The sequence below is a fragment of the Notolepis coatsorum genome (genome assembly GCF_963971535.1).
Source record: "Notolepis coatsorum genome assembly, chromosome: 16".
Taxonomy (NCBI): domain Eukaryota; kingdom Metazoa; phylum Chordata; class Actinopteri; order Aulopiformes; family Paralepididae; genus Notolepis; species Notolepis coatsorum.
In genome coordinates this window covers 29,932,645-30,076,823 of record NC_140180.1, presented here as the reverse complement: position 1 = coordinate 30,076,823, position 144,179 = coordinate 29,932,645, and the positions used below count along the sequence as shown (strand labels likewise).

Genomic DNA, 144,179 nt, shown 5'->3' with positions numbered 1-144,179 from the left:
ACAACGCAATCAATCGTCTTTGATGAGATGAAATTGGTAGGGGGTCATTTTCTATTCCTATTATTTCTTGAACATTCTGGAGTCTACGAGATATTGGAAGTGCTGTAGAAATGCTAGGATTTGTTAGCAATGGTCGCATGATGGAGTTGAGAAAGGCTTGATGCCCCCCGATGACTTCACCTGACTTTTACCACCAGCATTGCAAACAAACGGAACTGCTTCCAAAAACACTGGCGTCTGGCGCGTGTCATTTTTGGACTAAAGGCTTTATGACAAATCAGACGGGCTTCTGAAAATGTTTGCCTATCCCCTTTTCATCACGTTTAACCCTTTCACTGCCGCACTACCAAATGGTTAACCCTTTCACTGAGACAATAAGGAAGGTTAACCCTTTCACTGCCACATGACAAAGGGTTAACCCTTTCACTACCACACTACAGACGTCATGTAATCTCTCTCCTCTGGAGGACCAACATGGTGGGTAACCCGGCTGCCGCTGGAATGTTCCATTGCTGTTAACCCTTTACTATCACACTACAGACGGTTTCTGTAGTGTGATAGTAAAGGGTTAACCTTCTGTAGTGTGGTAGTGAAAGGGTTAACAGCAATGGAACATTCCAGCGGCAGCCGGGTTACCCACCATGTTGGTCCTCCAGAGGAGAGAGATTACATGACAGGTCATACAAATCCACGGTTGTGAGGGCAGAGCGTGCTGAACGCCTAGAATGCCACCGGCGGCCGGGATAACGTCCAGCAAAACCTCTGGAATGTGTTTTCCAGTAAAGACTCAGGAACGCTGGGTAAGCTACACGCCAGAGGCTTTTGGGGTTCGGTCAGGCTGGCAGGATCCAGTGGCAACTTGTGCAACTGGACTGGAATACAACTAGCATGGTGGCTAGACCATGGCCACTAGCAGTGGCGTCGTTTCAGTAAAAGCCAAGGTATGGCGAGGAGGGAGGGGTGGGGGGGGGGTAGGTTTGTTTAAATTTGTTTGTTTGTGCCCGCAGTCAGGCCACTGAACTCCGAAGCAGGCCAGGTCGGTATACATGTTTCTATTTGCGCATATATAAATTCAGGCAAGCAGGCAGGAACGAAAAACTTGTTATTCACAACCCAGCGCGATGCAGTGCGCATGTGCAGGCCTCGCCAGTCGCCAATCTCAAACAAGCCTATTAATTTAAATCATGATGAGATCAACTGGCGAAACCCGGGAGATATGAAAGTTTTGGATCGCTCTAGAATGGGTGAAGACGAACGTCGGACTAAAATTGAAAGAATGAGACGAAAGCGGGGCGCAATCAGAGGTGTTATTACGTTGTAATCAGATGGACATTGAAATTGATGTGGAAACTCCGGATGTTGATCACTTGATCACTTTATTGGATGTACTGGGAGTTAAAGAAGACAGTTTGTTGGAACCTGATGGTGAAATAGAACAGCTATAACTCTGTTGGATGATTTGGATGCTGAGATTGAAGCCACTGAGATGTATAAGGAGCGCGTCATTATGTTGAACTGACGGCAGCAGCGCGAGGGTGAGTGATACTATAATGAATCGACTAGAGAGCGCCAGTGAAGTAGAGAAATGTAATGTAACTGCACCGGTAAACTTCTATAAAGGACACTTTCGTATTATAACCCGACATTTGGACAATCCATTATTTGGAAAGTAGTTATTCTACACTTTGGTGTAGTGTATACAACTTGTATGGTCCGTTTTGTGACAGCTTCGCTGTCCATGGTGCTGAAGGTCACATTGATAGTGTATACAGCCTCTACAGTGCCAGTGGTACAACGCAGCAGGATACAAAACGCAGGGGGGGGGGTATGGGTATGGGTATGGGTATGGGCCTGGCGCCTGGCCTGCCTGAGTCAAATTCCCGGTAGGAATTATCGTCCCAGTCCGCGACTGATTATCTGTATTATGTTTCATCATGCATGCACGAAAGGGGACGGGGGAAAACCGGCCCTTCGTGCTTTGATCGCAGCCAACGGCACACACACACACACACACACACACACACACACACACACACACACACACACACACACACACACACACACACACACACACACGCACGCACGCACGCACGCACACACACACACACACACACACACACACACACACACACACACACACACACACACACACACACACACACACACACACACACACACACACACACACACACACACACACACACACACACATACACACGCTATGAGCGTGGCGAAAAAATCATCGGATCAACGCAAGATTGGTAACATATAGTCCACCTCGTCTATGATGTACTGCAAAAAGAATAATCCAATTATCTGATCGCCATTCCAAATAGTGTGTCCCACGTCAAGAAAATTAACATGCGGGCGGTGGAGCCTCGTCGATGCATCGTTATGAGCGCTTGCCTTGCTGGAGTGTTTAGACCCCGCCTGCACGCTGCAGCTTGGCCAGGAAAACAAACCACATTGTTTCAAATGGAGTGCAATAGCGGCCGCAAGGCGTTAGGCGGCGGTATCGCACCGTTGTGGTCTCAGACAGAGTGCAACACAGTCCAACACCATAGCCGGATGAATTATGAATGAAAATAGCGAATAAAAGAAATAACGATCATAATAACGAGTATACTCGTTGTTGGCGGCCAACGATTGGCGGGCTATAACGAGTTAACTCGTTTTTGGCGCAGAAACGGTTAAGAGGTTAACAAAACATGGACTCCTTCTGTAAAACGCCACTTTCGCTCTCACCCACAAATGCACTGTACAGGACAAAATAACTGGCAAACGGGAAATATAGGCAGAATTTATTTTGACAACACATGCAGGATATGCAGCTTTGTGCTATAGCCCCAAAAGTGGAAGTGTTTTCATATTTGGACAGACACTATTAATATGACCATTAACACTAATTTGATATTAATCGCATTGTGCATTTAAATCAAATGGCGCTTCCATCGGCTCCACAAAGGGTCAAGTCAAGTCAAGAGTTTTATTTGTCACGGCATATAAGCATACAGTGAAATGCGGGTGGTCATGCCCGCAGCGATTGTGCAATAATACAAGTAATAAGAATAAGACCTAATAGGTATAATGTACATAAAGTTTACAAAAAGCATGGTAAAAGACATGCTAAGGTCCTGCGATAGTGCAATACAGTGTTAGCTACGGATGAGGCATGGGTCTACTATACAATACTATACTATACAATATACAGTTATACTATATATCCTTATGCTATCTTGCTATATCCATCTATTTACTATACAAGAACCACTCCCGTTCTTGTAAAAAAAAAATTAAGTGACCTTTTCATTGTGTAAAGTGACCGTTGAGTGTGAGCATGTGCAGAATGTGTGTGTGTGTGTGTGTGTGTGTGTGTGTGTGTGTTCGTGCTAAAGTGACTGTTAGTGTGTGAGCGTATACAGTATGTGTGTTGTGTGTATGCTCATGTGTGCTTGTGTGTGGAGAGTTCAGTGTTCAAGACTCTGATGGCCTGGGGGAAGAAGCTGAGCCGAAGTCTCTCTGTCCTAGTTGCTGGTGTGTGTAGGCGTTTGCCTGACCGCAGCAGCTTGAACAGGCTGTTGTTGGGGTGGTGAGGGTCTTTCATTATTCTGCAGGCTCTGGATTTGCACCTCTTGTTATATAAGACCTGCAGGGGTGGTAGTGCAATACCTGTAGTACGCTCAGCTGAGCGCACCACTCTCTGTAGTGCCTTCTTGTCCTGTGCCTTGCTGTTTCCATACCAGTCAGTGATGTTTCCAGTCAAGATGCTCTCTACAGCTCTGGAGTAGAAGGACTGGAGTATCTTCCCCGATACTCTGAACTTCATTAACTGTCTCAGGTGGTAGAGGCGCTGCTTCGCCTTTTTTTCGACTGAGTCTGTGTGTTGTCCATGTCAGGTCCTCTGAGATGTGGACACCCAGGTACTTTTTTATTTTTTTTATTATCTTTTTCCCCCTCCTTTTTCCCGATTTTTTCTCCCATCCCCACTGTTAGTCGTTATGCCAATTCCCAACCCCCTTCCTGGTTGTTGCACACCCCCCCCCCCCCCCCCCCCCTCCCCCCCCTACTGTTGGTCCGGGAGGCCGGAGACTGTCACATGCTTTCCTCCGACACATATGCAGCCAGCCGGCAGCCAGCCTGGCAGCGCAGATTCTCACCGGGAGAGTGTAACGTGTGGAAGGTCACACTACCTTTCTCCAGATCCTACCCTCGCTGTGCAGGCGCCCCGACTGAACTGTAGGGGTCACTGTCCACAACGCCCAGGACCCACCCACGGTTTCTCTCCCCCTAACTCAGCCAATCGAGTTAGTATAGCGATCAGCCCAAGCCAAGGCAATGCTGACTCTCCGGGAGTCGAGACCGCAGCCTCTTGCATTGGTGACGAGCACAATCTCCGCTACGCCACCTGACCGCCGGAACCCCCAGGTACTTAAAGCTGCTCACCCTGTGTCCACGGTAGCCCCGTTTATCGACAGTGGTGTGTGTAAAATCCACGATCAGCTCCTTGGTTTTACCAATGTTCAGGAGCAGGCTGTTGTCCTGACACCAGCGTGCCAGTACATCAACCTAACTTCCGGTAGGCCTTCTCGTTGTTATCAGAGATCAGCCCCACCACCACTGTGTCGTCCGCAAACTTCACTATGGAGTTGGAGCTGAACCTGGGCACACAGTCATGTGTGTAGAGTGAATACGGCAGGGGGCTCAGAACACAGCCCTGGGGGGACCCGATACTCAGGGTGATGGTGTTGGAGTTCTGACCCCCCACCCTGACCGCCTGAGGCCTTTCACTCAGAAAGTCCAGTATCCAAGCACTCAGACCAGGAGCTCAGACCCAGCTCAATCAGCTTGTCCACCAGTCTGGTGGGGACTATGGTGTTGAACGCTGAGCTATAGTCAATGAACAACAGTCTCACATTCTGGCTGTCTAGGTGAGAAAGGGTGTTGTATAGTACCTGAGAGACCGCATTGTCAGTGGACCTGTTTGACCTGTACGCAAATTGCAAAGGGTCCATATCACTGGGGAGAGAGGCACAAATGTAATCCTTAACCAGCCTCTCAAAACATTTCATGACCACAGAGGTGAGTGCCACCAGTCTGTAGTCATTAAGACCTGCTGGAGAGGATTTTTTTGGTACCGGAATTATAGTGGACACCTTGAAGCAGGCAGGGACAACGGACTCAGCCAGGGATAGATTGAATATGGTGGTGAACACTGGGGCTAGCTGGTTAGCACAGGACTTAAGTATCCGTCCTGTTATCCCATCTGGGCCAGCTGCTTTTCTGGTGTTCACCCGCATAAATGCTCTTCTCACACTGTGTTCTGTCAATGAGAGAGTGCCCGCGGATGCCCCCCCCCCCCTCCACGACGGCCGGTGCGTCAGTGACGTCGTTAGCCGGTGAGCTAGCGTCGCCACTGTTTGCACCGAACCGTGCGTAAAAGGAGCCTTTTGCCGGACTCTTCTGTACGGTCCGCTCGGAAGAAAGATGGAGAAGGAATCCGACGGAGAGATGATGTGATCCGGAGTTGTTGCTTTTAGCCATGTCTCCGTGAAACACATAATGTTGCAATCCCTCATGTCCCGTTCGAAGCGGACCCTCGCTCGGAGATCGTCTATCTTGTTCTCCAGCGAACGGACATTCGTCAGCAGAATTGAAGGGATCGCCGGCCGGTAAGGAGAACGTTTCAGTCTCTTCCTAATTCCACTTCTGCGTCCTCTATGTTTCCGTTTGATCGGCCGATCGCCCAAACAGGAAGTGATGCGGATGAAGTGGTGCTCACCCATATTTCGTCCGGGCACTCGCTATCGTTAGCAGGACTCCATCTTGACACACCGGATGTCGATCGGTTGCAAATAACTCGATAAACAACATGATTTGGACGTATATACTATTATACAACCTGGAAATGGATCGGATATTTCTACATCCCATAATAGGAATATTTCAGTTCCACGCTCATCGTCCAACGGCGCAAGGAAGATACGGTAAGATCCAGCGTTATTTTTCAACGTATTCTTTACTAACTGCTCTAATGATCATATCACCCACACTAGATTAATGATATAACGTTGCCCACGGAATTATAACCGACCCCCCACCCATCAGATCATACTTAGTAACTCCTAGAAGCACTTCCAGTTGACATTTTTTATCTCGCACAGATTCCTATCAAACTGTATTTCATCATCAATATAATGCATTTGGGGCTATAAATCAAGTTCTGGAGAAAGCTGCAGAAAACGATAAAAACATACTTATACTTTAGACCGTATTTTAGTATGAATATGTGAATGAAAAAGTATAACGTTGCTACACCCTGAACAATAGATATAGGACATTGAATGGGCCATAGTAATGTCAATTTAGCAATACAATTTAAAAAGTTATAGCCCTGCAAAGAAGGGGAACTTCTCCATGTTAAATAGGGCTGGCGAGGGATGGTAAATTATGAATTTAACCCCGGCGATCAAAATGTTAATAGGCCTCTTTGTTTACGGTTTGATTATCACTGATACACATAATATAGCCATTTAGATATTTAGAGCTGTATACAGCTGTATACTCATATACTTTCCCCCCGTTGTAAGGTATTTTGAGTTTCATTACAAAGTTCACACGGCAGGAAATATATTCAATCAACTCACTGGTGTCTGACAGTTCTATGGCCATTTTAAAATATACAGTAATAAAAAAGTTAAATAGAATAGACAGAGTAAAATAATGCAATAGTGCAGTGCAATAAAAGAGTTCTCTCCACTTTACAGAACAGTTCTGAATGACTGTTTAAACAGTTTAAAACCAGACACTCTTTCTTCCTGTTTGATACCCACACAGCTCAAAACCTGACAGTCCCTATTCATGTTTGATACCCACACAGTTGAACCTTTAGACCTACTTAATGCATTTGTGTGTGTGCAATATTGGAGAAGTAGACTAGTTAATTTAGGCAAACTACTGGTAGGCCTATATTGACACGTAGGGTATGCTATAGTGTTTGCTTTGGGCTGTGTGGAGGTGCTTGGGAAAGGATAGGACTATAGTTCAGGTTAGGGCTATAATGTAGTGATGTCACAGATTGACAGGACCTTGCTCCCTTGGACAAATACTGTGTCTTTGCAAGAAAACTGTGGATTAACCTTTTTTTCAACATAATGGATTAGACTATATAGATTATCTTTTTCCCTGTGCCATGGCTTTGCTGACTAGGACTAAAGACAATTGACAATGTAATCAGATGGTCATGCAGAGCTGTGGGCAATGTGAACTAATCATGGAGAGACCTGAGGCGGAGGTCTCACGACGGCGTGCTGTCCGTTCCACCCGGTACCTACAACGTTGGATTCCCCATCATCAACAGCCTGACTTTCTACTCTTCCAATCCAACTACGTTACTGTGGCAACAGAGAGCGGCCTGGCTGGGGTCCACCTCCTATCATTTCCCCCAAGCTAAGTAACACTCGCCTACGTTTGCCCACATGTAGATGTTTGGATGTTAAGCTGTGAACAAACACACCACTGATTGGGTTTTCCTCTACTAGGTGGATTAAACCTGCTGTACTACCAAGAAGAGTGGCTGGAACCAGCATTTTCAGCATTTTTTCCAACAGACATTGCTTGTTGCACGACACCCTACTTCCCCCTGTAAGTCAGTATTATTGGGTTAGCTGTAGTAGCTACATTAGTGTAACGGAGGTACCGCAGTCTATCCACAGTCACGAGGTACAGTAAGTGAAGTGGCTGTGGACGTTAAGCGGTACTGCAAGTAAACTCACTCCCCAGAGGAATCCAGACCCAGTAGCAAGAAGTGAATTCACCTCTTGGTATAGTGGTCTGTGATGCCGCCCGCGACGCGGGAGATCGGGGTTCAACTCCCACTCAGGGCGATCCCTTAACAGGGGTCGAATCGACAAAAAAAACACAACGCACTAAGATCACACCGGCTACATTAGCACAATATATTGTCTGCTGATCCAGGGTCAGGGGCTGTGTTATATTTCCCCATGCATCCCCTCTCTAGTGTACTGTTACCTCGTGTTTGTACATTCCCTGTCCCCCTCCTTTTAGTGCCCTTGTGTACTGTATGTCCCTTTGTTTACATTCCCCTGGCTTGTATGGCCTCCAATGTGCTCCACTAGTGTGACTCTCTGTGGGCGTGGCAGCATGTTTTCCCCCTCTTGCCATAGCAGTCACTGGCTGTGTTCGTTCTGAACGATCAAACAGGCCACTGAGTGTGTGTGTGTGTGTTCCCTGGCCTGTTAGCAGTATTAGCTTTTGTGGTTTGCAGTGCTTGTGGTATAATTAGATTGGCCCCTGTGTTGGGGCGTGACACCTAGGTATAGTATTGCACAGTGTGTGAGAGGCGCACATAAACGTTGGAACCTGCTACCCCGAGGTCATTCTTGCATTCGGGTCGATTTAGGTCAACCTGTGACAGTGATTGTATTTGTTTGGTCTCTTTAGTAAACGACATGCACCTTTGAATATAGGTATTTCTGTGTTATAACCGCCGCGGGGCATGGAGCCAGTGTCTGTCAGGTTCACACTCACACTGTCGTTTGAGAGGGAGATGTTTGAATATGGTTAACTCTCTTCACATAGAACCATTTCCCCTGCCTGTTAGCCAGGATTCTTATTTCCATAGCAACCCTATCTGGGAGGCAGCTGGAGTGGTGCTTTGAACAGGCAGGGATTGCAATGTGTCTGCACACCCTGTGCAGCTATGTGATCAAAGGTATAGATGGAGCACTTTCTAAATTGTGATAAGCATGATATGAATGTATTTTGTCGACAGCACAATACATATTTTACATACTTGAAAATAGCTACGCTGAATACCTGCTGTACTGCATTTGTTTGATTTGTTTTTCCGAGCTTACATTGATTTTAGGTGACGCTCTGGTGTAAGTTATGTAAGTTCTTGTTTTATTGATTTGCTCATCTGACTTCAGCCACGGCGCAGTTTCTACCGCTTGGCACTAAACTCCTATAGAGCTCTAATGTGGTTAGGTCCAGGAGAGAATCTTTTGTCTAGACACGTGGATGGTGTGGGTGGTGAAAGTGTACACAAGGGGGCTGTATATGCTGTCTTTATGTGTTCACTGGGCGACCTCATCCCAGCCCCTGCATGTCCCACACACATTATCTGGGTTTTATGAAGCAGGCTTCAAATGCACCCATCGCTTGTGTGTTGGTGGTAATTTTCTCACGATGGTAGCAGTTTAGTCGTCTTCCTTTGAGAAACAACAACGATGCAGCTGCTGCAAATCTTGCAAGTGGTCAAACGGTGTGACTGACGAGCAGCAGTGAGGAGTTTGTTTTGAATATCTTCTTTCAGAATATCCTAAGAGGAAATATCATGGATTCTGCAGCAGATGTTTCATTGTTTTTGCATGCTTGGAATTGGGGTTGGTCCCTTTGATCAAAATAAAAAATGCACCACGGTGGCTTTGCTACACTGGTCTAGGTCAGCGCTGTGGGAGGAGAGCGAAACAGAGCCTGTTCCCTCCCTCTCCGAGGCTCCCTGCAGAGCGTACCTTCTGTGATACCAGTTCCGGGAATACCACGGCCCGTCACCCCGATCCATCTCCGCCTTGGCACGGCCTGTGACCAGTTGGCATCTCCGTGGAAACACTCCGACCTAGTGCCAACGGTGGCTAACCACCAAAGCCTGTGCACATTTCCTCCCACAGAGTTTAGATTTTACATCAGCTGTGCTCTATGAACGGTCTATCATTCCCCCCCCCCCCCGTTTATTCTCCTTTGAATAGGAACGCTGGCTGAATGGTTCACTGAGTAAATTAACTACAGATACGCAACAATGCCACACTGGAAAACAATGTAATTATCTCTAACCGCACTAGGCTTCGGTGCTTATTGAGTTGCATAAAAGGCTTTTATGAATCAGCTGCAGGTCTCTCATGCTGTACTGTGATTCAGAGCACTCACCTCCCCTACTGCATCTACATTATTATTTTTTTTTTAAAGAGACAACATGCAGTGTGTGTGCGTGGACGTGGTTTATATACAATCCCCTATATAGGGTATCCAACTCGCCCTATTGGCCTTGTGAGGTCTGGCGGAGGAGACTGGTCCCGGCTTGGCCAGTGAGTGGTGACCGGAGGTAGCGGTGCCCTGTGCAGATGTTTGCTAGCTCTGGTTGCATGCTCTCACACACACATGCCTGCCTCCACTTGCTTCCCCTGGGGTTTGGTTCCACTTGTTGGAATGGCTTTTGTTTAGTTTTTCCGGCAAATACATTTTTTTCTTTTGTATTTTATTTTTTTATAACTTTTTAAACAAACATATAAACAAACATGACAACACACGATAAGATATACAAGCATTAATTAACCGTGCACATCCAATGAAATCACCAATTAGTTAAATGTCTTATACAGGATATACCCCTAATACCTGCTATCTAATACCCTACACACATATGCTCTAGCTCGTACCCCCCCTCCCGGACCCCCCATTGGATAATCCATCCATTATCCCTTGCTCCTAACCAGACACTACCATTATATGCTAGATTTTATTCTCTCCACCACTTCTAACCACATTGTCATTTTGGATTCATTCGGGAAATACATTTTTATAACAAATAATTTAATAAATAAAAGGTCAGATGGAAGTGGCTGGTCTTCCTATTCACAGAACGGTATTAATCATTCTCCACATTACTGCATCAAAGATGATTATCCACAAACTATACTGTACGTCATGCTCCCATTGTGATTTTAATTGCACAACCTTTTCGACCTGAAAGGTCTTACAGTAGTCAGGTGCACCTTCTTTTATGTAGCTTTTATTTGTATCATGTAACATATTGTATCCTGCACCTGTGGAATAGTTTTGAATTTGCGTACATTTCCTCTGACTGCATCATTCTTCATATTATCATGAAGCTTCGTTGAATAGTACTTGATTCTGATTGATGCTGATCGCCAATGATACCAGTCAACATAAGTGCACACTTACTACACAGCAAAGACTGACATTTTTTAAAGGCAAAACCTCTCTTTGCCCTGCCTGTCCAAATCCAACAGTGAATGGATACTGATCCCATCGGAGACCATTTCAACTGATAGTACAGAGAGACCTCACCAGCCATCAGCCTTCATGATCCTCAAGCAGACACTCAAGTCACAAACTGACTGGTAGAAAAGGTTTGATATTCTCTGCCCCCAGGCAAGTTCATATTTAAAATGTCCGAGGAGAGATTTTTCTACAAAGTCAAGGGGAAATGTAGCTGCAAGCAGCCTATAGCCTACAAGGGTGAAGGCCAAATCACTTAATGAAATGGAAAATATAAGAACTTTCCTGAATGGGCTGTAATACCATATCACCCAAAACACTGTATGACGCACAACACATTATCACCCAAAACACCTTATCAACATCTTATCACCAAAACACCATATCACCTACAGTGATGCCAGTAACTAGTTACTAAGTAACTAGTTACTCTAATCTGATTACCTTTTTCAGTAAATAGTAATCTAACTTGTTACTTTTTACAAGCCAGTAATCTGATTACAGTTATATCTCATTACTGGCTATCGCGTCTCGCTCTGCCATATTGAGATAACCTCTTATCTCCACGCACCTAGCATGCACGCGAAACAAACAAATGCACCCACTTGCACGTGACCACGCCACTCCCATGCGTCTCCCTATATGACGCCGGAAATGGTCACGCTCACCCTTCCTCATCTCGTTTCCAAAACGCGGAAGTAGCAGTGCACTTCGTGAACTGGTTGTTATGAAGCGTAAGGAGAAACTACACAATGTTGGGTATTCGCCAGAAGTCCACCAGCCCCCGGAACCTTCTCGGCACATCCTAACAGCGCAGCGGTCCTGTCGTGGGTTTTCCTCGTCTCGTGACAGCGGACCGAGGGATGTCACGCGACGGTTAGCAGTCGAGCTAAGTCGCTCACAGGTAGGGCCTGCGCTAGCAGGCGTTGGTACTGGCATGGGTAATACTCCTCGGTGTCTCGTGAGACGACCGGGTGATGTATTGACGCGGGGGCCGGGATATTTGGATGAACGTGGTCTTCATGACACACTGTTTGATGTTTTTCCAAGTATCCTAGCACGCAGCTAATGCTAATGCTAAGATGTTTGGGGCTCCGTTCCCATGTACCCCGCAGGGGTTGTCACCACTTTTCCCTCCTCTTAACCGTTTCATTGCTGAAGGTCAATCGGTGTCTGATGTTGAGGGTTTTGCTGAGGCTTTTTTACCCTTTACACGGGTGGATGGGCTGACGACGGGGCTCAGGACAGGTATGCCATGCTTGGAGAAGCAGGTAGCATCGGTCCATTAACCCGGCATGGTTGAACGGTATCCCACCCGGAAGCCGACGCCGGAGGGCGAGTGGGCTGATGAAGCTTATATCGCCGCAGGACGGAATTTAGCAGCAACCAATAACATTGCTCAATTGGCTGTTTTTCTGTCCAAAATGGTGTCGGGTGGTGGGGCCTTAGGGCCAGCCGACGTCAAAAATATTGCACAGATTTTTGAGGTTATACAGCTTTTGACTCAGCCGCAAGCTATAACCGCAGGGAGGGCTAGGATGCTGTCAACACTTGTTCACAGGCATCTTTGGTTGGAGCAATCTCCCCTTGAGGAGGAGAGAAGACTTCCCCTCCTCAGGGCTCCACTCTCCGCAGATGGACTTTTTGGTCTGTCCGCAGGGGCGCGGGCGGTATTTGACCTGGGCTCCGCACCACCCCACACGCGCAGCCAGAGGTGAGAGCACGGCCTCGCCAGCGGCTGCGGCAAGGCCCCCGGCCAGCGGCCATGTTTCCCCCGCCTGAGATACCCTGGGCACAAAGAAAACAGGTGATCACAAGGCCGACAGCCTCGGCGGCCGAGGGATCGGCTACATTAGATGAGCACGCCCTAAAAAAACGTTGCCATCTAGCTGTGTCTAGCACGCTTTCCGGTTACTCCCCCCGCTACGTTACGGGACACAGGGCTCTGATTTGTCCCCTTTGGCTGCGGGCCGCGGCCTTCCAGTGAAGCGCAAGCGGCCCCACGTTTCGCTTCTCATGGTGACAGGGGCTGACACCCAGTTGCTAGCTAGGCCTGGGTCTGTCTATGAGAATGCTGTGCTATCAAGCGGCTCCCACACCACATGTCCTGCGTCTGTGTTTGGTGAGCCTGGTGTTGTATCTGTCGACGGAGCAGGGCTCCCTGTATCAAAACAATTTTAGACCTGAAGGATGCGTACTTTCACATCCCGATCTTCCCTCCTCACAGGAAATTCCTTCGCTTCCTCTTTCAGGGCATAGCGTACGAATACCAGAGGCTGCTGTTCGGCTACTCTCTGGCCCCTCGCACATTCACCAAGTGCGTAGAGACCGCGCTGGGACCTCTGCGTCATCAGGGGATACGAATTCTATTCTACCTCGATGACTTTCTGCTCCTCAGCCGGTCAGAGGAGATCGCCAAGTCTCATACCAGGCTGGTGGTGGAATTCCTCACCAGTCTGGGTTTTGCTGTGAACTGGGAGAAGAGTACTCCTCTTTCCAGTCAACAGGTGGAGTACTTGGGCTTGGTTCTAAGCTCAAGGCCCATGAGGGCAACCCTCTCAGAACGGCGGCGAGAGGGCCATGGTCACCGCGGGCCCTCTCTCAGGCACGTGGAACGCTGTGTCTGCTCCTTGTTCTGGCGCAGCCGTTGATGGTTTGGCTGCTGAAAGGGTGAATCTGGAGGGGATGTGTCTTAACCCTACTGTGGTTAACACCATCCGGAACGTGCACGCTCCGTCCACTACCGCGGTTTAGCAGGTAAGTGGTGTATTTTTCAAGAGTGGTGTGAGGTTGGGGGCCTGGACCCAGTGTCCTGCCCCTTGGACTCTGTTCTTTACTTCCTCCAGTCTATCCTGAATAGGCTGTCGGCCTCGACAGTGAGCGTATACGCCGTGGGTTTTGAGGGCGGTACGATGTTCAGCCACCCTCTCGTGAAACGTTTCCTGCTTGGCGCTCGGCGTCAAGCCTGTGGAACGCTCTCTGTTTCCGAGTTGGGACCTCTAACTGGTCCTGGGCCGGTTGTCGGAGGCCCCGTTTGAGCCTCTTGAGCAGGCGCCATTGGATCGGCTGTCCTTTAAGACCACGTTCCTTTTGGCCATCACCTCCGCTAAGCGCGTGGGTGAGCTGTGTGCTCTCTCGGTGCGGCCTGAGTGCCTGTCTATTCGGGCCGATAGCGGTGCGACTCTGAGGCCTAATCCAGTCTTCGTGCCAAAGAATATCTGGAGCTCTTTTCGCTCCAGGGATATTGTGGTTCAGGCATTTCATCCGCCTCCTCACGCTAGTGGGTTGGAGGCGAGCCTTCACCTGTCGTGTCCTGTCCGTGCACTGAGGGTTTACCTTAGTCGGACGCAGGATCTCAGGGCTTTTGATCAACTGTTTGTTTGTTACGGTGGCCCTCGCGTGGGTAAGGCGCTATCCAAGCAGCGCCTGTCACATTGGTTGTGCAAGGGCATTGCCTTTTGCTACATCAATCAATCAATCAATCAAATTTATTTATATAGCACATTTAAACATGACACTTGTCAACCAAAGTGCTTCACAAAGGATGCTTGGTTCATACACATACAGCTCATTATAGTAATATTCCACAATTATTACATTGATAGTAATAATGGCACACAGTCATAAATTCACCAACATGCGCATTTGTTATACATGCAGGACTCTTTGAGACAGACGTATGCGTATTACCGCTGCCATGTTTGGCGCGGAGCACCCGGGGGGGGGGGGGGGGGGGTAGGGGGGGGGGTTGACGAGACAGCCTTGGCTCCCCCCTCCAGCACGCATACGAGTTAGCTGCCATACAGGCGCTGGGCCATACACGTAGGAGGGGGGGTGGGGGGAGGGGGCTGGGGGTGTGGGGGCCGCATGCCACTCTTATCTCCAAGAGAGCCTTCGACTCCAGCAGCTCAAAGTTCGACCTTGGAGTCGTCCAGGAATTTGTTTTGGCTGACTGACTGGCAACATTTCCCCAGTCACGTTGATTTAAATTTGATTTTGAGTAGAGTGAATTATAACTCTATTGGTTTGAGTGGAGTGAGTTTTAACAACTCCGTCCAAATGACTGAATGCATTAATTAGTCCAAGTGTCTTAATCAGTTCATTTTGGTACGTCCTGTGCGCGGTAAACAGATCCAAAATCTTCTTATTGCAATCCCAAAAGCTTCGATAATCCAAATGTCCACGACTTCAAGTTGGTAGCCTGATTGAAATGTCGCAGAGGCAGAGAGGGTTAGCCATATTCTGCTTCCTTGACGAAAATATGCAATCCACTGATTAGATCCATTTCGAGTTGATTTGAGTATAGTCCGACAACCGGCACAAGGCACAAAGCACAGCAGCGTCAGGCTCCATGGAGGCAGTAGAGGCGGTGGTAGGAATGGCCTTGAGGAGCCTGGGGAGAGGAGAGAAATGCGACTGTCTCTGGGAAGGCTGGGAACAGACTTTACATGTTGGCTGGACAGGTCCCCCCCGGGGGCGTCAGGGCGCACTCCACTCGTGGTGTGGTGGCCTCTGCTGCCCTGTTAGGGGGGGCCTCGGTGGAGGACATCTGTGCTGCGGCCTCCTGGTCCTCCCCGGGTCCTTCGTTAGGTTTTACCTCATGGACATGACTGGGGGTTCTGTCTCCCAGGCGGTTCTGAGGTCTGGGACCTCTCCTGCATCCCGCCATCAGGTGGGCTAGCAGGGGTGTGTGGGTGTGATCCGCGGGGTGCTGTGTCACACGTGGTCCCGCCTGTGCTGTGCGTTCAGGGGTACCTGGTTCCCCCTTTTTTTATTTCTTTTTTTTGCACTTTGGTGGAGTTGACTGCCTCCCCCCCTTCGTTAGGACGGGCGGGTGGACGGCACTCCCCTCCTCCCTGGCTGGGGCTTACGGGCCCTCAGGGGGTGCACTTGTCGGGCCACGCATCCGCTCTGCCCCTTATCTCAATATGGCAGAGCGAGACGCGATAGCCAGTAATGAGATATTATGAAAGGTTATTCTATAACCTAGTTATATGAATACTGGCTGAGCGTCTCGCTCTTAGCGCCCTGAGGTCCCTTGGATGTTTTTCCGCTTATGGAAATCGAACTGGGAAGGGTGAGCGTGACCAGTGGGTGCATTTGTTTGTTTCGCATGCACGCTAGGTGCGTGGAGATAAGAGGTTATCTCAATATGGCAGAGCGAGACGCTCAGCCAGTATTCATATAACTAGGTTATAGAATAACCTTTCGTTACTTTTCCAAGTGGCTGTGCATTACTATTTAGTTACTATCTCATAATGCTGATGATAAGACAGCCAGGGTTACAGTCAGCTAGACCGGAGATGGGACGTGCGCTCGCGCACGCACACAGCCACACACACATGAGAATAACAAACTATAATACCATGTTTTATATTACACAACGGTTTTACAATTTTCTTTTTAATAAAAATTATATTATATACATTTTCTATTTTATTTATTTTGGGAACCACTGTCCTAGAGTGCCTGAGTAGTGGACAGCTGTGACCTTATATGGCCTGATGGCTGATGACGTCTCATGATGACCTGTCTGAGCAGCCAATCATGATTTATGACATTATGCACTTTCAATAAAGCATTATTTAAAAAAAGAACTGTTGTCATTCTTATGTTGTGGCAGCAGCAGGGGGGACGACGACGACTTCGTAACCTAGTTACTTTCTAAGTTACTTTGATAATAAAGTAATCAGTAAAGTAACTAGATTACTTTTTAAAGGAGTAATCAGTAATCAGTAATCAGATTATTTTTAACAAGTAATCTGTGGCATCACTGATCACCTACAATACCATATCACCCATAAATGATCGCCCAAAACACTTTTTCACCCAAAACACTACATTACCCGTAACACATTATGAACACCTTATCATCCAAAACACCTTATCACCACCATACCAACACTTTATCACCCACAACACATCAGGGCCTTATCATCACCACATCAGTCCAAACACCTTGTCAACACTGTTATGGTTTGTAAGCAACCCCAACAGCATGACACAGACAGGTAGTTCAGAGTTAGCCAAAGACTAAGGGTGTATTTATCTTCACAAAACAGAAATGTGCAACAATAATGTTAATCCATTTGAGGGGAATGTCCTTTAGCCAAGTTGGGCTCTGCGGCTCTGCAGCACTGCCCTTAGCAGAGTAGACTCTGCGGCTCTGCAGCTCTGCCTCTAGCAAGGTTGACTCTGCGGCTCTGCAGCTCTATGCTATCCCACTCATGAGGAAAAAAGAAACAGAGAATGACATTAGTCCCAAAACGTAGAAATTATGAGGGAGAGTCCAGAAACAAAACAAATCAACAATTCTTCAGTGTTTAAGGAAACACACAAAAACGGATGAAGGCAGTGAGTCCAGGACAACAACGAGGATATCAGTTCATAGAAAAATAGTCTTCCAAAAGACTCACCAGGAGCAAGGTCGAAGTGGAAAAACGAGGCACGGGTCCGCGGAGGCAGAGAGAGAAAACAGCAACAACTTCCTAGGGACGGCAGAGAAGCGTCTTGCACTGGGAATAACATGAGAGGGAACAGCAGTAGAGTTGGTGGTGACAAAACGACCCGACACTGAATGTTCTGCAAACCGTGTATAAGAGTCCTCCCGATCCGCTGATTGGAAACTCCTCTCAGGTGCGTGATGGTAATTGGCGCTGAGAGGCACGCAGTGCTGGGCCAGCCCTCACAGTACTCCCCCTCCACGGGAGCCACCTGGCAACCTGCCCGGCCTCGGCTTGTCCGGATGGGAACGATGGAAGTCGGTGATCGGGGCGGGGTCCATGATGAGCTGGCGGGAGACCCAGCTCTGTTCCTCGGGACCGTATCCCTCCCAGTCCTCCAGATACTGGAACCCCCGTCCTCGGCGTCGGATGTCCATGAGCCGGCGGACCCTCCACTGGGGGTGTCCATCCACCATCTCGGGAGGAGGCGGATCTGGGGCAGGAGGCATCAGGGGACTGAGAGAGACAGGTTTTACACAGGACACATGAAAAACAGGATGAATCAGCATGGAGGCTGGAAGCTTTAGACTCACCGCCGTGGGACGGAGCACCTTCCGGATCTCGAAAGGGCAGACGAACCGGGGGTTCAGCTTCTTGGCGGTGGATTGAAGCGGGAATGCGGATGGCGAGGCTGATTAGGGCCTCGAGCGAATCGGGCTCCTCCCAGGTGGCGAGCTGGTCCCTCACAGCCTCGTTGAGACCCCTCAGAAACATGAAACGAAGCGCCCGGTCGTTCCAACCACTTTCGGTTGCAGCCAGTCTGAACTCCAGCGTGTAGTCGGTGACCCTGCCACTGCCCTGCTGGAAGGTGCCCAACCGGGCTCCAGGATCCTGGCCACAAGCTGGGTGGTGGAAAACCCTTCGGAGTTCTGCCACAAAATCTGAGTAGGAAAAACAGAAGTTAGCCCTCATGGACCAGGAAGCAGTAACCCACTGTGCTGCTCGGCCTGTGAGCAGGTTAGTCATGTAAGCCACCTGGGCAGCCTCCGTCGTGAATCTGCTGGGTTGATGAATGAAAACTAACTCACACTGCATGATGAATGTGGCACAGTCCTCAGTCGTGGGCTGGAGAGATGGGGCTCCCAGGGAGCGGGGTTGGGAGGTGCAGGGTCAGCCGCGGCGACGGGTAGTCTGGCTGGGACTCCTGCCAATGGTGGGAAAAAAAGCCAAAAAGCAGGGTGTTAAGTGCTGAACTGAGAGTCTGCAACTGGTGTAGAATATCTGCCTGCTGATTACCCTGCACAGTCTGCTGGGTGGTTAGTATGTCCAGAGAAGTCTGGAGTGGCTGAACCTGGGGCCAGAGGCCCTGCACAGCAGCCGCAGCCGCCTCTAGCTGTTGAGTGTGGGCGTTGGTCAGCTGGATCTGACCTGCCAAGGCTGCTCTAACACTGTCTGTGTCGGCTGGGATCGACATGGTCGGGTCGTGCTGTGTCATCCTCCCACATGCATGTGTACAAAGGCATTCATGTCTGCGATCAGTAGATCAGCAGGTCACCATTTTTTACATCTGTCATCAGAAAATGTAACCCCATTGTCTGTCTCGACCTTCATAATAATTGAGTCAGCTGGTTGATAGGACATTGCTCCTCAGACTAGACATTTATTTATCACCTGATGTTGTAACTGCTTTTTTTCTCCTTTTTTTTTATTTTTTTTTTTTTACCTCTATGCATTTAATTACCCCTGGGGAATATGAATTATGGATTACTTGTGGAATAATAAACAATGAATTGTGGATTATTTGTGGATTTATGAACTGTGTTAAGTGATGTTCTCTTCTTATGTGTTCAATTGGTTGGATGTGAACAACACGCCACTGATCGGGTTTTCCTTTGCTAGGTGGATTAAGATTAACCCTGTGGGACTGACCAGACATGGCCGGAACCATAGAAGGGACCTTGATTTTTACGGAGCCTATTCTTCTCTGCACAACCGTTGTTTTGGCTTTCACTACCAGGGCAGTGGCATATTTTTTATCTTCCTCTTCCACAGCCATTAGACTGTCTCCCAGTATCCATGCCTGCCCTATCCCCGTTTCCCATTGTTGTGTTTTAACGTAGGTAAGTGTAAATGTCAGGTAGTCATTTTAGTTCCTCGTCTGTGTTCCCCCATACCCTATTGTCTGCTTGCACAGCCCCCATCTTGGTCCGCTAAGGTGAAGGGATACATCTGTGACCGTAGCAGCATTCCCCTGTACCCTGTGCCCAATCAGTCACTAAGTGGAGCCTAACTTGTTGCATGGTATTGTGTAAACACAGGCATTTTGAGTGCATGTTTAGCCTGCTGTCCTCTAGACTAGTTACAGTGTGTGTGAATTCTACTGCATGAGTAGTGTGGCTCACAAATTGAGCGTGAATTGTATCTGAACGTCAGCTAAACGAAAGAGATGATTGTGGACTTTAGGAGGTCGGGGGCCAGGGACTACAGCCCCCTCAGCATCGACGGGGCACCGGTCGAGAGAGTTTTTTTTTTTGATACACTTTTTTTCTCCCATTTTCTATATTTTCTCCCATCCCAATTTCGTATCATCCAATTCAACCCTCCCCTGTCACGAACGCTGTTTCTTGCCTCCCACAAGCCGGCTGCAATGTGGACTAAGTCATACATAGCACAAGTCCCCTCCGGTACTTGAGGTAACAGCAGTCGCATCTTTTCACCTGCGCAGCTCGATCTCTCAGTGGCGAGGAGTAACGCGTGGGAGGCTCACGCTGCCCCCGACACTTCCTGATTCTACTGCGCAGGCGCACCAACCGACCTGTAGGAGTCGCTGTCCACAACGCCCGATCCCCACCCATCAGTTTCCCACCCCCTAATACGGCCAATGTGTATTAGTACGGACGACCAGCTAAACTGAAAGCAAATGTGGAGCGCTGGGCTCGAACAGGCGAGCCCAGCGTCTCCAGATTTCGTGGCGAGCGCCTTGCCCACTACGCCACGTAGCCGCCACCAGTCGAGAGAGTTTTAAGTACCTTATCCACATATCCGAGGACCACACACATTGACAGTGTAGTGAAGAAGGCACGGCAACGCCTCTACTTCCTTCGGCACATAAGGAAGTTCAAAGTGAGTCAGAAGATCCTTAAGAACTTCTACTTGTGCACATAGAGAGCATCCTGACTGGTAACATCACCTCCTGGTTTGGGAATAGCACCGCACAAGACCGCAGCAGACTACAGAGAGTGGTCCATTCAGCCAAACGCACAATTGGAGGTGGGCTTCCCACTCTCCAGGACATTTATAACAAGCGTTGCAGGGCCAAGGCTAAGAGAATAATCAAAGACTCTAGTCACCCAAACAACTGCCTCTTTGAACTGCTGCAGTCAGGCAAGTGCTACCGGAGTCTCATGGCCAGTACAGAGAGACTCAGTAGGAGCTTCTATCCCCAGGCCATCAGGATGCTCAATGACAATGACACTATGTAACAACCCATCATTTACACTCACTGCACACACATCCACATGTACAGTACACACTCACTTTAAAGGAACACTCCCACATTTTGGGAAATTTGCTTATTTGCCATCTACCCTGGAGTTAGACAAGAAGATACATACCCTTTTCTTCTCTGTGCATGCATTTACATTTACATTTACATTTAGTCATTTAGCTGACGCTTTTATCCAAAGCGACTTACAAGTTCTGTACGACAAGCCATCAGGAAGGGCACAACTCTATCAGCTGAGTAACAATGTTCATCAAAGTGTTGAGTGCTACAGTGTAGGTTAGTTTATTAGGACAAGTGCATGACAGTATGGTTAGTTAGGGTTAGATAATTTTTTCTTTTTTTTTTCTCTTTTCTTTTTTTTATTCAGATAATGGTTGAAGAAGTGCGTCTTTAGTCGACGGCGAAAGATTGGACGTGTTTCGGCTGTCCTAATTGGGTTGGGTAGTTCATTCCACCATTGTGGGGCAAAGATTGAGAATAGGCGACTTCTCTTTGATGACCCTCCCGGAGCTTGGATAGGAGTAGGTCTGAGGCGGCCAGAAGATGCAGAGCGTAGGGGTCTTGAGGGTGTGTAGTTAGAGACCATTGACCGGAGGTAGGCGGGAGCAGTTCCCTTTGCTGCACGGTATGCTAGGTCGAGGGCCTTGAAGCGGATTCGTGCAGCAATGGGGAGCCAGTGCAGGTCCCTAAGAAGTGGGGTGACATGGGCCGACTTCGGTAGGTTTGAGATCAGGCGGGCCGCTGCGTTCTGAATGAGTTGAAGAGGCTTAGTGGCATTGGCCGGGAGGCCAGCGAGCAGTGCGTTGCAGTAGTCGAGGCGGGAGATGACTGTTGATTGGACGAGGAGTTGGGTGGCTTCTTTTGTCAGGAAGGGGCGGATCCTTCTGACGTTGCTCAGGAGGAATCGGCAGGTTCTGGTTGTCGCTGCGATGTGAGCAGAGAAGTTCAACTGGTCGTCGAGGACAACACCAAGGTTCTTGGCGGTCGGGGACGCGGTCACAGCTGCATTCTCGACTGTGATGGAAAGGTCGGTCAGGGGGGAGGATTTGGCCGGCAGGTGGAGCAATTCTGTTTTGCTTAGGTTCAGTTTGAGGTGGTTGGTCGTCATCCAGGCAGAGATGTCGGACAGACAGGCCGAGATCCGCTCAGAGACGTGGATATCTGAGGGAGGGAAGGAGAGGAAGAGTTGAGTATCGTCGGCATAACAGTGGTAGGAGAAGCCATGAGACGTGATAATGTTACCCAGTGATTTAGTGTAGAGGGAGAAGAGAAGGGGTCCTAAAACCGAGCCCTGGGGGACACCCGTCCGCAGGGGGCGGGTGGCCGACAGGGTCCCTCTCCATGACACTTGGTAGGAGCGGTCATTGAGGTATGATGACAACCATGTCAGCGCAGAGCCAGCCACTCCCATTCCTGCGAGGGCCGCGAGGAGGATCTGGTGGTTGACTGTGTCGAAGGCTGCAGATAGATCTAGGAGAATCAGGACAGAGGAGAGGCCTTTCGCTTTTGCTAAGTGAAGTGGCTCTGTGACCGCAATGAGGGCTGTCTCTGTGGAGTGACCAGTCCTGAAGCCTGACTGATTAGGGTCTAGGAGGTAATTCTGTAAGAGATAAGCAGTAAGTTGGTTGGATACAGCACGTTCAAGTGTTTTAGAAAGGAAGGAGAGAAGAGAGACAGGACGGTAGTTGCCTATGACGGTAGGGTTCAGGGATGGTTTTTTTATGAGGGGCGTGACTGGCTTGTTTTAGGGAGGTGGGGACCACCCCTGAGTTGAGTGAGGAGTTGATGGTTGCAGTTAGGAATGGGAGGATGTCTGGTGCTATGGTCTGGAGGAGTGGGGAAGGTAGCCGGTCCAGCTGGCATGTAGTCGGACGGTTCGACGTTACCAGTGTCAGGGTCTCGGCTTCTGTAATGGGAGAGAAAGATGACAGAGTGAAGGATGAGGTTCTCGATTCAGCATTTGGAATGAGTGGGGGTTGGGAGAAGGAGCTGCGGATGTTCTCCACTTTTTCCTCAAAGAAGATCGCAAAGTCTTCGGCAGAGAAAGATGAGGGAGGGGGGGGTGGGGGGGGGGAGTGAGGAGGGAGGACATGGTAGCATGCAGTTTGCGAAGATTCTTGGCAGAGGCCTCGATCCTATGGTGAAAGAAAGAAGCTTTGGCATTAGTAATGGTTTTGGATAATGTTAACAAGAGGTTGTGATATGTGTCGATGTCAGCAGTGAGGCGTGACTTTCTATACTTCCTTTCAGCTGCTCTCAGGACCTGTCTTTGTTCTCTCATTGGATCTGTCAGCCATGGACTGGGTGGGGAACGGCGGGCAGGTTTCTCAACGAGGGGACAGAGCTTGTCGAAGGAAGTTGCAAGGGCTGAGAGGAGGGTGGAGGTTGCCATCTCTGTGGAGAGAGCAGAGAAGGTGTCACTCAAAGGTAGAGCGGACAGTATGTCAGAGGAGAGGGTGGAGGGGGATAGGGAGGGCAGGTTGCGTCTGAGTGAGACGGTTTGAGTTGGGGTGAAGACCTTTCGGTTAAGCATGAGAGTTAGTGAGAAGGATATGAAGGAATGGTCAGATACATGTAGGGGAGTTACCGTGGTGTTAATGATGCTGGAGTTACGGGAAAATATGAGATCCAAGGAGTTGCCTGCTTTGTGGGTGGGAGGCATGGCAGTGGGAGTCAGGTCAAATGATTGTAGGAGGGAGACTACTATGACTGACTGAGATGAGTCAGGCAGGTTGAAGTCGCCCAATAGAAGGAGAGGGGTACCATCTTCCGGTAAGGAGCTTAGAAGCATGTCCAGCTCATCTGTGAGGTGATCGAGCGGACCTGGAGGGCGGTAGAGTGTAACAATGGTGAGATTGAAAGGATTAGAGACAGATACTGCATGATATTCAAAAGAGGAGAGTGACAGTGCTGGGAGGGGTGTTAAGTTTGTAGTCCATGAAGGAGATGTCATGAGGCCAGTGCCTCCACCCCGTCTGGAAGGTCGAGGTGTGTGAGTGAAGTTATAGTTTGTAGATAATGCTGCAGGTGTTGATGAGTTATTGGGGGTTATCCAGGTCTCAGTTAGAGCCAAGAGCTGCAGATTTTGACTATTGGCGTAGGCAGTAATGAAGTCAGCTTTCTTGACTGCTGATTGACAATTCCATAAGCCTCCCCGTACTGTGACAGGTGTATTAGTGGCTGTATGAGGGTAGGATAGATTAGCCGGGTTGCTAGCAAACTGCCGTGGGTGGGTTGAATCTGTTCTGGAGGAGCAGATTGTGGATATGAGACACATTGTGGTGTCAAGAGTGGCAGGGAGGAAGTAGAGAAATAGCAGAGTGGGAGGGAAAGGGAGATTTTTCAGAGTGGAGTGAAAGATAGGACTAGGGTGTACTTAGCACTAGGTGGATCGGCGGATCCTTCTGCGGATAACTCCAGGAAAACTCCTCTTTGTCCCTCTTCTTTTCTCGACGCTTCGCTGACGCTAAGCCAGCAGGCCTTTAAATCCCTATCACTAATTAGTGCTGTCTAACACCTGGCCCTTAATGGGTCACTTAAGGAAACAAAATGGCCACTTTAAACACGCCCCTTAATCAAGTCAGCTGGTCAGGTCAGCAATCAAGTCTCAGTTTAAAGATATTACTAAATTACTTAAAATGTCTTACCCTGATGCAGTGTAAGTCTCTCAGTGAATGAGCTGTCCTTCCACAACAGAATGTAGTACAGAGTGATTCCAGGAGAGGCTGAGGTTCTGCTTTTAAGAAGTGACAGGGCTCTGAGATCACACTCAGTACACAAGTGCTGTCTTTAAGCAGGAAGCAGCTTTTAATGGGGCACTTAAGGAAACAAAATGGCCGCTTTAAACACGCCCCTTAATCAAGTCAGCTGGTCAGGTCAGCAATCAAGTCTCAGTTTAAAGATATTACTAAATTACTTAAAATGTCTTACCCTGATGCAGTGTAAGTCTCTCAGTGAATGAGCTGTCCTTCCACAACAGAATGTAGTACAGAGTGATTCCAGGAGAGGCTGAGGTTCTGCTTTTAAGCAGTGACAGGGCTCTGAGATCACACTCAGTACACAAGTGCTGTCTTTAAGCAGGAAGCAGCTTTTAATGGGGCACTTAAGGAAACAAAATGGCCGCTTTAAACACGCCCCTTAATCAAGTCAGCTGGTCAGGTCAGCAATCAAGTCTCAGTTTAAAGATATTACTAAATTACTTAAAATGTCTTACCCTGATGCAGTGTAAGTCTCTCAGTGAATGAGCTGTCCTTCCACAACAGAATGTAGTACAGAGTGATTCCAGGAGAGGCTGAGGTTCTGCTTTCAAGCAGTGACAGGGCTCTGAGATCACACTCAGTACACAAGTGCTGTCTTTAAGCAGGAAGCAGCTTTTAATGGGGCACTTAAGGAAACAAAATGGCCGCTTTAAACACGCCCCATGCAGTAGGAGTAGGAAGACGTGCACCAGTTAGCCTACTGTAGCTTAGTGTCAGTCACTGGAAGTAGGTTTCTCCATTAGCCTAGTTCCCAACATCTTCCTACCTGTCAGGGTACCTCCCCCTTTTCCCCTATAGGCTGCTGCGTGGTGTGTGCGATCCCACCACCATAACAGCACCAAACATTGGCCATTGGCAAGCTGGTTGTCGAAAGAAGATTTCCTACCACCCTCAAATTTCTTTGTAATAAATGAATTTCCAAATTAATATTTACCTCTGTTACACCTTCCTCCCTTGTGTGTTGTATTGCTGTTTTGGGAATCTGTGGAAACTAGTCCAGTTCAATTTCCTTGACCTGTGACACAAATACTCCACCTCTGTCAGGAACCTCGGGGTTATCTTCGACAGCAATTTTTAATTTGATAAACAGGTCAGCGCCGTAGTCAAAAACAGTTTTTTCCACCTCAGACTCCTGGCAAAGACAAAGGCATACCTCTCCCAAAGTAACCTAGAGACGGTGATACATGCCTTTGTCACCACTCGCCTCGACTATTGCAATGCCCTCTACACAGGCATCGACAAATCCCTGCGCCTCCTCACCAAAACAAAAAAACATGAGCACATCAGCCCAGTTCTGGCCTCGCTCCACTGGCTGCCTGTTCATTTTAGGATAGATTTTGAATCAGCCCTAATTGTTTTTAAACCACTATATGGTACGGCTCATCCCTAGCTATCTGAGCTCTTGCACCGCCACACCCCCCACGATCCCTTAGATCAGCTGACAAGCTGCTATTGGTGGTGCCTAGAACTAGGCTCAAGACTAGGGGAGACAGAGCCTTCTCCACCGCAGCGCCTAGACTGTGGAACAGCCTCCCCCTCAACATACCCAGACCTTGCAGGTTTTTAAATCACTTTTAAAAACCTACCTGTTCTCCCTGGCCTCCCCCCCCCACTTAATCACCACTAGACCCCTGGCCCTTCTATCTTCTAGACCCCTGGCCCTTCTATCTTCTTTGATTTTCTGTGTCCTACCTGTTTTTATTACATTCATTGTTTTACTGTGTTTTTAATTTTATATCGTGCATCGTAATATTTAGTTTTTTATCAACCTGCCTGTGAAGCACTTTGGTGCCAGCTGCCGCTGCTTGGAAATGTGCTATATAAATAAAATTAACTTGACTTGACTTGACTAAACAAAATATTTTCAGGTGATGTGTCATCCTCTCACATTCATTTGCACAAATTCATGTCTGGGATCAGCGTCACAGAGGTCACCATTTCTGATGATGTGACACCACTGTACCTGCATTGCCCTCTGCCAACAACCTGAGCCAGGAACTCAGGCTAGGCTGGCTGAGCTTTCAATGCAAAAAACTCAAAAACAATTGTGTTGTTCTTGAACTAATATCTTACCCAGATAGTGGTGATGCTTGGTGAGCCCCCTTCTTTCTGCGTCTTCTTGGCTGTCGTTTTCTCCCTCTCAATAGTGGCAGAGCTCATGTCACAGGTTGACAAGACCATGGTCCTTTTGTGGATATACAGTATACTGTGATACAAGAAAAGTCTGTGGATTAACCTTTCTTTTCCTATAATGTATTGGATTTCCCGCAGATAACTTTTTCCTCTTCACCACGGCTGTGCTGACTAGGGCTTGTGACGATTAACAATGTAATCCGATAGTCATGCACAGCTGTGGGCATTGCAAACTAATTATGGGAATACCTGAGATGCCTGTTGTCCGCTATGGATTTGTGGAGCAGGCGCCCGGGTCTGCCCCTATGTTTCCTTTCCCGTTGTTTTCCAAGTCTCTGAGCTACAAGATGGCAGACTACTTCAGATGGAGGTCTCACGACAGTGTGCTGTCCGTCCCACTCTGTATCTACAACGTCGGATCCCCCATCATCAACAGCTTGACGTCCTTCCTTTCCAACCCAACTGCATGACTCAACAGGAGGATGGCACACATTGCCGTGCACTTGGGACAGGGCTTTCTGGGAACATCGGATGGAAAACCACAGGGGGCAACCTATTCTCACAAACATCCACAACAGTCAACAGTCTCCCTGAACCGGTTCCAAATGTGTCTCACAATGTCCGGGTGTAACCGTCACTCGTCCTGGTGCGGTCCCCTCTCCGCTCCCACATTGTCCTGGAATGTGGAGAGCCGTGAGATTGTGCAGATTCAGTGAGGCCCACAGCCACAGATCCACTACAGCTTGGTGTAGTGCATGTCTCTCACTAGGCCACTATTGCGTGAGAACAACACGTCCCTCCCCATGCTGCAAGAGTGGTGTCCATGAAGGGACGGTATGTTGCCAAGAGGATCTCTGGGGTCCTCCCCAGTGATCCCGGTCACTTTTGACAGATGAGGGAATTCTTTCCTCTTCCATACATCTTATAGAAAACCACCCCTGCACGTGTGAAGAAGGCCCAGATGGACCACTGAGTGGGCTGAAGCCATCCTGCCTAGCAGACGCATCACAGATAGAGTTGTGACAGTTCTCCAAGAGTTAAACACTCTCAAGGATGATAGGATATCCTCCTGTCGCTGAGGAGAGAGGGAAACCCTCATGGAAGGTTCAGAATGTTTCCCAAGAGCAGCATCTTTTGACTTGGAAAACGAGCACTCTTGTTCCAATTCACTGCAAATCCTAAAATAGACAGATGCTCTACCAGCATTCTGTTGTGATTCATACTGTAGCTGTCTCCTCAAACTGGTTGAGAACCAGAATGTTGTCCAAGTAGAATAGACGTCTTACTACCTGGTGATGAAGAAGCTCCATCTCCAAGCACTTGGTGAAAGTTCAGGGTGCCTGAATGGAATGGTATTCATATGCCTTCCCTTGGAAGGTAAGATGGAGGGATGTTCTGCAAGGTGGAAAGATGGGGATGTGAAAGCAGATGTCTTTCAAGTCTATTGACATGAACCAGTCCCCCCTGTCTGACAGAGCATAACAGATGTTTGACTGTGATCATTCTCAACGTTTTCACTGCAATCAGCTGATTGAGTGACGAGAGGTCTAGGATTGATCTGACACCTCCGGTTTTCTTGGGGACCAAGAAAGGCTTGGAGTAAGCCCCTTTCATCGTGTGCAGCGGTGGGACAATGGAAATGACCTGTTTGGACAGTAGAGAATGAATCTCGTCTATGAGAGCAGAGAGCATTCTCAACGTTATGTCTATGCATCCTGATAGCATTTCTCTAGCCATACTGGGTAGAATTCTGATAGCAGCCGAGCCTCTAGCTGAGATAGGTTGGCTATGAATTAGTTGTACAAGACATGAGTCCTTGCCGCAGTCTGCATGGAGAAAGTGGCACCCATGGAGAAGACGGATGGAAAGGGAGGGGTGAATGTGGGAAATCTAACTTGCCACGGCATCATCAAGTGGTTTCCTAGTGGAGGGAGACTGCTGACTGTCATTAGAAACCACTGCAGTGAAATGCACCCTTTTAATTGCAACAATGAAAATCAGGATGCGGGTTGCCTCTGGTGAACATGACATCACCAGAGCTACCGGAGCCCAGGACTCTGCAGCTGTCATTGTGGCTGAGGACCTCATTGAGTAGCAGTGAAGGGCACTGTTTTCATTGAAGGAATGAAAAACCGGATGCGGCCTGCCTTGGGTGAAAGTAACGTCACCCGGGCTCCTGGCTGTTCAGCACTCTACCGCTGCCAGCATAAGTGAGGACCTCATCGAGGACTGTGGGTGGCAGGAGGGATGTCTTGTGGGCATGGTCTGCATGTGAGCCGTTTAGGGTGAACCACACTGAGGCCTGAAAATCAAGCAGCCCTATCAGTGATGCCGGCATGTGTCTGTGTTTATCGGGAGAGTTTGTTTGGAAACCTTTGCTCTTTCTGGGACCATATAATGCTGTTTGTTCGAATGGACTTAATTTATTTCCATTGAAAAAAGGAACAACAAATCTTTTTTATCACACTCACAATGGGTCGGAGCGCGGGTGTTACCCCAGCTCCCTCCGCCAGTCACTTGCGCTTCTTGGGCGCTGATGGGTGGCTCCAACAAGACTGACCCGAAGAACATTGATGGCTGCTGGCGCTCGGACCTGGCGCACTGCAACTGTTGTTGAGACAATAGCGGATGCTGCAGCGGCGTTACATTTCCCTCTGTAGTCTTGATGGTGGGAAGACTCGTAAGTCCGGCGGTGCTGAGCCTGCTGTGCTGAGCGAGCCTTGGGTCTGCAGAAACCAGCCAGTTTCAGAAAGTGGCTCTCCGTTTTCCATAGCCTGGCATCCTCAATGGAAGAACCGAAATGGCTGCCATCAGAGAGTGGAGCGCAAATGAGAGGTTTCTTCCCGGAGCTCGGCGAGGTTTGACCGAGGCAGTTCGTCTGCATCATGGTAGAAAGCTTCCCAGCGGCAACAGCCTGAGCCTGAGGAAAGTGAAGAACGGTGCCGTCTGAGGACATGATTTCCATATCCGCTGGATCCGGTTTTACTAAACCCAGCTGCCACGTTGGAAAGGAATGCAGAAAGAAGGGCAATATTATTTCCTCTGTGCAGTGGAGGAATAATGTCTTGTCAGTCAACTCACGTAGATGGAGCTGCTGTGTTGGTTTCGGTTTCACCCCCAGGTGCCAGATGGTATCAGGGCAGTGGAGGGAGACCAGCGGTTCATCCAGCCATGGCGGGCCATCTTTCTGCTGCTTCACACGGCCACTCTACCTGTGTGAAATGTAGATAGGCCTTGGTGATTGTCCTCACCAGCCTTCGGAATCAACCGTGTGCACAGAAAGGACTGTGGCTGAAGTGCAGGACCCTGAAAATACTCGCATCAGGCTCAGGTGTGGGAGGAAGGGCAGGAATTGGAATTTCACAGACTGCGGACGCAGCTTTGATGAGCTTCGGGAATACTAGAGACACCTCGTCACACACTTGATTCAAGGGGAGGGGTCTCGTTCACTGGTGGACTTACATGACATCATGGCAGCTTTATGAAGGTACTGTGCTGTGTATTATGGCCTGGAGGTGCAAAACATAACCAACACAATTCATTTATCTATCTATTTAACAAGTCCGATTTCTTTCATTCTTTCTTTTTTTGTATTGACTGCCTAACTTCACTACAACAATTTCATTAAAACAACACAAGCATGAGTAGCGAACCATATGCACATGAAACTGAAGGCTGGTAGCAACCAAAACCTTAAACGCAGGTAATTACAGTTTAAATTAGACTGTTTTTTATTGCCTCTTAGTGCTTGGCCGATGGTGAGGTTTAAGATGAGTTGGCGTCATTTACAACGTCTTAAATAGCTTGTGGTTCTGGCGTCGCTTTTCAACTGCAGGAATAAACAGGCCGGTTTGTACTTATTTAAACAACAATACTGTTATTTACATTCCATTTAATTGATAAAGACCTCACATCTGCATGTGTGAGTTTTTTTTTACATCATCTTATGACGCATGAGGTGCTACTAACTCAAACCTAGGTGGTCTTCAAAATAACTCAATAACATGGTGGTAAATGTTACAATAGTTTTCAAGTAATGAGCCCACAGATCAGCTACACAATTAGCAATTTATCACTCCAAAAGAACACACCTCAAGGATGCCATTTTACTTTTATTTCCATATTTTGTTACAAAGTTACGTCACTGTGGTGCTTTCACGAGTGTCAAGCAATTTGAAAGTTGCATTGAGCATGAGGCAGTTTTGTTGGGGTGCCTAGCTTCTAAATCCTGTTGTAATTGGTGGTTTTATTATTCAGCTTCCGCCACATGTACCTCAACACATGCGTTGCTTTTATGCAGTTTGGCCTGCTGATAAACCAGCACAAGTTATGTGATGACACAAAGAAGTGGAATGAACAAACCTCCTGGTGACGCTGTAACACGCTTTAAAAATTGTAAATTCAAATGTCCGTATCTTATGAACCATATACAGTAGAGATGTGACACTGAACCATATACAGTAGAGATGTGACACTGAACCATATACAGTAGACATGTGACACTGAACCATATACAGTAGAGATGTGAAACTGAACCATATACAGTAGAGATGTAAAACTGAACCATATAGAGATTTGAAACTTGGACCCATAAAGGACCCATAAAGTCCACCATATTGGATTTCCCACAATTTAGAATTTTTGGAAAAAGCCAAAAGGTTTTTTTCCCTAAAGCTTTTTGGTTCTTGCACCAATGTGAACCAAATTTGCAGCATAACTTTAGGGGCCATAGTTATGCATCTTTTGTTGAATTCAGCTGAATTGGTTGAAAGACATGGGTTCTGTGAACAAACACATTTGTGGAAATGGCACCAAATACATGCATGACCACATGCACATCAAAAGTTACTTGCATGACTTTGTTTCCAATAGGGAGGTGTAGTGGTTACGTTATTGTTGTTTCCGGCCGGTCCACCTCGCTTGAAATTACAATGTATTTCCAATGCACACATTTCTAAATCGTCTCTAGTTTAAAACAAATAAAGCAGGAACATTGGCATGGTGTACCTTTCTGTGTGTATTCATATACAATCTATAGCTCAACATGAAACAATTAGCAATTAATCATAAAATAATTACGTATCATTTTATTTCAACCAAAAATGCTTAAACAATAATGTTAGTGATAGAAGGGAACTCATTTTGTGCAAAAAATGGAAAGCTTGCCAATGTTCATGAAGCAAAATTATTACAATAGCCGATAATACATTTCCCCAATGATAAATCCCTATACGGGTGGACCGCACGCGAAACTAAAGTGACGTCAGACTACACCTCCCTATAAGGAAGTTGTTTAGTAATGTCTGCCGGTTACAATATGCAGATCAGTTAATAAATACTAGAGATGCAGCCATTTCAATTTTCACACTAATCACCCAGCATCCCATTCATTTTAAGGGTAAATTCTGTTCATAGAAGAGGTCGATAACTTTCTGGTGATGAAAACAAGGTTATGGTTTAATAATCAGTGGGTGCTCTGTGCTCTTCATCCAGGGTGCAGCCAGAGTAGGAACAACACAACGTTTCAAAAACAAAGTAATCCAGGAATGGTCAAATTGACCTTAGTTTAATTCATAAAGAGGTACAACATTCGAGTGATCAACGCTTTTCCCATCGTGGCTTCCTCAGGTTCACTGTTCAGATTTGAACACTCCAGGTGTGCGCTGGATTACTTTGTTTATTGCACTACCACCCCTGCAGGACTTATATAACAGGAGGTGCAAATCCAGAGCCTGCAGAATAATGAAAGACCTGCACCACCCCAACAACAGCCTGTTCAAGCTGTTGCGGTCAGGCAAGCGCCTATACGGACACACGCTACGAGAACAGAGAGACTCCGGCTCAGCTTCTTCCCCCAAGACATCAGAACACTGAACACTGAACTCTCCACTCACAAGTATCACATGAGCACACACACACACACACACACACACACACACACACACACACACACACACACACACACACACACACACACACACACACACACACACACACACACACACACACACACACACACACACACACACACACACACACACACACACACACACACACACACACACACACACACACACACACACACACACACACACACACACACACACACACACACACACACACACACACACACACACACACACACACACACACACACACACACACACACACACACACACACACACACACATGCTGCAACCGCTTTAAACAATCACTTTAAACAAAATGGAAAAGTCACTTGAAAGGAATGAGGAATATAAAAGTCACTTTAAGGAAAGAACAGATGTGGTTCTTGTATAGTATAGTTTAGATATAGTAAGCATAACATAATGACAGAGTTCAAATTGTATATTGTATTGTAATGTACATAGGAACGTGGTTTCATTGCTGGGTTAAGTACTTCTATTCTATTCACATAATATCCTTACTTCATATATCTATTCTATCCACATATATGCTTACCACAGCTGTCTAACGCCTGTCCCGTCTCCCTGTCTCCCTGTGAGTGGCTGTCCCGGAGTGATGACCGAAGTGTTGGACGTCCCGTGATGAAGACCGGGAGGATGCGACCCTCTCTGCGTGCCCCTCTGTCTCCCTGTCTCTGGCTGTCTCGTAGTGATGACCGGAGTGCTGGACGTCCCGTGATGATGACCAGGAGGATGCGACCCTCTCTGCGCCGCTCCCTGTCTCCGGCTGTCTTGGAGTGATGACCGGAGTGGTGAACATCCAGTGATCAAGACTGGGAGGATGCGACCCTCTTTGCGCCGCCCCTGTGCCTCAAATAGATCCGCTATCAGCTCTATCTTTAATCTTTCAAAATGTTGTATCGCTATCAGCTCTATCTTTATTTTTTCAAAATGTTCAGTTGCTATCGCATGCACTCATCTGTGTTTCACTACACACATGAGTGCATGCTTACCAACTGTTCGCCTGTTTTTCCTGTATGTCTGGGAGTGTTGCATTTATTTAATTTGCATTTATTTTAAATTGTTTGGACCTTATGGTGTTCTTGTTTTGTTCTTGACTTATTGTGATGTTTCTTCTTGACTTGTGTAGCATCCTGAATATTCTGCTAAGTATTGTGTGCTGACTAACTGTTACTTTCCCTGTGTGTGTATAAAGTGTGATAAACAGTGTTCCTTTTGATAGCTCGCCCGGTCTAATAACGAGGTGAGGTGCTACTCTTCTCCGGCTTCATTATGGATCACTAACATAACATTGAAGCATCTTTCTCCCGTGCTGAAGTGGTGCACTCAGACCCACAGTTTAGCTGTGTTTAGGGTAGCCAAACAGTATTAGCTCGCGCGCCAGCATCAAACAGCAGCCAGCAGTGGACGTCTCCCCGACGCCGCAGAGGACGCCTCTTCCCACCAGCAGAGGTCGCCACCACAGCACGCTCCTCCAGTTCACCACTGCCCATGCTGTTCACCCCAGCCCGCTGGCTGTGCTTGCGAGATCGCCCGACGCCATCTTGTCACCTGGACGAGAGGTGATAAGAGTGGGTCCGCCATCTTGGCTAAGTACGAACGGTACCTTGTGTGCCCACAGCAACGTCCATTCAAGCGAACGCTAACGACCAGTGTCTAAGGGGTACCCCAAACAATATAAGCCGGCTTTAGTGTAGGTTTTATTTGGTAACGTGGGCCCACATTTAACTGGTTTCTTTTGTATTTTTGTATTATTGTATTGTTATTTGAATTCCCAATGAACTACCTACTTTGTGCATGGGTCTCCCCTAATCCAAGCGGGGTTATTACTAATGTATTGAGCATGCGGTGCCTATGATGGGAATAGTGTTCCCCTACATTACCAGTGAGAGTACCCGGTGCCGTTTATTGAATAATCTGAAGTACAACTTGTAACTGATAAACTGACCAGGCTTTACATAAAGTAGACGTAATTGGGAGCACTGTGTGTGTGTCTGTTTCTTCTATATATGCTAACCTAACCCCTGGGTAAATACTTGTGACTGGTATAATTATTTAACCCTTCCACCCCATTCACAGCATATTAATTAAAGGGTCTATACAGGTGGTCAAGGAAGGGTACTGCTTAAAGGGAAGCCCAATAACACTATTGAACTGACAGTCACCGGGTGTGGGAGGGCTGTCGGAGGTACTGGGGGAAGTGAGAGTGTGTGGGGAGCTACTGCTGACCGCCTTGGAAGGCGAGGGAGACCAGAGTACCATTCCCCAGGTTAGTAAATCCTGGGCCCCATCCACTCCTGCTGCACGCCCTCCAGAACGACGTTCCGGGCCTAAGACGGGGGTACATATAGATCCAACTCTATAGTATCCTGCTACCAGGTGGCTGTGTACTACTACTCCCATAAGCAGGGATAATCCACCCTTCTACACTTGTTTAAAGAAGACGTGTACGGCCCATGGGGACATTAACGTGTATTGTCGGGCCTTACAAATACATTTGATTTGATTTGATTTGATTTGAACCAGTGCCTCCTCAGGAATGTCTATTTTTATCATGCACATCTTATGTCTTACCTGTTTTTTTTTTCTATGTCTATTTTATTATTGTATTATTGCACAATCGATGCGGGCATGACCACCCGCATTTCACTGTATGCCCTGGTATGTATGTGACAAATAAACCTCTTGATTATTGAGTTATATGGTCCTTCAGTGCAAGGGTTCAATTAATTAGGTGAAATAAATAAAGTATTTAAAAATCGAATTATTCTAATAACGCTACAAGAAGTCCCATTAAAATGGAGTGAGAAGCACTGCTTTGTTAGCAGGAAAGAATATAATATACATTTATTTAGGTTTATGTTAATTCATCCAATTACTTTTCCACTACAATGGGGGGACTATGGTCTCAATTACTACATGGTTTAACTGAGATGTTGAACACATATAATGTAAACGCCCTCAAATTAAAGCTAAAGGTCTGCACTTTAACCTCACCGGTCAATATCAAATCCAATGTGCGAGTATACAGAGCCAAAACAACTAGAAGAAATGGGCTCACTGGACTCACTGGACTCAGACATATAGACTGCACTGTATACAGCAGTAGTTGTCAGAGTGGGGTCTGGGGACCCTCAGACTCAGGGATCCTTGGGCGGGTTCCAGGAGGTCCCCAGCAACATGTGGAATAGTTTAATTTCACAAAGATATTATTTACAAGAAGTTGACACAATGAGAAAATGCACAAGAATTACAATGTTTCACTCTCTCTGTTATCTCCACACCTAATAAATCATATCTAACAATACATAATATGTTCTCCTTGTGGAGGTCCCTAGGACATAATATTTCGAGGTGGGATTCGAGACCTTGAAAACCTTAGCTCAAATACACATTGACGGTAACAGTCACATGCTCAGTCTTACACGCACGCACACACCTTCAAAACCACTCTAAAAGAGCACCTACGGGAGACTGCAATTCGAAACTGGCCCCTGTAAATGTCCAAACCCAACCCCCTCCAATGTACAGTTGCATACAAATGTCAAAATGCATTTTTTTTTACATAATTTATAGGGAATGTGAAGTTGACGTCACATTTCTGGGCCACGCCACTATTTCCATTGACTGTGTGTGTTGACAGGTGGATTTATGGTTAAAAGATGTTTATTTTGTGTGAAAAGCTGCAACAGAAAATCTCATGACTGAGAACCTCGGCCCTTCATTTTCTTGATCCCTTCTTCCCTTTTGTGCATTCATTTGTAGTGATCCTCCACAGATGGAGTGACGTTTAACTTCCCATCCACTTCACAAGCCCTATGACCTTCAGAGAGTCTGCCACGGAGACAGACTGCGCTGTTTCAGGGTGTGTGTGCTAGTACACATGTCATCATTTGAAACATGCCCTGCCACTGGGGACGGCTGGGGACAGCGGGATGCATCGGACAAGCCACTGTGCGTCGCTGTCGGCAGAATCCAGCGGTTTAGACAATTGGAATCATGCAGCGATGTATCCATTGTGTGAGGAATGCTTTACATAACATTAAGCTGAATTGCTGAGGGCCTTTTGTTCTGGCATTAATGGAGTTGATGTTTCGTTTCCTTTTTGAATATATGCTTGCAAAACATGAGTACTAAATGTTCAGCGGATATCATATGCTGTAATTCATGATCCTCCAGAGACTGTATCTGGGCACACAAACTGGTACTGTAATGTAAGAAACTATCGGGCATTGCTGACTTCTTCTCATAACCAATGTGTTATCTCCACCAGGCAAAGCCTGGGGGCATTATGCATTTGGTTGCATGTGTGTGTCTGTCTGTCTGTGTGACTATCTGGAGCTAATCTCGCCAGCTACAAGGCCGTGGTGGATGAAGCCGAGGCTGACAGCAGGCCAGGGACGCGACTCCTGGAATATCTTTCAAGTCGGTCGATAACAAGTATTTTATTTTAATTAATTTCCATCCTTGTCCATTCAAATTATATTCAGTATAAAGTTACAAATTTTTAACACAAGAGGGCAATGCTACACAGGTCCGCTGATCAGAGCCTCAGGGAATCAGCTCTCTGGCTCCTGTTTACAACATGGAAATGCCATATAGTGAAGCTATTGCTGTTGCTATAGCTATGCATTCAAAACATTTATTCATGAATGAATTCCCATCACTGTTGAAATAAGCCCCACCCCCTCATACATACCTGTTTCTAACATAGTTCCTATCACCCTTCCTATGCTTCTTAACATGCTTCCCATGGTTCCTAACATACTTCCTATGCTTCCTATAACCCGTCTTATGCTTTCTCTTACCATCTAGCATTATCATGCTAATACCAATTGTTAACAGAATTCGGCTATAGGGCGACAATAATGTGGTCAAGAGGAATGGTTTCTATCTTGAGCATTAACTGGCGTGGTTTATTATTCACATGGCAGAGCAGTAACACTACAGGTCTCCTCTCACTGAGAGGCTGGGGGAAAGAGAAAGAAGTGGGAGGCGACATCTCTATTTATACTCGCTACCTAGTGGTGTTCCTGAGTGTCTCCGCCTAGAGCACCCTCTAGTGGAAACAGTTATATATGCAGTTAGACAGTTACTAGTGTAGACAGTTATTATGCAGTTAGACCAGGGGTGGGCAATTATTTTTCCCAGGGGGCCGAATGAGCAACTGAAAATATGTTGGAGGGCCGGGCCAAAATTCCAAACTCAATTATGCATAATATACATTTTATTTCTATATAAAAAGCAGTACATGGCATTGTTTTGACCCCTGGTAAGAGTGTATGTTATTATTTGGCAATTAAAAGGTGAGGTTAGCTTTCTAAAATATCATTTATTCAAATAGAATTTATTTCCAAAATGATAAACAAAATGTGAAACATTAATAACAAAGGGCATTTTGAGTTTCATATACTATTGAAACTAGGATTTTCTTAGCTTTCTAAAGACATAACATCATCTTATAGCAAAAATAAACAAGACATGTCACTGAACTGTGTAAAGAAAAGTGTCCCAGTTTTGTAGCCTTTTTTACTTTACATGCCTATATTAAACATTTAATGTTTTCAGAACTGTGCAAAAAAAAGAAAAAAAAATATCAAGTGTCCCATTTCACTTGTTATATTTCCACATTTTAGTGTTCTTCAGTTCTTTTTTTTTTCATTCAGTGTGAGAAATCCAGTCTCTGTTGAGCTTTAACAAGTCCATCAAAGTCAGGTTGCATGTCTGAGGTGGAGATGCGAAGCACAGCTGCCAGATGTTCATCAGTGAGAGAGGATCTGTACCTGGACTTGGTAAACGTCATGACTGAGAATGTCTGTTCACATATGTAGGTGGATCCAAAGAGAACCAACATCTTCTGAGCATGTCTCCTAAGCGTATATTGTGCATGTAAACGTTGACACAAAAAAAAGTAAATAAATAAAAAAAAAATATATATAAAAAAAAATATTTTTTATTTTTTTTATTTTTTTTCCCCTTATCATGTAATCTTTCGCGGGCCGGTCAGAATAATCCGGGCCGTACAATGCCCAGGTCTGAGTTAGACAGTTACTAACAAGAGAACCTCTGCCTTCAACACCAATGACTATAATTGGAGAGGGCTCAGTGATTTTGTGTGTCTGTCTGTGAGGTTATTTGTTCCGCTTCCATCCACAGGAGCAAGAAGCAAGTGGTTGTTATTCAAATAACAGTCTCCAAATGTACAGTATGTTTTACCTTATATTCAAGTATGAATAAATAATAAGGCCATGAAAAGATAAAGTACACCAGTCATCAGACTGGTTGAAATCCTGTAGCAGACAGACAGCCTTTAGAGTTTGTATTAGGTGGACAAACTATAGATATGTCCAGAGAGTCGATGCGATTCAGAAATGCGTGACCCTCGGCGCTGCGATGCAGTCCAAACACACGTTTCATTTGCCTCGCTGTGATCCAGGGCCTCGTATGAGACAACCTAATCCTGCATGGAATGTCTCTGTGGAACACCCGGAGAGCTCCCAGCGGGCTCCACGTTGCTGATCCAGAAGACATACTGTACATTATCATACACGTAGCAGCGGACTTACTCACTTGCAGAGGACAATACCTGCGGAGGTCAGGGGGGCTTTGCGGAGCCGAAAGCGAGAGGACGACGTCCTTGACATGTTTTTTTATTTAGTGATTCCACAGAGGTTTTATTGGAGTGTTTGATCTCGCTGGTCTAAGCCAGACTTCAAAGACATATTTTATAAGGAAGACTACAGCGGTTGATACACTATAAAAAACTAAACAAAAAAAACAGACAATACAGTAAATGCCAGTCGATTTTTTGAGCGTCTGGGGAGAACTGGAAGGGACCGGACAACTTGCATTTTCATTGAAGTTGTGTTTTGGTGATTTTTACATCAAAGGCTGTTCTATATCAGCACATAATATTGAAATTTCAATTTCAAATCTCCCAGCAGGTCGTGACAAAGGCTTTCATCAGACCAAAGGAACAAAGCATCAAAGGATGTCATCCATTAGCTCATCTCTACAATCAGTTTTAAGTACATTTATCACAGGACATTTTGATAATTTCAATCTAGGCTGAAACATTAGGGGCGACAGTAGGGGAGGTAGAGCAGTCGGCTGGTAATCCGGAGGTTCCCGGTTCGATTCCCGCTCCTCCCAGGCAGCGTGTCGATGTGTCCTTGAGCAAGACACTTAACCCCTAATTGCTCCCGATGAGCAGGTTGGCACCTTGCATGGTTGCCGTCGGTGTGTGAATGTGTGAGTGAATGGGTAAAATGTGAGGAGCAAATTGTAAAGCTCTTTGGATAAAAGCGCTATATAAATGCAGCCATTTGCCATTTATTTACCATTTATTTACCATTTACCTTGAATTGAACAGGAGTTGGACAGTTCTCTTGGGTGTCAGTAGTGATCTGACCATGGGTGTGTGCTTGATTATTTTTGACATTTACATTTACTCATTTAGCTGACGCTTTATGTAAGTTCTGTACGACAAGTCAGCAGGAAGGGTACAGCTCTTACAGCTGAGTAACAATGTTCATCAAACAGTGCTTAAACTTGGGTGCTGCAGTGTTGATTGCATAGTAATAAAGACATATTAGTAGGGATGTTCGATATTGGCTTTTTTACCGATATCCGATATACCGATATTGTCCAACTCTTAATTTCCGATACCGATATATGCAGGGTTCCCCCCCCCCCCCCCAAACAACTAAATAATTTCAGGTAACCATATCTCTTGTCATGGAATTAACACAACATTATGCTTACTTTTGACAATACAAGTATGCATTGATGTGTTCATTTCACTGGATGCATTCCACAAGGCATTGTTAAATGTAAACATTATCTGTGCAAATAAAGGTTAAATAATAATTCTTTTTTTTTTAACATTTTAATGCCAATATCGGTAGGCCGATAATATCGGACATCTCTACATATTAGTATAGTAGGAAGAGTGCATGATAATATAAGACTTTCTTTTAAAGTATTATTCACCCCAGTAACATAATAATAAGCCTTGTTGTGTAATGAGTGGGCAAAGATCTCGCCAGCCCTGATCAGAACAATGGGGCAGAATACAATAATGTTGCTATTCAAGCTAGCAAATGAAAACAATCAATCCAATTCCATACCCAAGCTTACCATGCAACAGGTGAAAATGACTGACATCTGTCCATTTTCAATTGAAACAACTTTATTTTGTCATGGGATTTCTCCGTAGAACCCCATAATACTTTTTAGAACAGCAGTTCAAGGAATGGCTCAGTCACATTTCAGCTGTGTTACTGCTTGAGCACAGCATGTTCACAAACAGGAGAGTGATCTGGAATTTCCCCCTAGACCGCCACGTGCAGCACACAAAGGCCTCAAAGGGTGCTTGGGCACCTGCTGTTTTGCCATTTCTCTCTATCTCTATCTCACTCTCTCTCTCCCTCTCTCTCTCTCTTTTAATTAATAAATAAAGCCTGCCCTGTCGAACAGATATTGATTGAATCAAAATATCGGTGCTCCAAGCCCCGAGCCGATGCCCTCTACAACCCCTCCCCTACCTTCCTGCTATGGTGAAATAACGCCCCCGCTAAATTCCGCGCATAATGTCGGTGTGATGAGTTACAGACACCAGGTATGTGGCCAATTGGCCAAACAAAGTATAAATATACTGTTAATCTTCGTTTTAGATTGGTATTGAAGCGTTTTAGGAATTGCTTCACACTATTTCTACAGTTAACAGTAACTGAATAAATGTGATTGTAGGCTTCTAACTTAATGACCATTCATCCTACTGGATCGTTATAGGGTATGTTCATAGATAGGTCTTCATCAATGACAGATCCCCCATCTACTGTGACCTCGACGACCCCAGACAAAAGCGTCTCTCCCTCGGATGCCTTCACAGTCTTACGTGCAGATCGCAACGCTGGCTCAGGAAAGACCATCGGCGGCGGAGTCTGCCTCATCACGAACAATTCCTGGGTTAATCCCGAGGGGGTGCAGGTCCTCTCAAACTCGTGTTCGCCGGACTTGGAACATCTTTCTATCCTATGTCGTCCGTTTCACCTCCCGAGGGAGTTCACAGCAGTCGTCATGACTGCCGTGTATATTCCCCCACACGCGAATACGGGCAAAGCGCTGGGCGAATTACACGATCATCTCAACAGACACCAGATCAAACACCCAGACGCAGCGATGGTAGTGGCCGGCGATTTCAACCAGGCCAACCTGAAGAAAGTGATGCCGTCCTTTTTCCAACACATCGCTTGCTCCACCAGAGGGAAGAACACACTCGACCACTGCTATTCCCCGTTCAAAGCGGGTTACAAGGCAGTAGCCACTCCGCCATTAACGGGGTCCACAAGCTCGAGCGATCATGACTCCATCTTGCTATTTCCGGCATATCAACAGAGATCACGTGACGCCGTCGTGTCACGTGAGACTAAGAAGTGGACCGACGAATCAGAGGCCACGCTCAAGGACGTGCTTGCAGACACGGATTGGGATATGTTCATAGGAAGTGCCAGTGACGTCAGTGAACTAGCAGACATAGTGGTGTGCTACATAACAACAATAGCTGATGGTATTGTCCTCAGGAAAACGGTGCGGATTTTCCCAAACCAGAAACCGTGGGTGGATAGCACTATTAGAGCAGCTCTGAACTCTCGTACCACCGCCTACAACCTGGGTAGAGAGTCAGGAAACATGGAGGAGTATAAGGCTTCAGTCTATACTCTACGCAAAGCAGTCAAACTTGCTAAGAGGACATATGCTGACAAACTGGAGACACAAATGGCACAAAACGACACAAGAGGATTATGGCAGGGACTGAAGTCAATAACTGACTATAAAGTCAGCGCCCCGTCAATGGGGAGCGACGACGCCTCCCTCGCGGACAAGCTCAACACCTTCTACGCTCGGTTTGGTGTAGACAGTGGCGCTGCTGGCTCTCCGGCTAGTGACGTCACTGGCGCGCCGGCTGTTGTGGAGGGGGGGGGGCAACCGCGAGGGGGGGGGGACGCTCTCTCGTTGTCGGAACACAGTGTGAGAAGAGCAGGTGAACACCAGGAAGGCTGCTGGCCCAGATGGCATAACAGGACGTATACTCAAGACCTGTGCCAACCAGCTGGCCCCTGTGTTCACCGTCATATTTAATCAATCACTGGCGGAGTCAGTGGTCCCTGCCTGCTTCAAGAGGTCTACCATCATCCCTGTGCCGAAGAAACCCTCCCCAGCATGTCCAAATGACTACAGACCGGTGGCACTCACCTCTGTGGTCATGAAATGTTTCGAGAGGCTGGTCAAGGACCACATTTGTGCCTCCCTCCCCAGTGATATGGACCCTATGCAATTTGCATACAGGACAAACAGGTCCACCGACGACGCGGTCTCCCAGGTACTGCACAGCACCCTCTCGCACCTTGACCGTCAGAAGGGGGGCTATGTGAGACTGTTGTTCATTGACTACAGCTCAGCGTTCAACACCATAGTCCCCACCAGACTGGTGGACAAGCTGATCGAGCTAGGTCTGAGCTCCGCCCTGAGCGCCTGGGTACTGGACTTTCTGAGCGAAAGACCCCAGGCGGTCAGGGTGGGGGGTCAGACCTCCAACACCATCACCCTGAGCATCGGGTCCCCCCAGGGCTGTGTTCTGAGCCCCCTGCTGTACTCACTCTACACACACGACTGTGTGGCCAAGTTCAGCTCCAACTCCATAGTGAAGTTCGCAGATGACACGGTGGTGGTGGGGCTGATCTCGGACAACGACGAGAAGGCCTACCGGGAGGAGGTGGAGGTACTGGAACGCTGGTGCCAGGACAACAGCCTGCTCCTGAACATTGGCAAAACCAAGGAACTGATCGTGGATTATAGGAGAGGACAGCAGGAGACACACACACCACTGATGATAAACGGGGCTACCGTGGACAGGGTGAGCAGCTTCAAGTACCTGGGGGTCCACATCTCAGAGGACCTGACATGGTCAACACACATAGGCACAGTAGTAAAGAAGGCGAAACAGCGTCTCTACCACCTGAGACAGTTAAGGAAGTTCAGAGTATCGGGGAAGATACTCCAGTCCTTCTACTCAGGAGCTGTAGAGAGCATCCTGACCGGAAACATCACTGCCTGGTATGGAAACAGCACGGCACAGGACAAGAAGGCCCTACAGAAAGTGGTGCGCTCAGCCGAGCGTACCACGGGTATTGCACTACCCCCCCTGCAGGTTCTATACAACAAGAGGTGCAAATCCAGAGCCTGCAGGATAATGAAAGACCCTCACCACCCCAATAACAGCCTGTTTCAGCTGCTGAGGTCAGGCAGACGCCTGCAAATCCCAGCTACTAGGACAGAGCGGCTTAGGCTCAGCTTCTTCCCCCAGGCCATCAGAGCCATGAACAATGTACATTGAGTGCTCAGAACATTGAACTGTCCACACACAAGCACACATGAACACACACACGACACGCACACTGTGCACGCTCACACACGAGCAGCCACTTAACACTTTAACATGAGCGGGCACACACTCATGTCGCACACACGCACACTTATGGCCAAAGGAAAGGACACTTTAAATTAGAATAACAGGAACAGTGTATTGCACTACCAAAGCTAACTAGCATGTCACACATGCGCTGTAAATAACTATGTACAGATACCGAGATGTCACTCCATGTTACCTGCTATCTGTTACTGCACAATGTTGTTTCTTCTTTTGATTCTATTATATGTACCACTGTATTGCACATCGTTGCGGGCAAGACCACCCGCATTTCATTGTATACCTGTATGCCGTGACAATTAAAACTCTTGACTTGACTTGACTTGACCTGACAGCTAACAGGAATGAAATGAACATGAAAAATTAACAGTGTATCCAAGTTTAAAAATTTCAAGTTTGTTTATTATGTCACAACAAAATACAGAATACTTTATATGAAATGCTTATTTCTGAAAGAGCCCCTGAGAGTGTGCACTACATACAATAAAAAAGAAAGTAAGTAAAAAAAAGTTATTAAGAAGTAAGTAAAGTCAATATTCATATATACAATATACCACTATATACAACACAGAGTAGAATGAGTAACAGTGAGGTACAATGCAGGATGGGGTACAACTTAGGGTAGGGTGCAAATGAGGTATGGATGTAGTGCAAATCTTTTTATTAATAGATAAATATAAAGTGTGTTAAATTGTCTAAAGTGAGTAAAGTGAGTGGTAGGTGAGTGTTTGTTTAAAGTGTGTGTGTACATGTGGATGTGTGTGCAGTGAGTGTAGATTGCGCCATCTTGTGTAGATGATGGTTTGTTACATAGTGTCATTGTCATTGAGCATCCTGATGGCCTGGGGATAGAAGCTCCTTCTGAGTCTCTCTGTACTGGCCATCAGACTCCGGTAGCGCTTGCCTGACCGCAGCAGTTCAAAGAGGCAGTTGTTTGGGTGACTAGAGTCTTTGATTATTCTCGTGGCCTTGGTCCTGCAACGCTTGTTGTAAATGTCCTGGAGAGTGGGAAGCCCACCTCCAATTGTGCGCTCGGCTGAACGGGCCACTCTCTGTAGTCTGCTGCGGTCTTGTGCGGTGCTATTCCCAAACCAGGAGGTGATGTTACCAGTCAGGATGCTCTCTATTGTGCACGAGTAGACGTTTTTTGAGGATCTGCTGACTCACTTTGAACTTCCTTAGGCGCCTAAGGAAGTAGAGCCTTAGTAGAGAAGTAGTTGCCGTGCCTTCTTCACTACACTGTCAATGTGTGTGGTCCATGTCAAGTCCTCGGATATGTGGACTCCGAGGTACTTAAAACAGTTCACTCTCTCGATGCTGAGGGGGCTGTAGTCCCTGGCCCCCGACCTCCTAAAGTCCACAATCATCTCTTTCGTTTTGCTGATGTTCAGGGAGAGGCTGTTCTCCGACACCATCGCGCCAGGTCCTCTACCTCTTCCAGGTGGGCCCTCTCGTCGTTTGCAGAGATCAGGCCCACCACGACTGTGTTGTCAGCAAACTTGATAATTGTGTTGTTGTTCCGCTGTGCCACACAGTCGTGTGTACAGCGAGTAGAGGAGGGGGCTCAGAACACAGCTCTGGGGGGCCGATGTGTTGAGAGTGATGGATGCAGAGGTGCAGTTGCCTGATCTCACCACCTCGGGTCTTCCTTCCTTCCACTCTTAAGTCTGTGTCACCATCAGCTAATTTTCTATAGTTAGTTAGTTAGTGTGTGTGTGTGTGTGTGTGTGTGTGTGTGTGTGTGTGTGTGTGTGTGTGTGTGTGTGTGTGTGTGTGTGCGTGTGTGTGTGTGTGTGTGTGTGTGTGTGTGTGTGTGTGTGTGTGTGTGTGTGTGTGTGTGTGTGTGTGTGTGTAATCCTTGCCATTTTCCAACTAGATTTCTATAACTAATATTTCACTAATAACACTTAAAACCATTGGTAAACAAATGTAGTGCTGAAAATATACACGTTGACTGCTGTTTTGATAGGGTTAGGGTCTTTACTACATTTGGCTACATCTGGGGAAAAAAATTCAACATTTATTTACATTCTGTAGATATGGATTTATGGCGTGATGTCATTGTCGGCCCGGTACTGGACCACTCAGGCTTAAGAGGTTAATCTATCTGGGTGGGCCACCCAAGTAAAAAAGTGTTGGTGTTCAGGCTTCTAGGTGTGTCTGCTGTTGGGGTGACCTATTTATCTTAATAAATACAAATAAATATGCAAGTGCACTTCTTGTTGGAGTGCCGACTTCTCTATTGCTTGGCAATTTATTGATGAAATTGTTGGATGAAACCCTGTAAGTGCGCCTGTTGCTGGGGTGCCACCTTCTCTACTGCTCAGCCTAGAAGTTATTGATCGCTCTAAGCAACTCATACGTGGTCTGTTGTCTCCACTTATGTCACGCTTTTGACAATAATGTAGATATTGAGGACTCAACACTGCAATGCAAGTTGCAAAGGAGAGTAAGGAAGAGAGAGAGGCTGATTAATTAAGAGGTGAAGTGCCAGACAGCAGAGCAAAAAAACAACATTCAGGGGATGTGCCCTTTCTGTTTGGTTGTTGCTGCATATCCCTGCCCCCAGAATCGCGTCTACCATAAAATCTTACCCCACCTCCCTGGCACGCCTTCTGACCTTAGTCCAAGTGTTATAAAGATGGATGGCATCTCCATGCAGAATAATGTACTCCTCCCTCCTGGTAATGAAACCTGCCGTAAACTTTACATGAACCCTGGTTGGCAGGTTTGATGTGAAATATTGATTAGGACCGGATGGTTGTTAACAACAGTGCGTCTGCCCGGAGGCTTGCCAACATCCTTCAATCTTGGGTACAGTACATTCTTTGGGGCGGATGCAGCATTACCCACCAGCGAGACAGACAACATGACAACAATGAGCAGTGCAATTTAGAAGAGTGTGTCAAAGAGATTCTCCAGTAACACATTTTACCAGATTCACCGCCCACTCACATAAAACATCGCCACGCTGAACCAATGCACAACGGTGTGGGTTTTCCTGCACACAACACGCTCTCACTCTCTCTCTTTCACTCCCCTTCCCAGGCAATAGGTGCATTGGGCGCTCGACGGGGGCGGTAGGTACCGCAAGCTCATCTCCCCTGGCGGCAGCCGAGAGGATCACAGCTGACAGCTTATGTAGTTCAAAGTAAGGAGCTCGCCCACAGAACAAACATGCCTCTGTGGTGACTGCTGTGCCCACCGAGGGCCTTCGTCCTGGATGCCAAAACACGATGGAGGTGAAAAGAAAGTGCTACCGCTGGGTTTCTTTCATGAGGAGGATTACGGGAGCGTGCCTATGTTCCCACAGTCCTATGTTCCCACAGCCCTATGTTCCCACAGCCCTATGTTCCCACAACCAATGTTCCCTCTAACGTGCGCCCGTGCACAGAAACGTTTGTGTAAAAAAATTAAAGACCTTTCTTAAAAAACAGCAGTCAGCTTGGATGCACGTACTCGCGGTCTTCTCTCCTACAGCTTCTCTCCTTGTTGACACACGCGCACACACTAGGGCATTGCCCCCCCCCCCCCTCCCCTCCCCGTCTTGTCAACACAAAATCCTCTCACTCGCTCCAAGTGCAGAGCCTCGACAGCTCTTCGTTCAACATCACTGAATCATTAAACAAAATGGCCCAGTAAACGATTGAATTTAGTTTAATACATGATGAGGCGTTGTCTAACGTTATCTAGCTGGCTATCTACGGATAGCTCATTATATCAACAGCTGATATGTTGCAGGCTTGCAGCTGTTGGCTAGCTAGCTATCGTTCTTAGTTGGCTAACGTTAGCTACCTAGCTACTAGCTAGCTAATACTGGCTGGCTGGCTACCTTTTAATTCGCAATGGAATGGCTAGCTAACTAACTGTACAAATCGATGTGATTGGCTGGGACCGTATTTTGTACGGTTGGCTGGATTGGGGGTGGCTAGCTGGCAGTTCGTAGTGCAGTAGCTGGCTGGATAGCTGTTGTATTGTGGGTTAAGGTAGCCAGCTGGCTGGCTGGCAGTTCGTGGTGCAGTAGCTTGATTGATTGTTGTTATTAACAGATTGCAAAATGGAGGGCGGCTACGTGGCGTAGTGGGCAAGGTGCTCGCCACGAATGACGGAGACGCTGGGCTTGCCTGTTCGAGCCCAGCGCTCCACATTGCTTTCAGTTTAGCTGGTCGTTCATACTAATACACATTGGCCGTATTAGGGGGGTGGGAAACTGATGGGTGGGGATCGGGCGTTGTGGACAGCGACTCCTACAGGTTGGTTGGTGCGCCTGCGCAGTAGAATCAGGAAGTGTCGGGGGCAGCGTGAGCCTCCCACGCGTTACTCCTCGCCACTGAGAGATTGAGCTGCGCAGGTGAAAAGATGCGACTGCTGTTACCTCAAGTACCGGAGGGGACTTGTGCTATGTATGACTTAGTCCACATTGCAGCCGGCTTGTGGGAGGCAAGAAACAGCGTTCGTGACAGGGGAGGGTTGAATTGGATGATACGAAATTGGGATGGGAGAAAATATAGAAAATGGGAGAAAAAGTGGATAAAAAAAAACAGGTTGCAAAATGGGTACAATACAGTACAGATCAATCAATACAGACAATTGTTAAGGGGATGCAGACCAGAGAAAGACTTTCGTCTTGTTTACATCAGGGTCCCCCACTTTCAATTCATCCAGCTGGCTGGATAGCTGTTGTATTGTGGGGGTAGCCAGCTGGCTGGCTGGCAGTTTGTGGTGCAGTAGCTGGCTAATGTTGGCCAATAGTATAGCTGTAACTGAAAACCAATGATGCTAGCCTTATGTGGTCTTATGAGTTTCAGTTCATAGGAAAATACTTTGACTATAATGGTCAGAAGTAAATTGTATATACTCTTTTAGAAACTATGTCTTAAACAGTACTGTATATCTTGTATGTCATAAATGTCTGGATGTAAGAGTACTGTTTATCTGTATGTCATAAATGTTATGATGAATTGAAAATGGGGGACCCTGATGTAAACAAGACGAAAGTCTTTCTCTGATCTGCATCCCCTTAACAATTGTGTGTATTGAGCCGTACTGTATTGTACCCATTCTGCAATCTGTTAATAAAATTTTCAATCAATCAATCAATCTGTAATGCTTAACACGCAGTACTATTAACTTTACTTAATTTCTAAGATTAGATCATTTAGTTATTTTTAAATGTCGGATCAAAAGTCAAACAAAGGGTTTTAAAAGTGTTATATTGATCTTCTCTTATAGTACCAGAGAGAAACTGAGGAGAATCGACCAGCAACAAAAGCTTTTTTACATTTTAAGATCCCGGGTGGTATCGGAAATGGTATCGAATATCGATACTTTTCAAGGTATCGTATCGAAGTTAGAAATTCCAGTATCGTGACAACACTAGTCTGGATTCGGAAACAAGTTACTTTTTTCTGATGTGTATCTGACTAACAGAGAAATGAGGAATGAAGCAGAGGGGAAGGTGAGAGGTTTAGAGAGAGAGGGATGGAGGGAGGGAGGGAGGGAGAGAGAGAGAGGAAGAGAGAGGGGGGAGAGAGAGGGGGAGAGAGGGAGGGAGGACTTTGCTCTGTATCGTCAATCAATGGTCAAATAAATATTTGATTAAGGAATATAATATGTCTTTTTGTATTATGTCTGTGTATCAGCTAAATGTATAGATTTTTATGTTAGACATTGAGGGAAATTAAGATGATCAGATATTTTACAAACTGCCGCTTATCAACTAACCGGTTAATCGGCAGGTGACTTATGTTGCTCAGTAGTTGCTGATGTCTGCTCAGGAGGTTTGAGTGTTTGCTCAGACCGAAAAAAAAATTAGAGGGAACATTGCCCACAACCCTATGTTCCCACAGCCCTATGGTCCCACAGCCCTATGATTTTATCCCCCTTTCTCTTAATTTGGTAGCCAATTACACTCAACCTATTATCCAATTGTCCTCTGGTAGTAGATGGTTCGTCCAGGAACATACAGCTGTGGGACCATTGGGTTGTGGGAACTTATGGCCTAAGTTTGAGAAGAATCTTAGAAATGTGGGAACATAGGGCTGTGGGACCATTGGGCTGTGGGAACATAGGGCTGACCCCAGGATGACGATAGCGATACATGTCATCATTACGTACATCCTGCTCTTCCTTTTGTTTCTCTCTCAGCCTGCACTGCATAACCCCACCCATACGTTGCAATGCGCCTTTGCGCGGTCAGTCTCACAGTGACGCAATGACCTTTCCTTCTTTTATAGTTTCCTTGTGAACCTGCCCAGGATCCACATCCACGCCAAGTGCATCATCCTCCCCAAGCCGCCAATGTTTGGCTGTGTTGCAGCTCTGCTCAATCCATCATATTCCTATTAAATATGTACTCTATAACTTGTTCTATATCACAGGCGTAAGCCTGACCAGTGAAAAGAGGCTGGCAGGGGAGACAAACACCTGGCATCCGATGTTGACTTTGGCTCCCACTTCAAAGTTCACATCGTTGCACACACCATCGTATTTCATAAACACTGGTATGCTCAGGCAAACATCGCTATTTCTCTCTAAAGGAAGCCCAGCCGGTCGGTGTTCCTCATGTTATGTGATGGCAGAGAGTTTATTTTAGCGCCTCACTCAGTGCTGAATCTGAAGGCAGAGAACGGCTGAATAATTTACTGCGGGGAGCTCTCCTTTGGTGTGTGTGCGTCAGCTAAGGCTAAAAGGATATTTAGAGGCGACCTCTAATTCCTAGTTTGTGCAATGTGCAAGATCGATTTCATGCCAACACAAATATACATTTTCTTTAGATTAGTGTGGTGATGATGCTATCAGCGCTGAATATAGCCCTGTGTTCGCCCAAGCCTCAGATCATTACGAGGGACATTTTGAGTGAGATTTTCCAGAAGCTGATTTTGGAAATGACTGGAAAGTCTCCTCTGGGGAGAAGAGAGACCGCCTCGTGTCGTCAGGGAAGGGTGGTTTCCTGAATCTGTAAACCTGCACTATTAGAGAGCAAACTGACCCCCGTCTGTTGTTTTATTTTTTCGCAAGTGACCACATCAGGAGAGGAGATTATTATGGGCTGGTCCAGCGGTTCCCCCCAGCATGAATGGGTCATTTAGATGACTAGAACTGTGCTGTGCCTCACATGTGGTCCATGACCCTCGTTTCAAACAGTGCCTCAACAGAAAGCAAGCGTCATAAACCATCTGACTGGGGTAGTAGTTTCTGGACAGTCAAATACAATTTTTAAACAGATTTTATTTTTAATGTAACCTTGCTGCACTGGGATTTTTTTATTTTGAGTTGAAGACATTCAATTCAATATTAGTGTGGTAAACTTTCCTATTCACTATTTAGTTTATTCAACTGACAAAAGCCAATACAGCTAGGTTACTTGAAAAAATAAGTTCAAACTACTTCATGTTTGCAATGTGTGTAAATAATAGAGGCCATGTGAAGTGCTGGTGGGTAAGTACAGACTTGTAGGAGAGAAAGTAATCCAATAGCGGATAGTTCACAAGGCAGATATTCTCCTTCGGCCATTGAGGATTCTGACCCTGATCTGCCCCCTAGTGGGAACGCCTTTTCTATCCTCCACTGTACACACAAAGTATGCAGGCAAGTCTGTGAACAAGGAGGTGGTATCCCAGGTGTGCTCTATTGTTTGAGTTTGAGTTTGTTTGAGTGTGACCGCGATGTTTTGAGTTCCATTCAGGTGAGTATTTTGTGTTTAATAAAGGACTGTTTCAGTGCCTCTACCTCTTGTCGAACCCTGCTACATTGGTAGCCTGTATAGGGAAGAGTCTTTCAACAGGTTTTTGTATTTCTGTTCCTGGCTGTCATGTTGGCGGAGGAGGAGGAGGAATTCTACCTGCAGCAAACAGAGGTTGGTAGCTGGGGTGTGGTGGACTGGAGGTGAGAGGTCAGGAGCGTGGGGTGTGGTGGACCCAGCCCCTGTAACCTGTATCCCAGCCCCTGTAACCTGTATCCCAGCCCCTGTAACCTGTATCCCAGCCCCTGTAACCTGTATCCCAGCCCCTGGGAACCCAGCAGCCTGCATGCTGGCCCTCGCTGTCTGGGCCCTTGCTGCTGCAGCCCAGGAGGTCACTGCTCCTGGTGCTCCAGCACCTTCAGCCCAGGAGGTCACTGCTCCAGCACCTTCAGCCCAGGAGGTCACTGCTCCTGGTGCTCCAGCACCTTCAGCCCAGGAGGTCACTGCTCCAGCACCTTCAGCCCAGGAGGTCACTGCTCCAGCACCTTCAGCCCAGGAGGTCACCGCTCCAGCCAATGCAGCCCAGGAGGAGACCTGTCACTGGCCCTCTCACCCCCCCCCCCCCCCACTGTAACTTGAACCCTTTAGTTTCAACATACACAGAAATCTGAGTTGACATCTCTTGAAATAATACAAGCTGCCGACTAGGAATTCCTGGTATAATATCAATGGGTGCTTTTTTTGTGTGCAATTTGCATATCCATAGATGCTTGCGTTCTCAATGAGGGTATAGGTGTAGAGATGTTACTAAGACATTTTCAGTCGTTTATTGAACAATTTGGTGGAAAAAAACATATTTATACAAATTGTTATTCCATATACCTGTTGGATTTTAAGGGTCTAACCACTTATGCATCTGGCACATTTTGCATAAAACGCCTGTCGATTGCATACCCAAAGTAATTAGAGATTTGTTCTTGGATGAGTCTGGTCTCTTTTGAAAGGAAACATTCAGAATTGTCATTCACAACAGGAAGAATCACTGGTGGTACTGTAATAGAGTTACAGAGGTTTGAAATAAAACACACTGATATAAAAGTTTTGTTTACTTACTGTAGAGCATTGTGCTAGTCTGATACACAAGCTTGAGACGTGACGGCCCCCGTACTACTCTGACGTCACTCAGGAAGTAAACACCGGTCAGGTTAGCAGCATATAGCACTAGACTGTAACGTATCGTCCCTGTAAGATACTTGTATTAAATACCCATCTACGCCCACCTGCCTACCTCTCGTTCTTTCTACATGGTGTCAGACGTTGTGGACACAGTAGTCAACCCGCGTCCGAAAGTGAAAAGCGAAGGTTTAGGAGGTAGCCTATAACTAGGATATATAACGCGTGAGGAATAACGCGCGAGGACTCACGTTCAGCATGGCGGAAGGATTCCGCAAACCAGGCCCACTCGTGTTTGACAGCCACGTCGCGGAGAATTGGAGAATATTCGAGCAAGAGTATGATATATTCATTGCTGCCGCACACTATGACAAGCCGCCTCGCTCTCAAGCCTTCATCTTGCTAAACCTGGCTGGCTCGGAAGCCATAGAACGGGAACGGGCGTTCGTATATGGACCAGCCCTGTACGATGGAGACGACGAGCAGGGAGAAGAAATAGTCCCCGCCCAATCAAGAGAAGACCCGGAGTGTTTGAAGAGGAAATTCCGTGAGTTATGTAATCCACAAACAAACGTCACTATGGAAAGGCACAAGTTTAATACAAGGAGCCAGAAACAAGATGAGACCATTGAAGCTTATGTCAGTGATTTAAAAATCAAAGCAAAGAGCTGTCAATTTGGAGATTTGCGCGAAGAGCTAATCAAAGATAGACTTGTGTGTGGCATAATAAATGATGGCATGAGGAAGCTACTACTCCGTGACAGCAAACTAACTTTAACCAAGGCAGTGGAGACATGTCAGATCCACGAAATGACAGAACAACACACTAGGACACTGGCTGCACCAAAGCAAAGCACAACCAATGTAGATAGCCTACGGCACAGAATAAAATAACGTGTTTACAAGAAGAAGCCAAATACAGAACACTCAACTCGGTCCATAGCCAGCTGCAGCAACTGTGGAGGCAGCCATGAGCCCAGACGAGAAAGGTGCCCTGCATTCGGCAAACAGTGTCACGGATGTGAGAAAATGAATCATTTCAAGCAGTACTGCAAATCCACTCCAGGGAGTCACAGAGACAATCCACAGCACCAATACAGAAAAAAGCACGCTGTGAACCAGGTTGACAGAACAATATCGTCAGGCGACAGCGACGATTCGTTCTACTGTGATGGAGTCACAGTAGTGACAAACACAGTCAATACTGTGGGATCACCAGCGACACAAAAGAGTGAAATATTCTGCAGAGTCCAGGTCCACGGAATCCCCGTCGAGCTCAAAGTGGACACCGGAGCCAAGTGCAACGTGATATCTCGCAAAACGTTCAACCAAGTGAAATACAAAGAGAGAGTGGATCGCTCCAGGACAGCGAGGCTGGTTGCCTACGGAGGAAATGAAATACACACATTGGGGACAGCAACCCTAGCATGCTACATAACAGATAAGTCCCACTCCCTACAGTTCCACGTGGTGCAACAAGACGTCCAGACGCTGCTGGGTTTACAAGACAGCCTTAGCATGGGACTGGTCACACTCAGTAAGGAGATACACCAGCTACATCTGACAGACGAGGAAAACTTTTCACACAAGATGTTCTCGGAATATTCAGACCTCTTCAAGGATGAGGTGGGTAGGCTCCCCTACACCTACTCCATGAAAATCGACCGAGAGGCCACGCCTGTCGTCAGGCCAGCACGCCGGATCCCAGTCGCTATGCGAGAGAAGGTTAAGATGGAACTGGACAGAATGGCAAGCACAGGCATCATAACACCAGTCTCAGAACCCACTGAGTGGGTATCTTCAATGGTAGCAACCCACAAGAAGAACTCAGAAGACATACGCCTCTGCATTGATCCACGAGACCTAAACAAGGCGCTCAAACGCCCACATCACCCAATGCGCACTGTGGAGGAAGTAGCAGCGCACATGCCAAACTCAACCGTGTTCTCAACACTGGACGCCAAGAACTCTTTTTGGCAAATACCGCTGGATCACAAATCATCGCTACTGACTACATTCAGCTCGCCATTCGGACGATTCCGTTTCCTCAGAATGCCCTTTGGCATAAGCAGCGCCAGTGAAGTCTTCCAACACACAATGGAGCAAATTTTCACAGGATACCCCTGTGCAGTGATAGTCGATGACATTATCGTTGGAGGAAGCAGCGAGAAAGAGCATGATGAAAATCTCAAGAAAGTCCTCGACAGAGCATGTGAAGTCAACTTACGGCTCAACTCCAAGAAATGCAGGTTCAGACTGAAAGAAGTTGGCTACGTTGGACACCTGTTCACAAGTCAGGGTCTTAAGCCAGACCCATCAAAGACGCAAGCGATCAGCGAGCTGCCTGCACCAGAAGATGTAACGGCTCTGCAGCGATTCCTCGGCATGGTAAACTACTTGGCCAGGTTTGTCCCAAACTTCAGTGAAATCTCAGCCCCCTTGCGACACCTAACGCACCATGACACGGAATGGTGTTGGTACAAGCAGCACCAAGACGCATTTGATGCGCTGAAACAATGTCTCTCAAACCCACCCACGCTGATGTACTACGACGTCCGCAAGCCTGTCACACTCACGTGCGACGCTTCCCAGTATGACCTAGGCGCGGCGTGTCTACAGGACGGTGTCCCAGTCGCTTATGCATCCCGCACCTTGACGGAGACGGAGAGGCGATACGCACAGATCGAGAAGGAGCTTCTCGCAGTAGTGTTCGCGTGCTCCAAGTTTAATGACTACGTATACGGAAAGCACATCCTAATCGAAACAGATCATCAACCGCTGGTCACCATCCTGTCAAAGCCCCTACACACGGCTCCAGCCAGACTGCAGCGTATGATGCTTAGACTCCAAAGGTACGATTTTGAGCTGAGGTACAAGAAGGGGAAGGACATGTATCTCGCGGACACGTTGTCACGTGCTCCCAGACAAACCACAGACCGGCTTAGTGGTGAAAAGACAGACTTTGAGGTCATGGCAGTGAGACACATTTCCTCATCACGTCTGAACGAGCTCAAGGAACACACAGAAAGGGACCCAACCCTGCAGAAAATATGCAACATCATCAACCACGGATGGCCTGCGAGGGAGTCGACGCTGCCGGCAGGGGCTCGCCAATACTTTGCATTCAGAGATGAGCTCACAATCGACGATGGCGTCATCATGAAGGGCTCAAGAGCCGTCATTCCCAAATCACTGCAAATGGACTACATCACGATCCTGCACAGAGGCCACCCTGGCACAGAGTCGACCAAGCGCAGGGCGAGGGACATTGTGTTTTGGCCTGCCATGGCGAAGGATATCGAGGAGAAAACGGCATCATGCCACGTCTGCAACAGCACAAAACAACACCAACAAAGGGAGCCACTCAAGCTGCATCCCATTCCAGACTTACCGTGGTCAACCGTGGCGACCGACATCTTCGAGTGGAATGGACGTCACCACCTAGTGCTGGTCGACTCATACTCAGGTTGGTTCGAGGTGGACCTGCTGCGTGACATCACATCCAACACAGTGATAACAAAACTAAAAAGACACTTCGCTGTGCATGGAGCCCCACACAAAGTAATATCGGACAACGAGGCCCAGTACACAAGCCAGCGCTTCAAGGAGTTCGCCTCGGCCTGGGACTTCAACCATGTGACCAGTAGCCCGGAGTTCCCGCAGGCGAATGGACTAGCAGAGAGAGCTGTGCGCAGCGCAAAGCAACTCATGGAGAGGTCCAGACGGGACGGAACAGACGTCTTCCTAAATCTGCTCAACCTCCGTAACGTTCCACGTGACCAGTCACTTGGGTCACCGGCTGAGCGGCTCATGTCAAGACAGACACGTACCACCCTACCCATCTGCAAGACACTACTGGTTCCTAAGGCGAAGGACAACAAGATGATCAAAGCACAGCTCGAGAAGAAACGCAGCATTCAGAAGTCGTGCTATGACAGATCAAGCAGGCCCCTCCAGCCACTGGCCCAGGGACATGTAGTGAGGTTACAGACTCCACGTGGATTCGACCGGATGGGCACAATCAAGAGCATCTGTAAGGAACCAAGGTCCTACGTCGTGGAGTCAGAAGGAGGAGAGTACAGAAGGAATCGGAGACACCTTCTTCCCGTCTCGGAACCGGAACTGCCACAGGGTGACCTCAGCGACCCCTGCGACCCCGATATCACTCTCCAACCTCCGACTGGCCAACCCGAAGGCCACAGTCACCCTGTCACCGAGAAGGCAGACGCTCAACAACACGCCCAGATACAAGAGACTGTTCAAAAGACTAACCCGCACACTCAGTCTCCGTACATCTCACGGGCAGGCCGCGTCTGCAGGCCAAACAGCAGATATATGTAGTGTTTGTCACAAGGACTGTTAAGAAAAAAAAAAAAAAAAAAAAAAAAAGGAGTAATGATGTTCATACTATACACCTGTTGTGTATTACCACTTGAAGTACAGTTAACCTGTGGTTTGTTCAAATAGCCACATGCTAGATATTAATAGTAATCACTTCATGGCGTAATTTGTTATAGCCTACTAGCCTGTAGAGCATTGTTAGTATTTACATTAGAGCACAACTTAAGAGGAAGGATGTAGAGCATTGTGTTAGTCTGATACACAAGCTTGAGACGTGACGGCCCCCGTACTACTCTGACGTCACTCAGGAAGTAAACACCGGTCAGGTTAGCAGCATATAGCACTAGACTGTAACGTATCGTCCCTGTAAGATACTTGTATTAAATACCCATCTACGCCTGTAACTGAGGGGTACAATTCCCTGACTGTATTACTAGATATGATACTTACTACTACTACCTTTGTACTTTATATTCGGCCACCCAGTACTCGGCATAAATATATTATGATAAACACTCTCACGTAGATGAAACGGATCCAACACAAATGTACGAAGTCGAAGTATGCGTTTATTACTACACAGCAATGGTGTGTAGAGCAAGCACTTAATCACTTAATTACATTTATGAATTGAAATAGTATGCACTTTTATGGCAAAGAGTATTCGTTGGTATATCAATAGAGAATGTCCAATCTCTGATGGCGCAGGCGGTAAATATACGACCTGGAATAGTTAAGGAATAACAGCAATGATACTTTAATGATTATAAGACTGGATACACTAAGGGGGGTAATCCGGTCGCTTGTAAGACAACAGGAGTAGGAGGGGGGGGGGGGGGTAGAGTCTGGCTGCCTCGTCCGGCCAAGGGTATCCTGGGTGAACCCACAGTCGTGCAGCTCGGTGCGCCAGCGATCCTTGGACCACAGATGAAAGCAGGTGGACTCTCTGTGAGCCGGCTCTCTCCGGTCCACGGGGGAGAGACGTGAAGCGACCTCGTCTTGCAGAGCGTCTCCTCACCTTGCGTCCTCTCCAGGGGGGGGGGTTCCAACACACGGCAGTGTCGGGGGTCTTTATCCATGGAATAATCACTGTACACAAAGCATAATCCGTGCCTGGGAAGGCGGGCTGTCGTCGGTAGAATAATCCGGTATACAGGTCCACTCGCTCGTCGGCTCTGGGGCTCCTCGGATGCAGTCTCACATGGGGTCGACCATCCTGGATAAGCAGCCAGTTCTCTGCCCGAAACGATGGGGTACTGACTACGATAGTATTCTCACCGCACGAAGCACTATATATTAACAGACTATTATTAGCTTAATAGACTACGTCCAACTCGACGATATAGTGCCAAATATGACTATTCAAATATTAATATACACGATGTCTCAATACCGATGGTAGGCCGAACTTGGCCTTACTCCCACACGTGGCGTCGCGGGGAGGCTTTACGTCTGTGACTCTATTGGAGGGTAAGAAACTGGACTGAAAAGGAAGTCCTACTTTAGTAGCGCAGTATATATACGCACTATGAACAAATAGTACCGTTAGTGGTGCGGCAGCCAGATTCCTACGCGGAACTAGGACTTGTTCGTACATGTTGAGCGGTACGTTTGAACTGGGTCTGGGGGGTATGGCAGCCTGGCACCAAGGTCTCGACCAATAGTAGAATGGAGACTATTATGGGATGTTCAGTAGGCTAGAATGGATATTCAATGCATATTGTACAAGGAATATACAAGGGATATCAGGGAATATTAGAGAATATACAAATACAATTAAATATATATATATAAATAAATATATATATTCGGTTTAATCTGGCCATTCACAACAACGCCCACCTGCCTACCTCTCGTTCTTTCTACACTTACATCTTTGTTTACTTGCAAACAGACGCCTGCAAAAGAGTTCCAGCTGAAAGGTTGGAGCTGGAAAACACGACGGTTCCATAGCCTGACGTCTTATCTAGTACAGGTCAAAGGTTGATAACAATGTGTTTAGCTAATGCACGGTCATTAACAGTAACACTGAGCAGAAGTGATCCGCCTCCGTCTCAGTCAGGCCCTGAACGGGTGATGAAAATGAGGAACTCACCACGCCTATTTTCGGAGCGTACTTTTCATTCATTCATTTCTTTCTTTATTTTAAGTTGACATGGAGGACACGTAGCTACTGGCGAGGGTCAAGACATGAGGCTGGAACAGTTCATGGTTACAGTTTTATAGTCGGGGAAGAGGTTACGGGGCTGGCGGTTGTCAAATATTCTTTATAATATAGTTTTCAAGTTTTGTTTTATACGTATAAAGAACATATACATTACAGTGAATGTATTCTGTATGATGAGAATGAGAATGTGCTTCATACAGTAAAACAAAGTAAAAGGAATAAAGTCCAAACACTATACAAAATATACAATATACAAACTAAAGTACAACCTAAAGTACTTACTTACTTACTTAAGCCTTTGCACTCCCTGCGGAGCATAGGCCACTGACGATTTCTTTCCATGTTGCACGTTTTTGGCCCCCCGAACGATGTTGTGCCATCCCAGTCCAGCCTCTTTCATTTCCCCTTCCCAAGAACGGTGCCAGGTTGTTGTGTATGTTGTCTAATTACACAACTACATAATATAAGAAACACGGAGATGTTGATAGCATTGAACCCATGGCTTTAATGACGTACCCCCAACCCGGCAGTACATTCATATGACCTGTGCGTAACGTAAGCACGCATGACAAGAGGGGCGTATACATAGACTAACGTTAAGTAGTCCCTGTACTAACTCCATACATTACACAGGTGTTTCGAGGCCTGCCGCGTTTCCTCTTTCTGGGTGGGTTCCATCGTAGGGCTTGCCGGGTGATGTTTGTGTCTTCCTTTCTCAGGGTATGGCCTATCCACATCCACTTTCTCTTCTTTATTTCTTCTGGCAAGGGTAGTTGTTTTGTGCACTCCCACAAGTCCAGATTTGTAATGACATTTGGCCATCTCACTCTTAGAATGCGGCGGAGGCAGGAATTTATGAAGGACTGTACGTTCTGCTTCAGCCCTACGGTTGTCTTCCAGGTCTCCGAGCCATACAGGAGGACTGATTTAACATTGGAGTTAAAGATCCTCAGCTTTGTGTTTGCTTTCATTTCGCGAGACCTCCATACTCGACCAAGTAGGTTGTATGCCGTTCTTGCTTTTCTGATTTGCACTCTGATGCCTTCTTCTGTGCCACCCGCTGTATCTACTACGCTCCCAAGGTAGGTGAAGGAGTTAGTTTCTTCGATGGCCTCTCCCTCTAGTTCAATGTTTTGCTGGCACTTTGTGTGGATCTTCATAATCTTGGTTTTTACCCTATTGAGTTGAGGCTGTTTCCTTTAGTTTGTTGGTCTTTTGTTGCATTTGCTGGTGACTGTGTGATAAGCTAGGTCATCTGCAAAATCGATGTCTTCAAGCTGGTGCATCAGTGTCCACTGGATGCCGTTTCTGGCTCCTTCGGTTGTCTTCTTCATGGTCCAATCAATGGCCAGCAGGAACAAGAAGGGGGACAGCAGGCAGCCTTGTCTCACTCCGGTCTTTATCTCGAACAGGTTTGAGGGCTCCCCTCTGTGCAGTACCCTACTTGTCATCCCGTCATATGATCCTCTGATGATGTTGATGTACTTCGGTGGAATTCCATAGTGCTTCATCAGGCGCCACAGACTGTTCCTATCTAAACTGTTGAAGGCCTGTTCGAAATCGATGAAGTTGATGTATAAGGAGCTGTTCCATTCCAGGGACTGTTTGATGATCATCCTCAGTGTGGCGATCTGGTCTATGCATGACCTTTCTTTCCGGAATCCTGCTTGATGGTCTCTGAGGAGCATGTCAACGGCAGTCTTCATCCTATCTAGAATTATCCGGTTGAAGACTTTGCAGGCGGTCGAAAGTAGCGTGATCCCCCGGTAGTTCATGCATAGTGCAAGGTCCCCTTTCTTTGGTATCTTCACTATGTAGCCTTCTTTCCAATCTTTGGGTATCCTTTCTTCTTGCCAAATTTTCCTCATGAGGGGATGGAGTGCTTTGATGCTTGTGGTGATGTCGGTCTTGAATGCTTCACTCGGAATGGTGTATGGTCCTGCTGCTTTCCCATCTCTCAATTGTGATATTGCTTTCCTACTGTAGTTTCTTCTTTAGTTGGGGGGTCATTTTCAGTGGGAGTGTGTCTGTTGCTGGTTGTATATCTGCTGGGATGCTCGCTGGTGCTCTGTTGAGCAGCTCTGTGAAATGTTCTACCCATCTACTTGTTTGTTCTTCCTTTGTGGATAGTGTGTTTCCTGCCTTGTCTTTTATGGGCTTCTCTGATCTCATCCTTCTCCCAGAGAGTTTCCTGGTGATGTTGTATACCTCTCTCATGTTTATCTGTCCCGCTGCTTCTTCTGCTTGTGTAGCAAGCTCTTCATAGTAGCCTTTCTTGTCCGCCCTGACATTATTCTTAATTTCTTTATGGATCCTGTTGTATTCCTTTGTGTGCTTCCCCTTGGCTGCTCTCGTCCCGGCATTGTTGAGGTGGTCATTTGCCTTTTTCCTCTCCTCCATGCTGACCAATGTTCTTTGGGTGATCCACATTTAGTTTTCTTTCTTTCTTCTTCCCAGACTTTCCTCGCAGGTTGTTCGCCACACGTTTTTGATCTTCTCCCAGCTTTCGTCGATTTCTTCTTCCCCACTGCTCATTTCAGCCAGGGCCTGGAACTTGTGATCTGGAAGTGCTTCTGGTGTAGTTTTTCTTCCAGTTTCTTGGTGTCATACTTTGTTGTTCTGTTTCCTGGGGTCCCCCTTTTCAGCTTCAGTTGTACCTTTGCTATGACTAAGTGGTGGTCTGATCCCACATCTGCAACCTAAAGTACAATGAAGTAAAAATGCAGACAATGAGGTACAAAAATGCTAACCCTTTTTTTATGCAAAATGCAAAAATTAGGCATGGGTGTAGTGCAAATATTTTTGTAATAAAAGTAATGTTTTTGTAATTAATGTCTTCAACGCGAAGCTATAGAGCTGTTGTGTGTTTGTCTGTCTCATATAGGCCGATGTCGTTGCGTAATCCTAATTTTATTTCTTCTCACTTTCTTTTACAGACTAAACTGTTTTAATGAAACACAGCCTTGTTGTGGTATTTGATTCAAATAAATGTTGCTCTTGTGAAGAAGCTTCAGGGAGGGTCTGGACCAGAGCTCAATAAGCAGTAGACTTGCCCACACAATAATTTAGGGCGTCCTCAGATGTTGACTGCGGTCAGCGGAGTCTGACGGGGGTTCGGCACTACATGGACTCAGACACTTGAAAGCATTCACAGTTAACAAAACACAGTTCATTTATCAACCTCCCCCCGGCACACTCCCACACTGTAAGCCAAGCAGACACAGAGAGAGTAATAAACCACTTGATGGAAGGTCGGCAACGACCTTACTCCTTTGGAACTTTGACATGGAGGATTCAAATCTCTTGAAATTACGAGGATGAGACATTACGCTGTCTTGATTAGCCATTGCTTTGAAGACAGTCACTTAATCAACCAACCGTTTTCTCTTTTGTTATCAACTGGAGGATTATGTCAGTGATGTAGGCCTACTTAACACAGATTGTGTCACCATCATGGTGGTAAGAGAACAGCACATCAGATGTACCACTCCCCCAAATCCAAATTAAAGCACCATAGACATAATGATACACTGTAACTCTATGGAAAGCAGTAAGGAAAGGAATTTTTTACTCCACTACACGACATTTCTAAGGAAATATTGTACTTTTTACTCCACTACATTTATCTGAACCCATCAGTTACTAGTTACTTTGAATAAAAGGATTTAGCATAGAAAACATGGCAAAAGTTTATGAAGATTATACTTTCACATTTCAAGCCTGTCAACTTCAAGAGGATGTAATCAGAGCAGCATAACTGGACCACATACCACTTTAACATAACCTTTAATCAGAGCAGCATACTGGACCACACACCACTTTAACATAACCTTTAAAGGTAAATGGATCGATGATTGAGTCCAAGCACTGGAATACACAATCATCATGTAAAATGCATACTGAAATACTTTTCTATTTAAGTAGAATTTGAATGGAGGACTTTTACTTTTACGAGAGTACTCATTTATCCGGGTATTTCTACTTTAAATAAAGGAACTGTGTACTTCTTCCACCACTGCACATACACACACACACACAAAAACAACAAGTGCATCATCTGCGCGGGTGTCTGCTTTTGAATGACGCTCGGAGGGGAATAGCAGATAGGCGGTCGCCGCTAATTCTTCAAGTGTCAGCCAGAGTCTTGCCGTGCATCTGTCAGTGTCAGAAGGATCTGGCTAGCCGTGTCCCCCTGGCCTCTGTGGGGAGCTCCCAGAGAACCATTACTTCCACACCCCTAGAGAGCGTCTGACCTCCACCGCCCAGGGCCATACGGAGCATGCATCTGTCACCTAGAGAGCCCATGCCACATCAGTCCCCCGCTATGCCACGACGAGACACTTCATGTAGCGTGGAGGGATAACGGTGACAAAATAGTACCTGATCCCAACAGAAGAGGAGTGATAGCTATAACATAATACATAATACAAACCGTCGGTTCTGGAGACAAAGTATTTTCGGAAACATTCTCAGAGCGCCTTTTTTAATCTTGTTCGGTAGCCACATTCTGCTGGCAGTGACAGAAACCTTTACTGTATCCATTCAGATTACTTGCAAGGCAGGCCAATGACAAAACAGCCAGCTTTCACCCAAACAGCTCCCTCAGGTGTGTTCTGTCAGAGGTGATAAACAATCCTCCTCTTCCCACATTGTACATCTTCAGTGGGCCATATCTATACTACTACCTGAAAAGAATGAAATGGTTTATGTTCACAGTAGAGCACACGTCGAAGGACATGTTCTGGGTAGAATTTCTCAACCTCAGCAAATGCGGAGGAAAAAATCAATCAAGATCCATTGCATTACTATGCTTTTTTCACCTTTTTAGATGATTTGGGGTGAAACACTTTATAGACTGGCAATTTCACTAACTCTCACTCATTCGGTATTCGTTCAGTCACGGGTGATCCACTATGCCCCTTGTTGTGGCTCACATGTATGGCACTTGTAAACGTAGTTTAATCCATGTGACGATGATTCGCATCAATGACACCATCTGTCTCTATTAGTAATCCAACACCACATTAATGTGACGTGTAGTTGCCTTTTCCACCAGAAATCCTGTGTATATACAGTATATATATAATGCTGTATATACCATATATATTTATATTTACCGTATCCATATATATCTGTCTGTACATACCTGCACATAACCATTTTACAGATCTGTAGATTATATCTATATCTGTACAGTATATCCCTTACCTACTCTTAATAGTTATGCTGCTGGCCAGTATGACATACTGTCTTTATACCTGTATCACTGTACATATTGATATTACTAACTCTGTACATACATCTGATTAGCACTACACCCAGTAGTACTAATTTATATATGTTATACCCAGTGTAAATTGTATATTGCTATTGCACTGTACTGTTTGCACTTAGATGCCAAACCTATTTTCGTTGTACTGTACTTGTGCTGTATAATGACATTGACAATACATTTGAATCTAATCTAATCTATATATCATTGTCTATATAGACTTCTCTCTTGCCTCGGAGAATGCATATGGACTCTTTAATGGACACTAGCTCACTGTGCCTTTTGACCTTACTTAATTAATAATGCAGCTCCCTCGTGACCGGCCGGGGTTAGAGGCTGACTCGTCAGTCACGGCATTGGCTGTGGGGGGGGGGGTTGTCAGTACGAATCGAGCCGAGGGGGGTCTAAAAGTACTACACAATATCTGCCAGCGTGATGTGACTGTGTTGTTGGTGATCAACACCATGGCGTTGACAGGGCTGATCACTGTGCTCTGGGAATTACCTGTGACTCTGAGTCAGATGGCATTTGTGTTAGGTCTTTGAAAGTGAAGCGCTACCATGGCAACAGACGTGTTGAGAACTAGCTCATCTCAGATCCAGTTTACACTTGTGGAAAAACAATCCATCGCTGCGTTCAATTATAAACACAATCACTACCCGGTCGATGCTTTAGGAAAGCAGCTACAGGCTATATTACCTGCAGGATAGATGTAAAGGGACTGCATTTATATAGCCCTTTTATCCAAAGTTTATACCTCACATTCACCCACTCACCTACACACTGACGGCGGAGGCGACCACGCAAGGTGCCCACCTACTCATCATCGGGAGCAGTTAGGGGGTCAAGTGTCTTGCTCAAGGACACTTTGACACGCTGCTAGGAGGAGCTGCAATTGAACCCGAGAACCTGATTACCAGACGGCCGCTCCTCCTGTCCTTGTACCCACTGTCGCCCCCCCCCCCCCCCCCCTACAATATTGCCAATATTGTAAAGCTTTCAGAAAAACTAAATAACGCACATCCTCCGTTTGTTGGTGCTGAGCCAAACTGTAAAAACAGTGCTTGAGGAAGACCGGTAAGGTCGAAATGTCGCATCTACTGCTTTTTTTTGTCTATTAAATCACCTTGGAGCTACAAGTGAGTTGCAAGCCCCCCTTTGTTCAATATTGTAAAGCTGACATGTGTATAGCATAGCAGCGTTATTTACACATTTGATTTATGATGATTATTTTCCGCGTAGCCTATTATGAAGTTCACAATGGACTCATACGCCTCCCATCCACAGCACGTGTGGTGAACGGAATTGGTTTAACGTTGGACATAATGAGGCGATGAGGAGATTGTGCAAAGTGAACGGGAGACATCTGTCAAACATTTTAACCTATACTTAACATGAGGTTCTCCTCTGCTGTGATTGGTTAAATCATTTCCTGACCCATACCACGCTGATGTCAGGAACCTCCGAGGAACACAGCCGGTTCTCCGAAAACCGCTACACCCTATGATTATCAAAAACCTAACGTGCACCCGTCAATTTGGCATCTCCTCCTCCCATGCCCTGAACCAATTACGGATGCTGGAGATGTCATCTGGCAACCACGGGAGTATTTTCCTCCATCACTCAGGGCTCAAACATCCAGCAGCGTTAGAAATTATGAAGGGATGACTGCAAGGGCTGTGGGGTGATGTTGGTGAATTAAAACAATGACATGTGGCTTATAGAGAATATATATGATCACATTTATATTCTTAGTATAAATACTCCAGATTCTCCCCTCTGTTGCAGAGTTTAAAACCTTGATCTCCAACCATTGTCAATCAAGTTGTACGTGTTTTAACGGATTTGTTATCCTTACTTTTGCCTCACCTTGTTGTCTTATTGCATGCATTCATTTATTTATTTTGAGTTTATTATAATTTTTGGACCTTGTGGTGTTCTTGTTTTTTCTTGGCTTGTTGTGTTATTATTATTATTATTATTATTATTATTATTATTATTATTATTATTATTATTATTATTATTATTATTATTATTATTATTATTATTATTATTATTATTATTATTATTATTATTATTATTATTATTATTATTATTATTATTATTATTATTATTATTATTATTATTATTATTATTATTATTATTATTATTATTATTATTATTATTATTATTATTATTATTATTATTATTATTATTATTATTGTTATTGTTATGATTTCATATGTTTTTCTTTTTTCTTCGACATGACTGTAAATGAGGGAAACCTCAGTTGCCTTTCGAGTTTAAATAAAGGTTTGAAATTAAATTAAGTACATGAACCCTTGACCATTTTCCATTGGTATGAAATTGGTATGAAGGACAATCATTTATTTACATTGTAAATAACCCTATTTTGGTCAAATCTACACTTTCCCATTGATGAATAATATGTGAGATCAATGTTTACAGTTGTCATTTCCAATGCAAACTATTGTCTTCTTTTATACATGCTAATTGAAACCCTGCTTAAGTAGGACATTGCCAGTTATCAAAGCCACTGCCTGAGAGGAACAAGGCAGAGCTATACGTCTCTAAACTAAAGCAATACCAGAGTTTGCAATGGATAATATACCGCACCTGGCTTTGAACGCCCATCAGCAGGATGTTTGATGCCACTTCAAACTGAATGAGAACATATGAGCTTTTATATGGGAAGGTATTTTTAATATGAACTTGATTTACATGCCGGTACTTTACAACATGGTGGATGCAATGAAAAGCATGCTGGGTGGGTCTGAAGTAGTGGAACAATGATAGAGATGAGAGAAAAACAACAACTGAATAACGCTAGTCTTTCTGCCAACCACAAAGTACTTGTGGCAAAGACTTGAAACAGGGCCAGCCGTTCCTTCCACCAACCGCCTCCCCCCTCCCTCCTTGGCTCACAGGGAATAGTATGAGAGATGGGATTTATTCTGTGCATTGTGCAAAGCAAAACAAACAGTGCTTGAGTTAGTTCCCATTTGAGGTGACTGTAAAATGCATGCGCTTTCAACCGAATGATTAAAGGGGAAGGCCACTCAATTTAAGAATTACCACGTTATTTTTATGACCAAGGGTGGTCAGAAAAAGTATTTGTAGATGCGAGTGACTCTGTTGAAAAGCTACATCTGAAACCCAACAAGACTCTAATCTGTGATGCACACACACACAGCCTGGACTTAATTGTGGGGTGGCGTGGCTCAGGGGTAGAGCGGGGCGTCCAATGATCGAAGGGTTGGTGGTTCGAATCCCGCTCAAGCCCATGTCCATCCCATTGCCGTTGTGTCCTTGGGCAAGACACTTAACCTACTTGCCTCGTATGAATGTGTATGCATGTGAATGAATGTTGGTGGTGGTCGGAGGGGCCGTAGCTGATGATTATTCACCACGCTTCCGTGAGTCTGCCTCAGGGCAGCTCTGGCTGCAATTGTAGCTTACCACCACCGGTATGACTGTGTATGAACGAATAATGGACTCTGTGAAGCGCTCTGAGTCAGAGCAACAGTCAGTCAGAGAAGAGCGCTATATAAATCCAATCCATTATTATTATTATTATTAATTAACAATGGAACTTTGTGAACTCATAGCCTGTCTGAACATTTACACCCAAATACGATTCATATTATTTGGTGTTGTTAGTTTAGGACCAGAAACATTAATACCTTTATCCACTGAAACTCAATCTGGTTAGCCTTCTACCAAAGTCACCTTTTCCTTTACTAATTCATTTTCTATGTAGCTATGTACATCAGTGTGACATTTTTGGTAGAGGGACCTTTATCGTTTATCAGATTATCTTATTTACTTCTTCATGGCCATTCTTCATGTCCAGGCTTTTTGTTTGTTTTGTACACATTTTTAAAGCACTGTTATACTAGATATATACATTATTTTACTATTAGGTACAAATAGATAGACATACACACAGTCACACACATTATGCCATGCCAAAGAAAGTGCTCATGCTCTTTCATGTTTTTTGCCAATGCAGCGAGGTTTCCTCTGGACAGAACGTCTCGGCCAGCCAGGGGAGGGAGTCTATTTAATATTCTAAAAACCACTGTGGGACCTGCTAGGTTCATGCGGTAGCATCTGGTGTCACCGCAGACATCTGTCAGGGCCTACATTAGATCAAAATCATTGGCCGGGACAAGGATTTGAGACGGACAAATGAGAAACTCCCCCCCGCGTTGACCTCGTGGCCCCAGGGTAGAGTCAGCAACACAACTCTAGTATCTAATATGAGTAGAAGTAAGTAGAGACGCTGTGTGTGTGTGACAGAGAGCTGTTCAGAACTGAGCTGTGCACTATCTTGTTGTCAGTGGATACGAGGAGACATTTGAAGGCAAAAACATAGCATTTCACATGCACACAAACCTATTCCACGCACGTGTATACGCAAAAGACACACACTACTCCTTCCCTCACTCACTCACTCCCTCACTCTGTGACAATGTTGTCCCCATAGTAAGACCCACACTATGCCGATGGATAACACTGTGAGTCAAGTCATTAATAATCTCCTAACCCAAAAAAGAAACCTGTAAGGATGATAAATAATACTTGACTAATGAATGCAAGTGCATCATTCTTGATTCTCGTATGTCCCATTATCTCTCTCTCCCTGGCATGTATCCATGACCAGCCGTCTCTGGACAATCATATCAACAGATATAAATCATAATATGCCTATTCAGGCCTTTCAGCCCTTTGGCACTTACTGATGTGAAGCAGATTGGTTCCTCTCGGCTTCGCGCTCCTCACGGTCTACAGGTTGGTCACTGATCTTGATGAACGAGGTCGGAATTCAAAGTAGTCTGACGTGTGTGTGATGTGATGTGAGTGTATATAAGCGCACATGAAAGCATATGCATGCTTGCATGAACATATGCCTATACATTACTAATCACTGTAGTTCAAAGCTGAATTATCGAAACACACATGTACACACACACGCACGCACGCACGCACGCACGCACGCACGCACGCACGCACGCACGCACGCACGCACACACACACACACACACACACACACACACACACACACACACACACACACACACACACACACACACACACACACACACACACACACACACACAGGAACATACTTATTAAACCTCCTGTCATCCAGGATCCTTTTCTCTTTTCCTCTCAGCCATCCCAGATGGTCCCGCCATCTGCTCAACTTTACTATGAACAATGTTGAACCATAACAGACCAGAGTAGATGTTATATTATATTTTCAAATATTTATAGGTTTACATAATACTTTATAGATGCACACTCAACATGATCTTAATTCATTCAGGCCTGATCACATGGTTCATGCCTGTGTTGCAAAGATGCATATGAACATTCATATGACCACTGGCAAGATGGCTTTGCACTGACTGTGCCAATGTTTTCCTATGGGGAGAGCGGTAATGCTGGCTGAGCCAATGTTTTCCTATGGGGAGAGCGGTAATGCTGGCTGAGCCAATGTTTTCCTATGGTGGTGGTGGCGCCCAAACAGGCGGGAGCGCTACCTTTGCCAACAAGGCGACAGGGCTACCTTTGGAGTACCGCACAACTTTGACCTCGGTTGCCACTGACCTCGCAACCGACAAGAATACCGCTTCATGTGATGTAACCAAATCTTCCAAACTGGAGTGGATCACATACATAGATGGTGGAGAAATTACTTGTCTCTTTGTTTCTGTGTTTAAGTGGTATTTCCTTTTTTAAACACGTGTTAAATAGCTCTACATTCCGACAGCCATCACTGATATAGAGTGTTTGGTCAGTAGCATTGGTCTCCCAGTCCCTCCACTCTGCAGTAAACACAAAATACATTTTCTGGTATTCCCTTCCCACTTTATCCAATTAGGAGAGTGGACCCTAGATATTTCATTTATTTCAAGAAATCTTGCCAAGCCAAATTTGCTGGCATATTATTTTATTAGTTTCACATTTGTTTGTATTTCTTATATTTGTAGTGTGGAGTTCTGTCTCCTGATTGGTTGCACATGGTGGCCATGGTACTCCTGCCACGAATATTTCTCACATCGGTCAACGGTAGCTATTTTATTTGAATTAATTTCCATCATACTAAGTAGCCAGTATAAACCTTTGCACGCAATAAGGCGATACTACAGTACCTGCCACCAGCATCTGCTTGTTTGGGACCGGCGCACGCCAAGGTAAGACGATTAACACCATACGACACCCCCCCCCCCCCCCCCCCCTCTCTCTCTCTCTCTCTCTCTCTCTCTCTCTCTCTCTCTCTCTCTCTCTCTCTCTCCTGAGACCTGGGCTGCAGTCTGTCTGTCTGTCTGTCTGTCTGTCTGTCTGTCTGTCTGTCTGTCTGTCTGTCTGTCTGTCTGTCTGTCTGTCTGTCTGTCTGTCTGTCTGTCTGTCTGTCTGTCTGTCTGTCTGTCTGTCTATCTATCTATGGCTTGTTATCTGTTCAGTCAAACAAACATGTAATATTGTGTTTTATATTGCTTGACTCTAGGCTATATAGCCTACAGTAGCGGCACATCAGCCACGCTGACATTATTAGCGGCTGTGTTTGTCTGATTGCATTGATTGTCACATGCACTACCACTAACGTTTAGGTACGTTAAAAGCTAGAGGCGAGTAAACAACAGTAACGTTATCTGATGTTTGGTTGGTTTAAAAGAGTAGTTAGTGGATGATAATGTCCTGATAAACTGATGGTGAAAATAATATGCAGCCTATGGTAACATTCCTATTGTGGTCGGCAGAAAACATTCATGGTAGCCAGCTAAGCTAAACGTTTGCCAGCTAAGATTACAGTTCAACATTCACTGATGGTGAAGATAATATGCTGGGAGAGAAATGTTGCTGCTAAGTTAGTTCAATCACCCAATGGGTTGGGACCCTGTTGTTTTGGTATGGGCATCTTTACAGTGAGATCCGTACCCATTATACATCTACGCTAGCTGCAATGCTAATGTTCATTAGGCTAACAACATTACTAAATCGTTTGTGAATCTTCGAAAGTCATTGTGTATGCTGTTCATTTTGTTTAGACCTGTAAATAGATGACTAAACACTTAGCGTAAAGTACACAAACAGTTGTGCCAAAATAATTATTTTCACAGTGCGAGAACTTTATTCATGTGTTCTGTTTCATGTGTTCAAGCCATAGTGCCATGTTCGATAGCTAAGCAATGCTGGACGTAAACATTCAAACAATTTTGTATATCCACCTGGTTTGGGTAAGGGACATTGACATCTCATCTTTTGCTATGTCCACATTGTAGATAAAGGCTAATGGTCGGTGCAATAATGCAATCTTGATACACGTTGAACTACCCTGGAGCAGCATCAATCTCAATTAAAGCCAGGCACTACATCAATGTGACTGACACACAGGCCTGGAGGAGGTTTCCTTAATTTTATTGTTAATGATGCTCTAATTTTTGTGTTACTGTATCTAACATATTTCTATTCAGTTTGTTTGTCTTTAGCTTAAATGGCCTCAGTGTTTCCATGAGTTAATGTGTTCTGTTGTCGACTGGTAATGAAATGTCCCCCACGGGAAGCTAAGCAACCTTTGATTGTCGTTATTTGATGAAAAGGAGAACTGTTAATCAGCACGTTTGTTTATTTCTGACCCCATTTAATGGGTACACTTACTGTACAAGAAAACAATAACAAGATAACAATTGGATATTTACATTTGTTTTGTGTTACGACTAAATCTCATGAAATTAATAATTATAGGCAATATACTGATATTGTTCCTCTCGAACGGACATACATGAACGTTACAAAGGAATTCCTTCATAACTCGCTTTACGAACTAATTCGGCATTCTCTTACGGCTTCCTCGTAGGATTTATGTAGGATTTACAAACTCGAAAAGGCAGTCGTAAGTTGGACAGACCAGTCTGCGCCTGTGTTTTTAACAACTTTCTTTGGGAGAAATCATTGGGGATTGTGTCACTTCGATTCTACATACATGTACAGATCAGTCGCAAATGCTTTCGTGCTACGGAGTATCCTCACAATATCTTCTGCATCGTTAATAAGCTATAGATTTATTTGTCTATTCTTAGACTATTCCATATATCCGCGCAATTGGTTGTAGTTCCTATTCATTTAGTTTACAGTGTGTGTGTGTATATGCAAAACTTAATTGTTAATGATACAAATATTGTCGTATTTATCTTTATCATAATTATTTAATTCCGAGGATGTCTGTATAATTTACTTGAACGCAATCACCAACTATTTATCCCAAATGAAGCCTTTTATCAGTTTCATCACCTGTGCATTTTATGGTACATTTGCACTGTTGGATGTTGTATTGTACTTGTGCTGTATGATGACAATACATTTTAATCTAATCTAATATAGATCAGTCACAAATCGATTCCGCGCTACCCGTTGAATACGGGGGTCAGCACGGAGCAGATGCAATGCTGACCCTCTCGCTTCCGTTTTGCACACAGCCCTGGCCTTATAAGGAGCTGGTGGGGCGTGTCTGTATGTAAATTCAGGTGTACAAGAACGCGTTTCCAGTTTAAGAATGAGTGACGTTTTTCATTCATGGGAATGCAGCTGCGTTGATTCTGGCCACTTATGGGGAGCGTTTCACACTTTCAGGAATCTGGAGGAGGTTTTTGTAAATTTGTTAGTACAAACTTTTTACCAAGATATTTACAAAAGTACTTACAAACATGTTCGATAATGAGGACCATTTTACCTACAGGTAGGCAACTGATTGTTCACCGACTAACCGCTTCTGACCTCATTCACGGTCACATCCCGTGGATCTAGAAACTGTATACTGCTGTGGGAAGGCTTGCTCATCAGGCTGCTTCCAGATTCATCACAATGGCAAGCCAGCAACTGCAAGCTATAAGTGAGAGGGTTGCAAGAAGGTAATAAGAAGGTATTCACCTTCCTATAAGTACTGAACTACAGCACTAGCTATACTATGTGGACTAGCCCTAATCTTTCCTGTGACAAAATGGCATCCAATGTAATAAAAAAAGTCAACCAACAAACTCGATTCTTGTACCGGATCTCCTCTCTGGTAAACAAGAATACCCTGAAGACGCAGGAGCACTTATTCAAGGGTACTACGACTATGCTTGCACCTCATGGTACCAAAGCACCTCAAAGGCGCTAAAAACAAAATTACAAACATCTCAAAACAAACTGGTCAGACTACTGCTTGACCTTACTCTTAGAACCCACCTCACCCCTGCCCACTTTGACAACCTAGGATGGCTTAGAGTAGACGACAGAGTACAGCAACTTGCAATGGGCCTGGTCTACAAGATACACTACACGACCAAGGTACCCATGTACATGTCAAAATACTTCCCAAAGGTCAGTGAATACCACGATCACAACACCAGAGGGAGATCCACAAATCATGTTAAACCCAGATTCGGCTCAAACAAGGGACTAAACACGTTTCGCAATTATGCCACATCAATATGGAACGCCCTACCCAAAGCTGTAAAGGAATGTGAATTACTACCCACTTTCAAAACCACTCTCAAAGAACACCTACGGGAGACTGCTATTCGAAACTGGCCCCTGTAAATGTCCTAACCCAACCCCCTCCAATGTACAGTAAATGACCAAGTATGGTTTTGTCAATATTCCAATGTACAGTTTTGCTTGTACAGTTGTACAGTGTTCCCCACCCACCCAACCACCTCCAATGTACAGCCCCCCCCCCCCCAACCCCACCCCACCTACCTAACCTCCCCCAATGTACAGTTTTTACGTCAAATGTATACTCTTTTCTGGACTCTTTTTGTATCACAAACAGTACTGTATTTGCAAATCTGGTATGTCATAAATGTATAGATGTAGCAGTACTGTCTATCTGTATGTCATATATGTCCTGATGAATTGAAAATGGGGGACCCTGATGTAAACAAGACGAAAGTCTTTCTCTGGTCTGCATCCCCTTAACAATTGTGTGTATTGAGCTGTACTGTATTGTACCCACTCTGCAATCTGTTAATAAAGTTTTTAATCAATCAATCAATCTCCTGCACAGTGGCACTGTTAGTACTGTTGTCTCACAGCAAGAAGGTCCTGGGTTCAAACCACAGCAGGGGGTCTTTCTCTGTGGAATTTGCATGTCCTCCCCGTGTTTGTGTGGGTTTCCTCCGGGTTCTCCGGTTTCCTCCCACACCGAAAGACATGCATGTTAGGTTTCCTGCCACTGCCCTTGACCAAGGTACTGGCATTACAACTGGAGTTGGTCCCCGGGTGCCGCACTGTGTGGCTGCTCAATGCTCCTCAATAGTTAAGATGGGTCAAATGCAGAGGAGAAATTTCCCTGAGGGGAATAATAAAGGTACAACTTAACTTAACTATTGCTTAATCAATGGTTTGTTGACATGTAGTTCCTCATTACTTCATCAGTATTTAACGGTTATTATTGTGCCCCCTAACATGAACTATTACCAATTAATCTTTATTGGGCTATCTTATGGACTCTGTGGTTGACAGCTATAGTCTTTTTAAAACAAATTATTTGGGTAATGGCGTCATCTCCCTGAAGTTAATTAACAGGCTTAATTGTGGAGTGTCTCCAAAAGTACTGTACCTCCAGTTATAAACTGAAGCATTTATTTCTCTCTTTAGTTACAATGAAATACACAAAACAGTTTTCACAAAGGTTGAGTTAAATAACTTTGGTATACAGGAAACAACATCACCCATGACATCATAAGAAAAAAGAATAACATGGAAAATGCACACTAGAACTACTGTACAATTTCAGCACTTGTGAACTTAATTTCCCTTTCATTAAACAAATAAATATCTGATATCCACAATCTTGAATGTGCCAGGCACTACTCGAAAGTTACGACTTTGCAAAGCAAGCAGATTTGACACCATGGGTGAGTAGGAACATATGGTGAATTGGGTTGAACAATACCCACTTGGTTAAGTGTGCAACTTCCATCTTCTCACTGAGTATCTTTGGTAAAAAAAAAAAAAAAAAAAACAACAACAACAACAAAAACAGTACAGGGAAAGAAAGTCTGTAGATAACATATTTACACATAATACAGTCACATCGGTAAGGCAATTCAACACTATTGTGGCTATTTTACACCAAAATATCTAATCGCTAGTAGAACTGGGGTGAATTGCTGTAAAAAAAAAAAATAAAAAATTCTTCTTGATGGAAATAATATTGGACCAGAGGGAATACCTTTTCGGCAGCTCACTTATACAGAAAGAAATGAAAGAGTTGAAGGAAGAGGAGCCCATTTTCCGAGACACTATCAGCCCACGTTCAATGAATTTTAACAAGACCACATGAAGGAGTAGGAGAAGAGACAGGAAAAGCCTCCTAAAATACCAAATGGCAGTTCCTGCAGTGTCTCTGAAAAGCAAAGGGGGGCGCCGTCCTCAGAGCACAGAAGGTAACAATGTACGTAGATCCACTGCGATACATTCTTTATGTCTCTTAAAATGCACTCAAAGTAGACAATAGGTGTTCATCCATCCGGAAAATGTGTTACGTTCCGGTCTATGTTGCCGTCATCCAATTAGAGAAAAGGATGACAGGATAAGCGGGCGATCTCGTTAACGCCGCACTGGAGATGGATGAATGAAAAAGGCCAGGAGCTAGAAGAGGCTTCTGCTTCAAGTGTCCTCCTGGGATGCCGGTAGTCCTGGCTAGAGGCTTCTGCTTCAAGTGTCCCCCGGGATGCCGGTGGCACCGCCAACACAGTGTTGTTTTTTGTTTGTTTGTTGGTTGTTCAGTCAAAATCATCTTTACACACACAGGCACACTCCTCATGGTGCTCCAAGGGCACATCAGCCATGGACTTCTGCAAACCTCTTCCTCCACTCCGGTGTTTCAACAACAGCACCTACAGGAGAAACAAGAGAAACGTTTTTAGGTCAACGCCTTGAACGTCAATCACGTAATATAAGCCGATGTGCCGAAAGAGAAAAACGTTAACAATTTCCAGGGACACACCGTTTCCAGTAAAACATTTTCTGAAATAACAACGGCGGTCACCACACGACGACGACACTAGAATAGGAACAACGCAAACCATTTTCTGCCAGGGCTGGGGCTGTAGGTAGCCATAACACAGGTGTTGAAGCCATTAACTCGCTCTCTAAGGAATCTTTGTGCGTCTGTGATATTTCCATAAGCAATGTCCTAATTGACGGCTCGGTACGTTTACCTCGTGGTACTTCCTGGTGACCCTGGTGGGAGCACACTGGCAGTCGTAGCAGCGATGAGAGCAGCAGGCGCAGTTCCCGCCGCACCGCTTCACCAGGAGGCAGCTGGGCCAGAAAATGGCGTCCGTCCTCTTGAGCTCCTCGCGCAGGGAGACCGAGAAGTTGCGCGGGGTGCAGCTGTAGAGTCTCACCTCCTCCCTCAACAGGTTGAGATCCGCTCCTCCTCAAAACGGTGTAGGAAAGAAGACACGGTTAGAATCACTGACTTCAAAGTCGGTCTCAAAGTCAAAGTTAATCTGTGTGTTTCACCACTGGGTACCGCTAATTAGGGGTTTCTGTCAATCTTTTCTGGCCATTTTAAGATGTCAACTTTCAGGACAAAAATAAAATGTCCACATGAAATTGAAGTGAGGGTGGAGGATCTTTTGAATGCGACAAAAGTACACAACGTTAGCAATATATACTCTCGATATGCTGTTACAAGCTCCTCATAGTTGGGGCGTTGGAGATGTGACAGACGTGGCATACCTCTGGCCTTCTTGTTGTGGAGGAAGGACTTCCCGAGCACTTGCCACGTTGGCTTGTACAGCTCCTCCATGTCCAGCTGCCACCGTTCCGGCTCCAGGTATTTCATGACGTCCTCCATCGTGCCGAGGCCTGCCACGGCCTCAGACAGCTCGTCCACACTCTGGAGGGACGGAGGGGGCACCGCGGGGACCTCGGGCTCAGAGACACGCTGGACAGAGAAAAAACCCAGAGAGAAGAAGGAGACGTGGATTTGAATCTACATTTAGAACACAGAGAGACTCCCAGAAGCCTGCGTGTTGGTCCAGCTGCAGGCTGTTGTGAATAGGATACATATATAGAAGGAGTAAAGACTGTGCATGCAATATGTTACTGTGTCAAATTGGGAGATCTATTTTTAGTGGGTCCCTCTAACATTGAGGTTGGCCGTCAAAAAGAAATCTATGTATGGGAAAACACTGTAGGAACAGCTTTTCCCACTAAAGACAACACGTGAAACATTTGCAACATGAAGGAACATCCTTTTTTAAATTCAGTTAAGCTCTTGACACTGCTATCATACCTCTGACCCTTTCTAGAAATTCTCCTCAAAGATCCCATTACCGGCTGGGCACTGTAGAGGTCTAAGCACTCGCCTACCACCACAGAGACTAGGGATGCACCGATCCGATATTGGTATCGGTATCGGCCGCCGATATCAGTAAAATAGCTGGATCGGGTACCGGTAAAAAAAAAAAAGATATCGGATTAAAAAAATATATATAATATTTTTTTTTATAATAAATAAAATAAGAAATAACCATTCAGTACATTTATATCTATGTGTTAATTTGTTACATTTAGTTTCACTAAGTTAGGAAAGTAATGTTTTAAGTCAAGCCTGATGTTGCCTTGCACAAAAAAATTATCCCAGTCTCTTCCACACAGTGACAGTGAGGCATACAGTTTATTAATTGAATGAAGGACGTTTATTTTCTGTCTTTGTTTACAACAAATGAAAAAAACACTTGTGATCCTTTACAATTCTTAAAAACAAAATATATTTTAATATAAAAAAAATAAAAAACGTGGATAAAATTAAAACATTTAAAACTTTTTTGAAAACAAATTTGGACAATGGGTATCGGATCGGTATCGGTATCGGTATTGACCCCAGGTATCGGTATCGGGACTGAAAAAGTCGGATCGGTGCATCCCTAACAGAGACCTGGGTTTAATTCCCGGCAGTGGCACCTCTGGCTTGGTCAGTCATCCCTACAAACACAAAGGTAGTGTTCGCGGGTAAGAAGCTGGTGGGGAGTCCAGATAATTGCGACAGCGACTCCTATTGTTCAGCGCGGCGGGGATTTGAGAGAGATAGTGTGAACCTCTGTGCACATTACGCTCTCTCCCAGTGAAACTCCTAGCTGTCAGGTTAAAAGAAGCAGCGGGCGGTAATCTACACCCTCCTCAGACTAACAGTAGGGCAGTGCAACTACCAGGAGGTAATTGACATAACGACTAAATTGGAGGATGGGAGAAGAGGAAAAGAATCCATAAAAAATATCCCATAACTGTCCATTGGGGGCGGTATAGTTTGGTCCACAGTATGGAGTCGAGTGGTATAACAACTGGTCCTCCCACCAGAGAATCCACAGGGGTTAATCTCTGAGACCTTTCAATTGTGTGACGCTGGGGTTGTCTGACATGTCAACATGTCAAGCTTGGCGGCTGCTCGTTTTGCTCAGCACAGAAATAATCCTACGTGACTGACAGGTGAAGTGAGTGGCACCGTGGAGGAAACACAAGGGGCCTTGTATTGACAGTCTACCATCCCCAGCAGGAACTGTAATCCTTTTGAGGGACAACAAAATGTTTGAGGAAGAAATTATTTCGGGGAGTGTATGTTTGTTTATATGAGTCCTAGGAGAGAATAACAGAGATTGCCAAATAATAACCGTAGGTGATCAGAGAGGTTGCTGCTACAGAAACCTCAGGAGCCCACGTTGTTGCCTAATTATTCCTTTGAAAAGGTGTTCCGTTATTTGCAAACAATTACGATGAAGATACCAAATCGCAGGGGTGTAAAGTACTTGAGTAATTGTACTTTGTTACAATACTTAAGTACAGTTTTGGGGGATTTGTACTTTACTCGAGTAATATTAGGTTTGTATACTTTTACTCAATTACATTTCAGAGGAAAAAAACATACTTTTTACTCCTTACATTTAAAATGCAGACAGACAAATCTTGCAGGTCCAACTATTTTAATTAGTATATTTGTTTCTCTGGCCGAACTAACATTAACGTTATTAACTTATTAATCCTGTGGCCGCAGTTTATTTAAAAACAGCCAATCAAATCCCCATCAATGGAAAATTAACCCGCCCATACCCATGCTGATTGGTCCTTGTGTGAGTGTATGCTTGGTTTCATTCCAGCCTTGCCTAAACACCAGCTGATGATTTCACTAATTGGCTCACCTCTTCAACTAACTCACCTCGTGCAATGTGTACAGTAGTTAAAATAAAAAATTGGCCCTGGTATGTCCCTTGCAATAAAAAAAAGTTTAAAGTTTTACTTTTTAGTACTTAAGTACATTTCAAAGTAGAAACTTTTTTACTTTTACTCAGTAAAAGTAGCCAGATACTCTGACTTTTACTTGAGTACGATTTTGAGACGGTAGGCCTACCCATACTTTCACTTAAATATAATTTCTGGGTACTTTTTACACCCCTGCCATATCGTCATTTGATCAAACTCCCCATGGTTTGCACATCCCTCAAAGCTACTTCTGAATTCTAGGATGATCCGTATCTTTCATGGTAATGGAAGCGAATAGACTAGATAAGAGGCCTTTCAGCTTAGTCAACACAGATAGGAGATGATATTATCACACTGAATAATAGCCGCAATGCAGGGATCACAATTTCTGGTTCGGTGTCAACATAATACCATGTAATATACTCGGAAATTACAGTTAGCACTCCCTCACAAGCTCTGGCTCTTCATGATAAGATTCTGATAAAGAAAGAAAGTTCTTCAAGTTCTGGCATGTCTGCACCGCAGATTAGAATATATAGTTCATACAAAGACATATTTACATAAAGGGTTTGCCCTGATGATGGTGCTGCCTTGTACAGTATGAACAATTGTAAAGATTTGAGGGTTAATGGGTTTGCATGCTGCATAATGGTAAGAAAGCAAAAATGTATGTAGTGGGGCGGTTAAACCGAAGAAACATGCACTTTGTTATGAAAGTGCCCAATTTAGCATAGAGGCAGCTTTTCATAGAAAAATATTCAGTTATGGAGGTAAGGCAAATTTGACACCTGATGCCAAATAACATTTATTTCCCGATAGCTAGCATGAAATGGCAGGTATCTATGGATTCTTCCAGTTCTTTCAAGTGATACCACTATCTTTACTCTAGCTTATGAGCCCGCTACTGCCTTAGAAAAAACAACAATGTCTGATATTGATGGAAATACAACCTTAACTTCAATACTTTGGGCACATTTTATTTTGATAGTCTACTGTATTTTAGACTATCTATATATCTTATCAATAGTGTTTCAGTCGGATAGCATACATTTACAGAAGACTGTCAACTGGGTAGTTTCAACAGACTATCAACAGTTTATTTTTTATTAGTAGGTAGCAGGAACAGACATAACCAACAAACCAATATAATACAAATATATTTTAATGAATGCAAGACAAATTATTTGGATGTGCAAAGTGTCCCTGCATGTTGTCATCCTCATCACTTTACCATTAATATTTCATACATTTGCAACAAACATTAATCATTGAAACATATTTTCTTTGTGGGACATGTTTTGTCCCAGTTCTCAGCTATTTAAATATTTTACAAAGTGACATGAGATGGCCACAGTCATTATTTTTATTGGCTGTAAAACTGTTTTCATTGTCATCAAATGAGATCTTCTAGATATTTAACGGTATAAATGTGCTGAAGTCAAATAAACCAACTACATTGCCAATATTCAACATTGCTGTGTTTGAGTGGCTGTAGCAGGCTCAATTAGATAGATAGAGATATCACCTAACACTATCTGACATGTTGAGGAACCCCTAGCTTACTGGGAAACAGATGATATTGGGCAGCCACTTGTCACTGCCATGGCCCATATTTGCGACACCTGAATCTTATCCCACCATGGAAAGCTACCCCTGTGCCAAATTTGTGCATCACTCTTCACTATGGTAGCAAAACCGCCCCACTACAAAGGAATATTAATGGAAAATGCACCGACCGTGTTGCACAGCGAACAGCATCAACAAAGAACCAAGACACATAACTAGTCCCAGAAGGCGAGCCACTGCAGCGTTCAGTCTCGGAACAGAGCTGTTTCCTTTCAAAAGAAGGCACACTATGAGACTTCTATTAGGTCGGCCTTGGCAGTGGACATTGGCTGGACTGGAAACCATTAACAGCTTGTGAATGTCGACGCTGCTGTGCTCCTCCAATTAGCGGCACTCTGCAGGCAGAGCTTCAGATGCGGCAGCCAAAGCAATCCTTCTGAGACAGATGAAAATGCCGTGAATAAAGCTTTAAGTAGCGCGTAAGAGGTCCCGCCAAAAGGAGGGCTGGAACAAAGCCCTTAGAAGGGCCACTGCAAGATCTGACTGGCATGGGTTCTGTGAAATTCTAATCTTGGGGACATAATGCTGGACATATGAACATGTCTGTTGGAAGCGTAACGGTGCAGGTAGACAAGGGGCGTCGTGGTGAATAATAGGAGGAGAACAGTAGCCATTCAAATGTGTCCCACTTCCGATTTAAAATAGAACATACTAAGGCTAATGATTTACCCTCCATCCCTCGCAAACAGTAGGTCTCAGCTTGGCCGTGCTGCTTTTATTGGCTTTGAAACATACAGTAACTGATTTTTTAACAGTGCTTTGAGTCACTCTCTTAGAATGCACCTGACCCATATGGCCTTTTTTGATTTCGGTCCAAGGTTAGGAGAAATTTGCAAGTCATCAGCTCTCCTCCCTATAGGACAACGCTATGACCTCCCCGTTGCTAAGCAACCCTGCAAATATTGTGTCTCGGTGAGCATGTTCATGTTCAGGATTGTTCACTAGATCTGTTTTTTTCAAGGCTGACACCGAGGCTTTCATCTTCGTAAACTTCATCGGGGAGGAATTAATCTGAAGGTATAAAACCCAAACACAGAATGGCCTCCATCCATTATGTTCCACAGCCCTCTGCTAAAAGGTGTTTCAAATTAGATGCAGGCTGTGTCAATCTTTTATGAGGAAAATAGTTTAGCCAGCAGAGAAGGGCTCGCAGACAGAGGTTCCTGCCAGAAAGTGGACAGTGTGTACCGAGCGGCGGCGCAGGAGGAGACGTCTGAAATAACGTGTGGCAATGATGAATACACAGACGTACAGTACACTAAGTACAGTACAGGCCGCAGATACGATAGGGAGGCATTGGACAGGAACAGAATGTACACATTTGGCACAGTGTACTTTAGGCCTACTGTACAATGAAATGAACTGAAACATTTGCATTTGCGTGATTTATAGATGTAAAGATAATGTGGGGCATTGTTGCAGATTCTTTTGCGGAGGAAAATCCACGGTGTGGTTCGTCTAGAAAGCAACACGGCAAAGGTCTCTCTCTCTCTCTCTCTCTCTCTCTCTCTCTCTCTCTCTCTCTCTCTCTCTCTCTCTCTCTCTCTCTCTCTCTCTCTAAGCTGTGATTAAAGTCTGGGTAAAGCAAATTCAGAGATCCGTTTCTAAACACATTATGCATGTTAGACCGGAGTTAAACCCAAATGTCTCAAATTATTTTTGTGTTCTGTTTCTGGGGGGGGGGGGGGGGGGGGGGGGGTGCCTGAAATCATGGCCCGATGGCGTGTTGCTTTCTAACAGCGGAGGAGTGCAAGAATGTGACAATTTGACCATGTGACCGCGGCAGCGCGGCAGTGCGGAAATAGGCTGTCTATTGCCATTCTCTAAGACAAACGCTAACCTTAACCAGCTCCTTAACAGCGCCTAAACTTAACCGTTCTAACCTTAACCAACTCCGAAACAATGCCTAACCTTAACCTTAACCTTAACCATGCCTAACCTTAACCTTAACCATAGAAAGAATATTGCCATTCTCTAAGACAAACTCTAACCTTAACCAGCTCCTTAACAGCGCCTAAACGTAACCGTTCTAACCTTAACCAACTCCGAAACAATGCCTAACCTTAACCTTAACCATGCCTAACCTTAATCGGCGAAAGAATACATGTTAAAAAAAAAATATTATGGGATTCGAACTTGTCAACAACGGACCGCAGGACCGCTGCGCTGCCAGGTGAGCTGAGCTTCGAATGAAAATCATGGCGGATTAGGGCGGTTACATAATGCCGCAAGCTCTGCCGCTCCGCTCCGCTCTGCGGTTGCCGCGCCTGCCGCGGGGCGTGTCGCAGCCAATCAGGGAAAACGCGGAAGCAACGGCAGCACTGCTCCGCTGTTATTAAGCAATAGGCGGCCCGATGACACACTGGAGCCATCCTTAGCAGAACCCCTCCCCTAACATTCGCATTAGCATGGTTCTCCCAGAGTTGATAGGGGTTCAAAAGTGTAGCATAGCAAAGCTAATGCTAACCGTTTCATGTATGCGAATGGTAAAACAATTAGCGCCATACTCCGGGAGGTATAGTTAAATAAAAACACAGGTTTGGGTGGTCTAACCTAGTTTGCTAGTTGGTCAATTAGTCAAGCTTCCTCACCAAATGTTATAGATTTTGTCGTTTATAGCAAAACATTTAAGCTAATACTAACCGTTTGATGTATATGAATGAAAAATGCCGACAAGATTGGCAAGATTAAGGTATAGTTAACACTTTAACTGCCGAAAACGCCGGAACTCGTCATTCCCCGCCATGCTCAAGTTGCAGAGGACGCCGTAACTCGTCTTTGATATCAATATTTCAAAAATCTGTGATCGAAATCATATTTCCCCTCCGCAGCCTTGACACACAGTGCTGATCTCCTCTCAACCCTCTAGCGGTTCAAGAGCGCCATCTGGTGGCCGATCGGCAGATCGAAACCGGATGTCAACCTTTGAACCGGCAGGACTCACTCCATATGGGGTCCGGGCACTCGCTAATGTTAGAGAGACTCTGTCTTCACACAGTGAACATCGATCGGTGGAAATAACTCGAAAAAACAACATGATTTGGACGTATATACTATTATACAACCTGGAAATAGATCGGGCATTTCAACATCCCATAATTGAAAACTGTCTACTCCACGCTGATCGCCCAACGGCCCGAGGAGACTGGGGTGAGTTTTAGCGTGTAGTATTACCGTGTTCGATATAAACTGCTATGATGAACATATGACCCACATTAGATGAATGGTATAACGTTGCCCACGGAATTATAAACGCCCCCTCGCCCATCCGGTCAACATCAGATGACGTGTAGTAAATTCTAGAAGTACGTCAAGTTGACATTTTTTATCTCGCACAGATTCCTACCAAACTGTATTTGATCATCAATATAATGCATTTGGGGCTATAAATCACGTTCTGGAGAAAGCTGCAGAAAGAGATGAAAACATACTTATACTTTAGACCATATTTTAGTATGAATATGTGAATGAAAAAGTTTAACGTTGCTACACCATGAACAATACATATAGGACATTTAATGGGCCCTAATAATGGCAATCTAGCAATAGAATTTAAAAAGTTATAGCCCTGCAAAGAAGGGGAACTTCTCCATGTTAAATAGAGCTGGCAAGGGATGGTATATCATGAATTTAACCATGGCAATCAAAGTGTTAATTAAACAAGCATGAATTTGCAATAGCTGCAGCCTTTTTGCGATAGGCCACTCCTGTTGCCATGCCCCTTTTGAGCCAATTGGCATGAACACACATATACACACATACCTTCACACACTCTCACTTGACCTCCCTACCAGTTCAGCCTCCTAGGGTGAAAACATTGGCTGCTAGAAGGTGGGGAAATTTATAGAGTTATAGAGCTGCTGGTCACAGCTGATAAAAACACAGATTTGCATGGTCTAACCTACTGTAGTTAATCAATTAGTCAAGCTTTCTAACCAAGTAGGGTCCAACTTGGTAGTTTATAGCAAAACGTTTTAGTGATTGAATGGAAAAATAACATGCCCCTTCAGATGAAAGGGAACTGTCAATCAAGCACCCCCCCAATCCAGAGAAATGGTCTGAGCAGCAGCTGTTTTTGAGCTGCGTGTTGTCGTTTGTAATCATTCAAATTTGGCTGGGTGGTTAATAACACAGTTTTATGCGGTGTGTCAAACTCAGAACATATTATTATTTTCACTTTACCCCGACTTTAAACAGATACACTATTTCTGGTACTCGCCACTAATAACCTTAAACTAAGCCTTTGGGGAGACATAGCAGACTTCATTGTCGACTCCCTTTGTTCCGTCAGTGCACACAACCACACTGGACTTATTTCCGGTAACTGAAATGACAGGTTCATCTAACTTTGTTGAGATGACAATTCCAAAATAGCAACCTGGGAGGCATCTGAAAAACAATATCTACAGTTTCACATGGAGTTGCAAACCACTTCCCTACATGAGAAAACTTTGAGTGAGCAACAGGGTCTGTTGTGCGTGAAAACACTTTATTTATTTTTTTGCTCACTAAACCACATGCTGCAATTGAGGTCTGTATAAAAACAGGCCTGCTGTTCACCGTGCCAGCTCTTTCTGACTCTGGAGAGGCCCGGGTGACTTTGCCAGTGCATGCCATCTGCTTTCTCTCGGATCCAATTCCGGTCTCATCCGTCCATCCTCAAAAATTTTCATTTTTCAACAGAGGTCAACAGAGGCCAATGTTCAAAGGCTTGTTGATGGAAATAAAAAATCTCAAAATACAGGTCTGATTTTGCTCCATTGTTTGCAACAGTACAAATCTAAACACATTGTTTACTCTACAAAAAAACTAAAACAAAGAGCAGAACCTTTGCAGACCTGTAAATGGACAGTAGGAGAAGACCACGAGAAGACGATAGTAGGGCAAAACTAAAAACTCCATCACACTGTCTTCTTCACTTGCAATTAAAAGCAGATAAGCTAACGAAGGTCCTCGTAAGCATTTATATAGCGCTTTTATCGAAAGCCCTTTACAATTTGTTCCTCACATTTTACCCATTCACTCACACATTCACAGACCGACGGAGAGAGCAACCTGCTCATCGAGAGAAATGAGGGGAGTGTCTTGCTCAAGGACACTTCGACACGCTGTCTGGGAGGAGCGGGAATCGAACCGAGTACCTCCGGATTACCAGACGACTGCTTTACCTCCCGAGCCACTGTCGCCCCAAGCAAGACTGTGGAGTTCCGTTGAGCCTTACAGGATGCGTCTATTCTTTTACCAACGGATTTCCAGTTCCGCGTTCGCGTTCTGCGATCTGATTGGCCACTGACGTTTCTGGTGCGATCTGATTGGCCACTGACGTTTCTGGTCATGTGACATGTGCGCCCAATCGCGTGACGCACCCATTTCCGCCTCGAACAGCAGCAAACTACCTAACGCCTAGTTTATCACTGGTTAAGCTTAGGCGACTCTTTCGAAGTTGGTTAAGGTTAGAGTTTGGAATCAGGGCTGGTGTTCTATCGCCCTGCTCTAAGACAAGGCAAGGCGCTCACCACGAATACTGGAGACGCTGGGTTCGCCTGTTCCAGCCCAGCGCTCCACATTGCTTTCAGTTTAGCTGGTCGTCCGTACTAATACACATTGGCAGTATTAGGGGGTGGGAAACTGATGGGTGGGGATCGGGCGTTGTGGACAGCGACTCCTACAGGTCGGTTGGTGCGCCTGCGCAGTAGAATCAGGAAGCGATGGGGGCGGCGCCCCTCCAAAGCGCAGACCCCTGACGCTGAAAGATCGCGCCGCGCAGGTGAAAAGATGCTGTTACCTCGAGTATCGGAGGGGACTCGTGCTATGTATGACTTAGTCCACATTGCAGCCGGCTTGTGGGAGGCAAGAAACAGCGTTCGAAACAGGGGAGGGTTGAATTGGATGATATGAAATTGGGATGGGAGAAAAATAGAAAATGGGAGAAAAAATGGATACAAAAAAAAGAAAGAGTGCCTAAGCTTAACCGGTGGCAGAACTTGCCGTCACACGATTGCCGCGACCAGAAACGTCAGTGGCCAATCAGAGCGCAGAACGCGAACGCGGAACTGGAAATCCGTTGGTAAAATAATTCAGGCTTACAGGACAGGCATTTTGGTGCGGCAGGGGCTCAAGCTACAAAAGGGTATTCCCTTATATACGGAATATATTGATCTATTTGTGACATGAAATAAATCTTGGCCCGGTACCGGGCTGATTAAGAGTTTAACCTTCTGTAGTGTGGTAGTGAAAGGGTTAACCCTTTGTAGTGTGGTAGTGAAAAGGTCAACCTTCTGTAGTGTGGTAATGCCAGCGTTAACCTTCTGTAGTATGGTAGTGAGAGGGTTAACCTGTAGTGTGGTAGTGAAAGTGTTAACCTTCTGTAGTGTGGTAGTGAAATGGTTAACCCTTTTATAGTGTGGTAGAGAGAGGGTTAACCTTCTGTAGTGTGGTAGTGAAAGTGTTAACCTTCTGTAGTGTGGTAGTGAAAGGGTTAAACTTGTGTAGAGTGGTAGTGGAAATGTTAACCTTATGTAGTGTGGTAGTGGAAGAGTTAACCTTCTGTAGTGTGGTAGTGAAAGGGTTAACCATTTGTAGTGTGGTAGAGTCAAGTCAAGTCAGTTTTATTTGTATAGCACATTAACAAATGACTAAAAGCCTAACCAAAGTGCTTCACATGATAAAAACACATACAATGCAATAGAATACACTAAAATTACAGGAAAAAAGTATAGTACAGTACATATAAGAAAACAAGGGCAAAGTGCAATATAAAAAGAGACAGAGATGAGAGATGAGAGAGATGGTTAACCTTCTGTAGTGTGGTAGTGAAAAGGTTAACCTTCTGTATCTATATGCAAAAAATACAAAAAGACAAATAAACACAGAGGCAAAATAGGCAGGGGCACAGTGCCCCTTTGGACCCTGTGTGCGCAAAATGATGCCCGGGCCCTAATTGACAGTGACATTTCAGTTGATTCTATCTCCCCGACACCCCGATTCCCCCGTTCAGAGGCGGCCTTTCTCCCCGAGCCCCGTTGTGTTTTAACAACCTCTTCGCCTCGGCCCTTCAGCTTTTCCCAGAGTCTCTTCCTGTGAATTACAGACCGGTGCTTATTTTTTTTCCATTCCATGGAAGTGGTAAAGAGGAATTATTGCTTGTTTAAATATAAACTAAACTGCAGCCCCCGCATGGCACAGGGTTCCAGTAGCGCTGGTTTACCGCAGAGAAACAGAGAGCCGCTGTTCCAGGCCTGCCATCTGAGGAATGCTCAAAGAGAAGACCAGAGAGAGGCCAAAGCTGCCCTTTTACCCTCACGGTTTCCACAACGTTAAACCCTTGAATGGCAACACTGAATATATATATATATATATCCTTTTATTTACGGTTAGAACACAATACTTCAAAAGTATAAATTAATTCATTTCAAACCATTATTTATTCTCAAAGATACATTGATGTTTACCTCATTTCCAATGCTGTCAAGATAACAGGTAAAAAAAACGAAAGAACACAAAATAATCATAAAAAAAAAAACTGTATACTCTGCCAAGCTTACATCTTCTGCCCAACATGGATGGCTATAATATCCACGCCCTGAGCTTGTGTACCAGCCAAAAAACATTGCCCTACCACCACCATGTCTCTTATAGCGGGGTTCTTAAGCCAAGTTATTCCTCGAAGTTTGTTTTTCCCCATAGAACATAAAACAGAACAGAACAGAAAAAAGTAGCCAAGAGCAACTTTACATCAAATGATTATACATCGGGATTCTTGAGGCATGGCTGCGGTTAGGCAATGATTTTTGCCTGGTTTCTTAGATTATAATCTTATTTTGTCCAGAAATGAATCATTGTGACTAGTGAAAATATAGTAAGAATATAGAATAATAGTAAATGACTTAAGTGTATTTATTTGGCATCCCACCAATTACATTTATCTTTATGCAAAGTTTGGAGGATATTTACTAGAAGCCAGCATGCATTCAGATCTCACTTGTTTACATTCTGGCAGCACCTATAACCGTACCAATACCAGGGCCCCGTTCCATGTACCGGGATAACCGAGTTAGCCGGATAACTTTAGCTGGATAACTCGGTTAGCCTGACTTTCCGATTTCATGTACCAGGATTTCCCAAATCACCATGACAACATATCCAAAAGTTTGAGCCTGCTCGAAAGCAGAGTTCAAGTTCAACTTAGCCGGATCACGCAGAGCCACGCCCCCGCAAAGAAGTGACAGCCCGTTTCCTGAAACTATTCCCACAGTCTACGATCTGCATTATACCATTCTGAATTACGTTTTTGTGCTCCATTCTTCCAGAGGGGGCTTTTGAAATGTAAAATAGACCCAAAATGCTGATATTAAATTCACTTTGTCCTAAATAATGCACGTTATATATACCGTGGCGACGGTGGCGCTCGCTCGTGCGACGTACACATGATGTGGTTATTTTAATTGTAACTGGGATTAAGATGTCTGATGAGATGCGCTGTTTGACGGATTTGAGAAATTGAATGAGCCGTTGACGTCACATGAATGAATGAGGATGAAGAAATAAAACTTCATTCAAAATAAGGGATATTCTAAACACGGGTCTCTCGTTCATTAATGTATAAACAATGAATCTATCCCATCTGGCACAGTGGCCCAGCGGTAGCGCTCATGTCTCCCAACCTAGCGATCCGGGTTCAAATCCCCGTGTTTCCAATATGATTTTTTTGAATATAATATTAATGATTATACGCCAAAGTAGCCTGGTTTTAAGTTAAAATGTTATAAATCTACATGCATTGAGGATGTCATTCTTTATATAGCTCTCAACGTGCACCAAATTGAATTATTCCTATATTGCAAAAAGAAGGAAAAGACTAGGCGGGTATTGAACCCCGGTCGTCCGTGTGGAAGTCAAAAGAACAACCCGTTGGACCACATAGGAGATAAGTTAAACATTGACTATACATCAATCAATGGGCAAGAAAGCCGTCTCGTAATTCTGTATAACAGTTAACTAGTTATTTTCGCTAGCAAGATCTCATTTGATTATTCAATCCAGCAGGCAAGTTTAAAGAAATATAATCTGATTGATTGAGGTAATGAGGGACTTAGAATTAGCCTATAGATAACGCATTTAACTTGTCGGCGAGGCGATTGAGCCTATTGCAATCTGTCAATAAAGTCTTAAATCAATTAATCAATCAATGCCGTTGAGAATCAGGGTCTCTGCCATCGATACGTGCTGGCTTTCCACCTAAAACGGGAGCGCGCATCTAGCCTGACTTGAGCCTGACTCTCAAGTCTGGCTTGAGTTAACGAGACTGAATCCTGCTTTGTGAAACAGGAAAATCCCGGCTTTGAACATCGGGTTAACTGAAGCTGGATAATGGACATGTTGATCGACTTAGTTGAACCACGTACATGGAACGGGGCCCAGCACTTGGTCAGCATCAAAATTGTGATTGAAATAGTTTACATTATTTTAAAAGGGCTCACTTTCTACCCAAACAGACGTTTTTCAGTGGAGGGAGGCCATTTAAAATAGTGTGCAGTGATGTGTTTATCACTTTTCATGTGTTTTTGCTGGAGGCTTCTTTCACCTATTTGTGAAAAGTTAACCAGTTGCATCTCAGATCAAGCAACATCCATCCATGTACGGGCCTGGAGGTTCTGAAGGTCTAATACATAATACATACAGTTCTAGATGACTCTTCAGAGTCATAGATCATCATGTCTACCATCATATTCATATTCAGATATCATCATATTCATATTCATAGATCATCATATTCTCTTAGACAGACCCAGCAACCTGTCTTTGTTGTTGAGATGAGCTTTTAGGTTTAAAGCACCATAGACTGGAATAATTTACCCAGCTCATTCAGATCAATTGCTTCTTTCCATATTTTTAAGATTCTGTTGCTTGTTTATTTTAAATAGACTTGTTCTTGTATTTTCTTTGTATTGTTTTTACATTCGTAATACATTTAAGCAGGTGTGGTTTGGGGTTTGGAGTACGAGAGCTCTTGTTCTGTGCGCATGTCTATTGTTTGTGTCATTGAACTGTTTATCATTTCTTATAATTAGTATTTTGTTTTGTCTGGATGTCGTTGACTTCTATGTTTTGTGCTTGAGGACCCCCTCGAAAACAAGATGGTGCGTCTCAAGGGGTTTATGCAAATGTTTAAGCACATCAGGGGGAAAACGAATGCACAGATCGCAGAACACGCCAAAACAGTTTCCTCTGTGCGTTCAGTAGAAAGCTATCTGGCTGCACGCTAGCTAAGCTTAGCACAATGAATGGAAGCGGACAGTGCCGGTTAGCCTAGGCATTGTCCAACTAACACCTCTCCGGAAGGTTAACCGCCACTGTCCGCTTCCATTCATTGTGCTAAGCTAGGCTAACGTGCAGCCAGATCGCTTTCTACTCAACGCACAGAGAGGAAACTGGTATCTATCTGCTTGTCTCTCTCTGGAGAATACGATAAGATCATTTCCCAAAATGTTGGCGTGTTCCTTTAAGGGGACAGTTCTGAATTTTGGAACCCTGGCCCTATTTGTTACTCACCGATGTTGATCGGTAGAATCCTCTTCTCAGCACGATCCGTGCTGTTTCTGTGCACACATTACAAGGTAGACTTCAGTTGTCCCCAATCAGCTCGTACACAAACAGAAGCTCACCCCCTATTGAGTTTGCATTGGTCTGTGGCTAATTAGCCAGAGTTAGTTGATGGATCGATTAGTATGAGGAACAGCACGTACTGTGCTGAGAGAGAACTCTACCGATCGACAACTCATTGGTTAAGTAAGAAATAGGGCTATACTTCCAGGAATCTCAACTATATCCCTGTGAAACTGGGAAACACATTGTGTGTCAGGCTATATAATGCACTATTAGCAGGCGTTGTAGGTCTAAAAGGGTTCAGAAGAGATCAGCATTGATTATGGGGATTCCCCTTAACAGAAACCAAAACCCAGCGTTATGGACAAAGGTTCTAGGAAGCAGAAATTAAAAGGGGGGGGGGGGTTCAAGAGTTCCCAGAAAAATGGGCAACAGTTTAATTTCACTATTTAATTCACTGTAAGTTATCCCAGGGATAGGATATGTAAGAGCGAGTATTCTCACATGTTTCACTTTCTCATTTCTCACATGTTTCCACTGTTAAGGTGCTCCCATAGTCGAGCGGACTGTACACGGACCAATTTCCTACATGTCTCGCGCCAGTTTACACCTCGCGCCAGTTTGTGTGACACCAAGTGGGCGCCGCGGACGTCCGCGCATCAGAAAATAGGAGCTTCGCACTTGGACTCTGCGTTGGGTCTGCTTTGAGTACCCTTTGGGTCAGCTTTGAGCCCGCGGGAGTCTGCTCTGTGTACGGTCCGCTCGACTATGGGAGCACCTTTACAGTATAGACGGCTATGGAATTCTGAACTTATCTGTGCCATGTCTTCTACTACCTGTACCTCCCCTCCCCCTCCCCATGCTGCTATGATGCCTGAATTTCCCCAAGGGGATCAATAAAGGAATATCTTATCTTATCCAAAGTCTTCTCAAATGGTGGTCCCTTGCATCTTATTATAGGCCCTATGGGGGTCTGCAGCCTAACGTGTATCAATTTGAGAAGAACATTTTCAAGAAGCACTGCTCTACTCTCTCATTTTCACCGTGAATTGAATACACCAGGACATCTAAAAAGAGCAAAATTCAACTTCAACTTTTGACTGAATTATTCATGACACAAAATGATACAGATTAAGAGCAACATTTGTGATGTAAAAGTAAAATAGTGTGTGTGTGTCAGACTAAAAGAGTGGGGAATGAATACATACATAAATAGATATTGTGCCTTGTTGGAACCCATACATTTCTGAGCTGAAACCAGTGTGAGGACCCTGGGACTGATTGCGTTGTATGACTGAAGTGATAATAAATTCACTTGGTATTCGTATGAGGTCATGCTAGCAGTAGCTGTTCAGTTCTTTCCTCTGAAGGCCCTTTGATGTCTGACAGTCAGAATGCGGATACTTTCACAAGTTGTATCTCAAATATAACAGAGAGAGAGAGAGAGAAAGAGAGAGAGAGCAAGAGAGAGAGAGAGAGAGACAGAGAGAGAGAGAGAGAGAGAGAGAGAGAGAGAGAGAGAGAGAGAGAGAGAGAGAGAGAGAGAAAGAGAGAGAGAGAGAGAGAGAGAGAGAGAGAGAGAGAGAGAGAGAGAGAGAGAGAGAGAGAGAGAGAGAGAGAGAACCAGACACCCACATTGAGCTTCATCCTAGTGTTTACTCTATACAGCGCGTTAGCAGTATGACTGTGGTCTCGTCACGAGGAATGTGTGCATAGTACTGAACCACTGCAGATTTATGTCATTTCATTAAGATTGGTGAAACAATTCCTTTGTTCGACAGGAGATATGGAAACTAATTTAGAGCCGACCGAGGGGTTGAGACACGCATGGATGCATAGATAAACAACCCTGGGAACCAGATAAAGCTTCAATAACAACATTAAAGAGCAACAACTCTATTAAATCATTTCTAGAGGCGGCCTCCAGGAAGATTACATACTGCACACTGGAGCTTAAATTACATGTTGTCTCCCAGTCAATCCAACTGTATAGTTTCTTCAAGGTCCTCTTAAGAAAATGTTGCAGCTAATTATTTCTTAAGTGAAATGTTGGCTTGCCCAGGGCACCATATCACTTGATCAGGCTGATGTAATTAAACAAATAAAAATAATAATAATCATAAATCCATGATTGATCTAACATCGTTCAACCGATAACACCCTGTGGTCATATTCATGAGCTTATCAAAAGCAGGCAAGGCTACTGTATCTGCACAGTGTGCATTTAGGGTGTGAGACTGTGATAACAGCCTTGTTCTCACCAGGGTTGCTGTACTGCAGTTGTTCTCAACCCTTTTCAAGTCAAGGCCCCCCGAGTGCGGATACGCATGAGGTTGCACCCCCCTATCTGCTAAGGTTTCCTCTTAGTGTGTTGATAGATATAGTCCTAAATTAATTTAGTTCTAAATGAAACGGTCTATACTGTTGGTGGGGAGAGTGAAACCTAGGATCACATTAGTCCTTCCCATACGTTCTTTCATTGAGCTATTGCCTCGCTAACGACCCCCCTGGGGGCCCCCAGACCCCACGCTGACAACCTTTTCTGGGGACTGTTTGTACTTTATTACTCATGTTGACACAAGAATTGACATATTAAGTGACCTGACTCTCCTGACGGAAGCAGGAGATTCTGTTTTATAAATAAATTTGAGTCATCAAGTCAGTAAGTCATCACCGTACAGGACATAACTAATCTGTATGCACACAGTGAGACCAAGAGATTAACTGTGAACCGTATGTAACATTCTGCCCCTCCTGCCAGGCTTCGACTGTCTCTATGTTCCTCCCTGTCTCTGCCTTGGACATCTTTCTCTGCTCTCTCTCTTTCTCTTTCTCTCTTTCACTCTCCCTTTCAGGTTCCCCTGTTAGTTAAGTGTTCTTCGTATCATGTTTCTCTTGTCTCTGGTGCTATATTCCCCTGTCTGGTTTCCATAGTTGTAGTTCCTCATTTAGTTTCCTGTAGTTCTTTGTTAGTCTGTTTCCCCTCCCAGGTGAGTCCAGTTGTAATTATCCCAGGTGTGTCTCGTTTGTTATTTGCTCCTTTGTTTGAGTTCCTCGTTTCCTATTCTTTGTGATTGTCCGTTGTATTATGTTGTCAGTGTTTGCTGTTACATGTTTCCAGTAGATTAGCTCTTTGTGTTGTCCTCTATTTGTTTGCTAAGGCTCTTGTGTTTCTCTGAGCAAACATAGTCCTTTTGGGTTTTGGACAGCTGTATTTTTTTTTGTTCACCAGTGTTCAAGTCAAGAGTTTTAATTGTCACGGCATACAGGTATACAATGAAATGCGGGATACAATGAAATGCGGGATACAATGAAATGCGGGATACAATGGGCACTGTGTATTATTCTCTTCAATTAAAGACCCTTGGAACCTTCTTCGTTCCAGTGTTTGGCTTCCACCCCCCACCTCAACACTGTGGATAACGGTGAACCTAGTCACCTTGTCATGCTGTCATTCATTCCACTGTTCCGACAAGAACAAACGAAAGAAAACATCCTAAGTGATGAATAGTGATAATCCACTTTAATTAGCGGAGGACTAAAACGCTATGACAGCGAGGAAACCTCGAGATGCCCTTTACTCCTGCTCTCAAAAGTACTGTATGATCAAATGACCACAAAGTAAGTGTATTTTGACCAAGAGAGAGAGAAGGAAATACAAGGACATGTGTCAGTTCACCTGCCAAGGGAACAAATCCGCAAGAAGAATGTGGCAATAATAAAACCAAAGGAAGAGTTTGAAAATAAATAAATGGCTTTATTATAGAGGTGACTAAGGAAGCACTGTGGCTGACCTCACTTTCCTATTTGTGCTTGTCAGGAACTGGAAGGATTTCATAGCGCTGCAGGCCAGCATGGATTAATGAGGGGTGGAGCTGTTTACTTAGAGCGAGCCAACACAACTGCACCATGACAGGTTAAAACATGGCACTCTTTGCTTCGGTTTATCTCTGGGCTTTTGCAAGTGAGAGGCGCGGGGACGAAGGGGCTCTGTGTGTGTTTGTGTGAGTGACTGTGAGTGTGTGTTTGTGTGAGTGACTGTGTGTGTGTGTGTGTGTGTGTGTGTGTGTGTGTGTGTGTGTGTGTGTGTGTGTGTGTGTGTGTGTGTGTGTGTGTGTGTGTGTGTGCGTGCGTGCGTGCGTGCGTGCGTGCGTGCGTGTGTGCGTGTGCGTGTGTGTGTGTGTGTGTGTGTGTGGTCTTGTGGGATGAGGACAGGAAGGAGTGAGAATGAAGAAGAAAGGAATGCGAGAGACGTGAGCTCGGAGTGGTAGAAAAGAAAAAAATTGCCGGAATCAATTAGGTGAAATCTATGGGTTTAAATAGATTAGATTAAATTACAGTACAACGGAAATAAATTTGGCGTCCAACCAGAGTGTAAATGTAACAGTAAAGTGCAATAGTGATATACAACGTACAGGTGATTAAACTGGGTATAAAATATATAAATTAGTACTACTGGGTGTAGTGCAGAGTTGTAGTATTAATATGTACAGTGATACAGGTATAAATACAGTATGGTAGTAGTCTGGCCAGCAGCGTAACTAGTAAGAATTCTAAATAAGGAATGGATTGACCCCGCGTATCTTTCTATAGAAAGTAGGAGACTATGGATCTATGGTGATCTATTATCTATCTACTATAGTGATCATAGGGAGAGGATACTACTGAAGCCATGTATGACTGATAAAACCAGAACACAGACAATAGGATCACGCGTGGGAGGGAGAGAAAACCTATAACAAGCCACACTGCTTTCAGACACTGACCTCCTGCTCCCAGTTCAAGGCCTTCACTGAATCCACCAGGGGTCAACAGACATTGACGTGACTGTGAATGCTAGAAACCGCCTCCTCCAGACAACAACCACAATGAGTCCTATTCTCACATCCCTCCTTGCATCTGAATGGACGTGTAGGCGTACCATTATATACGACCCCGCCATACAAAAGTGCTTCTTCCTCAAAAAAAGATCCTTGAAACTTAAATGACAGAGTGCACACAGAGGCAGCATTGGATTCTCGCACAGAGCCTGTTATGCCACGGTGAGTGAGTGTTTAATTGTGCTTGCCTGGAGATGTAGGTGCTTTGCTTACCATGGGGACGAGGGAGTAGCGGATGGAGAATCCAGGCTCAGAGGGGAAGTACTCGTCGGAGATGAACCGTACTCTGATCTGACTGCCTTTGGACGTGTGGCCAGCTGCCGGTGGTGGCTGTGACCCACACCAGCGGCCCGAGATGGAGTTTTCAGACGGCTCCTCAATCTCAACAAAGTCATACCTGGGAGAATGCCAGAGAGAGAGCGGGGGGAGAGGGGGGAGAGAGAGAGAGAGAGAGAGAGAGAGAGAGAGAGAGAGAGAGAGAGAGAGAGAGAGAGAGAGAGAGAGAGAGAGAGAGAGGGGGGGGAGTTAGGATGGGAAAAAGAGACAGAGCCATTACTTACACTACAGTGTGTGTGTGTGTGGTCTTTAGAAGTAACATCACCATCTAAGAGAACACGACATTGGCAAGAAGAAAAACCAGCCGAGTGGTTGCATTATAAGCTTTTAAAATCCAGCAGGAATGTGCTATTTATAAGTCATGTATCATAAGCGTTGTGTTTAAATGCTTAATTTTTGTAAAGTACGTCATAGGTGATGGGGAGCAGAAATGAAATGCGTGCTGTAAGACATGCATGTATGCATTGTATACTGTATATCATATAAAACATCTACTGTATAGAAAAGTGGCGATGTAAAATATATGTATGAAAATGGCCACTTTCATGTAAGAATCTTTTAAAACCTTTTGACCTGGATGGTGCATGCGGTGCAGCATTTAAAAGCGGAGCCAGACAGATCTGGAAGATGTCTTTTTCCCAAACGCTCACTACTTCTCCCGAGGTTCATCTCCACGTACAAACACCCACAGCGAGGCATGACACCGTCACACAGCGGGTATTGTGTCACGGCACCGAGGACCCGCGCCCTACAATTATCAAGTCGCTTAAATCCTAATAACGCCCTCCGTGAAAACTACAACATCACCCTTAAGAGAACGTCTTCGCCTCCCTCCCTCCCCCCTCCCCCTCATCCATCCATGTGAAAGTGCTCCGCCATGCCTAAATGCTTTCTAACAGCGGGCCATAATGCACGCAGTGTCTCCGCGGGGAGAGATGCTATTGGTGCAGATCTATTATTTAAAGCGAGTCTTAAATGAAAAAGATGAGCCGTGTGCTGCCTTCGCCAGGCTTGCCGAGCGTCGACCCCGGGTGGGATGGAGAGAGAGAGTATTAGCGGCCGTCGTCGCCTGTTAGCGGTAATGACTGCCGACGCAGACCCAGGCACAAGCCTATTAAACTAGCGCCACATGCTACGTACATATGTATTTTTTTTCTCAATACTATTTCGTTCTCCTCTTCAAATAAACCCACAGTGGCTCGGGAGGTAGAAGAGCAGTCATCTAGAGGTTCCCGGTTCGATTCCCGCTCCTCCCCGGCAGCATGTCGAAGTGTCCTTGAGCAAGACACTTAACCACTAATTGCTCCCGATGAGCAGGTTTGCGCCTTGCATGGTTGCCTCCGCCGTCGGTGTGTGAATGGGTGAATGTGAGGAACAAATTGTAAAGCGCTTTGGATAAAAGCTGCTATATAAATGCACCATTTACCATTTAAACCGGCCCACGAAAACAAACTCTGTTGTTATTTACAAAAGTGACTCTGCTAATGATTCGATATAAATTATCAGCTATTTGTATGGGATTAAGATTACTAGTTTAGGGAATAGAGTGGGGGAGAAAAAGGGAGCAAATCTGTGATTGTGTTTTGTTACTTGGCCTCGTTATCTGTATGTTCAGAATCCCATTCTGCCCATCAAGGACTCCTCCTCTTCAATAGTGATGTAAATAGCTTGTGTAATTGAATCCCTGGAGATTTATATTGCTTCATGTTACCTTGTGATAATACCAATAAATACTGTAAAGCGCAGAGGCGTAGGCTATGGCCATGCGATTGACCAACCGCTGAACTTCAAGATGTTCAAGCCTCATACTTTATATCCCCATTGCATTCAATAAAAGCCTTGTTCCTCAGTGGTGGCTGGGATTAATCAGTTCAGCGTTGTTGACAGGCACACTTACCTTTCATTCAGCGCTGCCAATGCGGATATTTGGTTTTCGAGAACATTGTTTACATTATGGAGGGAGCTTGACAGATTCAGTTCAAACGGATTTCAATAAAAACAACACAGAGGGACAAGACTAAAAATGGATTTGCGGCTATGTTAAATAAACACAAAATAAATGTGTGTGTGTGTGTGTGGGGGGGGGGGGGGTCAACAAATCTCCTGACATGGTTGCCTTTGATTAGAGAAAAGGTCACACAGGATGTTGGCATGAGGTCCAAAACAAGCTTTCAGTAGGAACGTTCAAACAAGCTTTTAGTGAGAAAGTTCAACCTCCTTTCTTTCCTATACATGTACTGTATATGCACCATTAGGACTAAAGCCCTTCTGGATTTTTCAACGTGGGGTATGTTCACATAATATTATTATATATATTCACATAGTACATTACTGAAGGCTTTGATCTGTAGAAAAAAATATGATCTCTCTGAACCCATTTTAAATAGGAATTTAGGTATATTTTTCTCCCGTTTAAAAAATACCAATATAACCAAAGCTAGGTATTGGATAATCATTAATTCTGCTCCTTAAAGCAAAGGGTTACCAATCAGTTTAACCAGTACATCAGTCTCCTGGCAAACCTCTTGATGGAGAGACCAAGGAAGATAAGATGATGTTTGCTCTCTCTCTCTCTCTCCAACGTCAAGCCTGAGACAGAGTCACCACAGTGACAGATGGCACATCAATAATGGGGAGACCCGGCCTCCTCATTACACATCACCATGTGTTCAGAGCCGCCATGTTTAGCAGTGGTTTGCTCAGATTTACAAACTCACTGACATACATACAGAACAATACACCTGCACTGTAAGGCTGTCCCCGAAGCCTGTTTTCGGGATTCGAACTTCATTAGGGTTTTTCGAACGAACGTTTGAACCTTCGTTTTTAAAAATAAAATAAAACATTTACAATATTTTTTTTCAAAATTATAATATATATATATATTTCTTTTTAATAATATCCTCAAAGTAAATCCTCAATTTGAATAAAGTGATTAATCTGATTAAATTAGTCTTTATTTTTTATTCTTTAATGAATATAACTTTTTTGTAATACTATAATATTAGTGTAGCCTAATCTTTATCTGCAACTGTGAAGAAAAACCCCATTGGTTTAAACAATGAATTGACAAAAAAATTATATTATATATATAATAAAAAATGAAAATTCGAATTTTTATTTAGAATTTGAATGTTAACGTAACGAACGAACGTTCGAACATTCGGGCTCAGCCTTACTGCACTGTGGTCGCCTTGTGAGAAACAAGCTGAACACCGTCGTAATGCGCTACGTAATCACCTGGTAATGTCACTGAGACGATAGCACTCTGAGCATTAGTACTAAATGATTAGTATTCACGGTTAAAGTCATTTTGTAATACAGCTGTGTTCGTCAGTCAAAAGGCTCTCTCATGTATTCTCTGTATTCTCTGGATAACGCCGGTGGCTTCGTACCGTAATGTAACCCAGGAGGACAGAGAGAGAGAGACGGCATAAAAGCTTCATTAACAGCTCCAGTAACCACCCACTTCCCCCTCCCCCTCCCCCTCCCCCTCCTGCTGCCATGCCAACCAGTCAACCAGCGCAGAGACCAATACCACTCAAATATGACTCCCTTCCAGTAAATTTGGAGGGGAAGGCTTTTCATCCCCTCGGCAGACAAAGCAGAATAGCAGATGAGCATCTCGAGCTACAAGCACAGAGCCTCCCTCTCATCTCAGCGAAGCCTCCCTCGCTCCGGGCTCCCCAGCAGTGCTCACGCTCCCGCTGCTTGTTTTATTCCAGGCTACGGCTGTTGATTAGGAGAGAAAGGATTACACTCTCTCTCTCTCTCTCTCTCTCTCTCTCTCTCTCTCTCTCTCTGGATTATTTGAGCTGAGGGGGAAGAGGAATAGTAGCGGCACAGTGATAACAACACAGAAGCCAACGTATCAGCTGTAGTGCGACTGAGGAGGGGAGTCTCAAGGGGAGTTTAGGGAATACATTTCTCATCACACTTGGGATACAGTAGATATATGGACCGAGCCCTAGATAGGAATGCCTGTTTGTGTGTGTGAGTGAGTGAGTGAGTGAACGGACGTAACGTGTACATCAAGTGTTATTTAAATCACAGATGTATGTATTTAATTTATGTATGTATGTTAGTGTATGTAAAATAGATGTGCATGTTTTTGCCTGTGTGTGTGTGTTTCTGCCTGTGTGTGTGTTTCTGCCTGTGTGTGTGTTTCTGCCTGTGTGTGTGTTTCTGCTTGTGTGTGTTTCTGCCTGTGTGTGTGTTTCTGCCTGTGTGTGTGTTTCTGCTTGTGTGTGTTTCTGCTTGTGTGTGTTTCTGCCTGTGTTTCTGCATGTGTGTGTGTTTCTGCCTGTGTTTCTGCTTGTGTGTGTTTCTGTTTGTGTGTGTGTGTTTCTGCATGTGTGTTTCTGCTTGTGTGTGTTTCTGTTTGTGTGTGTGTGTTTCTGCCTGTGTGTTTATGCGTGTGTGTTTCTGCTTGTGTGTGTTTCTGCTTGTGTGTGTTTCTGCTTGTGTGTGTTTCTGTTTGTGTGTGTTTCTGCTTGTGTGTTTTTCCGCTTGTGTGTGTTTCTGCTTGTGTGTGTCTGTGTGTTTCTGCTTGTGTGTGTGCGTGTGTTTCTGCTTGTGTGTGTGTGTTTCTGTCTGTGTGCGTGTGTTTCTGCTTGTGTGTGTGTGTTTCTGCCTGTGTGTGTGTCTGTGTTTCTGCCTGTGTGTGTCTGTGTTTCTGCCTGTGTGTGCGTGTGTTTCTGCCTGTGTGTGTGTGTTTCTGCCTGTGTGTGTGTGTGTCTGTGTTTCTGCCTGTGTGTGTTTCTGCTTGTGTGCCTGTGTGTATTTATCCTTGTGTGTGTTTCTCCTTGTGTGTGTGTCTGCTTGTGTGTGTTTCTCCTTGTGTGTGTGTCTGCTTGTGTGTGTTTCTGCTTTTGTGTGTTTCTGCGTGTGTGTGTTTCTGCTTGTGTGTGTTTCTGCTTGTGTGTGTTTCTGCTTGTGTGTGTTTCTCCTTGTGTGTGTGTTTCTGCTTGTGTGTGTGTTTCTGCTTGCGTGCGTCTGTGTGTGTCTGCTTGCGTGTGTGTGTGTCTGCTTGTGTGCGTGTGTGTCTGCTTGCGTGCACGTGTGTTTCTGCCTGCGTGTGTGTGTGTCTGCTTGCGTGCATGTGTGTTTGCTTGCGTGCACGTGTGTTTCTGCCTGCGTGTGTGTGTGTCTGCTTGCGTGTATGTGTGTCTGCTTGCGTGCATGTGTGTCTGCTTGCGTGCACGTGTGTCAGCTTGCGTGTATGTGTGTCTGCTTGCGTGCACGTGTGTCAGCTTGCGTGTGTGTGTGTCTGCGTGCATGTGTGTGTGTGTGTGCCTGCTTGTGTGTGCTTGCGTGTGTGTGTGCTTGCATGTGTGTGTGTGCTTGCGTGTGTTTGTGTGTGTGCTTGCATGTGTGTGTGTGTGTGTGCTTGCATGTGCACGCTGCATTCATCCAGTCTGTCATGTTGCCAACTGTGTGCCTCGGGACCCGATCGAGACGTGTTTCAGCCGGGAGGGAGACAAAAAAAACAGAATGGAAAAACGGCGGAGCGGTAGACGTGGCAGTGACTCTCATGACCCTGGAAAGAGGATGTTGTTATTGTCTCTCGCCCCCCCCTCTCTCCCTCGGGGACCTGTGACTAGTGCAGTCTTGTAGGATCTCACAACGGCTGTCACTCCTCACTCGTGGGGCTTTTCCCACAACAACACAGCGGCCCCATTCATGCGCAGACACCCCGGCTCACTACCGTGGAGGTATGTCGTGGGTGTCGGGTTACCCCGGTGCTTTACGCGGTATACGGACGCCGCGACGAGGCCGCCTCACCTTTCTGCCATCATTTTCTTATTTTGACATTTTTACGATGACGGCTCGTTCTGTTGAGTTTCATGATAGACGGCGGCGGCGGCGAGGCGTGACAGGAAGTGCATCTGAAACGGCACAGCGGGGAAACACCGTTCGTATAGCGGTTGTATTACATGGCACGGGCCTCCGCGGAACACCACACAACTAAACCGCGGGAGCGCCGTATGCCTCTGACCGACGTTTCCCGAACCCAAGTTAGCTCCGCCTTTTCCCACGTTATGGGTAAGGTTCACGTCGTCGCGACACAGGCTGATCCAAGACCAGTGTTTGTTGTGGCCTATAGGTCTCAAGCCCTCTCGAGAGAATCGGTACTGCCATGCATCCTGTCGGCCATTAGGGGGCTCTCCAGGAATGGCGGACCGAGTGTCCCACTCTCTCCCGAGCCCGTACCCCCCCCCCCCCCATCCCCCCGCCTCCCTCTGGCAGCTCTTGTCCAAGCAAACCGGTCAGCTCTGATGTATTGACAGCAGGATGCTGAGCATAATGCACGGAGGAGAAATCAATTCCTTGGGCCTCAGAATCCTTGTTTCAAATGAATGGCATCAGAGACAATGTCAGACGGTAATTGAAAGGGGGGCCTCTAAATAAAGTAAAAGATGTGTGCGTGTGCGTGTGCATATTGGTGTGTGTGTGTGTGTGCGTGTGTGTGTTTATGGGTGCGTAGGCAGTCAGTCAGAGGGGAGCCCTATGTCTTCGGTGGAGTCACGTGGGCCGTCGGCAGGGGAGCTCGTCAACAGAAATATGCCGCCTCGCGCGGCGGCCACTACATCATGGGCAAAACAAATCACCCCGTGGCTGGGTTCTCAATATTCATCAGCCGCCTCAGCAGGGCAGAGGCAATTTCACAAATGGCCTCACTTTGCCTCTAAATCTTAAAAAATGGACCACAACACGGCCAGGACATACATCTCTCCCCCCCATCAGTGCCATGCCTGCGGCACACGCTGACCGGGGAAGCCCTCCTCCTCCTCCTCCTCGTGGGGGCCGGCCGGCCGAGCGGAGGCCTTTGGGACGGTGCAGTGGGACGGTAGGGACGGTACAGTGGGACGGTACAGTGGGACGGTACAGTGGGACGGTACAGTGGGACGGTACAGTGGGACGGTACAGTGGGACGGTGCAGTGGGATGGTACAGTGGGACGGTACAGTGGGACGGTACAGTGGGTTTGCGACGATTAGTTCGGTTGTCAGTCAAAAGATGGATTCTAGTGGCTTGAGAAAAAGGCTATTGTTCTCTAATACCTACTTCTATCAAGATCATCTACAAGTAGGGATGTCCGATATTATCGGCCTACCGATATTATCGGCCGATATTGGCATTAAAATGTGATATCAGAAAATATCGGTATCGGTTTAACACTTTGACTGCCATGAAACGTCTTTTCACGTCATTGCTGGCCATGCTCAAGTTGCCGGGGGACGCTGTACAGCGTCCTTATATCAATATTTCAAAAATCTGCGATCGGATTCATATGTCCCCTCCGCTGGCCTGAGATCCACCAGCAGGACCCACTGAGCTCTCTGGCGGTTCAGGAGCGCCATCTGGTGGCCGATCGGCGCAATCGCCAAACAGGATGTTGAATAGAGGTTGTCATGACGACCGTAGTACTTCCGGGCGCTCGCTATAGTTCATGGGACTCTGGCTCGTCACGCTACACGGTGATCGATTGGCAATAACTCGATAAACAACATGATTTGGACGTATATACCATTATACAAGCTGGAGATGGACCGGGTAAAAATATATCCCATAATGATACAATTTCTACTCGACGATGATCGCCCAACGGCGCGCGGAGACTGGGGTGAGTTTCAGCGTGTAACGTTACCGTCTTTGATACTAACTGCTATTATCAACATTTGACCCACATTAGATGATTGGTATAACGCTGCCCACGGAATTATAAACGCCCCCTCGCCCATCCGGTCAACATCAGATGACGTGTAGTAACTTCTAGAAGTACGTCTAGTTGGAATTTTTTATATCGCGCTGATTGCCATCAAACTGTATTTCATCATCAATATAATGCATTTGGGGTAGGGATGCTCGATATTGGCTTTTTTACCGATACCGATATTCCGATATTGTCCAACTCTTAATTTCCGATACCGATATCAACCGATATCAACCGATACCGATATATGCAGGGTTTCCCCCCCAAAAAAACGGAATAATTTCAGGTAACTAATAATTTCACTGTATGCAATATTGTTATTGTTTTTAATTTTTTTTAAACCGATACCGATATTTTCCGATATCACATTTTACTGCGGATATCGGCCGATAATATCGGTCGGCCGATAATATCGGACATCCCTAATTTGGGGCTATATATCACGTTCTGGAGAAAGCTGCAGAAAGAGATGAAAACATACTTATACATTAGACCATACTTTACTATGAATATGTGAATGAAAAAGTTTAACGTTGCTACACAATGAACAATACATATAGGACTTTGAATGGGCCCTAATAATGGCAATGTAGCAATAGAATTAAAAAAGTTATAGCCCTGCAAAGAAGGGGACTTTCTCCATAGACAAATAGCGCTGGCAATCTATGGTATATCATGAATTTAACCTTAGGCAACCAAAGTGTTAAAAACAAAAAAAAAATTAAAAAAAATTAAAAAATTTACATTTCTATAACCTTTATTTACCCAGGCAAGCAAGAACAAATTCTGATTTTATTTATTGTCAAAAGTATGCATAATGTTGTGTTAATTCCACAACAAGAGATATGTAATGTTAATTACCTGAAATTATTCAGTTTTTGGGGGGGGCACCCTGCATATATCGGTATCGGTTGATATCGGTTGATATCGGTATCGGAAATTAAGAGTTGGACAATATCGGTATATCGGTATCGGTAAAAAAGCCAATATCGAGCATCTCTATCTACAAGTGTAGTTGTGTGTTTTCATTGTTATTGCGATAGGGTCAGGATCCCACGTGGGGGTCACCTAATATGAAAATGAGGACCATAAAAAAAAAAGGCAAATGTAAAACCACTGTATGATATATGCTGTTATTTTGAAATGGAGTCTGAACAGCTGGATTAATTTCCCCCAAAGGAACTGTAGTTAAGCAGAGTGAAATGTGAGACTATTGGGGAGTCTTCTGTCTCAAGTTGAGATCACTTGCCAAAAAAACACGAGACATAATATTTCCTTACTTGCATATTCCATCTTCGGGATCCTCCAGGCCGAACCTCTCGTCGAAGGTGAGTTGGATCCTCATGTTGTCGCTGGTGGCCACTAGTCTCCACACCAGCACGGTACTCCTGGGATAGGTGTGTGGGAAGTCCGGACTGTGGATCATTCCCTCCCCTGAGACTGTGATGATCTTCTCATGCTGGGAATCTTGCACTCCTTAAAAGGGAAAGCAGACAGGGACACATTGTTATCCCTACTTCACATCAAATCAGAACCAGAAGTGGATCTCCATTCATTCGCCAGACATAATGAATGGAACTTATTGGGGACAGCACTGCAGAAATATATCAACGACTTACACAAGTTCCACAGTATGACCAACACACAATGGTACAATGACAACAGGACCCCACATACAGTACAGTACACAGGGACAGCAAGACAGACAATAGACTAAACTATACCTCCAGGCCAGGGTTGTGCTCGTTTTACTTTCAATTCAAGTAATTCTAAATATAAAATTTAACTGCAATACATTTGCCAATGGTAGAGCATTCATAACGGTAGAGCATTCATAACGGTAGAGCCTTCATAACGGTAGAGTCTACATAACGGTAGAGCATTCATAACGGTAGAGCATTCATAACGGCAGAGCCTTCATAACCGTAGAGCATTCATAACGGCAGAGCCTACATAACGGTAGAGCATTCATAACGGTAGAGCATTCATAACGGTAGAGCATTCATAACGGTAGAGCCTTCATAACGGTAGAGCATTCATAACGGTAGAGCATTCATAACGGTAGAGCCTTCATAACGGCAGAGCCGACATAACGGTAGAGCATTCGTAACGGCAGAGCCTACATAACGGTAGAGCATTCATAACGGCAGAGCCTACATAACGGTAGAGCCTTCATAACCGTAGAGCAATCATAACGGCAGAGCCTACATATCGGTAGAGCCTTCATAACGGTAGAGCATTCATAACGGTAGAGCATTCATAACGGTAGAGCCTTCATAACGGTAGAGCCTACATAACGGTAGAGCATTCATAACGGTAGAGCCTACATAACGGTAGAGCATTTATAACGGCAGAGCCTACATATCGGTAGAGCCTTCATAACGGTAGAGCCTTCATAACGGTAGAGCATTCATAACGGTAGAGCATTCATAACGGCAGAGCCTACATAACGGTAGAGCATTCATAACGGTAGAGCATTCATAACGGTAGAGCCTTCATAACGGTAGAGCCTACATAACGGTAGAGCATTCATAACGGCAGAGCCTACATAACGGTAGAGCATTCATAACGGTAGAGCCTACATAACGGTAGAGCCTACATAACGGTAGAGCATTCATAACGGTAGAGCATTCATAACGGTAGAGCCTACATACCGGTAGAGCATTCATAACGGTAGAGCATTCATAACGGTAGAACATTCATAACAGCAGAGCATTCATAATGGTAGAGCATTCATAACGGTAGAGCATTCATAACGGCAGAGCCTACATAACGGTAGAGCCTTCATAACGGTAGAGCATTCATAACGGTAGAACATTCATAACGGTAGAGCATTCATAATGGTAGAGCATTCATTCTCAGTTATTTCAATCACTCTCAAACCCCACTTCCTGAATTGATCTGGACTCTGACCTGTACATAACACTAGATACACATTTAGTAATACAGTATGTGCATGAATATTATGGCATGCTGCAGCTGTAGTATATAGATTGGCCAGCAGTAGGCTACAAGATGCATACTGTAGTGTGTAAATAAAGTGCCCTGTAAAGGAGATCAATGAAGGTACACATAATCAGGTGGTGTTCAGCTGTGTCCTCATTCCATAGTGAAAAGTAAAACCCAACTTATAGTGCTGTATTATGAGATGATAATGCGGGAGAGTGTACTTTGGATGGTTGTCCAAAATACCTTCACAGTCAAATTACCTTTCTTGGAAGAGAAAATTGCTAGAAGCTGCATAAACGTCGACGCGGCATTGAGGCAAGAGATATACTGAGTCGTGAGGAACATGAAACATATTTGGGAAGAGAAGGAATGCTCCACTTGGCGGGCCCGGGAAAGAATGTAGGGCTGCCCCCTGAAAGTTGACCATTCGAGTCATCGGTCAGAGAGATTGAGCCGTCGTTTTGTTTAAAAAATATATATTGTGGCAGATATCACCCCCCCTCTCATGGATATGTGAAGGACGGGAGATATTATTGCCATGGAAGGAGTAGAAACAATTAGGTAGCTGATTAGTACTGATAGAACACACCTGTGCATCATTAGTTCACCCACATCTCACGTGCACACACCCCAGACACACACACTACAAATACACTAGGTTAGTCATAGGTACGTTGAGTGGAGGTGAGGTTGGAGTTGTTGTATTGAGAGCGAGAGATTGTTATATTCAGAGTTTTGCGAGGTGAGAGGTAGTGAGAGGAGAGGTGAAGGCGAGAAGGTGTTCATTGTGTACTGGACCCTGGACTGGCTGAGAAACCCCCTTGTGTACTGACCCTGGACCGGACGACGACTCTGAGTATTGAACAATCCCTTCTTTTTGTACAAGAGCCTGTTTTGTGTTTTGACCATCCGACTGTATTACGACCATTCTCTTTGCCTATCGAACTGAATTCTGCCCATGATCAATAAATATTCGTATTGATTGATAATATTGCTCTTGTGTGGACATTCGAATTTGTTTGTTTTTGAACTGTGGCGAGTCTGAACACCACCAGCCTCGTCACAATATAGAGAGATAAATAAATGATAGAACATTTATTTGTGCATATCAGTGCCCAAAAAAGATTAAGATTAGATTAAACTTCACGTGAAAGAGAGGAAGAGCGCTCTAGAGGCAACACGACAATGTTACACGACAATGGCGGAGGATTTGGCAATCTTTCGGATTTAATCCCCACAGCAGTGAAAGCTTGGCTGGAGAGGAGCTCAGAGGATCAGTCCAGACCAGCGACAGTATGTTTGTGCATGACAGCTACATTGATCCGTCAAGATAGAAAATTGACGGATGTCCGTTGGTTTATTTTTTAAATTAGACCCTAACGTCAACGTTGTCTGTCCAACACAACAGACTAGACACAGCGGATCAATGTAGCCACATAACGTTAAAGATCAAAGCACTCTACAGATATTGAGTGTCATTATGTCAAATGTCTGGTGTCACCAGTCATACCGGTGTTGTCATGAGTTTATTACTCATAGGACATTTCACATCACTGCATAACATCTCATTATTCACAGGTCACTTTAAACACAAAAGAAAAGGTCACTTTAAAGAAAAGAAAAGAAAAACATAACTGTATGTTTTTGTATAGTATAGTTAGTATAGCTAGTATAGCATAGTTAGATATAGTATAACTGTATATTGTATAGTATATTGTATAGTAGTCTTCTTCCAACACGTGATTCCAGCAAATCCACACGCATGTTAATGCATATCGGCACAATTCATCAGCCATCGGTTGTCATAATGCAGTTGTCTTAACGGATTTAAATGCTCAAAATAAATGTCATATGACTCTGTTGCACTTGACTATGTTAATATATGCTAGCAGCCTAGCACTGAAATGCATGCCAATGTATTTAGCCAGAAAGTCTCATAAATAGCCTGGAAAATATATACAGTATATATATATATTTTTTTATAAAACAAATCGTCCAATTGTCATACTGGTAGAATGTGAGCCCGGACCGGGCCGGGAACAATTAATTACAAAATAGGTACAGTATCTGCTACTGGCTTCTTTACTCAATATTGATCACTAGATTGACTGATTGAAAAGTAATTCATGTTAGTCATAAAAGACAGAAAATGTGTCGTAATGAGGATTCATGGTTCGCTAACACAGCAAACAGATTTATTCTGATCAGTGTGATTATGCCATAGAGAGACTCACTGATCCACCCTGTACTGTTATGGATGGAAAGGGTTGGCTTGAACCACGGTTGCTACAGTATGTATCCCACAGTTCTCACAGGATTCCAGAATCGTGATTGGAGTCAATGGGAGTAAATGAGCCTGACACAGAAAATATGACATACAAATGACTAAATCCCTAAATCTGTTATGGATATTAGCCGGCTCGTTGACAAACTGGTTTGCTGCTATTCTGTTGATATTACAGGTTCAAAAACATCTCCAGCCACTTGATTTATCGCCTGCTGGAGTCAATTGCTGACGTAATCTCCTATAGCAGGCAATCCTACTTGTCACATTAATTTGTTTACATTGTGTAAAATCTACTATTATGATGCTGCCTTGACTTATTGCCTTGTACTCTGAGGCTTGAGGCAAGGGAGCAGTTGGAAAATGCTCCTTCTAATATGGAATGTGTTTTTCCACATTTTCAAAAGCCAAGGATCTCCTCTTCCCTTGTTTCATACCAGGGCCTGATCTAATAGGGCTGGGAGGTCTACTTGTTTCATACCAGGGCCTGATCTAATAGGGCTGGGAGGTCTACTTGTTTCATACCAGGGCCTGATCTAATAGGGCTGGGAGGTCTACCGAATAAAAAGGTATACTATCATGGATCCATGCAAGTATGGATTTTTACAATACCATCATCCGCTATATAGACATATCCTAAAGAATTATATACATACGGTACGGTATATATATATATTTTTTTTTACGTTTTATTAAAGGGTAAAAGAAAATAGACAACTTTGAACAAAATAGCACAATTACAATTGTATTACAAGATAAAGAGGTAAGCAAATATGTGATTCTTACTGGAAAACTAAATATTGTCGAATACCGTTATACCATCAAAATGAGAAAGAAAATACTGTGATATGCTTTGGTCATATTGCCCAGTTTTATGGTCTATCATATCTATCATATCATATCAAAACGATGACAGACTACAAAGGCACCTCCCTCAAACTGAACAGTGACATCTCCTTAGCAAATTATCTCAATACCTTCTATGCGAGGTTTGAGGCTGGGAATAACAACACCAGCCTACAAGCCACGGCAATGGGGGGGGGGGGGTCTGCTGATGGAGACTCAGTGTTCAGGGTAACAGAGCATGAGGTGGACCTTTAAAAAAGTTAATATCAGGAAGGCAGCAGGACCGGACGGCATCTTAAAAGTCTGTGCCGACCAACTGGTCCCAGTATTCACTGACATATTTAACCTGTCCTTAGAACAGGCTGTCATCCCCACCTGCCTGAAGAAGTCCACTATCATCCCTGTACCTAAAAAATCCAAGCCTGCTTGCCTCATCGACTACCGCCCTGTAGCTCTCACCTCCATAGCCATGAAGTGCTTTGAGAAGCTAGTAAAGGGCTACATCTGCTCCTCCCTCCCCATCAACCTGGACCCCCTGCAATTTGCATACCGCCCCAACAGGTCCACGGAGGACGCCATAGCCCATGTGCTGCACACAGCAGCATCACACCTGGACAAGAGGCAGGGGAACTATGTGAGAATGCTATTCATCGACTACAGCTCAGCATTCAATACCATAGTCCCCTCCAAACTCATAGCCAAGCTCAGGGACCTGGGCTTGAACTATGACCTCTGCCAGTGGGTCTTGGACTTCCTGACAGGCAGATCCCAGGTGGTGAGAGCAGGCAACTGCACCTCCTCATCCATCACCCTCAACATAGGGGCCCCCCAGGGCTGTGTTCTGAGTCCCCTCCTCTACTCCCTGTACACACATGACTGTGTGGCTCAGCGGAACAACAACACAATCATCAAATTTGCTGACAACACAGTAGTGTTGGGCCTGATCTCTGCAAACGACGAGAGGGCCTACCTGGAAGAGGTCAAGGTCCTGGCGGGATGGTGCCAGGAAAACAGCCTCTCCCTGAACGTCAGCAAAACAAAGGAGATGATTGTGGACTTTAGGAGGTCGGGGGTCAGGGACTACAGCCCCCTCAGCATCGACGGGGCACCGGTTGAGAGAGTGAACAGTTTTAAGTACCTCGGAGCCCACATATCCGAGGACTTGACATGGACCACACACATTGACAGTGTTGTGAAGAAGGCACGACTACGACTCTACGTCCTCAGGCGCCTAAGGAAGTTCCAAGTCAGTCAGAAGATCCTTAAGAACTTCTACTCATGTACAATAGAGAGCATCCTGACTGGCAATATCACCTCCTGGTTTGGGAATAGCACCGCACAAGACCAAAGCAGACTACAGAGAGTGGCACGTTCAGCCGAACGCACAATTGGAGGGGGGCTTCCCACCCTCCAGAACATTTACAACAAGCGGTGCAGGGGTAAGGCTAAGATAAACATCAAGGACTCCAGCCACCCAAACAACTGCCTCTTTGAACTGCTGCGGTCAGGCAAGCGATACCGGAGTCTCATGGCAAGCACAGAAGAAGCTTCTATCCCCAGGCCATCACGCTGCTCAACGAACAATAACACTATGCAACAACCATCAAATGCACACAGCACACACATCCACACGCACACACTCACTTTAAACAAACAACACACTGCAGCACCCACTCTCCACACTTTAGAACACCTAAACACACTTTATATTTATTTATTGGTAAAGGATTTGCACTACAACCCATACCTCAGTACACCTTACTGTAAATTGTACCTAAATTGTACCTCATCCCATGTCTGCTTTGCACTATATAGTATTGTATATTAGTATATTGCATAGTATAATGTATATTGTATGGTAACTCAGTTACTTCTATTCTGCATCGAACATTGTACATATGTATATACTGAACACTGTGACTTCTATTTTTACTTTTATTTTTACATGCTATACTATTTTATTTCATACTTATCTTGTCTAGCACAGTCTCTGGAGCGTAACAGTAAGAAGCATTTTGTATAAAAGTATTCTGTACTTCTGTATGACAACTATTAAAGAAACTTGAACTTGAACATACCCAATGTTATGCTTTCATTCATTGCAGTATATGAGTAAATTGGGACTGATGTCTGATAAATAATTAAACAGTGCTATTCAAAGCACCTGTATCCCTCCCATGGGCTTTGTCTTTGTGTGGACTTTACAACATTGAGCAATACACACACACACATACAGTACATGTGCACACACACACACACACATTTCCTCAAAGCTTTTGGAAGAAGCCTGTATCTCTCTCTCTCTCTCTCTCTCTCTCTCTCTCTCTCTCTCTCTCTCTCTCTCTCTCCCTCTCCCTCTCCCTCTCTCTCCCTCTCCCTCTCCCTCTCCCTCCCCCTCCCTCCCTCTTGGGTGTCAGCTGTGATGCTGCATCTCTTGTCTCCATAAACTGGAAGGACATTTGTTGGACACAGGGGGATCATTAAAGGGAGTGCGGCGTGGTGGGTTTTTAACAAGCTCCCCGTGTTGGTCAGTAACCCCACCCCTCCTGGCCAGGGGCTTTAAATCACACCCCCTGTCACTCATCACCCCTCTCTCCATCAGGCCCTGTCACCTCCAGGAAAAGCACTGCCAACAACCACTCTCCCATAATGCACTGCTGTCTCCCACCTGAGCCAACACCACTACTACTACTACTACTACTACTACTACTACTACTACTACTACTACTACTACTACTACTACTACTACTACTACTACTACTACTACTACTACCACTACTACCACTACTACTACTACTACTACTACTACTACTACTACTACTACTACTACTACTACTACTACTACTACTACTACTACCACTACTACCACTACTACTACTACTACTACTACTACTACTACTACTACTACTACTACTACTACTACTACTACTACTACTACTACTACTACTACTACTACTACTACTACTGTCTCCCACCTGAGCCAAGACCACTACTACTACTACTACTACTATCAAGACTACTACTATTACTACTAGGGGTGTAACGGTACACAAAAACCACGGTACGGTACGTACCTCAGTTTTGAAGTCAAGGTTCGGTACGGGTTTTCGGTACAGTGGGGGAAAGTTTGGCTTTCCATGTTCCACTCAGGGGTGATGTAGTGAGCAGTAACTAATTGTACTTGTAGGGCTGTCAACGAATATTCTATATTGAAATTAATAAAAATATTTAAAAATAATAATAATTATATTAGATTGTGAAAAAAACGTTGTTAGTGGTTAACATACCGTTGTATTCGTTTGGTACACTACACAGCGGTACGGTACGGTACGCACTGAAACGGTTCGGTACGGATACGTGTACCTTTACACCCATAATTACTACTACTGTATCCCACCTGAGCCAACACCACTACTACTACTGTACTTCAACAACAACAACAGCCTGGACATATCTAACCATGACTGCTGGTTTTATTTTTAATTTTAATGTAAATTTCATGTGTGAGAAAGGGTAGAGGTTTCTGAGTGTCTCAATGGTTCAGCCAGGCCTACAGTATTCCATAATGTAGCTCTGATGGTCATTTAGCTTGTCTCTGCCTCCCTCAAACCAAGCCAAAGCCATCAGAAGGTTAATCTCCTGCTGGAAGTCTGTTCGCTGGACGCGTGAACACTTAAGGTAACTAACTTGCGTTCAGCGTTTCTCTGATTGGCCACGACGCCCACGTGACCACGCGCTAGCACGCCCCCTTATCCACGCCTGCCGCTCTGTGTTACGCGTTGCAGCACGCGGCAGAGCGGCACTCGCGGAAATAGGCTGCTGCTTATTTAGCGTTTTTATTCATAACGTTATTTCGCGTGACAAAACAGCACAGCTGTCAGAAACTGCACATTGAGGGGGTTTGAATCACTGGAGGCTGCTGACTGATTAACTAGAAACGGTACATTGTAACGTTATATAACGCAACGTTATATAATGTTATTTCGCGTTTTTATTCATAACGTTATTTCGCGTGACAACACAGCACAGCTGTCAGAAACTGCACATGAATCACTGTACATCAGTGGAGGCTGCTGACCAAATTTTTAGGTGAAGCACAAATTATTATATTATATTATATATTAAATTATATTTTTTAAACATCCCCAACGCTGCAACGCCCCCCATTCCTCCCAGGTGTCAGGCTCCTCATTCGCTTCCATTCATTTTGGGGACCATGTTTAAATATCGGAGATGAACGTTATTTCGATTGATATGAATAGCTAGTTACGTTTATATAGCGAGATGATAAATTAATTAAACGTAAAAAAAAAAAAAAATTAAATTGAAGTGATTCGAACTTGTCACCAACTGACCAGCGGCTCCACAGCAAGCTGACGAACCAGTTGAGATAACCGCCGATGTTAAAACTGAGTGACGAATGTATAATTTACACTTGTGCCAATTGCCTACTTATTATTAAGCTAGGTATTGTGCAAGCGTTGCTTGATTAACCTGCGTGGTTATTATGTAGGGGGGATTACGAATGCATAATGCCGCGGCAACCTATTAATATTACCTATGCGACCTATGTGACACATTAAAGATGGCGGCTTTGTGTTTTTCTGGAGAGCGTTCTGAACGAGCGTATTCACGAAGGAGAGCGCCTCTGCCGCGCGTTCTGAACGAGCGTATTCGCGAAGGAGAGCGCCTCTGCCGCTCTGCCGCGGGGGCGTGCTAGCGCACGGTCACGTGGGCGTCGTGGCCAATCAGAGAAACGCTGAACGAAACGCTGAACGCAAGTTAGTTACCTTAGTGTTCACGCTCCCTGGGTACTCTCACATGATGCAATGTTGAATAGGATGCTAGGTTTGTTCCCTGGGCACTCTCACATGATGCCATGTTGAATAGGATGCTAGGTTTGTTCCCTGGAGACTCTCACATGATGCAATGTTGAATAGGATGCTAGGTTTGTACCCTGGAGACTCTCACATGATGCAATGTTGAATAGGATGCTAGGTTTGTTCCCTGGAGACTCTCACATGATGCAATGTTGAATAGGATGCTAGGTTTGTTCCCTGGACACTCTCACATGATGCCATGTTGAATTTTAATTGTGGATCCCCTATAGTCTACACCAAAGTGAGACTACTCTTCCTGGGGTCCAAACATAAAAAATACAAACACACAAAAAAAGTAAAAATAAAAATATAAAACCACAAACATTGAAGTACTCACAAGAAAACATCACAACGAACAAAACAGTGAATAAAAGCTCACTCAATATTCATAAGTTAGATATCACAATTCTCCAACCATAAAATACAAATTACAGTTAGTCCATAAGAACAAAACAGTTCAAAATCATTTATATGATTTTAACTCATAATATAGCATAACTTTTCTCAAGTCACCAATCACCTTTATATTTCCATACTAATTTTCATAATAAGTCAATGACCAAAATGTATCTCATTATTCATGAGCGCAATTTTAAACTGTTTTTTAAACATACATTTGTTCCTTACCATAGTTATATTTCTGGTTATTTTATTCCAATAGGCAACTGCTCGAATACATTACCGTCTTTTTCAGAGCATTTGTTTTTGGTAGAGGTAAAGTAAAGCACGAATCTAATGCTTGCCTTGTGCTATATCCATGTCTCATATTAGTTGGGTACAGTTGTGAGTGCAAACCCTCCGGTTTCCCAGTATTACAGATATTAAACAAAAAAGTTACCAGGCTACATGCCATCCTCTGTTCCACTGTCATCCAGGTCAGCGCGGCATGCATCACTCCAACACTACTCCTCACAGAGCAGCGCAGAGCGAGGCGTGCCGCCCTGTTCTGAGCTAACTGGAGTTTGTTCAGGTCAAGCCTAGAGGCGTTAGACCATATATTAGGACAGTAGTCCAGGCAGGATAAGACCAAAGATTGTAGTACAAGCTTTGCTGTACCATTAGTCAACAGATTTCTACACCTTCTGATCATTGAAGTACCACAGCCCATCTTAGCCACCATATTGCTAATGTGTTTCGACCAAGAAAGTGTTTCATCTATTACAACACCCAGCAGTTTTGCCTCACTGACCTGTTCAATATCAGCACAGTTCAGAACTAGATGTATATTTTGAGGCTATCATTATACTATTGGTTTTTGCAACATTTAACTTTAACTTATTTTCACTTACCCAGTTGGAAATTAGCACTATCTCATCTTGCAATAACCTATTAACAGACTCAGATTTTCCCGCCGCTACGTACACTGTAGTATCATCTGCATAGATCTCCATTGATGCATTATTAAGTACTAATGGTAAATCATTAACGAAGATGTCATACAATAAGGGACCCAGGCAACCCAGCCATGTTGAATAGGATGCTAGGTTTGTTCCCTGGACACTCTCACATGATGCCATGTTGAATAGGATGCTAGGTTTGTTCCCTGGAGACTCTCACATGATGCCATGTTGAATAGGATGCTAGGTTTGTTCCCTGGAGACTCTCACATGATGCCATGTTGAATAGGATGCTAGGTTTGTTCCCTGGTTCACACTCTCACTTGAATAGGATGCTCCAAGGACAGCACATCTGTGCAGAGGAACGGCCACTATCAGAGAAACCCTGTCAGAGCTGGATCCAGCAATCTCCTTTTGATCTCCTTTAATCCAGGTTTGCTATCAAGATCCAACTTGATGACAGACCGTCTGTTTCTATTTGGACCAATGATGCCAAGTATGAAGAAAAAAAATTCACAGATCACATTGGCGATGACACAGTTTTTTTTTTTTTATGTTAAAGATTACACCAGATCACTTTAATGTTTTCATTCAGGATTGGTGGCTCGCCAGGTAGGATCAGGCCGAGGACAGCACACAGGATGCAAAGAATCACAAAGAAGCATAATCCAAACGGCGGAGTTCTCGGTGAACATGTTCGTTCACACCCGCTTGGCTTCGAATGCAAACTGTGTCGACCCAAATAATGGCCACCTTGTTGGGGCAAAGCAGAGACGCTTTTGCAAGACGATTCTTGCACTCCTTGCAGATAGAGAGAATGGACATTTTGTGCAATATTGGCTTAGACAAAAGGCCCCTCCAGGCTGTGTTTCATGGTCATATGCTGCACCCCAGCTGCACCCCTTTTCGGAGGACAAAACTAAATGATCACACTCCAATAAAGACACCTGCCTTCTCCGTGTGCAGTCAAGTTTCCTTTGATGTCTTTAGAGGAATTATAGTTATTTTTTTTGGATTTAATCTGCATGGGGGCAAGTAGCGGCAGCACACCAGCGTTTGATTGACTGTTATTTCATAATAATTTGCTGGCTCAGGAAGCAACAAGCCCATAGCCTTCATGCTATTAGAGTCGGGCCTTCCATCACAATGACATGTTTTTAATTACATCCCCATTACAGTGGGCTCCAACATATAGACTCATAAAGTACATAATGATTAATGTGAAAAACGATGCGATCCATTCCACCTGTGACCCCAGACGTACTGTACAGCGCATGGAACAGCGAGCGTCCATATGGTTCTAATGGAAGCGGGCCCTGACAAAAAAAAAACATACTCGGCCAATTATAAATAGACACATGCTTTTGGGAGCCATTCTATTTCTTGGGAAAAATCTGTTAAATGCTGAATGGAATGCCTGTTTAGTAGGAGTGTAATTAAGGGGGGGGGGGTGAGAAAATCTGGCCTCACCAGTTCTGAGAAAGGGAGATGAATGAAAGAAGATATGCTCTGATGAAAAGGTATTCCCGGAGTCCTGGAAGGAATCATACTTAATCCAGCATATATCCTGTTTAATACTCAAGTATTCACATCAAGTAATTGCGACGGCTAGAGGAGCGGTCTGTTCGCCTTCCTCTTTGGCACAACGTCTTCGTGCAGGACAACAATGGGGAAATCCTATTTATTCTCCACAGTGTTTTTTATAAAAAAAAATTACTTGCATCAAAGCACTGACCATGCAGGCTCTGAAAACCTCCGGCTGATTAAAAGCAACAGCAAGGCCATAGAACAACCAACACACACACATCCTTGAAGCTCTACCATGTTTTGCGTCTGAACCTTTAAATTATTTTCTCATAAATAATACAACCTTTTCATATGCCATGCTCTTTTCAACCCCCCCCCCCCCCCTCTCTCTCTCTCTCTCTCTCTCTCTCCACTGTACTGTAATGCACTCACAGACACACACACACACACACACACACACACACACACACACACACACACACACACACACACACACACACACACACACACACACACACACACACACACACACACACACACACACACACACACACACACACACACACACACACACACACACACACACACACACACACACACACACACACACACACACACACACACACACACACACACGTGCGCTACTAGTGCGGCTCGGTTTCTGGGGGGTGAGACTCCCGACTTGCAAATGACCTCACTCTCCGGGTTAACCAATGTCATATAATGATCAGAGAGCCTATCCCCCCTGAGTGAATTACCTCAAACATGACTTTTCCTTGACCTACTTTTTTCCTCTAACCGACTAGTAGGGGAGGAAGCGGGTCTGAATCAACAGGGGCCTATACAGTGCCACCATTGTGCTTTGTTCACATGTTCCTGGGTAAACCATTCATGCTGCTAAACATTAACCTCTCCGGTGCCAAAATAGTACCGTGAGGTGGGGGGGGTTAGGGACGCACATGGACGGACGGAGACATACACACAAGATCACGTTAGCTAAGTGTACACACGTGTGCGGTGAGTGCAGGCATGACAACAGGGATGAAGGTAGACTGCCAGTAGAATTCCCGGCCAAGTGTGTGAATTCGTACAGTTACACGAATCCCTGACACGCCCCAAGATACGTTTGCGCAAATGCACACAGATGTATGCGCTCACACGCGGGTGCATGAATGAATGCATGAATGAGTGCATGAATGAATGCACGTGTCAGGGTAATAAACAAGCATGCGAACGGACTGGAAATAGCAGATTGCAGGAGGGCCCCTCCGCACGATGGACTCTGTATAACTAAAGAGTTACTAAAAATCCATACCGTATCATTATTACAGATCCCATTACAGCGGTCCGTGAAGGCTTCGGAATGTATCTGATGACATTATTTGATGTGTTTGACAGCTTTGGCTCCATTGAACAGGACCAGAGGTATGTGGGTGCCGGGCCGCAGCCCCTGACGAGGCAATAAGAATGTCTGGCCGGGCTGCTTTAAATATGAGGTCACTCCGGGTTCCCCGAGAGGTCACAGTCATTACTTTCCCGCTTGAATCGGGGGGCCCTTACAAAAGGTAAATTATACGGAATTGCTATGAATTGCCGTGCTGTAAAAGGGCCATATGAAAATGGGTATGGATTGCATTGCCATGGGGGTGATATACCTAAGTCGGCCAAATTTTGATTTTCACACATTACGGGGGAGAACTCTATTCCAGAACCACGCTGTTCCCCGAGCTGCCTCATGCATCAAGCTTAACTAGTCACGACAGCCACCCCCCCCTCGAATAAATGACCCCCGAGCCACGGTGATACTAAATCCCAATTGTTTTTCATTTCAATCCCGTTACCCGCTGATCAAAAAGGAATACAGGCCCCTGAGCGACAGTGCCGCGGGCCACGTGGTCAGGTGAGGAAGCCGTGCTCAACAATGAATTCCTTTTCTTCCTCCTGCATGCTCTTAGCCCAATGCGATCGCTCTCACATCTGCTGCTTATTAGGCCTCTGCAGTGTGGTTACTACAGGTGCAGTAAATTCCAAGGCCTGCTTAGGATATTTATTGCCTTTAGGTTTACAGTCGGTCAGGCAAAAAAAGACTGAAACACGCCATGGGAATCTCTCATGCCATTAAAAAATAATTTGGCTTCCTGGGACCGTTGCCTTGTGTAGCGGTTCAGTCTGCCAGGCATATGCTCCTGTGTGAGGCTAAACATGACGCGTGACGGCTTTGACACCTGAGATACCCCGTGAAGGCCACTGATAGGAGGATGCTGGAGCTGCTGTAGACGATAGGCACAGTGGAGGTTGATGAAGGGAGACAGTTCTGTTTGTAAGTTTGTGTGTGTACAGTAAGCATGTCCAAAGATGTGTGTGTGTGAGAGAGAGAGAGTGTTTGTCGGTATAGTAAGCATGTCCAATAATGTGTGTGAGCCTATATGTGTGTGTGTGTGTATTGTAAGCATGTCCAATAATGTGTGTAGGCATATGTATGTGTGTGTGTGTGTGTGTGTGTGTGTGTGTGTGTGTGTGTGTGTGTGTGTGTGTGTGTGTGTGTGTGTGTGTGTGTGTGTGTGTGTGTGTGTGTGTGTGTGTGTGTGTGTGTGTGTGTGTGTGTGTGTGTGTGTGTATATCTTGTATACTATGGTGCTGATCGCTCATAGCCGGCCAGAGCAACGACAAGTACAGTATTTTTTGGGAATGAATTTCCATCATTGTCCATTGACAAACATACAGTTGCGTAGAAAGTCATGGTGCACCTTTTTAACGCAAGATTTGGATCAACCAATCACGTGTTCTTGGCATACGTTCAAATGTTTGATGTGTGACTTATTTAGCCGTTCACCGTTTCTGTTTGCTCCTCTGTTTATGTGTAACCGCTCCCACCAAGAAGCATTAGACATGCTGTGAAAATGGCAGAGGGAACTAACATCCCTGCCTTGTATCTGTCAAGAAAGCATTTTGGATGTCTGAAAAATGTCAAGGAGGTTGTTGAAGACCTCCAAGTTGCAAATCCTGTCGAGAACCTACTTTCTGCTGCTGTCTGTTTCAGTGTTGCCAGATGGGAAATGGGGAATTATCGACCCAGAGGCTTAAAACTATCGTTTTTTGAGGGAAACTATCGTTTGCCAGTCATAACCAATAGAACAAATAAGCGTACAGAGGGCTTAATTATTGTACATCTGGCAACACTGGTCTGTCCTGCAGCCTGTGAAATTTTTTTGACAAGGAAGATACAGATTGTATCCCTTATTATATCCCTTCCCCCCATAGCACCCTGCCTTATTCAAATGAATGTTCATTGTTGTTGTCCATTGCAATAAGTAGTCATTAGCGGGCGATACTACCTTAAGTGTGTGTGTGTATGTGTGTGTGTGTGCGTGTGTGTTTGTGTGTGTGTGTATGTGTGTACAGACATGTATGTGGGTCATTGACGGATAAGACTTTTCAATAGGCCAATTTTAAAATACAAAAAATAAGGATATATTTGGCCATTTTTCAAACATTTGGAATGTAGTGTAAAAAATTAAAGGGCACACAAGCCTGTCTTTCTTAAGATGTATATTTAATTACTGATACCTGTTAAAATAGGTATCAGTAATTAAATATACATCTTAAGAAAGACAGGCTTGTGTGCCCTTTAATTTTTTGTAAACCATGATTTCACAAGTTTATTCTATAATGGCAGTGTCTCCCTCGTAATGCAGTTACAATACCCATATATGCTCTAAAACCCATACAACTGATTTAAAATGTACTAGGGATGGGCGTGTAATCGATTACTCGTAGCTATGAGAAAAATCGATCTTAAATTATTACACATTTTACATATTTGTTTCACATGTATGTGTAAGATTATAACTGTTTGTTGGTTTCCTTAAACATATACGCGAATGAACAAAATTAAGTTTAAAAAAATTTATAATACAAAAATAAATATTATTATATATATTTTTTTATTTTTTATTTTTATTTATTTACGAGTAATACACGATCACTCGAGTATAGCATGCGATCAATCTATCTGGATTTTTCTTTAAAATGCCCATCCCTAGTATGTACTGACTGTATATATGTATACAGTAACCCTTTCCACTGTAGTAAGTGTTCTGACAGTTTTTAGGCAAGTCAACTTTCCAAAGTGAGGTTTGTTCTTGAAAACAGGCAAATAGTGATAAGAAACCAGCCAGGATGCTAGTATCAACGCCAAGATCAATGACAGTTTGAGTGACAGTGTGTGGACCAACCCCCCCCCCGGCCCTGACTTATCTCAATTCATTACCGGCTAACCAGAGCCAGGAAAACAGCAGTGAGCTCCAGGGATCGCCCGCCCTCAAGAAGACTGAGAACTGGGGAAAGCCTCAATAGTAACAGCTCTCTCAGATGTGATGCGGAAGTGGAAGGCTTCAATTATTTCCTGTTCCTGCTTATTGCAGGCATGTTTTGCACAGAGAGAGAGAGAGAGAGAGAGAGAGAGAGAGAGAGAGAGAGAGAGAGAGAGAGAGAGAGAGAGAGAGAGATAGCTTACTCAGAAGTAATTGGAAATTACAGCCTTCAATCATTTTCTCTTCTTGCTTATTGCTTGTCTTGCAGAGAGTGAGAGCATTGAGTGAGAGTGGTAGGAAGGGAGAAAGAGAGATAGAGAGAGAGAGAGAGAGAGAGAGAGAGAGAGAGAGAGAGAGAGAGAGAGAGAGAGAGAGAGAGAGAGAGAGAGAGAGAGAGAGAGAGAGAGAGAGAGAGAGAGAGAGAGAGAGAGAAAGATTAAATTACTGCACTACCAACAATTATGTTTCTTAATACCTGTTCCTCAATTTCTTTTTTTTCTTCTTTTCTTTAATAAATAATTTTCTTTATTTAGTATTTTCCAATTCCTGGTGCAAGGAATATAATTCTTGATGAAAATCTTTATGCAAGAATTCGTTTCTTGTTCAATAATTTGTGAAACAAGAGCTGATATTTCCTCTGCGGTGGCAGGCGAGTGCTTAGACCTCTACCTCCATTTCATTCTGCTTTTCAAAGCACCTGCCATCATGATAATGTGTCTCAGTCACACTCCATAGAGCAGCGGTTCTCAACCTGGGGATCGAGAGATGTTTTTGAAGGGTCACAAAAAGATAAATACATATAAAGAATAAATAAAGAATAAATACGTTGGCCTAAATGTTGTTTTTCTGTGAAATAATGACTATTTTAAGTCTCTATAGACCTCAAAATGACCTATCCTGTAAAACAGGCTGAAAACGTTAAAATCATTCTTTGGTGTCAAAGTTGACAATTCTGTCTATGCTTAACCATGTTGGGGGGTGCGGTGGGGTGGGGTCACTGGGGTGGGGTCACATCAGTAGGCGGCACCCTTCCAGTCGCTGGGGGTCACAAACCCAGCAGGTTGAGAGAACCAACCAGAGCCTTAGGGGACGTGCTCCTCTCTCTCTCTCTCTAGGCATCTGTCCATCTGTTCGCACATCCTGCTGAAGCAGGGCAAAACATCTGCACATGATATCAGATGTCTCAACCTGACATCACACAACCTGAGAGAGTGGGCGTGGGGGGCTGTGAGTGTGCATTCGTGTGTGTGTGTGCGTGCGTGCGTGCGTGCGTGCGTGCGTGCGTGCGTGCGTGCGTGCGTGCGTGTGTTGAGAGTGAAAGTGGGAGACGGCTGCTGGTATTTCTTAGGTTTGTACAGTGATGCCACAGATTACTTGTAAAAATTATCTGATTACTGATTACTCCTTTAAAAAGTTGTCTAGTTACTTTACTGATTACTTGATTAAAGTAACTAGGTTACGAAGTCGTCGTCGTACCCCCTGCTGCTGCCACAACATAAGAATGACAACAGTTTTTTTTTAAATAATGCTTTATTGAAAGTGCATAATGTCATAAATCATGATTGGCTGCTCAGACAGGTCATCATGAGACATCATCAGCCATCAGGCCATACTCCGGTCTAGCTGACTGTACCCCTGGCTCTCAGCATTATGAGATGGTAACTAAATAGTAACTCACAGCCACTTGGAAAAGTAACTGTAATCAGATTACTGGCTTGTAAAAAGTAACAGGTTAGATTACTATTTACTGAAAAAAGTAATCAGATTACAGTAACTAGTTACTTAGTAACTAGTTACTGGCATCACTGGTTGAGAGTGAAAGTGGGAGACGGCTGCTGGTATTTCTCAGGTTTGGACTCCAGGGGCTCTTGAGAGCGACTTCCCTCTTCTTTGTTCTTTGTCCCTCAACTCCCTCTTCCCTCTGAGTGTCAGTCAGCCGAGCGGCTCCTCAGCCGTGATGATGAATTGACGTAAAAACCGCTGAGTAAACCTAAATATAACACGGCATTGCCTGGGAGGATAATGATGGATGGACTGTACAGTAGGGCATCGTTATGGATCGCTAATAGGACATTAATATTCACACTGACATTTTAGACAACAACACCCAATCATGTGACTCCAGTGGGTATAGTTGTCCACGTCCCCGCTGCTTGGTGCATTGCATGTTGTTTTGCTAGTTAAATGGTCTGATGTTAAATTATAAACACACATATATATATATATATATATATATATATATATATATATATATATATATATATATATATATATATATATATATATATATATATATATATATATATATATTATTTGCATTCTAATTGCATTTCTAATACCCTGCAGGAAAGATTTACTGTAGGCCCAGATTGCTTTAGGTGTGATTAGTATGGATAAATTATGTAACACTTTGGTTCACAGTTGCTTAAAAGTAATTAAAATCTAAAACCATTGCCTCCATTTATTTGTTATTTTCTTAGTTATGATTAACATAATAAACCAGATGGAGAATTTGTTCAATATTCGAAACCGCTAAATGCAGCGCTAATCTTGTATATTGAAGAAAAGATTGCTAGATGTGTTCAGATTTTCTAGCGACTAAGATTTGCAAGGCTTATTATGTGAGCGAGTGCAAGTGCAGCAAGCAGTGTGAGTGCAGCAGTGTGAGTGCAGCAGTGTGAGTGCAGCAGTGTGAGTGCAGCAGTGCGAGTGCAGCAGTGTGAGTGAGCAAGACACGTGCAGCAGTGTGAGTGGAGCAGTGTGAGTGCAGCAGTGTGAGTGCAGCAATGCAAGTGAGCAAGACACGTGCAGCAGTGCAAGTGGAGCAGTGCAAGTGGAGCAAGGCAAGTGCAGCAGTGTCAGTGCAGAATGTGAGAATGAGACACGCCAAGGCTAAATTGATGTCTTTCGGCACTTTGGACCATGCCGGTTCCAGTAACTAAATCGCATCACTACACAAGGGTTTTCCTCGGGTTACAAATGCCACCCGTCCCTCAACGTTCCAGCCAGGCCTCTAATTAGTGCCACCACTAAAAAAATAGAAAGGTATTGTGTGTCATCTCTGGTGACAGGGAATACTCCTTTCACTATGTGATTCTATTTCTGTTCAGGCAGTGTTGACTGTTTGGTATTCGGACCCATCACCTCGGAGCCCAGACCTAGACACGATGACATCAACCTTGGCCTAAATACGTACATCAGATCTATTCGGTGGAACGGGCTGATGTTTTTATGGCTTGTAAGGAGTTTGCGATCATTTGTCTGACTTAAAAAGGTGCGAAAATAGCAGCACGCACCAATATCGTCGCAGAACGCAGCCACCACAGCAAAACGAGACAGGGCTGGCCTGAGCGCTACGAAGAAACACGTTTTTCCATTTCAAATTGAAACCATCCCGTGCCTCCATTGTTGTGGGTGGCCCCCCACTTCGACCCTCATTTCCCCGTCGACTGTCAAAAGTTGATTCAATATCAAACTTAATTCTCGTCTTATGGGCGACATGATAGTTTAACAAAGAATAAAGGTCTGGAGACGTGTCTCGCAAACACTGGAAGACAGGCCTAACCTCTCTGTCTGGCCAGACACCAGGCGCTGACAGACAAACCATGTCTTTTTTTCTGTGTTTTTATTCTCTCCACAGCTGTGCGGTCTTATAGTGGATGGCAGCTCTGGGGCCCTTTGTAGTCACATCTGTGGGTCGGACAGCTGGATGTTTGGAGTAAATTACAGTTCTATCGGGGCAGGCCAGATTGGAAAACAGCTCGCTTTTCCAGATCTTTGATACCATCTACTATTAAGGCTGAGTAGAGATCCAGATTTTGGACGGAAGATCCACTGAGGATTGATAGCCCTATCCTAGTCCACTTTGTGGCTCCCTGGCTGGCTCAGAGACAAATCCACTCAGTGCACGACGAACAGCTTGGAATAGCTCCATAATGTGTTTGGTTTAGTTAATGGTTTTAACTAATGTTTTCTAGATTAGTCTGGGACCGCACAAATCTGTGCCGGTCTCCGAGCGCCACGCGGTGTAGCTCGTGTTGCAACTTGGATAATGACCACGTTCACACTCTCAGTGAGCTTGGACTTGACACGTAATGGACCTGTCTCAAACCCTGCCCCTTTTCTTGATCCTCCAATCACAACTGTCGCTTACCTCGGACAAACTTGGTTTGTCCGAGGTAAGCGACAGTTGTGATTGGAGGATCAAGAAAAGAGGGCAGGGTTTGAGACAGGTCCATTCCTTCCGCAGACCCATTACTGTAATCTTAGTTTAGAATTGAAGGGGGAAGTCTGGATAGTGTAGAGGTCTAAGCGCTCGCCTACCACCGCAGAGACCCGGGTTCAATTCCCAACCGCGGTACTTCCGACTCAATCAGATGTGGGACACCGGTAGGGGTATGAGTCCTGGGGGGGTTGCAATAGCGACTCCTACTGGTCGGTCGGCATGCGCGTTACGCTCTCCCAGTAAAACTCCTAGCTGTCTGGTGAAAAAGAAAAAGTGGCTGGTGACTCCACATGTATCGGAGGAGACGTGTGGTAGTCTATACCCTCCCCAGACCGACAGAGGAGACTTGTGATAGTCTACACCCTCCCCAGACCGACAGAGGAGACATGTGGTAGTCTACACCCTCCCCAGACCGACAGAGGAGACATGTGGTAGTCTATACCCTCCCCAGACCGACAGAGGAGACATGTGATAGTCTACACCCTCCCCAGACCGACAATAGGGTAGCACAATGACCAAGAAAGGGAATTGGCAGGACGACAAAAATAGAAAAAAATAAACATTTAAAGCGAACCTGTCTCACCAATGGCAGCACTTATTGTATTTGTGTACGTTCTGCCCTTTGAAATGTAAAACTGTTCAAAAACAATAGCCTATAAGTAAAAAGATATATATAATAATAATATGTAAAATAAACAAGAGAGCCTGTGATTAATTTCACAAGCTGCAAAAAATAAAAATACAGAGCTAGCAAGCAACCGTTTAATAAGCTTGGAGCTACGCAAGCCAATCTGGGCTAAGCTTTCAAAGGTCTGATGTGATTCTCAGCTGCAGCAAATTGAATGATTAATCCGAGGCGGCGAAGGGGGGTAGACAAGAACGCAGGAACAAGAAGGCAGCAATTAGAGAATCAAATGTTGTGGCTCTCCGCTTTCCCTTTTTAGAGATTTTCTTCCTAGATACAGATCTGTTTCTTTAAGAGGGTTCCCTAATTACTGGCCCACCCCGTCAAGCTCCTATAACCTCTCCGTCCAGCTGTCTAGAGAGGCGGAACAGGGGGATCGAGTGGCCTGAGACAAGCCCGGGGCAATGAAAGTCAGTCAGTCGGCTGCTTTCCACCATCCTTGCCAAAAAAACAAATCCAGACCCTACAGACTACAGATGACGGTGTCTCTGCGTCCGTCCCATCACAGCGGCTTGCCACAGGGCAGGCTTTGCTCCAAGCGTGTTGGTGCCTGGTCCTGCGAGGTTGACACAAGCAGTAATTTGAGGATTCGAAAATGGGGAAATGTATGTTTCTGAGGGGAAACCGCAGGTGAGGACGGTGACTTGGTGTCGGCAGGTTAATTACTATAAGAAAGCCTTTTACAACATAACATAAACTGCAAAGTATTGACAGTGAAACTGCTCTCCGTGGTTCCAGAGTCTAAATGATTTGCTGACTACTCTGGCAGGAGTATTTTGAGGAAAGTACAATATACATAAAATGTTGAGACACCACTCTGCAATTATCAGGTTTGACAGGGCAGCAAAACATTTTCATGAAAAGATAACCAAATAATATGGTACCCATTATGGGAATTGTATCCTACTCTAGGCAACAGACTTTTGGGGGTATTCTTACCAATATCATAAGACAAGCAAACCACCCAGTTACAGTTCTATAACATGAAACGTTTGATCCAGTCAGTTTTCTACTTTACACCTCGTCAAGTCATCAGCCCCTTTTTTTTGTGCGAAGTAAACTTTTATGAAGTTATTAAAACCAGTGACCTTTGCCCTTTCAGCCACTTTTTCCCACCAGCAACCAACGTACATTTGGTACATAATTAACAACACCTTACAACTGGTGAGGACTGAAGCGAGTGTGTTCAACTGAGTCAATGTCTTCTTTCTTTTTACCTTGTTTGGAGGGAATGGGCCTATTAACCCTTTAACTACCACACGACAGAAGGTTAACCTTTCACTACCACACTACAGACGGTTAACCGTCTGTAGTGTGGTAGTGAAAGGGTTAAACTTCTGTCGTGTGGCAGTGAAAACGTCTGTATTGTCACAGTGAAATGGTTAACCATTGGCAGTGCGGCAGTGAAAGGGTTAACGGCGGTGGGCGGACGAGCGCTAAACACCCAGCGTTCAGTTTCATTTCCTAACTGCCTGCACAGGTCATTAAGCTCCTGACTGTCCCTCCCAGCCCCTCTTCACTTAGCACCGACTGCTCATAAAACAGCCAGTCAATCACGTGTGTGTGGTTTGTTTCCCTCCCAACAGCCTTTAAGGTTTTAAGACAAAACCTTTATCTAGGAAGATAATAGAGAAATGGAACTATAGCACCAGCCACGGAAATATCTGATGTTATCTAATGTGTATTAAGCTGCACTTAGGGGAACAATAGCTGTCAAATTGTGCTATATTTAATTTAGTTTATATCCCATCAAATTTTATTCAACCTCTTATTTACAGTTGTACAGCCCTGGCCTATATTTTATTTCATAATTATATTATTCCATTGTGGTTAACTTGGCTCATATTTCATTTTATTTTACTCCACCTCTTTATTGTATTATCTGTCTGTTAATGTCTGTCCGCTAATGTCGCACCGATAACGTCCAAAGCTAATTCCTTGTATGTGAAAACTACAAAGACCTTTCTGATTCTGATTCTGATTCTAATGGCCGTGAAGAGGATGCTTCTTTCTCTGGTGCACTTAACCCTTTGAGACTCTTTCCAGGGTGTATAAAGGTTTAGCACATTATGATGGAGGTGTATGATGGCCGTTCTCATACTCAATTATGTGTCATAAGTTGTTGCAGCACTCTTTGGGTTGATACCATTTGTTACACAGATTGGATACAAAACCATTTTTGACCACTCAAGATTGATAAACATGGTCGAAGATCCCTCCAAAATACCACATTAAGACACCAAGACCTCGAGGAACACCCTGGAAAAATGCATGTTGTGATTAAATCAAAATAAAAAATGTGGTATCAAAAACCTTTGACATTTGGAGATTTCTGTAAGAATTGCATTTTGCCTGCGATTGGATGGCGAGCACTTCTGTTCTGGAAATTGCAAAATAACACACTTATATAACAACTGCATGGTTCTACCCAAAACCTGGGATTAGCATAAAGTGAACATGTCTATAAAAGGGATAACCCATTTTCATTCAAATATCTTGAGGTGAGGGGATAAGGGAGGGACCCCTTGGAAAATGGTCATGCCTGTTTTTAGTTACCTTGCCAAAATGTAGCCTAACTTTGGAGCATTGACTTAGCCCCCGCTAGCAGGACATGCTACCAATAGATTCCTTAGGCCATCTAGTTTCATATGATACCTGTATCTCCTGTCTAGATTTAACACTGAGACTGCTACAGCCTCTGAAAGACAGTAACGTCAGCTGAGATCGCATACAATCCTGCGGATCTCATGTATTTTCCCTCTCTCTAAAACTAGTTTTTTTATTGAGGCAGGTGAGGACTGTGACCTTTAAGTTACCCTCATGTGCAGATATGGATACTGCCCTGAAGACACAGTGTCTGCAGTGCCACATTCCCTCTGAAAGATTATCCTTTTACTCAACATTTCAAATTAGTGCACGTGAGTGAGAGCAGATAGGGCATGAATTAGTGGACACATAATCACCTCTGCGATATTGCAAAGACCAGGCCCTCCCTCTCACGCCCTGCAGCTGAAACACTTGTGCGCGCCTTCATCTCCTCCCGTCATGACAACTGCGACCCTACTACTCTGTGGCACCAGTGGCAGCTCCGTCAACAGGCTCCGTGCGCGGTCCAGATCGCGTCCGCCCGACTCTTAACCCACATCACGGTCAAATACTACAACATCCTGGTGCGCACTTACAAAGCCCTTCACCAACTGGACCGCCTCAACTCATTGACCTCCTCTCTTCTTACCAACCTTCTCAGTCCCTCAGCCTGCCTTCTCTCCTCCATCCCGAGTTCAACATATACAGTTTTGGGGACAGAGAAGTACTAGAAAAGCAATATATAAATCCCATTCATTATTATTATAAAACACAATAATACAATGTGTTCTATATGATAAACAGTGCCCTTTAGCCTAGGTTGAAAGTCATCTGGTTGACAATGATGAGGAGCCTCATTTCACTGGGGGCCGCAACACACATACTGTACACTGCAGGACCACATTTACAAGCGTTAAATATTTCATGTAATTTGCATGGCTCTAAGGCACTAGAATTAAGACTGGTCTGTTGTCGGCATACTGTTTCACTGAAACATTTTCGATTTTCTTTTATGGAATGCAAGTAAAAAGCGTTGAGAGACTGACAGGAATTTGTGGATAGGAACTTCTTTATAGCCTGCCCTAAGGCATCAACACTACTCGTCAATTATAATGGCCAATCGAAAATATATTTGGTTCAACATGTCACTCAAACTAGTCCAAAATTATTCTTAAAGCCGCAATGTGTCTTTTGAAGACATATTATTATTATTATTATTATTATTATTATTATTATTATTATTATTATTATTATTATTATTATTATTATTATTATTATTATTATTATTATTATTATTATTATTATTATTATTATTATTATTATTATTATTATTTTCTAGGAATGGATCACGTTTTGGAGTGTATATACAGAGTAAATTGAGACCAAATTGAGATCACCGGCTCTTCAACACAGCACTCGCCTTCACTGCACCCACCTCAGCCTAACATGGTCTGGTGAGACACAACGTGCACGGCTTAGTGTTGTGTCTCACCGGACCATGTGCTTAGTGTTGTGTCATTGGAGGCTAGAGCAGTACGGGTGAGTGCCATGTCTCAAGTTGTTCTGTACACATTCCAGAACTTGATTAATTAATAAATACAAAAAAGAAAAAAAGAAAAACACATTGTTGCTTTTAATTCTGTTTTCATGAAATATAAATAAAGGAAAATTGCACAATGGTAAATAAAGACATTTTGCACATTTTGTGTGAAGATTATCTTCTCAACACTGGAAATGTTGGCACTGAAAGAGACGCAAGACACTCTTTCACATGAGAAGCATGCGTACGGGCTCCATATGTGAGTGATTCACGTGATGAAATCCATCACTGCTAGCATTTGATTCAGAGCTATGCCTACCAGAAACAAGCCAGTTCAGTGACCCGCTCTACAGTTCCTGAATGAGGCCTGTCAACAGGTGTGAAGGCAGACAAAGTGTAGAGCCAACTTTGGCTGTCAGTGCAGGAAAATGAAAGATGGGAGCTTGACAAACAGAGTGGCACGTGATAGATTGGCCTTGTCAATGCCATCTCATTAGCTGGCTGGGCTCCCAGGCTATTTTAATGCTGTCATCTGGGAGCACTAATTAGAAACAGCTGAACAGATGTTGGCTGCAAAGGTGGGAGGAAACAAAAAGGTAGAGCAAAAAAAGATTTAACACCTTGATAACTGGTTGACCTGGTTGATAACTGGTTGACCTGCCTGTCACTCTCCTGCGAGGGAGTCCTTGAGAGCCAGACATTCAAAAGTTATCCCCTCAGGCAGTGTAGTCGCACAACCTTTCCCTGGAAAGAGGAGCAGGAGGTGGAGGAATTGCACGGAACCAGAGCTTGCACACGCACAGCAGGAATCTACCGCAATGTGGTCAATCTTGTTCACATATTGTGGGGGGTTGGGGGTCCATATTATTGTGCATGTGTTGTATTCCCACTTCTGAGCTCCTGTCATGTTCTCTCGTGTCACTGTCCACTCATCCCTATCCCTTCTGGATCTTTGACCCTTGTCCAGCCCACATTTTAGTGATGTGAATATATATTTGTCATGTTATCTGTGATATGATACACTATTGAGCCCTGCAGCTACTGTGAGATTAGCCCTTTTATGAACTGCCTGAACAACCAATTCCTCCTTGAACTCTTGGGACCGAAAGGGAAGAGGCTTAAGGCCTAATTCTACTTCTGCGTGGGCTGTCTGCGGCTCCGTTCTTTAACCATCATACCTACACGTTGTCGGTGTCGCTCGCCAGGCGTGTAGATACATTTTTGGCCAGCTGTGCGTAGACCTCGCCATGGCCTTGGGCGGCTAGCAGCGCTACTCTCGGCAAGGCATCTACGCCACTTTCACGTTTGAGCTTAAGCCAAGGTCTCTTCACACATTCTACAGTTTCAAAATATTCTACACAGTATCACACTGTATAACTGATCATGTAAAACCTATGTTAATTATGAAGCGTGTTCTAAAATCAATGCATCTTTGTCAAATGGACTTTCTTACAAATAGCCCACTGACATGCTGTTCAGAGCTGCCTGACACACAGTTGCTAGAATCATTATAGCCATAAGACCTAACAGCTAATGTGCATTTTCATTCCATTTGGACCCTGGAAATGGATACCCTCCCATGGGGAACCAAGTGTGAGCACCGGGCTCAGCGTATGTAATCTGTACCGAAAACCTATTTGGGCTTTGGGAAAAGCCATACATTCTCAAAATAGTATGTGTGATTGGGTTACCGTCTCTAGGTGACAGTGGCATACCGCCGTATATCATATCTCGACATGTGCGAGGTGACATAATCCAGCTAGTCTGGGACGCCGCTGCACAAATGATTTCTGGGACAGGTGTGATTTTTATTTCCCTCCTAAATGCATTAAGGCCGGGATATTTCACATCTCCGTCTAATTGTTCCTGCTCCTTTTCTCACTCGGCTCAAATGACACATACGGAAGTGACAGTAGGGGTTTCATTTCTATGGGCATACATTAATTATGGGTTTGTCTAGCGAGCAGGTTAAGCAAGAGGAACTGAAAGCAAATCTCAGAGAGAGAAAAAGAGTAGAAACTCAAGAGATGGATGTTAATAGTGTGTAGTTGCACCTCAATGGCTCTCTTATGCATGATTAATAATCATAGGAGCTACATCCATTCCCCGCCTTCGTCCCCAGCAGCCCGGACGCTAAATATGTGAAGATGCAGTAGATGATGCGAGGGTTAAGTTCAGCTCCCGTTAGAGTAGTGCTTCTAAACACTTAGCATGCTGCAGCATAGTCTGACAAGACACAGAGATAAATGACACACCATTGTTAACTACTGTGGATAGATGGACAGACAGACAGACAGACAGACAGACAGACAGACAGACAGACAGACAGACAGACAGACAGACAGACAGACAGACAGACAGACAGACAGACAGACAGACAGACAGACAGACAGACAGACAGACAGACAGACAGACAGACAGACAGACAGACAGACAGACAGACAGACAGACAGACAGAACACATCAGCGGAGACTGTCATACATGTTTTTCTATCTGCTGAAAGTGAACATTTACATCCATAGCTATACTCAGAAGTATTTCGTGTTCTGATATTCTAATATTTAGCATTGGCTAATGATGGTGCCTAATAACTCTGAAACGTCTCTCTGGTGCATTTAATGATTTTGTTGTTTTGTTTCACAAGAGGACAACTTCAAATGCCGACAGAGAGGGGGTGGAATATTTCCGCGCCAAGTCATTATTGTCCCCGTGGTGCTGGGTCTGCAGCGCTGAGTGGGTGTCTTGTCTAGCTATCCAGACTCGAGCCAAAAAAATGGTTGTTCTTTATTTTGTGGTGGGAGCAGTATATAATGGAAAAATTCAAACACATTGGGTTATATTTTAAGGATAATAATCCAATGGTTCCCAAAAGTAGCTGAAGCTGAAGGTATCTTTGCCTCTTACTTTACTGTAGCCTATACTTATTGTGCAAATGCTTCATCATATTGGAGATGTTTCCTTGCTTGCACAAAATACTGTTGCCTTTTGCTTTTCTTTTTTTAATCTTTTTATTGGAGCTCAGCCAAACTTTTGGGCATTTGCTCTGGTCAGCCGTAGTCCAGCAAAACCGTAACAAAACGTCTCTGCTCGCATACTTTGCTGATGCAACCCACGTGACCAATTATGTGACATTTGCTACTTTTTACAACATGGAAATAATGCTCAATGCACTTCACTCGTATGGGGAGCATGACATAAATACTCTCTGAAGGTTGGTAATGGTTCTAATACCCAACCCTAGGGGGCAGTAAGCCCTTCACCTTGTTTAAATAACCCACGTGAGACAAAACAGGAAATGAGAACGAGTTGGTTAGTCTCGGAAAATGTCTCTGGATATGTTGGAACACGGAGTCAACAGGAACTCACTATGTCACTCTAGACCCGGCTCTATCACAGCAGACACAGCTGCATAACTTATCTGTGCTTGTTCTAGGTCAAGCTTCTTGTCAGTCAACTGCAAAGTGACGACCCAAGCTGGGGCAAATTGAGGAAGAGAGTCGGAACAGGACACTTTGAAATACCTCTCTGACAGAAGGTGATGACATCTGCCAAACTATGCAGACATGCCCTCCAGATGCGGTAACCAAGGTCAACTCATCACGCTGCCAAAACTGTAAGTCCAATGGAATTCCGTTTGCTTCAAGACAGCGTATACCCACAGGATGACTTACGTCTACTGGCAGCGTTGTTTCAGCATTACTCTAATCCTTAAAGTTACAGGTAATCCAAATTGTCTTAACTGAATCATCAATATGAGAAGGACTGGAAATATATTACCGCAAGAAGAATGCTGTTCCCATCACTCGACCCGCCAAAATTAATATTTGCGCATAACCTTCAGTTTTAAGAGTTCCGTTTTTTTTGTCATTCCTTCCAAAAGGTAACGTCTGCCATGACACAGTTGGTTTCTCGTGCAAAAATACCCAGTAAATCAACACTGTGGTACTGAACTTTGACAGGCTTCTCAGTGAAGGTCAACATGTTCTCAAGATAAATAATGTGAGGCCAGGAATGTGAAGGATCAGATTATGGGAATGTGAGGATGAGGAAGAGGTAAGACGGTGAGGATCAAAAACAGCCCCTTAAAGGTTCTGCCAGCGCTGTGGAGAAGCTACGGCAGCTAAGGAAACGATGCTGTCTCCAAGTGAATGGCAGGCATTTGTCCTGACAGGTAATCCTGACTTTAGGCAGACATACTCCACCCTTCGTGTCTAGACTGCACCACCAAGCACTAGCGTTCTTCTCTCTGTCCAAGTCAATGTTAGCACAGGGGCTATTTAGAGTGGCTTGTTTAGAAGGCTAAATTTATATGCTTTTTTGTCTCCTCTGGGAATGTTAGAAGCTCACGCGCACACTCAAAATTGCACAGTTTCCAGGCCTACTCCATGTGAGAGCCGAGAGCTCCTCTGCTTGATTCGCACTCAGGCTGCGTGTATTTGAGTCACTGTGCAAAGACAGCTGATAACATTCAGAGTCCTTCTGCTGGGCAACATGAATAATTTCGGCTCTAATTGAGTATGTCCATTCCACATCAGATAAGGAGACAATGCTGCATTGGATGACACAATAGGATTGAATCCCCCTCCATGTTCCTTTCAATATGAGGTGCCGATATAACAACTCCATGCCTGCTGATGCAATGGGAGCTTTTCAACAGAGGCCACATTTATACAAAGCAGAACGTTGACGAAGCCAAAGCTTGACACCAAACCCATGGTATTGCCATTCAAAACATTACTGCAAAGCTGACGGTGCGGCCTATTTGGCATTCCTTGTCCACGAGCTGGAAATAGTTCAGGAAGTGGGTTTCTTATAGGAGGGGAATAGCAGATGGAGGCGGGACGCTTAAAAACCCAGAAACAGCCTGAACTGTGGAGGGAAACAAGTAACATCCTGACAAGACATCCAGAAGGATCCTTTTTCAATTTTTCACGAGAGTGGGGATGATGACCAGTGCGGTGTGGCCCCACGCAAAGCAACTGATGTCAGCTCGGCCTTGCGTAGGAGAGACACAGTGTGGGTGTTAAGAGGCCTTTTCTCTAGTGGAGCTTAAACCTGTGACCCAGATCTCTCTCTCTCTCTTTCTCTCTCTCTCTCTCTCTCTCTCTCTCGATCGAAACTCCCTCGCCTACTTGAGAGAGCGAGAGGGGGGGGACACACTCACTGCCCAAAATGACAAACAGCAGGCAGGCGGTGGCATGCTTGCTTGCCAAATACAGCACTCCATGTTCAAATTGTGCTGACAGGAAAAACATAGACACTGTTATCCAGGGTCTCCCACTCTGGAGTGAGATGGTGAGGGGGGGGAATACGCCTTGCGAGGAGACATAGACCTGCCTGTGTTCAGTGTCTGCACTGAGGGTAGAAGGAACAGAAAGTGCATGTGCTCGGTGTAATTGTAGGCCTCTGAGACCTCGGTTTCCTATTGGGTTCAGTGAGATTTCAAAAGTTGTCCGTTTTACTTTGATGGGTTGGATTCAGCCGAGCCTACCAGTCGCTATTGCGCCGCGACTACACTGATTAACTGCACATTGCCACATTCATTTTCAAACATATCCATCAAAGTACAACTCCTTCTAACTCGAAACAAGTTTCCCCAGGGAAACGTGGTCAGACTCAGGAAACATCTGAACTGTATTAAAGAATGACTGGATATTCTAAAGCCTCGCAGTTTTGTTTCACCAGTTTTACAGCCATAGCGTAATTTCAAATTAAAACATAAACTTAACTACTATGGAAACCACTTAACACAACAGAGTGGTAATGTGAATGCCAGCTGCCAAACTGGTAGCTGCCAACAGCATGAGCTAGCAGCTATATAAACCACTAGTTCATCCAGCCAGAAGAAGTATGGCAATAATTGCTAATTCCTAACAGAACAAAGCATGAAATGTGTTGACGTTTGGTGACTAATCTCAGAATGATGTGGGACAGTTGTGCATTATGTGAATATCTTATTTGCATGCATGTACAGTATGTGCACCTAAAAGCCTGATGGTGACCGAGGAACAGGCCACCCACTCTCCTTCCCTGATTAAAGGCAAGTGAACTGTTTATTTGTCTGCATCATGACCTAATGCACACACAGCGCACCTTAGTATCCCCAGACCTCCATGTACTGTACTGTATGTACATGAAGACCGGCACATTTCCCCATTTGCCTATTAACTCCATTCCATTCCCCTAATCTCCTAATCTAACTTTTTTAGCGGAATGGCAGCCTCTGTGATCATTGGCAGGTCCAACACGTTCCTTGCCGTTCTCCAGTGGTGCTGAAAGGGGCTAGGAAGGAATATCCACACAGGTAATCTTCATCTCATACGGATTCTTTCAATATAGCCAAGGCCCAATGCTTTTGGGTGGGCTGGCCGATGCTGAAAGGACGGCCTTATATGGTAAAGAGAAGCCAGACCACTCGACTTTAAGAAGAGATTTGAAGAGGTGCCCCCTTTGATGATGAGTCATAACCGACTGCCCCGTTAGCAAGTGAAGGCATCACGAAGAAGGTATTGTTGGTAGCATCATATGACCAAAAGTTATTCCACCGTGATTGATGAAATTAGGCGCCTCTTGCCCAATAAGCCAGAGGACAAAGTGGAATGGTTTTTGTTGTAATGTCCCTGGGGCATAGGGTTGGATCAGTGTATCCATAAAAAATATAATGTCATTGTTTGAAGGTTTCGCCAAAAAAAAGAAGAAAACACTCCATCACAAGTCTCTGAGACTGTCGTGGTTATCTTGTTTCATCAAGATTACATGTCTTGGTGTTGTGTTGCATAACAACTAAAGTCAAAACACAATCATTCATGGTATGAGCGCAGCCCTCGCAGATCACTTCAGAGACGAATGCTGACGCACACGCGGACCTTACCGTGAGACAAGCCCTCTCAGACAATGGTGGAAAGTAAGTGTTTGTACTCAAGTACTGTACAATTTTGAGGTTTTAATTTGAGGGAACTTTGCACTTACTCTACTACATTTCAAGGGAAATATTTGACTTAATACTCCACTACATTCGTATGAACCAATCTGCTACTAGTATACTTTTAAGAAAACATGGCAAATTTGATGAAGATCATGCACTTTCGAATTTGAAACATGCTGACTTCAAGAGGACGTAACCAGAGCCAGTATAACTGGACCACGTACCACTTCAACATAGCCTCTGGAGGTCAACAGGTCAAGGGGTGAATGTTCCCAAACACTGGAAACACCACATCGAATGCATACGTTTTACCTTTGAGACCTAAGTACATTCAATATCAAATACTTCTCTACTCGCACTTAAGTTCTTCTTCTTCCACCGCCGTTCTCAGATAGCTATCTATGTAGTCATCAGCCAGACAACCGCCTCCTGCCAAGTTTAATGTGACTAGGGACCATAACTCTCTCGGCAGCTACTACTAAACATGCCAGACAGGTCTGGCTCTCTCCTTTCCCTCAGATCAATATCAAATTGTCTCAGGGCATCAGTAATCAACCACGCCAGAACAGTGAGTATGCACGCATGCACGCACGCACGTGCTCGCGCACACACACACGCACACACACACACACACACACACACACACACACACACACACACACACACACACACACACACACACACACACACTCTCCACTCAAAGGTTACGGCCAGCTCACCAGCCACACTGGTTTAGTTCTCAGGCCACGTGTGATTGCCGGTTTTTTAAGAGCTCTTTGACGGTTCAACCGCGCAACCACCCCACCCCTGTTGTTTTCCCTCTCTCGGCCGTCCTGATTAGACCTGGGGATCCCGAGGGGAGGCTTTGATCCCAGGCCCGCTGCTTCTGCAGGGTACTGAGCGCTGCATGTCATCACACAGGGCCGGCCAGACCCTGTGTGATGACACGTGTAGGCATAGTAAGCCAAAGCCAGACCCTGAAAATGCATCTCATTAAGTATTCACATGATCCTGCCTCCGTGCCCTTGACCCTCCACATGCATTATGTTTTAATGCTGATAGAGGAGCTACTTGAATATGTGAGGGGGGGGGGGGGGTGTAGGCTATTATGTGAGAGGTGGGGGTGTAGGCTGTAGCCAACAATTCCAGAGGATAATGGATACAGATGAAAGATGGCTGCCACATAAACTGTTGTTTGAGACTAATGTGGGGGGGGGGGGTTGGGGATGACTATAAGTACTAAAATACTACTATTCCAATAAGTAGTTTGGATAATCATATATTGTAAGGTAATAATGATTGCATGAAGATGTATTGAGACATTTTTATTACCACAACACCGGGCTGGGAAAGAAACACCTCAATGATTGGACAGGGCAATATTGGCCTTCACCCAAATGCATCAATGGATTATAAATTACCTAATAAACTGTATTATTTGACAACACACATACACACGCACACGCACACACACGCACACACACACACACACAGGCGCAGGCACGCACACATGCAGACGCAAGCGCACAAAAGCCTTATAACAACAAACATCTTGATTGCTATGGCAAGAAATCATTTGGGGATAATAGGTAATTACTTACTCAAGTCCAACTTATAGTCTTACAACCAGACAGCTGAGCATATAAATTCATATGACTAAAAATGAATATGACGATATCACTGGCAAAAGGGCAATTTTCAAATCCGACAGTGCAAATCAGAGGAGTTCAGAGGGTAAGAAAATTACATCGCCCGGAGCGACTAGCACGGCATGAATGGAGCCTTTTATGATCATAGAGAAAGGTTCTCCCTGGAGACATGACATTTCAGAGGGTTTTCCCCCTAAACATACACGGGTACACTTGAAAGGTAAAAAGGTAATTTCCACTTCCTAACCTGGATAATGCTGTGTGAACTGAATAAAACGCGCTCATTCATTACTGTTTAAACTCAAGCAAGATGTGCTTTGTAAGAGGAGTAGGGTTGAGCCTTGGAAGAATAAGCAAACATCTCAACAGTCTATTTCCAATTCGATTTATTTTTCTAAAAAAAAATAAAGTGACAGTGTGACACGGTCGCAATGTCTACCCAAACACGTGAACTCACCGTTCTGTTCCTTTACACTTGGATGGTGAAACTTGCTGATATGACTCGATTCTGCTTCCAAACCATGTTGCTGGAGAAGCGATGAAAGTAGGAATGATAATAGTAGGATCATTTGGATTAGTGGCGGTCGGCGATCAAAAGGCACTGTTGACGGGATGTTTTGTATCACCATGCACACACGTCGATTACAGGACACCAGTGCTGCTTTGGACACATTTGTAGAGGATACACGTAGAGTAGAATCCACATAATCTTACTTAAAAGCCCAGTCCTTCGAAAGAAAGTTGAGATGAAATCTCCCCCCAAATCCAATCGAATCCTCTCCAAAAACGTCCGACGCGGACGCGTTATTACGCGCGCCTTGCTGAGCTGGATGCAAGTGCGCACCTGTTGGATGACTGGAAAGTTGACTTGAAAGTCGGATAAAGTTTTTTTTGTATCTTACTATCCCTGGATTTGATTGTACATCCAGAGCGAAAGGGCTCAATAAGATGACAGCATATCACACATGACACGAAATCGTTTGACAACACAAGAATAGAATTTTAGGTGAAATGTGCGTTCGTCTAAAACTCCCCTCGGGGCTGCAGGCATTACAGTAAAAGCGCACAAACGCAAGACAAAAAAAAAAAAAAAAAAAAAGTCAAGCAATCCGATACAGTCTGTACAGTGAAATAGTTTGCGGCACAAACATTACTTCTGTTGTCTGGCGAGGTCTTTGGTTCTCAAGTTAGTGGAGACTGAGCTAAGCTGTCGCTGAAGCTGAGACGACTGTGAGACGACTGGGGCTGGATCTTTGGAGACTGCCAACTGACGGCACAACAGGTGCTATACATAAAGCAAAAAAACTTCGTAGCCCAGGAAACTCCCTAGGAAGTTAACTATTCAGTGGCTGCCTGATTCATTGGGTTACCCATCTAGATCTAGTCATTGCTAAATGTTGCATGTACTGTAGAAAACTGAAGAAAGAACAGGAACAAATTATCTTAACTATTTTGAATGCTATTTATGGATAATTGTGTTCATATAATAACCCATATTTTATTCCTCAGTCAATGCACCTATAGTCTATTGTAACAATACAAATAGCCTATGGACTGCATAATAATTACTGTAGTAAAGCTCTGACCCAATTATTATTATTATTTAATTTAATTTTTACAAAGGAGATGAATAATTATTTCTCCTTCTTTTGCCTTTGGGGCTTTTTTCTCCCACTGCCTTAGTGTTGATGAATATAATCCTTGAATGAAGTGATATTACTACACAGCTATGGCCATTTCAATAATGTGGATACTGTACTAACTCAACACATAAGTCTGCCCAGACATGTTCCACGTGGCTCCTTCTCTCCATCATGCTGCAGCAACGTCGTATAACAACAATAGGGGCCACACTTGTTGACATCGTTAGCTCCATGATTCATAAACTCCAGTCTCATCCAAAAGGGACATTTACACAGAACAATATGTCCAACAAAAAAAAGGAAAAAGCCAGTATAAACCGTAGACCTTGAAAGGGCCGATTGTTTAAAATAATAATAAAAAATAGAAAAAACGTAAATTTCCCTTTTAGAGAAACGGAGGATGAATCTGGAGACCCTTATTTGGGCAGGAATAAAGTGACAACAAGCTTTTTGTATTCGCTACGGCTAATGGTTCTGTGGAGGGAAATGTTTAAGGACTTCTCAATTTGTCATATCAAAGGCTCAGACACCACATGGACCAATCCTCCTTCTGTTCCCAATTTCCTCCCTCCACTCCCCTGCACCACGTTGTACCTCATCAAAAATGTGTTTCATGTGGCTACTCCCCCTCCCCATTGTTGGTGGAATCCTCAAGTGAATCCAACTCCCCCCATCCTCCCCCCCCCCCCCCCCCCCCCACACGCTGTACAGTAAGCTGACTACAGCGCACAGCACAGACAAAAACAATCAAAGGCAGTTGCGAGACACATTGAACCCATTCAGCGAGGTATATGATGCAATGCTAGAGCAATTCAGTCTCGGCATGATCGCTCAGAAATTATCCTGCTGAAAGTGTAGACTAAAGATGTCTAATACCACAAGCCATAAGGTATAGGGAGATGGTGGTGGTGGTGGTGGTGGTGGTGGGTTGGGGTTGAGGGGGGGGTGAATGTTTCTAATCAGAGTTAATGGTTGAGGGGAGGCGGAAAAAAGAAGGCATAGAGGCCTGTGATACAGTTATTTCATGTGTAGTTGCCCCTGTGGAAAGTGGCATATAGAGGTCCTCTTGTGCCTTCTGTAAAGGAGAGTATCACATTCCTCCACTGCAAAGGCCTGCAGCAGATGTCAGCACTTCACATTGTGGAATCTCTCTCTCTCTCTCTCTCTCTCTCTCTCTCTCTCTCTCTCTCTCTCTCTCTCTCTCTCTCTCTCTCTCTCTCTCTCTCTCTCTCTCTCTCTCTCTCTCTCTCTCTCTCTCTCTCTCTCTCTCTCTCACACACACACACACAGACACACACGCATACACACACACACACTCTTTCACCCCTGGAGGTTTTGTCTGCGAAAGCTTGGTATTTTGTCTCCCCGTCCACATTTGATTGCCGCTTCCATGGTGGTCTTGTGAAATGCAGAGAGACTTTGATGCAGAAA

General features: G+C 44.8%; 1 protein-coding gene across 2 annotated transcripts; it reads right to left on the bottom strand.

The window, feature by feature from the left end:
* Window positions 1–75,541: 75,541 nt before the first annotated feature.
* On the bottom strand, window positions 75,542–142,216 carry pdgfc (platelet derived growth factor c). 2 transcript variants are annotated; one of them, XM_084331903.1, is made up of 6 exons: window positions 141,563–142,216; window positions 106,639–106,834; window positions 97,520–97,703; window positions 77,676–77,883; window positions 77,150–77,370; window positions 75,542–76,825 (listed from the first exon to the last, which is right to left on the bottom strand). In XM_084331903.1, the coding sequence occupies exons 1-6, from the start codon at window positions 141,732–141,734 to the stop codon at window positions 76,712–76,714; spliced, it is 1,095 nt and encodes a 364-aa protein (XP_084188029.1). In that variant the 5' UTR covers window positions 141,735–142,216; the 3' UTR covers window positions 75,542–76,711. The 2 variants fall into 2 exon arrangements, with proteins under 2 accessions (XP_084188029.1, XP_084188030.1); XM_084331904.1 differs by having other exon boundaries at window positions 77,150–77,367.
* Between the last annotated feature and the right edge of the window lie 1,963 nt (window positions 142,217–144,179).

Excerpts from the sequence above, each read along its gene's own strand:
- pdgfc (XM_084331903.1), bottom strand. The coding sequence starts at position 141,734 with ATGGTGATACAAAACATCCCGTCAACAGTGCCTTTTGATCGCCGACCG. Across the intron at positions 106,835-141,562 it reads AAGTGTAAAGGAACAGAACG|GAGTGCAAGATTCCCAGCAT; the intron begins GTGAGTTCACGT and ends TTCCCTTTTAAG. Across the intron at positions 76,826-77,149 it reads TCACCAGGAAGTACCACGAG|GTGCTGTTGTTGAAACACCG; the intron begins GTAAACGTACCG and ends TTTCTCCTGTAG.